The sequence below is a fragment of the Equus caballus genome, chromosome X (genome assembly GCF_041296265.1).
Source record: "Equus caballus isolate H_3958 breed thoroughbred chromosome X, TB-T2T, whole genome shotgun sequence".
NCBI lineage: Eukaryota > Metazoa > Chordata > Mammalia > Perissodactyla > Equidae > Equus > Equus caballus.
In genome coordinates this window covers 63288435-63432613 of record NC_091715.1, presented here as the reverse complement: position 1 = coordinate 63432613, position 144179 = coordinate 63288435, and the positions used below count along the sequence as shown (strand labels likewise).

Genomic DNA, 144179 nt, shown 5'->3' with positions numbered 1-144179 from the left:
ATGTATGATGCCACTACCCTTTCCCATAACCATCACAAACATTGCTAAGTGATCATGACACTCTTTCCTAAGGCCTAACGCAGCCTCCAAATCCTTCTCAATAGAGCACCCAAGTAGTCATAAGTAATCAGTCAGAATTTGAATGTGAGATAAAATATATTTAATATCCTTGATCTACTCAGTTCTTCAGAGGTGAATCTGTGTATCACTTTCCAGAGTCCACACCTGGATTGGAGTGGTAGAGAGTTAGGGGAGAATTCATGGTTTAGGTGCATAAAGGTCTGGGGCCACATAACTAGAAGGATCTACTCTTTCAGGCCTTGAAATCCAAGACCAGCCCTGTCTATGCATTCCAGTTAATCCAGTTCCCTTCTTCTCTTTGCCCTGGCAAACCCACCCCATTCTCGCACCAGAACCTCCTAGGAAGTTTTTACCTTTACTGACGACTACTGTAGTAGTTTTGATATCTCCAGAACTACATAACCATCCTATAAGAGCCCATTGAATTACTCAAGAACAAGCCTTTTCTCACTTGAAGCACGAGTACCCTTCTTTGGTTGGATCCACTATATACACTCTGTTCCAGCCTATCTATCTGCTTCTCTATGGCTGATATCAGCTGTCTTCTGGGATCCCAGGGGATAGGCCTGGATAGGTCCCTTAGACCAGGAAAAATACAGCCTGTGTTCTTTAAAAAACTCCTCTCCCACTCTGTAAGAATCTTAGGACTCTTAGAATCTTAGGATGACGGCCCTAGATATGGATAACTTTGATCTTGGACTTCCTACCCTGTGAAGCTTACTATACTCCCCCTGTGTCTGCACCCGTCTCCAGACCTGCTGAATATGAAGCCTGGTTGCTTCAAACTGGAATTAAGAATTCCATGGTAGAAACCCTAGGTAAGTCCTTAGATAGCTACTGAGAGAGACCTAGTTCTCACCTATTCCCTGAAATACACTGATTTCTAACAGATCTGAGACAAGAAAAGAAAGAGAAGGATTATTTGCCTCTCCTGGCCCTCTTTGACCTACCCTTCTAGGCCAAGCTGATCATCATTTTTGAAACCTCTGCTTTGACCAATGGATCAGCTCACTGCTGCATATTGGTTTGTCTGCTGGCCTAGCTTGATGTGATGTTTATGAATATCTGTATCTTGTGACTTCCATAAATAGCTAGTTGATATTCAAAACCTGTTTGTGTTTTGAAGGTTGGGAAAAAAATAACACTAAATGAAAATTTGAGAAAAGCATATTGCTTCCGGATTTTGATGTGTCTGAGAAAATACTATTGCAATGAAAATCTTGATAATTTAACAAGTAGCCAATAGTTTATCAAAACCAACTTGTACAAACTAGTAAATCTTTTCCTCAGTAAAAAAAAAAAGAAAAAAAAGACAAAAAGAGACTGCCTGTTGCATTTTTTCTGTTGAGTATCTTTTCCTTTTGAGAGTTGTCCCTGCCCCAATTGGTATGACTGTCAATTACATGAATACATCTCCTCCATAGGGTGATAGTGACACATTTTTTATTCATATTTGATCTTAGGGTTATTTTAATAACTGTCAGCAGACCTAAAATACATTAAGAAAAAAGAATTGCCTGCTAAAAATTTTGCTTAGTTGTTGAAAGTGTTTAAAAGTGATTTGAAGTTCTTTATATTGTTTTCATGTTTCTGGAGCATTCTTAGAATTTTGAGGCAAAATCCTGTCCTAACCTAAAACCAGTAGAGTTAAAACATAGTCAATTATTTTTAATATCAATAAAAATAAGAAAGTTAAAAAATATTTATCCACGTATTTACGATTTCTTGATCCCTTCATTCATATATATATGAATGAAAAAACTTCAACTTTTTATCCAGTATTATTTTACTTCTGCTTGAAAACGTTAATTAACATTTCTTGCAGTGTATAATTCTATATTGTGTATAGAATTCTTGGCTGAGAATACTTTTTGTTTTCAGCATTTGAAGATACAATTCCATCATTTTCTGGATTGCATGAGTTTCTGATGAGGTCTGCTGTAATGTGTCTCTGTTCTTCTGTATAAAATGTCTTTTTTCCTTTGTGCTTTAAGATTTCCTTTTATCATAGTTTTCTATAAATCGGTTATGATGTGGCTTAATGTCATTTTCTATGTGTTTATCTTAATGGGATTTTCTTGAGTTCTCTAGGTTTGTGGGTTTTGTAATTCATTTACATACAGTTGTAAGAAAGAATACAGAAAGATACCATGTACTTTTTACCCAGTTTCTCCCAAAGAGTAAACCTTGCATTTATCACAACCAGGATACTGACACTGATACAGCTAGGATACAGAACATTTCCATAACGACAAGGATCACTTCTATTGACCTTATACAGCCACACCCAACCACCACCCCTCCGACCCTACCCTCAACATCTTTAACCCCAGGGTGCAATGAATCTGTTCTTTTATCTTAAAATATTATCATTTCAAAAATTTTATGTAAATGGAATCATAAAGTTTGTGATATTTTGAGAGTGTTTTTTACTCAGCATAATTCCCTTGAGATCCTTCCAAGTTGTTGCATATATCAATAGTTCACTCCTTTTTATTGCTGAGTAGTATTCCAAATATACCATACCTTGATCTGTGTAACCATTCACACATTGAAGGATACCTGAGTTTTTTACAGTGTTATAAAGCTGCTATGAACATTCGTGTACATATTTTTGTGTGGATATAACTTTTCATTTCTCTGGGATAAATGTCCAAGAATGCAATAGCAAGGTAAGATGGAAACTGCAAATTTAGATTTTTAAGAAACTGCCACACTGTTTTCAAGAGTGTCTGTCTATACCACTGTAACATTCTCACCAGTAATGTGTGACTATGAAGGATTCAGTTACTTCACATTCTCACTAGCATTTGGTATTGTCATTGTTTTTTATTTTAGCCATTCTGATAGCTGTGTCATGATATCTCATTGTAATTATAATTTGCATTTCTCTAATAAATAATAGTGTTGAAAATCTTTTCATGTGCTTATTTGCCCTCTTCAGCAAAGATACATCCTTTTAGATGAAATATATGTTCACGTCTTCTGTCCCTTTTATAATTGGTTTATTTGTTTTTTACTGTTTAGTTTTGAGAGTTTTGTTTGTTTTACTTAAAGATTGGCACCTGAGCTAACATCTGTTGCCAATCTTCTTTTTTCTTCTTCTTCTCCCCAAAGGCCCCAGTATATAGTTGTATATTGCAATTGTAGGTCCTTCTCTCTCTGCTATGTGGGACACCACCTCAGTATAGCCTGATGAGCGGTGCTAAGTTCGTGCTCAAGATCCAAACTGGTGAAAAGCTGGGCTGCTACAGTGGAGCGTGCAAACTTAACTAGTCTGCCATGGGGCCAGGTCCCCGAGAGATTTTTGTATATTCTAGATACAAGTCCTTTGTCCAATATGCAGTCTGAAAGTATTTTCTCCCAGTCTGTAACTTGTCTTTTCATCCTCTATACAAGATCTTTCACAGAGTAAAAATGTTTTTAAATTATTCAAACAAGATTCAATTTATCAATTTTTCCCTGTATGGATCATGCTTTTGGTGTTAAGTCTAAAAACTCAGCTGGCCCTAGATTCCAAAGATTTTCTCCTGTTTTGAAATAATATTTTATATTCTTACATTTATAGTTTTATGCATTACATTTACATACATTAATGTTATAGTTTTCACCATATAAATCCTGTACATGCTTTTTTGGGGTTATACCTAAGTATGTAGATGGAATGATAATAAATGGCATTGTGTTTTTAATTTCAGTTTCAAAATGTTTGTTGCTGGTATGTAGAAAAGAGGTTGATATTTGTGCATTGATCTTGTATCCCATGACCTTGCTGAATGCATTTGTAGTTTTATGAGGGGGTTTGTTTGGTAGATACATGTGGTTTTTCAGTGTAGATAATCATGTCATCTGTAAGTAACAATGGTTTTATTTCTTCCTTTCCCATCTGTATGTCTTTTTATTTCTTTATCTTGCTTTTTGAAGTGGTTAGAACTTTCAGCACTATGTTGTATAAAATTGTAGAGTAGACATCCTTGCTTTGTTCTCACTCTTAATGTAGAAAGCATTCAATCTTTTAACATTCAACATAATGATAGTTATAGGTTTTTAAATGTATGTTCCTCATTAAGTTGAAGTTTCTTTCTATTCAAAGTTTCTAATTTTTTTTAATAAAAAATGAGGATTGGATTTTGTGAAGTGCTTTTTCTGTGTCAATTTATCTGATCATACTTTATCTTGTTGATGTGATAGATTATATTAATAACCTTTCATATACTGAACTATTCCTGGAGTAAATCCCACTTGGTCATTGTGTGTAATCCATTTTATACATTGCTGGATTTTATTTGCCAAATTTTTTTTCGGAAGACTAGACCTGAGCTAACAACATCTGCTGCCAATCCTCTTTTTGCTGAGGAACACTGGCCGTGAGCTAACACCCATGCCCATCTTCCTCTCCTTTATATGTGTGACGCCTACCACAGCATGGCTTGCCAAGTGGTGCCATGTCTGCACCCAGGATCCGAACCAGGCACCCCTGGGCCACCAAAGCAGAACGTGCACACTTAACCACTGCACCACTGGGCTGGCCCCATTTGCTAATACTTTTAAGAATTTATCTATGTCTAAATTAATCATTTTTATTTTTTGTGTTATCTTTATCTGGTTTGGTTATCAGGATAATACTGACACCATAAAATAAATTGGGAAGTGCTACCCATTCAACTTTCCAGAAGGTATTTCATAATTTGGTATTTATTCTTTCTTAAATGTTTGGTAGAATTCTCCAGTAAACTATCTGGGCCTGGATGTTTCTTTGTTGGGAGTTTTTGAATTAAAATAAATTTATTTGAAAGTGATAGGTCTATTCACACTGTTTATTTCACATTGAGTAAGTTGTGACAATTTTTTTTGAGGATCTTGCCCATTTAATTGAAGTTCTCAAGTTTATGTGTAGAGTTGTTTGTAGTATTTCCTTGCTTCAACGAATCATCAATTAGTCTTTAATGGCTACAGGATCTGCTGTGATATCACTTGTTTCATTTTTTATACTTGGTGATTCTTGTCTTCTCTTATCATTTCTGTTGGTTTTTCTAGAGACGGATTCATTTTATAGTTTAGTTTTCTTTTTGAGGAATAAGTGTTTTGTTTCATTGATTTTCTGTATTGTTTTTCTCTTTTCAATTTCATTGATTTCTGCTCTCATCTATATTATTTTCTTTCTTATGCTAACATTTGAGACTAAAAGAGACTATCAGCTTTATTGAGGTATGATTGACATTCATTGTGTATATTTAAGGTATTGGGTTAAATAAAATATATTATCAAAATTAAGTTCACCTACTTCTTTTTAATCTTCCACAAATGAATGAAATCATCTGGTATTTGTCATTCTCTGTCTGACATTTTGTTTAGCATAATATCCTCAAGATCCATCCATTTGTTGCAAAGGTAACAATTTTATCATTTTTTTGGCTAAGTCATATTCCATTGTGTATATACTGCATCTTTTTTTTAAAGATTTTATTTTTTCTCCCCAAATCCCCCTGGTACATAGTTGTATATTCTTTGTTGTGGGTCCTTCTAGTTGTGGCATGTGGGGCGCTGCCTCAGTGTGGTTTGATGAGCAGTGCCATGTCCGCGCCCAGGATTCGAGCAAACAAAACACTGGGCCACCTGCAGCGGAGCGCGCAAACTTAACCACTCGGCCACGGGGCCAGCCCCTATAGTGCATCTTTTTTATCCATTCATCCATTGATAGCACTTCAGTTACTTCCAAATCTTGGCTATTGTGAAAAATGCTGCAATGAACATAGGGGTGCATAAATCTTGTTGAATTGTTAATTTCATATTCTTTGGATAAATACCCAGTAGTAGACTAGCTGGATCATATGGCATTACTATTTTTAGTTTTTTGATAAATCTCCATACTGGCTGCACCAGTTTGCATTCCCACCAGCAATGTATGAGGGTTCCCTTTTCTCCACATTCTCTCCAATACTCTTTATTTCTTTAGCCATTTTGATGGGTGTGAGGTGATATTGTAGTTTTGATTTGCATTTCCCTAAAAATTAGTGATGTTGAACATCTTTTCATGTGCCTGTTGGCCATCTGTTTATCTTTGGAAAAATGTCTTCATATCCTCTGCCCATTTTTTGATAGGGTTGTTCATTATTTTGTTAAGTTGTATGTGTTCTTTATATATTTTGGAAATCAACCCCATCTCGGATATATGATTTGCAGATATTTTTTTTCCAGTTTTTCCATTGTCTTTTCTTTTTGTAATGGTTTCTTTTGCTTCACAGAAGCTTTTTAGTGGGTTGGAGTCCCATATGTACAATTTTTATTTTGTTTCCCTTGCCTGAGTAGTCATGGTACTCGGAAAGATACTTCTAAGATGGATGTCAGAGTGTACTGCCTATATTTTCTTCTAGGGATTTTATGGTTTCAAGTCTTACATTCAAGTCTTTAATCAGTTTTGAGTTAATTTTTGTGTATGGTATGAGATAATGGTCTACTTTCATTCTTTTTTTTCTCTTTTGTTTAATTGAGGTTATGATAGTTTAAAACATTGTGAAATTTCAGTTGTGCATTATTATTTTTCAGTCACCATACAAGTGTGCACCTTCTCCCTTTGTGTCCACCTTCCAATCCCCTTCCCCTTGGTAACAACTAAACACTTCTCTTTGTCTTTGTGTTTATCTTCCACATATGAGTGATATACAGTGATAATCTTTGTCTGGCTTATTTTGCTTAACATAATACCCTCAAGGTCCATCCATGTTGTTGGGAATGAGACCATTTTGTCTTTTTCTATGGCTGAGTAGTATTCCATTGGATATGTATACCACATTTTCTTTATCCAATGATCTGTTGATGAGCACTTGGGTTGCTTCCACATCTTGGCTATTGTGAATAATCCTGCAATGAACATGGGGTGCAGAAGTCACTTTGAATTGTTGATTTAGGGTTCTTTGGGTAAATACCCAGTAGTGAGATAGCTGGGTCATATGGTATTTCTATTTTTTAATTTTTGAGAAAACTCCATACTGTTTTCCATAGTGGCTGCATGAGTTTGCATTCCCACCAGCAGTGCATGAGGGTTCCCTTTTTTCCACAACCTCTACGACGTTTGTTATTTTTCGTCTTGGTGATTATGGCCATTCTAATGGGTGTAAGCTGATATCTTTGTGTAGTTTTGATTTGCATTTCCCTGATGATTAGTAATGTTGAACATCTTTTCATGTGCCTATTGGCCATCTGTTTTTTTTCTTTGGAGAACTGTCTGTTCATGTCCTCTGTCCATTTTTTATCAGAATGTTTGGTTTTTTTGTTGTTCAGTTGTGTGACGTCTCAATATATTATGGAGATTAACCCATTGTCACATATATGATTTGCAATATATTCTCTCAGTTGTTGTGTTGTCTTTTTGTTTTGATCCTGATTTCCCTTGACTTGCAGAAGCTCTTTAGTCTGATGAAGTCCCACTTGTTTATTTTTTTCTTTTGTTTCTCTTGTCCATGTAGACATGGTATTCAAAAAGATCCTTTTAATACCAGTGTCAAAGAGTGTACTGCCTATATTTTCTTCCAGAAATTTTATGGTGTCAGGTCTTACCTTCAAGTCTTTGGTCCATTTTGAGTTTATTTTTGTGTATGGTGTAAGATAATATTCTACTTTCATTGTTTTGCATGTAGCTGTCCAGTTGTCCCAACACTATTTATTGAAGAGACTTTTCTTTCTCCATTGTATCTGTAGATGAGTGCTTTTATTTCTGGACTTTCTGTTCTTTTCCATTGATCTGTTTGCCTGTTTTTGTACCAATACCATGCTATTTTGATTACTAAAGCTTTGTAGTACATTTTGAAGTCAGGGACTGTGATGTCCCCAGCTTTGTTCTTTTTTCTCAGGATTGCTTTGGCTATTTGTGACCTTTTCTCGCACAATATGAATTTTAAGATTCTTTGTTCCATTTCCATGAAAAATGTCATTGGGATTCTGATTGAGACTGCATTGAATCTGTAGATTGCTCAAGGTATTATGGACATTTTGATTACGTTTATTCATCCAATCCCTGTTCATGGAATATCTTTCCATTTCTTTGTGTCATCATCAATTTCTTTCAGTAATGTCTTATAGTTTTCATTGTATAGTTCTTTCACCTGCTTGGTTAAATTTATTACAAGATATTTTATTCTTTATGTTGTGATTGTAAAGCAGATTATGTTCTCGAGTTCTCTTTCTGTTAGTGTGTTATTAAAAGTATAGAGATGCAGCTGATTTTTTCAAGTTGCTTTTGTAGCCTGCAACATTGCTGTAATTGTTGATTATTGCTAGTAGTTTTCTGATGGACTCTTTAGGATTTTCTATATATAAAATCATGTCGTATGCAAGCAGCAAGAGTTTCACTCTTCCATTGCTTATTTGAGTTCTGATTATTTCTTTTTCTTGCATAATTGCTCTGGCCAAAACCTCCAGCACTATGTTGAATAAGAGAGGTGAGAGTGGACACCATTGTCTTGTTCCTGTTTTCAGAGGGATGGCTTTCAGCTTTTCACCATTGATGTTGGCTGTGGGTTGGTCATATGTAGCCTTTATTATGTTGAGGTATTTTCCTTCTATACCTGTTTTATTGAAAGTTTTTATTATAAATGAATGTTGGATCTTGTCAAATGCTTTCTCTGCCTCTATTGAGATGATCATGTGGGGTTTTTTCCTCATTTTGTTAATGTGGTGTATCACATTGGTTGATTTGTGGATGTTGATCCATCCCTGTGTCCCTTGTATAAATCCCATTTGATCATATTGTATGATCTTTTTAATGTATTGCTGTATTTGGTTTGCCAATATTTTGTTGAAGATTTTTGCATCTATGTTCACCAGTGATATTGGCCTGTAATTTTCCTTCTTTGCATTGTCCTTGTCTGGCTTGTGTACCAGGGTGACACTGGACTCATAGAATGTGTTAGGAACTGTTCTGCCTTCCTCAATTGTTTAGAATAGTTTGAGAAGGATAGGTACTAAATCTTCCTGGAATGTTTGGTAGCATTCTCCAGAGAAGACGTCTGATCCTGGACTTTTATTTTTTTGGTGGGTTTTTATTACTGTTTCAATCTCTTTACTTGTCATTTGTCTATGTCTCTCTAGTTCTTCTTGATTCAATTTTGGGAGGTTGTAGGAATCTAAGTATCCATTTCCTCTAGATTGTCCAGTTTGTTGGCATATAGTTTTTCATCACATGCTCTTATAATCTTTTGTATTTCTGTGGTATCCATTGTAATTTCTCCCCTCTCATTTCTAAGTTTATTTATTTCTGCCTTCTTTCTTTTTTCTTAGTGAGTCTGGCTAAGGGTTTGTCAATTTTGTCTACCTTGTCAAAGAACCAGCTCTTTGTTTCATTGATCCTTTCTACTGTTTTTTTTTGTTTCATTTCATTTATTTCTTCTCTAATTTTTATTATTTACCTTCTTATACTGACTTTGCACTTTGTTTGTTCTTCTTTTTCTAATTCTGTTAGGTGTGGTTTGACATTGTTTATTTGAAACTTTTCTTTTTTGCTAAGGTGACCCTCTGTTACAATGAATTTCCCTCGTAGGACCACTTTTACTGCATCCCACATGTGTTGGTATGATGTGTCTTCATTTTCATTATTCTCCAGATATTTTTTCATTTCTCCTTTAATTTCTTCAATGATCCATTGATTATTCAGTAGCATGTTGTTTAGTCTCTATGTCTTTGTCCCTTTCCCAGGTATTTTCTTGAAGTTGATGTCTAGGTTTATAGCATAATGTTCAGAAAAGATACTTGATATTATTTCATTCTTCTCAAATTTATTGAGGCTTGCCTTGTTTCCCAACATATGATCTATCCTTGAGAATGTTCGATGCAGACTTGAGAAGAATGTGTAATCTGCTGGTTTGAGATGATGTGTTCTATATATATCTATTTAGTCCATATGGTCTAGTTTTTCATTTAATTCCACAATTTCCTGATTGACTTACTCTCTGGATGTTCTATCCATTGGTGTAAGTGGCTTGTTCAGGCCCCATATAATTATTGTGTTGCTGGTAATGTCTCCTTTTAGGTTTGTTGATAGTTGCTCTATATACTTTGGTACTCCTGATTTGGGTGCAAAAATGTTTATAAGTGTTATGTCTTCTTGGTGGAGTGTCCCTTTCATCATTATATACTGCCCTTCTTTGTCTCTCTTTGCCTGTTTTATCTTGAAGTGTACTTTGTCTGATGTAAGTTCTAAGTGTAATTATAATGACTAGATGTGAACATAAATAGAGCCATCAATTTCATTGTCAAGCACATTAATTTCAGTGACTACTGGTTTCTGAGTTGGACCCAGCCAGGTTGCTCAATGTCTTTTCTGCTCTTGTGATTAATGATCTTTACGTGATCGATACTTTTATGCACACTCATGCTTGTCATATTCTATTTGCTCTTAAAACATCTAGGAAAGTTTCTGTTACTGTAGATGTTGAACCAGAGAAGCATAAGACAGTAGATAAAATTAGGAGACATGATTCTGGGCCCAGAATCTCCACCAACTTAGATGGTATCAGTATATAAGTAAAATGTGAGGAAGCTAGATGTTTACTTCAACTCTCAAGAAGTGATTTGGGTATAGGTTTGGAAAACAAATGTGGTTTGGCAAGAGTGATGCTGCAGTTGTTCCATCAGTCAGTGCTTCTGCTACCCAAGCCCTTTCTTTCCATTCATTCAGCTCCAGCTGGCAGAGCTATCCCTGGGCATAACCTAGGATCTATCTTTCTGTAGTGAAATTTCAGGCCATGAATCAGTGAGATGTCTAACTCAGAAGAAATTTCGAGAATCCGTAAGTGTTTAAAGTTCACTTTATTTAATTCATTTATTTAGTGGCAATATCATTGTGCACTTATTGCTTCAGTCCTCTTTCTACCAGTAACTCTATACCTGTGACATTAGGCCAGTCAGTCCCACTCTCTGGGTCTCAGTGATCTCATGTGTAAAATAAGGGCGATAGAACGACTTTTTTCCTTTTCTTTTTCTTAAAGGCTCTGATCATCTGTGATTCTGATTCAATGAAGAAAATATATTTTTATACCAGTTGGAACTAGTTTACTGTGTGTTTCCTGTGCTTTTTGAAGAAAACATACTGAAAGGTGAGTTCAGATATTCATTAGAATAATTCACACTAGAAATATCATAATAGATTTCAAGAGTCTTTAAGAAAAGCAAATTAGGAAAGGAGAGTAGGAAACTTTGTTCAGTAGCAAAAACATGTTAAAAAGCAAAAACTTATACTCTTTTTTATTCAGGTAATATTGATTTATAACATTATATAAATATCAGATGTACATCATTGTATTTTGACTTCTGTATAGACTGCATTGTGTTCACCACCAAAAGTCTGCTTGCCCTCCATCACTGTACACGTGTGCCCATTTACCCCTTTCACCTCCCCCCGACCCCTTCCCCTCTGGTACCCAGTAATCTGTTCTCTCTATCTATGTGTTTGTTTATCTGACACATATCATTGAATTCATATGGTAATTGTCTTTTCCCTCTGACTCATTTAGCTGAATACAATACCCTCAGTGTCCATCCATGTTGTAGCAAATGACACAATTTGATCTTTTTTTTATGGCTGAGTAGCATTCCATTGTATATTTATGTACCTCATCTAATTTATCCATTCATCCTTCGATGTGCACTTAGTCTGCTTCCAAGTCTTGGCTGTTGTGAATAATGCTGTAATTCTTTTCAAATTAGTGTTTTCATGTTCTTTGGATAAATACCCAGAAAGTGAACAGCTGGATCATATGGTATTTCTAATTGCAATTTTTTGAGAAATCCCCATACTATTTTCCATAGTGTCTGCAGCAGTTTACATTCCCACCTGTACTGTACAAGGGTTCCATTTTCTCCATATCATCTCCAATACTTGTTATTTCTTGTCTTGTTAATTATAGCCATTCTGATGGGCATGAGATGGATGATACTTCATTATAGCTCTGATTTGCCCTGCTCTAATAATTATGTTGAACATCTTTTCATGTGCCTCTTGGCCATCTGTATATCTTCTTTGGTAAAATGTCTGTTCAGGTCCTCTGCCCATTGTGAATTGTTTGTTCTTTTGTTGTTATTGGGTTAAATGAGTTCTTTAAATATTTTGGATATTTCCCCTTCATCAGAAATACAATTTGCAACTATCTTCTTCCAATTGGTAGATTGTCTTTTTGTTTTGTTCATGGTTTCCTTTGCCATGCAGAAGCTGTTTAGTTTGATGTGGTCCCCTTTGTTTATTTTTTCTTTTGTTTCCCTTGCATGAGGAGACATGGTTTTCAAAAAGATACTGCTAAGAGTGATGTCAAAAAGTGTACTGCCTATGTTTTCTTCTCAGAGTTTTATGGTTTCAGGTCTTACATTCAAGTCTTTAATCCATTTTGAGTTAATTTTTGTGTATGGAGTGAGATAATGGTCTACTTTCATTCTTTTGCATGTGGCTATCCACTTTTTCCCATACCATTTACTGAAGAGACTTTCCATTCTCCACTGTAAATTCTTGGTTCCTTTCTCAAAAATTAGCTGTCCATAGATATGTATGTTTACTTCTGGGCTCTCGATTCTTTTCCGTTGATTTGCGTGTCTGTTTTTCTACAAGTACCATGCTGTTTTGATTACTATCATTTGTAGTATGTTTTGAAACCAGAGATTGTGATACCTCCAGTTTTGTTCTTTTGTCTTAGTATTGCTTTGGCTATTTGAGATATTTTGTTTTTCCATAAAATTTTTAAGATTCTTTGTTTTATTTCTGTGAAAACTATTGTTAGGATCCTTATGTAGATTCCATTGAATCTGCAGATTGCTTTAGGTAATATAGACATTTTAATTATGCTAATTCTTTTAATCCATGAGCACAGAATATCTTTCCATTTCTTTATGTTTTCTTGGATATCTTTCAGTCATGTCTTACAATTTTCAGTGTATAAGTCTTTCACTTTCTTTGTTAAGTTTATTCCTAGGCATTTTATTTTTAGTTATTTTAAATGGAATTGATTTTTTATTTTTCTTTCTGCTAGTTTGTTATTAGTGTATAGAAATATGACTCAAGTTCCCATGTTAATTTTGTACACTGCCTTTTCTGTATTTGATAATTATTTGTAACTTTTTGATGGATTCTTTAATTTTCTATATATAAAATCCTTTCATCTGCTAATTCTGACAGTTTTACTTCTTCCTTTCCAATTTGGATATCTTTTGTTTTTTCTTGCCTAATTTCTCTGGCTGGGACATCCAATACTATATAGAATAAGAGTGGCAAGATTGATCATCCCTATCTTGTTCCTGTTATTAGAGGAATAGCTTTCAATTTCTCAAAGTTGGGTATGATCTTGGCTATGAGTTTGTCTTATATGGCCTTTATTATATTGAGGTACTTTCCTTCCATATCCATTCTATTGAAAGTTTTTATCATAAATGGATGTTGAATCTTGTCAAGTGGTTTTTTTTTTTTTGCATCTATTGAGATTATCAGGTGATTTTTTATACTTCACTTGTTAATGTTCTGTTTCACATTGATTGATTTGCAGATGTTGAACCGTTCCTATGTCCCTGGAACAAATCCCACTTGATCATGGTTTATCATCCTTTTAATGTATTGTTATAGTCATTATGATAATATGTTTTTGAAGATTTTTGCATCTATGTTTATCAGTCATATTGGCCTGTAGTTTTTCTTTTTAATGTTATCTTTGTCTTATTTTGATATAAGGGTAATGTTGGCCTCAAAAAGTGAGTTAGAAAGCATCTTGTTCTCTTCAATTTTTTGGAAGAGTTTGAGGAGGATACGTATTAAATCTTCTAAGAATGTTTGGTAGAATTCACCAAAGAAGCCATCTGTTCCTGGGCTTTTGTTTTCCAGGAGGTTTTTTATTACTTTTTAAATATCTTTATGAGTGATAGTTCCAATCAGATTCTCTATCTTTTCTTGATTCAGTTTTGGGAGTTTGTATGATTCTAATAATTTATCCATTTATTGTAGGTTTATCCAAATTGTTGGCCTGTAGCTTTTTAGAATATTCTCTTGTAATCCTTTGTATTTCTGTAGTATCCATGGTAATTTATCTTCTTTCATTTCTGATTTTTTTTACCCTTCTCTTTTTTCTTAGTGATTTTAAATAAAGGTTTTTCAATTGTGTCTATCTTTTCAAAGAACAAACTCTTAGTTTCATTGATTGTTTCTATTGTTTTTGTAGTTTCTATTTTATTTATTTCAGCTCTGCTTTTTATTGTTTCCTTCCTTCTACTGACTTTGGCCTTGCTTGTTCTTCTGTTTCTATTTCTTTTACATATAGTGTCAGATTGTTTATTTGAGATTTTTCTTGTTTCTTCATGTAGACCTGTATTGCTATAAATTTCCCTCTTACTACTGTTTTTGCTCCATCTCATAGGTTTTGGAATGTTGTGTTTTCATTTTCATTTGTCTCCAGGCATTTTTGGATTTCTTCATTGATCCAATCGTTGTTCAGTAGCGTGTTGGCATTCTCTACACTTTTGTGACATTTCCTGTTTTCTTCTTGTAGTAGATTTCTAGTTTCCTCCCATTGTGATCAGAAAAGATGCTTGATATGATTCCAGTCTTATGAAATTTATTGAGGCTTTTTATTTCTCAGGTTATGGTCTATGTTTAAGAATGTTTCATTTGCACTTGTGAAAAATGTGTATTCCATTGTTTTCAATAGAATGTTCTATATGTATCTATTAAGTCCATTTTGTCTAGTGTTTCATTTAAGGCCAATGTTTCCTTGCTGACTCTCTGAATAATCCATCCATTAATGTAAGCATGATATTAAAGTTCCCTATTATTGCATTGCTATCTACTTCTATCTTTGGGTCTGTTAACAGTTGTTTTATACACTTTGGTGCTCCTGTGTTAGGTGCACATATATTAATAAATGTTATGTCTTCTTGGTATATCATCCTCTTTGTTATTATATAATGTTCAACTTTGTCTCTTGTTGTTTTTTATGGCTTGAAGTCTATTTTGTCTGGCATAAGTTTGCTGTACCTGCTTTGTTTTATTTACCATTTGCTTGGAGTATCATCTTCCATCCTTTCACTTTGATCTTATGTTTGTCTTTAGAGCTGAGATGAGTCTCCTGGAGACAGCATATTATTGAGTCTTGTTTTTACATCCAGCAAACCTCTCTGTGTCTTTTGATTGGTAATTTCATCCATTTACATTTAGGGTGATTATGAATATATGAAGGCTTAACACTGACAGTTTATCTTTGGTTTTGTGGTTATTCTGTATTTCCATCATTTCTTTTTTCCTGTGATTCTGTCTGCTATTTCAGCTTGGTGTTTTCTTTTGTAATGTGTTACTTAGTTTTCTCTTTTCTTTTTATATTTTGTGACTCTACTCTGAATTTTTGTGTTTTGCTTACCATGATGTTTGTATAACAGATCTCATAGATGAGATAGTCCTTTTTCTGCTGATAACATCTTGTCTTCTTTTGCCTATGAAGGTTTTGTCCTTTTCATCTTCTCTTTATATGTTTTTGTTGGCAGAAATTATCCCTTTTTGTAATCTGGTTTCCTTACCAAATTGAAGTGGTTATAGTAATATTTAATGTTTTCTTTCCCTTTAGCTTTTATGTTATGATGAAATGTTTACTAACCTATTCTGATAGAAAACTGCAATTTTCTGATTTTGTCTGTCTATAACTTTGTCTTTTCATTTCAGGTTAGAAGACTACTTTCAATATTTCTTGCAAGGCAGGTCCATTGGTGATGAATTCCCACAGCTTTTGTTTGTCTGGGAAAGACTTTTTTTCTGCTTCATATTTGAAGGATAACTTTGCTGGGATAGCATATTCTTGTCTGACAGTTTTTATGTTTCAATATTTTCACTATAGTATTCCAGTTTCTCATGGCCTATAGAATTTCTGCTGAGAAATCTACTGATATCCCAATGGTGTTCCATTATAGGTTATTATTTTCTTTTCTCTGGACACTCTTAATATTCTTTCATTGTTATTGATTTTTGATAGTTCTTATATTACGTGCCTTGCAGAAGGTCTTTTTGCATTGAGAAAATTAGGTGTTTTGTTGGCTTCATGTACTTGTGTATTTAGTTTCTTCCCCAGGTTTGAGAAGTTTCAGTTATTATTCCTTTAAATCAGCTCTCTTTTCCCTTCTCCCTCTCTTCTCCTGGGGTACCCATCATCTTTATGTTGCTTTTGCTAATTGAGTTGGATATTTCTCATAGAATCTCTCCATTTTTGAAAAATCTTAGTTCTCGCTCCTCTTCCAACTGAATCATGTCTAGATTTCTGTCTTTTGCTCACTAATTCTATCTTCCAAATAGCCTACTTTATTTTGAATGCTTTCTACTTTATTCTTCATCTCATTTATTGTTTTCTTCAGCTCCAGAATTTCTTGGGGTTTTTTTAGAGTTTTAATCTCTTTAGTCTCCTTCTGTTTACTAATTTTATTCCTGGGCTCATTGAACTATCTTTCTGAGTTTTCTTGTAACTCATTGATTTTATTAGTGACAGCTATTTTGAATTCTCCATCAGCTAGATCATAATCTGTGACTCCAGGTTTGGTTTCTGTAGAGTTGTTATTTTCTTTTTTGCAATCATGTTACTGTAGTTCTTAATAGTGTTTTATGAGTTGTTCCTCTGCCAGCACATTTGTGATAGTAAAAACCTTTCTTATTTAGATAAGGCTTTGTTTATTTTTATTCTCACCTGCTTCTTATTGTATTTAAGATCCTGCACTTTTCACCCTCCACTACTGTGCCAGAGGTATCATCAGTGCCCTATTTGTGCCTCCAAGTTTGCTAGTGCATTGATGCTTACAATGTCACTTCAGTCACAGGTGTCGCCAACAGGGTCACCAGGCTGTGAGCACCTCTGCAGCTTCCAGGGTCTCCTGGATCTTGTGCTCCTCCACTGGTTTTTTGTGTGCTCTCCATCAGCTCAGGTGCTGCTTCCCCATGCACTACCTGCACTGCGATTTCCAGGTCATCTAGGGGTACTGGCTGCACTACTGACAGGGGTGTTAAGTTCACAAGTGTCACTGCTGCTGTCAGCAGTCAGGGGTCTTGTATACAGCTGCCACTGCCGGTAGGACCATTGTTGAGGGTGTCACCATTGGAGGCTGGAGCACGTGTTCTGCTGTGGCTTTTGAAGCCTCAGGTTGCAGGTGCCATCTGCCACACCTCAGTGAGGGGTAGGTGTTAGCCATGAGCACCACTGCTGCTGTTGAAGCCTCTGGTTGCCAGTCTACACTGGTGCAATTTTTGAAACCTCAGGTCTGGGTACTACCACCTGTGTTTGGGGGGATCTGAATCTTGGATGCTGTCCCCACAGCTGGAAAGACTGTCACCACTGCCAGTGGAGAGAAAGGGGGCTGAGTCATTGGCACCAAAGAGTTTCCTGAAGCCTCAGATCATGAGCACCATCCACCACCACTGGAGGAGGAGCAAGGAGTAATCTTTGAGTGTTGTTACTGCCTCTGGTCACCGTTGCACAGTGGTGCCATTTTTGAAACCTCAGGTCAGGGCCCATTTTGGATGCTGACCCTACTGCTGGAAAAAATGATGCCACTACCAGGGGAGTGGAAGGGGCTGAGTCACTGGGATGGCTATATTTCCCAAAGTCTCAGGTTGTGGGCATGACCTGCCACTGCTGAGGGTGGCAGGGGCTAACCACAAGTGCCATTGTTGCTCCTGCAGCATCAGGTCACTGGTGCACACCAGTCCTTTTTAAATAGTCTATAGATTTAGAATAATACAAACCACATTCTCTGACTACAAGAATTGTATCAGAAATCAAAAATTAAAAGACTGAAAAATATACATTTTAAAATGAAAAAAATTTTCTTCATAACTTATAAGTTACAGAATAAAAATAACAGAATTTATGAAATATTTAGAAACAAATAGGGAGTGGTTCATATTGGAACTTGTTAGATGCAATAAAAGTTATACTTATAGGGAAATTTTTATGACCTTAGACTTTTTTTTAAATTGAGATTCATAATAGTTCACATTGTTGTGAAATTTCCATTCTACATTATTCCATCTGTCACCACACCAGTGCTCCCCTTCATCCCCTGTACCCACCCCTATCCCCTTTCCTCTGGTAACCACTGAACTATTTTCTTTGTCCATGTGTTTGTTTATATTCCACATATGAGTGAAATCATATGGTATTTGACTTTCTCAGTCTGGCTTATTTTGCTTAGCATAATACCCTCCATGTCCATCCATGTTGTTGCATATGGGATGATTTTTTCTTTTTTTATGGCTGAATAGTATTCTATTGTGTATATATACCACATCTTCTTTATCCAATCATTGGCCAATGGGCACTTGGATTATTTCCATGTCTTGGCTATTGTGAATGGTGCTGAAATGAACATAGGAGTACATACGTTACTTTGGATTGTTGATTTCAAGTTGTTTGGGTAGATACCCAGTAGTGGGATAGCTCAGTCATATGGTAGTTCTACTTTTAGTTTTTTGAGGAATCTCCATATTATTTTCTATAGTGGCTGCACCAGTTTGTATTCCCACCAGCAGATCATAATTGTTCTCTTTTCTCCACATCCTATCCAACATTTGTTGTTCTTTGTCTTGGGAATTATAGACATTCTGAAAGCTGTAAGATGATATCTCATTGTAGTTTTGATTTGCATTTCCCTAATGATTAGTGATGTCGAGCATTTTTTCACGTGTCTGTTGGCCATCTGTATATCTTCCTTGGAAAAATGTCTGTTCCTATCTTCTGCCCATTTTTTGATTAGGTTGTTGGTTCTTTCTTTTCTTGAGTTGTGTGAGTTCTTTATGTACTTTGGAGATCAACTCCTTCTCTGATAAATGATTTGTAAATATTTTCTCCCAGTTGGTGGATTGTCTTTCCATTTTGTTGATGGTTTCCTTTGCTTTGCAGAAGCTTTTTAGTCTGATGATATCTCATTTGTTAACTTTTTCTTTTGTTTCCCTTACCCGGGTAGACCTGATATTTGCTAAGATGTGGCTAAGACCAATGTAAAAAAGTGTACTGCCTATATTTTCTTCTAGGATTTTTATGGTTTCATTTCTTACTTTCAAATCATTAATACATTTAGAGTTAATTTTTGTGTATGATGCAAGATAATGGTCTACTTTCATTCTTTGCATGTAGCTGTCCAGTTTTCCCAACACCATTTATTGAAGAGACTTTCCTTTCTCCATTGTATGTTCTTGGCTCCTTTGTTGAAGATTAACTGTCCTTAGATATGTGGTTTTTTTTCTGGGCCTTCAATTCGAATCCATTGATCTGCGTGCCTATTTTTGTGCCAGTACTATGCTGTTTGGATTACTATAGTTTTGTAGAATGCTTTGGAGTCGGGGATTGTGATGCCTCCTGCTTTGTTCTTTTTTTCCCAAGATCGCTTTGGCTATTGGGGTCTTTTGTTGTTCCATATCAATTTTTGGATTCTTTGTTCTATTTCTGTAAAGAATCTCATTGGAATTTGGATTGGGATTGCACTGAATCTGTAGATTGCCTTAGGTAGCATGGACATTTTGACTATGTTTATTCTTCTGACCCATGAACATAGACTATCTTTCCATTTCTTTATGTCTTCTTCAATTTCCTTCAATAATGTTTTTTCTAGTTTTCAGTGTACAGGTCTTTTACCTCTTGGGTAAGTTTGTTCCTAGGTATTTTATTCTTTTTTTATTTTTGCTATTGTAAATGGGATTGTATTCTTGATTTCTTTTTCTGCTAGTTCACTGTTAGTGTATAGGAATGCAACTGATTTTTTTAAATTGATTTTGTACTGTGTAAGTTTGCTGTAGTTTTTGATTATTTCTAATATTTTTCTGGTGAATTCTTCAGGGTTTTCTATATATAGAATCATATCATCTGCAAATAGCAAAAGTTTCACTTCTTCCTTTCCAATTTGGATTCCTTTTTCTTACCTCATTGCTTTGGCCAATACCTCCACTACTATGTTGAATAGGAGTGGGCACTCTTGTCTTGTTCCTGTTCTCAGAGGGGTGGCTTTCAGTTTTTAACCATTGAGAATGATGTTGGCTGTGGATTTTGCATATATGGCCTTTATCATGTTGAGGTACTTTCCTTCAATACCCATTTTATTGAGAGTTTTTATCATAAATGCATGTTGGATCTTGTCAAATGCTTTCTCCGAAGCTATTGAGGAGATCATGTGATTTTTATTTCTCATTTTGTTAATGCAGTATATCACATTGGTTGATTTGCAGATTTTGAACCATCTCTGCATCCCTGGAATGAATCCCACTTGATCATGGTGTATGATTCTTTTGACATATTGCTGTATTCAATTTGCCAATATTTTGTTGAGGATTTTTGCATCTAAGTTCATCAGTGATATTGGCCTATAGTTTTCCTTCTTTGGGTTGCCCTTGTCTGGTTTTGGTATCAGGGTTATGTTGGCCTCATAGAATGTGTCAGGAAGCATTTCACCTTCTTCCATTTTTCGGAGTAGTTTGAGAAGGATAGGTAATAAATCTTATTTGAATGTTTGGTAGAATTCTCCAGAGAAGCCATCTGGTGCTACACTTTTGATTTTGGGGAGGTTTTTGATTATTATTTAAATCTCTGTACTTTCGATTTGTCTATTCAGATTCTCTATTTCTTCTTGATTCAGTTTTGGGAGGTTGTATGAGTCTAGGAATTCATACATTTCTTCTAGGTTATCAAATTTGAGGGCATATAGTTTTTCATGGTATTCCCTTATAATCCTTTGTATTTCTGCAAGATCTGTTGTAACTTCTCCTCTTTCATTTCTAATTTTATTTATCTGAGCCTTCTCTCTTTTTTTCTTGGTGAGTCTGGGTAAAGGTTTGTCAATTTTCTTTATATTCTCCAAGAATGAGCTCTTAGTTTCATTGGTCCATTATACTATTTTTTATTCTCTATTTCATTTATTTCTGCTCTGATTTTAATTAGTTCCTTCCTTCTGCTGACTTTGGGCTTTGCCTCTTCTTCTTTTTCTAGCTCTGTTAGGTGCATTTTAAGATTGCTTATTTGAGATTTTTCTTCCTTGTTGAGGTTGGCCTGTATTAATATGAATTTACCTCTTATGAACACTTTTGCTGCATCCCATCAGAATTGGTATGTTGTATTTTCATTTTTGTTTCCCTACAGGTATTTTTTTGGTTTCCCCTTTGATTTCTTCAATGATCCAATGGTTGTGCAATAGCATGTTGTTTAGTCTCCACATATTTCTGGCTTTCCCAGTTTTGTTCTTGTGGTTGATTGCTAGCTTCATAGCATTGCGGTCAGAAAAGATGGTTGGGATTATTTCAATCTTCTTGAATTTATTGAGGCTTGCGTTGTTAGGCAACATATGGTCTATCTTTGAGAATGTCCCATGGGCTCTTGAGAAGAATGCATAATCTGATTTTTGATGGAATTCTCTCTATTAAGTCCATCTGGTCGTGTTTCATTTAAATCTACTATTTCCTTGTTGAATTTTTGTCTAGATTATCTGTCCATAGAAGTAAGTGGGTTATTGTGGTCCTCTACTTTTATTGTGTTGCTGCTAATTTTTCCTTTTAGGTCTCTTAATAATGGCTCTTATGTAGTTTGGTGCCCCTGTGTTAGGTGCATGTATATTAATAAGTGCTATGTACCCTTGGTGGAATGTCCCTTCTATCATTATATACTGCCCCTCTTTGTTTCTCATTGTCTTTTTTACCTTGAAGTCTGCTTTGTCTGATAAAAGTATGGCAACACCCACTTTCTTCTATTGGCAATTAGCTTGGAGAATTGTCTTCCATCCCTTCACTCTAAGCCTATGTTTGTCTTTGGAGCTGAGATGTGCTTCCTGGAGGCAGCATATTGTTGGGTCTTGTTTTTAATTCATCCAGCTAGTCTGTGTCTTTTGATTGGAGAATTAAATCCATTTACATTTAGAGTGATTATTGATATTTGAGGGCTTAATGCTGCCATTTCATCTTTTGTTTTCTGGTTGTTCTATGTTTCCACTGTTTCTTTTATATTTCTTTATATTTATATTTATACTTATAATTTTGTGTTTCAATGACAATGTAACTTTCAGAGACTTGGCTGTGTTATTTTTCTTGGTTTCTCTGGTGTCACTGGGGCTCTTGTTAATCCCTGCCAAAGTCATCTATTGTCTCTGGGTAGGGAAACGGATTCTCCAGCTTGCAGGTACAAAGAGTGCTTCCTGGGCTGGGCAGCTTGCTATGTTGAGATACCCCTTGCAGGTGCTTCCCAGTGTCTAAGTGGGGGAGGAGAATTTCTGGCCAACAAAAATAAAGACCAGCTTCCCAGATACTTGATGTCAGCAAGGGTCCTCCTCAATCCCTCTTTTAAGTGCCTCCAGGCCTACCTGGCATTGTCACTAGGACTTTCTTTGATCTTGGGCTACATTCTGCAAGGTTGGGTTTGGCGAAGATGCCAAGTTACTCTGTTGCTCTTTTCTTCCCCAGGCTGCCTTTTTCTTTATAGCTTTTTGAGTCCTTCTATTGTTGCTTCTTTTATTATTTCCAGGGTTTATTTATCTCCAGGGAGAGATGAGTCTCTGACATCTCATCTGAACTGGAAGCCTAATTTATACCTTTAAAACATCACCTTTTTTTGTGTGGAAAATCAATTGTTGGAGGTTAGAGTGAATGCGAGGAAAGCAAGCAGGAAGATACCACATTAGTCCAAGTAACAGATGGTTGTGTTTTAGACCGAGGTGGTAGCAGTGAAGATAGAAACAAATGAATCAATTAAAGATACTTTGAAGGCAAAATAACAAGGTTCACTGATGTGTTGACTTTGGGGATTTCTGGTTTGAGCAATTGAATGGATTGAAGTGCCATTTAATTGTCAAAAACATCTCCTACATCCCCACTTGGGGCAAACCCATCACAAAAATACATCCTTTCCTGAAATACATGGGCTTCAACTTACATTCCCCTATCTGGAGGAGAATTACGCACTCTGAAGAAATGTACCCCACTCCAACTACTTCTCTTTGTCTCACATTTGTGACCAGGACCAAGCTAACAACTTCCTAGTTGGGTGCAATCTATAACTGTTAATTGACTGGAGTCTGCTGTTAAGTGCATTGATTATGCAATGGCTTAAATAATCTAACATTTGATTTTAGAACTAGCTGTCCAAACATCTCCCCGCCTCCACCCCCTGCTATGTTTCTGAGATTACTAGTAAAGTTCTCCAGAAAGCCACTGACTACAGTAAACCAAGATGAATGATAAGCTGTGGCTTGTGCTTTCCCCTCCAAATTTCAACATTATATGTCAACTCAACACCAGCACTGTGGCTTCTACATTTGATCTGCAAGGAGTTGCTAACTAGGCAGACAGGTTGGTTGGGAAGACAGGAAAGCTGGAGTCAACACGAGCAAAAAAGATGGAGATTAGTGTAGGTGTCTGTGACATAGGGGGATGGAACAACCATTTGGAGTCTACTAGATAAAGGTTTGAATCCCTGCTCAACTTCTAGTCGAATGGCCTTGGGTAAAATCACTTATTTTCTTTGAGCTTTGTTTACTCAAATGTAAAACAAAGTAGCACTCTGATGGAATTCAGGTATGTCAAATGCAATAAGGTATTAGATGTTTTGTAAAGTGTAAAGCACTATGTATTTCAGCTATGATCTTGCTGTCCCTGATGCCTCTTCTTTTCTTCACTTGCCATGTAAAACAATATTATGGGTACTGTAGTGAGGGTGGGTCATCTTACCCCATCCCGACCACATCCCGACTCTATCTCTTGTCTTTGCTCTCTGACCAAGGTTTCAGAGAAGGTTGAACTTGGAGGTGACAAAGGAATATTGCTTTAAGCTATCAGAGAGAGGTACTCTTCCCAATAGAGTCCCCCAAAATTGCAAGTAGACCTCATACCTCCAACTGCCAAAAGAGTCCACAAGATCTGTGCCCACCTCTCCTCACCCAGTAGACAGCTTTGAGCCTTGTCTCAGCACTCTATTTCCGTCTGGCTACTTTTCTTGGCATCCAGAAGACTTTAGGCACCTATGGGCCAAAAGGTAGCATCTGCCGCTCTGACTTTGAGGCTTCCTCTGGGACAGCTTCTTCATTTCCAAAACACAAACCTGAAGACTCTACAAAACATAGGCAGACCCATACTATACCTGCCTTTCCCCACACAACTGAGTACTCTCTGTTTCAATTACACTCACAACCTCCCAGAGGCCACAGGAACAATCAAAATCAGCAAGTTCACTCTTACAGTGTTCTGACAAGTACTTTAATGTACAGAATTTTCTGCCTAAAATATGGAGAGGACACTCCATATTCCCTTCAGTGAAACTATGCCAGGAACTTCGAGGACTGACTTTCTGAAGAGCTTCTGGCTGCAAAGGTTGTAGATGCTCATAGCAACAATATTCTATCCACCCACTTTTCCAAAATAGTCCACTGCCAAAGAGAATCAAAATAAAATGTGGATCTTCAAATCTCACCTCACCCTTCCCCTATCATGCCTGTGTTCTTTGTTCTTAGTTTAGATGTGAATTATCTTCACAGCTCACTTAGCCTCAGTTCAAAGTGAACTTGCTGAGGTCCTGGAAAGCGGTAGAAACCTAATCAATAACTTTTACTCTTGGTATCTACTTTGTGAGAAGGATCAGTTTTTAGGATTTTCCAGACCTTCCAAGTGTCAGTGGGTGATATAATCTAGCTACTGAAATTTGTGATATAAGATACTAAAGGACTCACCTATTCCCAAGTGCCCAAGTGGAGCAAAGAAGCTAAAGAAAAGGAGAAAGTATATCATCTCCATGTAAATAACTAAGTAAAGCAATACTCAGACAAGTTTGATTATCAACTGTGCTTCTCTATCTCCCATGCCCCTTGGACAGTAGAGTCATCTGGTAGTCCATGGCCTGCTGAGAGTACATTCCAGATGTGCAGTTCCAGGATCCAGCTGTTACTGCTTTAGGGACAGAAGCTTGAAGCTGTCATCCAGGATGGACCTCCTGTTGCGCCGTAGCTTTCTCTGCTGATGCTGGTACCAGACCACACCACCAAGAGCCAGAGCAATGAACAGGAGAATGACACCCGTAGCAATCAAGACAGAAGCCAGCATCTCAATATTCTTTACAGGGATCTGCATGCCCAGCATCCTCACATTTCCTTCTCCAATGTCTCTGAGGGTTGTTGCTGAAATGGAACCAGAGGAAAATGGGCACCCTGGGCTGGAGATTACTCTAAAGGGGCACCTTTTGCAGTCAAATCCTTGGAGAGGAGAAATAAATCTATCCAAATAAGACAGAGTAACTGTCCCTATCCTTCAGAAGACCAGCTGATGAATATAGATTCGGAGGTTACAGAAAATCAGAGTAATAAGATATCACTGCTGAGAAAGTCCTTAGGAATCATTGAGGCCCCAATCCCCCCATGGAAAGAGCTAAGACTCAGAGTAGGAAAAAATAGAGAGAGGTCTGTGATGTATAAAAAAGAATTAGATTTGGTTTGCATTATTCCAGAGAGTAGAGTTGGAAGCAATAAGTGGAAACTTTAGGGAAGCAGTTTGACTCAATCATCTAGCTTATCAATGTTCACTTTGAGCACTGGACCATGACAACAGCCTGCCACTATGCTGCCCAGTCTCTCATCTCTTTGGGTCATGATCACACTGATGTCACATTAATCTTTCCGGATGAAATATCTGATTGTCTTAGCTCCTGGCATGCAAACTTTTGATGATCTCCAATTAACCTATAGAGTAAAGCTCAGACTCAAGCCAGGCATTCCAACTCTCACAATCAGGCTCTAACCTACTCTTCTAGTCTTATCAACTACTCTTCAGCCACAGCAACTCATTCTTTGTTCCCCATAATAGATTTAACTTTTTCAGGTTTCCAAGACTTTCTCATGCTGTTCCCTTTGCCCTAACACACTTTCTTCCTTTTCACCATTCTATCCCCAGCTTAAATGTTCCAGGTCTTTGAAAGCTTTCTTCAATTCAGCTAGATAATTAACGGCCCTTTCTTTTGTGATCCCAAGCTATCTGTACTGTTTGTACTTCTACAGGCATACCTCATTTTATTGTGCTTTGCTTTACTGCTCTTCACAAATATTGCATTTTTTAAAAAATGGAAGTTTTGTGGCAACCCTGTTTTGGGCAAGTCTATCAGCACCAATTTTCTAACAGTATTTGCTCATTTTGTGTCTCTGCGTCACATTTTGGTAATCCTTGAAATATTTCAAATTTTTCATTATTATTGTATTTTTATGGTGATCTGTGATCAGTGATCTTCCATGTAATCATTTTGGTGTACCATGAGCTATACCCACATAAGACAGTGAACTTAATCAATAAATATTGTGTGTGTTCAGGCTGCTCCACCAACTGGCTCTTGCCCCATCTCTCTTCCTCTCCTTGGGCTTACCTATTCCTGAGATGAAACAATATTTAAATTAGGCCAATTAATAACCCTACAATGGCCTCTAAGTGTTCAAGTGAAAGGAAGAGTCACACATTTCTCACTTTAAGTCAAAAGCTAGAAATGATTAAGCTTAGTGAGAAGGGCACGTCAAAAGCCAAGAGAGATCAAAAGCCAGGCGCCTTGTGCAAAACTTTTAGCCAAATTGTGAATGCAAAAGAAAAGGTCCTGAAGGAAATTAACAGTGCTACTCCAGTGAACACATGAGTGATAGGAAAATGAAACAGCCTTATTGCCGATATGGCGAACGTTTTGGTGATCTTAGAATAAGATCAAATCAGCCACAACAGTTGAGTAAGGGAACTTAGGCCAAAGCCTAATCCAGAGTAAGGCCCTAACTTCCTTCAATTCTATGAAGGCTGAGAGAGGTAAGGAAGCTGCAAGAAAAAAGTTTGAGACTAGCAGAGGTTGGTCCATGAGGTTTAAGGAAAGAAGCTGTCTTCATAACACAAAAGTGCAAGGTGAAGCAGCAAGTCCTGATGTAGAAGCTGCAGCAAGTTATCCAGAAAATCTAGTTAAGATAATTAATGAAGTCGGCTACTAAATAACAGATTTTCAATGTAGACAAAACAGCCTTATATTGAAGGAAGGTGCCATCTAGGTCTTTCATAGCTAAAGAGGAGAAGTCACAAAGCCTAGCTTCAAAACTTCAAATGACATTCTGACTCTTGTTAGGTACTAATGTAGTTGGTGACTTTAAGTTGAAGCCAATGTTCATCATTCTGAAAATCTTAGGACCCTTAAGAATTATGCTAAATCTACTCTGCCTGTGCTCTCTAAATGGACCAACAAGGCCTGTATGGCAAAATATCTGTTTACAACATGGTTTATTGAATATTTTAAGCCCACTGCTGAGACTTACTTCTAAGAAAAAAAAGATTCCTTTCAAAATATTACTGCTCATTGACAATGCACATTGTCACCCAAGAGCTTGGATAGAGGTATGCAATGATATTAATGTTGTTTTCATGCCTGCTACCACAAGATTCATTCTGCAGCCTATGGATTAAGGGATCATTTTCACTTTCAAGTCTTATTATAGAAGAAATACATTTTGTAATACTCCAGCTGCCATAGATAGTAATTTTTCTGATGGATTTAGGTAAAGTAAATTGAAAACCTTCTGGAAAGGATTCACCATTCTAGATGCCATTAAGAACATTCTTGATTCATGGGAAGAGGTCAAGATAACAACATTGACAAGACTTTAGAAGAAGTTTACTCCTACCCTCATGGATGACTTTGAGAGGTTCAAGTCTTCGGTGGAGAAAGTAACTGCAGATGTGGTGGAAACAGCAAGAGAATTAAAATTAGAAGTGGAACCTAATGATGTGACTGAATTGTTGCAATATCATGATAAAATCTGAACGGATGAGGAGTTACCTCTTATGGATGAGCAAAGAAAGTGGTTTCTTGAGATGGAATCTACTCCTAGTGAAGATGCTGTGAATATTGTTTAAGTGATAATGAAGAACTTAAAGTATTAGATAAACTTAGTTGATAAAGCAGCAGCAGGGTTTGAGAGGATTAACTCCAATTTTGAAAGATTTCTACTGTGGGTAAAATGCCATCGAACAGCATTGCATGCCATAAAGAAATCATTAATGAAAGGAAGAGTCAGTTGATGGGGCAAACTTCATTTTTGTCATACTTTAAAAAATTGCCACAGCCACAGCAACCTTCAGCAACCACCACCCTGATCACTCAGCAGCCAGTAAAGTCTAGGCAAGACCCTCCACCAGAAAAAAATTATGACTCGCTGAAGGCTCAGATGATGGTTAGCATTTTTTAGTAATAATGTATTTTTTAATTAAGGTATGTACCTTGTTTTTTAGACATAATGCCATTGCACACTAAATATACTACATTATAGTGTAAACATAACTTTTGTATGCACTGGGAAACCAAAAAATTTGTGTGACTAGCTTTACTGCCATATTTACCTTATTGTGGTGGTCTGAAACCGAGCCCGCAATTATCTACGAGGTATGCCTGTACATTCTTGGGCCAAGTGACCTAATCCCCCTCACTTCTGGACTTGAGCCTCCTCTTTTATAAAATGGGGATAATAACTACAATTAACTCATAGGTTTATTGTGGTGTTTAAGTGTGTTACTATTTATAAGATATTTAGCATAGCACCTGGAAGATGGCAAATGCACAATAATTGATAGCTGTTATTATTGTTTGCCCTTTTCTACAATGTACAGAACCTAGCACTAAAATTCTTGTTTCTGTGTAGCACTCCATTTTTAGACAAATCTCCTGAAAAGTAGTGCTTATGTCTTACTTGTTTTGGTGTCCCTGGCACTCAGTAAATTTTTGATGAATGTATAACTAGATGAGTGAATCTTTTTATAAAATTGAGAGAAGATAAAATATAGTGAGTTCAAATGGAAGCTGAAAAACATCCTCGTTCTGAGTTTACATTCTAATACTTCCTCCTCTTGTGATCTTGGACAAATCACTTTCCATCTCAGTTTCTCATGTAGAAAATTATTGGGTTTTATTAGATTCACAGTTTTGATGGTTTTTTCCCCCAATGTGGAAACTTTTTAACATACAAGAGCTAATGAGGATGTATGTATGTGTCTACACATACATACATGTGTATGAATATACAAATATATGCACAAAATATGTATATACACACCATATAGTTGTATGTGTATATATACAAATACATGCATATATATGTATGGTGCCCCACTCTCTCAGCCTCAACTTACCTCTCCTCAACTCTTCCAGGACATACCCAAGTCTCTTGGTTGACAGTTTATAAGACACTTAGGCAGATCATTAGGACTTTTCCAAATACAGTTCAAAAACCTCAGGACTAAATTGATGATTTCTAATGTCCTTTCTAGTTATAACTTTCTGAATCTTTCTCAGTCCAGGTACAAATGCAGTGGAGAGTGAAAGCACTATTTAGACCTAAGCTGGCTAGGACAAGAATCTTGATTTTCTTGAAAAGTAGAAATGGCTGGCTCCAAAGAGTCAACTATGTGATATCCCATAAGTGCAAGAATAAAAAACAGCTGGTTCAGACTGTTTGGTATTTGTTCTAATTTCACACTGTCCCTGTGAGGAATTCATGTGTGCTACAGCTCCTTCATGTCCAACCCAGCAAGACCTTCATTTTCCTGCCTCCTCACACGTTAGGTGAGAGGCTAAGATATCAGCCTCCAACTGGGGATAAAGCTGTTTTCCCAAACTCAGTTGATTGGGGGGTGGGAGCCAAAGACAATAAACCTGCTGACGGAAGCTGAACCTGAGGTTCCTGGCTTCTGAAGTTTTATGGAAATCTCAGGATGCTTCCTGCTAGTATTGCAGTCCACCTTTTGTTCATGTGAATCCTTTTTTCTACAGGCACTGCACCTACCCCCAAATGCACACCATATACAACTACCCAGTCTGTGTATCATTCTCCCTACCTTTTCCAATCTCTTTGGTGATGGTGGTCATAGTGCTTAATTGTTCTGGTGGAAAAAAAAAGAGACAAGAGGTTATTCCTATTATTCTTCCTACCAATTCATAGGTTTGCTGTGGGAGGTTAACATTGGTTGGAGGAATCTCTTTGTAGTAAAGTAAGCAAAATGTAGGTGATTGTAATTAACTTTCTTATGGCCAAAGTCAATATTGGTATGTAGATTTGATTTTGAATAGTAACACAAAATATGAGCAACAGCATAGGCTTAGGAGACCAAAAGGTAAGTCACTTCTCTGCCACTATTTACATATTTGTTGGCATTTCCTCTGTCCCTATCACTGCTCTTTTTGCCAACTTTTTCCACCCTCCTTTTAGGAAGCCCCTGCTCCCTGTCAAACCTACATCCCTACATATTTAACCTCTACTCAGAATACTTCTTTCTCTTCTTGCTTGCTTTACTGAGGCTGAGCTTTTTTTTTTTTTGAGGCCTATGCTTCCTTTACATCCTTTCAATACTGCTTTGAGATTATTGTTCCTCCCTTTTTTGTAAAGATACATCTCTTTTGAAGTTCTCCTTATTTGGCTAGAAAAACCACAACCACTTCTTTCACTGTTACCTAGCAATTCTCTTCATTCATAAAAGTCTTTGGTACCTGACTCAGTCTTCTTCTTCCTCAATTCCCACCATAAATGTTGATCCATCCAACACTCAAGCCATCTGGAATTTCCTTCTCATAAAGACCTGTAGCTCCTGGACCCTTCCATTTTTCTGTCAATCTATCAGCTTCATCCTGTCTTTTCTTCCATTACTGGTCAGGCTAGACTTCATGGTCTATCATTTCTAACTACTAACATCCAAGAGTGTTATAATAATCTATGGAAACCCCAGTAACTATACTTTCCTTGTATTTTGTCTGGTACACTGAATGCTGGTGGAGAAAAATCACAAAATTGTAAAGATTAGTATTCTTTTTGTCCAGTTTTAACTAAGCCCTCAATGCTGCCTGGAATTATTAATTATTTCCCATCACGCAGACTAAACTTTTTTCCCATGTACCAGACTGGTTATTTTAAACTTCTTCCCACTTTCTTCAAGCTCTTTACCCTACCACCTATCCTTCACTCTCAGCAGATGACTCTGTCTCCTGCATCACAGATGAAACAGAGATCATAGGCAAAAATATTCCATCTTTCTGTCAAACCCCTCACCCAAACATATGCATTGATATTTTTCTTTTCTGTCTTCTCTCTTCTTTCAGTAGAAGAACTGACCATACTCCAGTATAGTCTTTCATTTTAGTTCTGGTTTTCATCCCTTGCTTCCTCAGCAAGAACCTTGTTCCAATAGTTAGTCCTTTCTTCCCTATCTGTCTTCAACTCTTACCTCTGGTTGGCCTTTTAACACATATGTGGTTAGAACAATATCAGATTAGACCATAGTGGGATATAAACAAACAAAAAGGCAAACAGGTAAGATTTGTGAGCTATCTCACTGTCATAGAGAGATAAGAGCTATCCTTATTTGTGGAAGTTCCAAGATGATATATATTGAGATAGACTCTTATCTATTAGATGGCCTATATTTGAGATGACCCATTGTTATACACAGAGACAACGTGTTGTCTTGGATCTATAGCATCTTGATGGCATGTCAATTCATCACTTGACTGTGGCTCCAATGAATGGCAGAACACAACAAAAAATTCTGTGTGCTTATCTGGGTGGTGGGGAGTAGTACTAGAGTAATAAGTGCAGGCCACATTCTAGCAGTATGGGTTACCAGAAAACAAAGCTTTTCAAAGATACAGGAAATCAAAATGTACAATTATTTGTCTCCTTTCCTGGGGGTAAACAGCAGAGTTGTATTCTCTACCCTGGTTTGCTAAGCCTGTTTGAATGCCCCAATATACTTTCTTGGTTTCTATTCCTGCTGATAGAGTGCTAATGACTAACAATTCCAGAATACTTACCTCAATACCACCAGTTTTCAAAGCAGTATGACATCTTTTTAAAAGCACAAGAGAAAAAAATCCCTGGATTCCTGTGGGCCCCAGTAGGTTCTATAGGACCTCTTGGAAGGAAGATAATGCTCAGGACTGGATTCAGGTCAAGAGGTTTAAGAGGTGAGACACTTAACCCTTTAATGACCCAAAGACACAAAATCAAAGGCAATTTATCCTTCCACATTCTTGGTGATGAACAGAGATTGATTGATGAACTACCCCAGCTATTTTCTCTCCATTTAAAACATATAAGGAAAAAGTTTTTCCACTCTTAGTAGCAACTCTGTCTTGGATAAGCTGGCCTGTAATTGAATACCAATATATCTTTTAAGCCTTAGACAGAGCTGTCCAGGACAGAAAGAACTGCCTTTCACAATTCTCACAAAACAAATCAATTAAGGGGTGACTGTTAGAATTATATTTCTTCTTTTTTAAAAAAGGACTCAATAGCAAGATTCCTTGAAATAGTCAGTACCTCTAATGAGTCCTAAAACAATAAATTCATAGGCAAATTAAACGTATTTCAAAGGAAGCAAATCTGCACTAAGCAGCAATGCATAGAACCCAGCCAGTTTCAGGCTGGGTCAACCCATGTGAGCTCAACAGATGTCAAAGTAATTAGGAGGGGGCAAGAGCAAGGGGTTAGTGGAGAATGAGAAATATTGATTGGGAGAACACCTAGAGGGGGGTATGCTCTGCCCTAAGTCCTGGTTCTTCTAGGATCAGAAAGATAGGTGCAAGAGAGTTTTGGGGATTATCAGGTTCATATAGGCTAGATAAAGTGCTAGAAGATGGCCAATCTTGGTCAGTTAGGCCTTACCTCTTTGAGACAAGACAGTAAAGAGGGTCTCCATGCCAGCATGGACATGATCAGTAACATGGCAGTGTATCAGCCATGTCCCAGGGTTGCTGGCCACCATCTCCACAACTTCAAAGGTCCCTGGGAACAGATCCAACACATCTGCCCGGTAGCTCTCTCCATTCTGCAAGAGAGATTAGGGGTGAGGGAGAGGACGTCAAGGGTACAGAGATTATCTCAGAAGTTATAGGAGCTAAAAAGTTTGAATGTTCACATCAGAGACATGGGACTCCAAGATCTGTAGACCAGAGAGCAGCTTAAAATGCCCACTACCTTATCCCTCTCCCCTATGAACTCACTCACACAAACTGAATGAACAGAGGAGATTCTCTCCTCCTACTTTTTCTTAAAGTCTCCCAAAGTAAAAGACATTCCAGCTTCCTTTAGGGGGCTAAAAACTAGTATCTCCAAACTTGTCAGGAGGCTAAAATCTGGGTAAATTTGCTTAAGTCTTGAGCCCTAGGAAGGGGCCACATATTTCCTTTAGAAATAGAACTCAATTTTTTTTTTCCTCCATGCCTTATCAGCACTTCTTGATCTTTAAGTTCATATCAATGCCAACTCTGCCCCATTTTCCTAAGACTAAATCTTCTTCTTCAAAACCTACATGTTGTTCCATGTATCTCCTGCATTGAAGTTCTTCCTATAATGGATTAAGGACTTTTAGAGATTCTGAGACACTGCTCCGAAATTCCTTGCTCTTAGGATCACTGCTCACTGTGTCTCAAGTCTATGACTGAGACACAATTACATTGATTCCTTCAATCTCCTTAGCCCGGAATTAAGCCACTTGTTTCTTCTATATCAGATGGGAGAGCTAAGGCCTAGTGGGAAGTGACTGACCCTGAGATATGTAGCCAAACTAGAATTCTCAACTCAATGCTCCATGTACAAGATCTTTCCTCTTTCAACTGATTATTATCTTGTTCCTTGCTATACCTTCTTCCTCAGTGGCTGTCAAAACACTCCTCTAATCACACCTAAGGGGCTCAGCCCTCTTTCCAGCTCACCCGATAGAGGAAGCTCTCTGCATGGAAGTGGACAGTGTGTAGGTCAATATCTTGGCCCATGGCCAGCATGTACCAGGCCACTCGTTCTCCTTGGTACATGGTAAGACCCCTGAGGTTGGCATAGACCTTTCCATTAATGGCTGTAAAAGAAGAAAAAAGTCTCTTATATCTCTCATTTTGACTTCTCATTACCACTTCCCTAGGGCTAGTCGTTATCATCTCTGATGTTAGCAGTAGCTGCCTAACTTCTCTCTTCTCTATTCCATTTGTCCCCCTTCGGTCTGTCTTCCACACTGGTGTTATCAGAGTGGGATTTCTAAATAACTAATATGGCCATGTAATTCTGCTGCTTAAAATACTTTAATAGCTTCCACCTGCCCAAAAGATCAAGTCCATGGCTCCTTAGCTCAGCCTACAAGGTCCTTCAAAATATAGCCCCAAACCACGTTCCCAGACTTATCTCCCACTATCTATCACATTTATTCCAATTAGGGTGATTTCTTCATATGCATGTTCTTTGTGTCCTTGCTCATGTTTCTGATCTTCTTTCCCAGAAATTGTGCCTCCTTTTATCCATCTTTTCAAAGCCCAGTAAAAGCTTTACCTTCTCCCTAATATAGTTCCTCCCAGTATCTTCCATCCCTTGCATTCCCTTCCACCTTCAAACTCCTCAATTATTCTCTGTACCACTCTTTGGAACTCACCAGAAAATGCTTTCTATGCTTCCTATCTTTTAATTTGTGGAAGCTCATATCCCCAACTAGGCTGTAGGTTCCTAGTAAGCAGGAAATTAATGTATATACTATAGTACTATGGTTTCCTTGCATTCGTCAGAACGCCCAACAGACACCTGAGCCTACAATATATATTTTAAAAAAGGATTGTCACATTATTGGAATTAATAATGATATTAATGCATAGGCCTCATATCTGACTCTTCCCAGGCCATATCCTATGCTCTAAAGACAACAAACTACTCATCACCATGTTAATTAACACTGTCAGGACTATGCCCAGGACACATTATCCCACTTCTTGTGTTCTTACAGAGGTAAGATAATTTCTATTCTACACCTCTAAAAGGGAAGTAATGGAAGGAGCATTTGTAGCCTGCTTTGTATTTACCCTCACCAAATTGTAAGTTTGAGAGAATGAACTAAACATGTTCAACTCTGCTCCTTCTGAATCTTCTCTCTCTTGGATCAGTCTGACCACAGAAGGGGGTACAAACAGATTTACTATCCCATTGTAGGGAATATTCTGTCCGTGCAAAGGAAGAGGGCTATTGTAGTCTGTGTATGTCAATGACAGGGTGGAAAATCTATTCATTGCAGGGGGAGTGTTAGCAAGTCCATGTAGTCGCAGAACTAAATTTAGTTTTCCAATTACCCTTCTCAATAAGCTCATATTTGATCTTAAACATCTGTTTCTTTCTCAATTGGTTCAGGAGTCTAGAAGGGAAGGGATGGATATTATTTACTTTCCCTCAGACTTCAACATTATTTATTTTTTTATCTCCAGTGCCAGCACTCAGAAAGAGTTCAACAAATACATGATAGACAGATAGGTAGATGGATTGATACCTGAAGAATCTGAACAAATGAACACATAAACAAACAGATGGAAATGGGCATTAGCCAAACCCTTGCACTAGCAAAATCTAACTGTGCCCTCATTCCCTTTTTGTCCTGGGAAATTTATTTCTTTGATTTTACAAGAGCTAAAAAGTTCACTTTGTAAAGTTTGTGAATCATCTGTTCCAATGTGAATCACTCATATCTTCATCAAGGGGAAATAGCTAGAATGTGTATGACAATGAGATACTACTTTTGAGGTTCATTAGAGTCACTATTAAACCTGTACCTTATCCTCAGATCAAAGAAATATTTCACTAGAGGGGATACTGAGAAATCACTTCAAACATTCCACTGCGCTTAAGTTCTCCCTCTCATTTGAGATTTTTTCTTATTTTTGAAACTATACACAGATTTCTAGAACAAAGGAAGGCTTGGATGCATAATTTCCTTCAAAAATCCATTTGAGTGTCAAAAAGCTCTTCCTTGTGTGTAATATAAACCCAGTAGGCTACTCTCTGAGGCTCTTCCCTTCAATTTTTCTATCTGTAAATTGAATTTTTGTTTTAAAGATAGACTAAAAGACAAGCTGTCCATTTGTCTATTTTGGAAGCTATTGAAAAAGCAGACCTCAGATTCAGAGTAGTAAAGAAATAAGATAATATTGAGAGACTAAGGATTTTAAAGCAGAGGGGTCTGAAGCAGCTAGCTCTCCAGGTACATTGAGGCTCATAAATGTTCATCTTGCATTCTCTAATATGTTAAAATGTGCTGGTGTCACCACAGCAACTTTATAGAGTCAGCTTCCTGTTTTCTGGGCACCTGACCTAATGTGGACCACCATGTCTCTAATTTGTGTATATAAATGTATAATAGTAGGAGATATTTCTTATAACTTTTCCCCATTCACCTTCCCATCTTCCCATCCTTTCAGGAATTATACTCCCTTAGGTAGTGATGGGCCTATCTGATACCCCCATGAAACCAGTGGGGACTTCTTTGGAAGAAAGGTAGGTTCTCTTTTACAGACCATGCATTTTATTGCTTTCCAAGAAAGTCTCATCCTGTAGGTTAACCCGGCCTGGTTCCTGGGGCCCATGGGTTGCCACATTCTCCTCCAAATACCAAGACTGGTTCTCATCAAAGATCAAGAATAACAAGGCAAATTCTCGGTCCACGTCACTCCGTCCTCCATCAGGCTTCAGGATGCCCTTTCGGCAGATGGCCAAGGGCCCCACTAGGCCACTATACATGTCCTGAGGATAGGAGGAAGGGGTAGAGAGTGAAAGAGTTGAGGTTGTTCCTGAGTGGCAGTGCTCTACAGGGAGGCAAGCTGACACCCAAGCCCACTCTGCCCTCAGAAATTCATCATAATATCTTACATCTATAAGCTTCTCCACTATATCACCTGAATTCATCCTCACAACCATCCTGGGACACAGGTAAAATGCTTTTGCCAGGCTGGACTATTCACTGATCTCCAAGCCCTACAAGCAATTTCACAACCCAGTGCCTTTTCTCACGCTGTTTCTTCCTCCTGTAATGCCCTCCCAATCACCATATCCCTTATTTTATGGCATACTGCTATTCAGCTTTCAAGGTTCAAAGTACATGTACCTTCCATTGTGAGGCCTTCTCCAGCTTCCCTTTTGTTCATCCCTCTCTCTAAGCAGATGTAATCACTCTCTCATGGACCTCCATAGCATTTTATATTATATGGTTTTAAGGAGCTGCTAATATGCTATATTTAAAATATATTTTTGTTATAATTATATTTACATTTACATTTATATATACAGTCAGCCCTCCATATACACGGGCTCCTCATCCACAGATTCAACCAACCACGGATCAAAAGCTCTACAATGTTTGCACCTCTACTGAATATGTGACTTTTTTCTTATTATTCACTAAACAATATAGTATAACAACTATTTACATAGCATTTACATTGTATTAGGTATCATGAGTGATCTAAAGATGATTTAAAGTATTTGGGAGGCTGTGCATAAGTCATATGCAAATGCTATGTCATTTTATGTAAGGATCTGAGCATCCATATATTTTGGTATCTGCAGGGGTCCTGGAACCAATCCCCAATGGAAACCTAGGGACGACTGTATTTAATGCTAACATTATTTCTGTATTTATCTGTCTCCTCCAAGTAAATAATACTCTTTGAAGTTGGGAACTGTATCTTATATTTATATCACCCAAAGCACCAAGTAAAATTCCTAAAATGTAGTAGGCTCTCAATAAGTGACTGCTGATAGCTGGCTGTGGATAGGTGGCTAGATAGATAAACCCACTTTCTGGATGAGGAAACAAAGGCAGAATGATTTGTCTAAAGTCACTCCAAAGGCAAGATAGAACCATATTTGGGGCTGGAAGCCCAATCTCTTGACAATCAATCTTGGGCTTTTTAAATGAGAGCTTGTTATCTTATGGGATCCAAGAAGAAGATACAAGGAAAGAAATCTTCAGAAAAAATACGTGATGATTACCTATTCCCTTCATCCCTCCTCCTGTCTACTAAAATAAGCCCAGCACTTTAGGAATTTTCCCCAAACCCTCAGCTCTAGTATTTCAGGGCTGGGCTCCTTATTACACCTGTTTAACAGCTTCTTTTTGCCAGGCAGTCTGCCCATTTCTGAGACTCACCTCCAGGAAGCTCATATTATCTTTACCTTGATGGGATCCACGGAAGAATAATAGATCCAGGAAACACATGCAGAATCATTGGGCCCAGGGCCAGATCTCTCTGGGATGTTCCATTGGTAAGTGAGAACCTCACCTAGGAAGGGTAAGAAGAATCTCCAGTTGGACCAGGTCAGAAATTTTTCTCAACTCCCAGGTATCCCAAGAAGTTGTGGTGGGTGAATCCCAGGATCTTTAAGGTCGTTCTCCATAATTTCCATACCAGTCTCCATTTTATTTTTGTGACTTTGTTCTTCACCCTCCTGGGACACCATCAGCCTCTCTTCATTGTTCCTATCCTTAAAGGCCCAGGTTCAATCCTCTGGTAAGGTAGCTCTGCTACTCTTCTCTCTGCTTATCATAGCCTCCCTTCTTTGGCTCTATTTTGGTTTGCTTTTCCTACTGCTGCCCCCTATATGCAGCTGTTTCCCCAAGGCTCTTTCTCCAGACCTCTTCTCTTTTTTCCACACTCTCTGCATGGAAACTTTTGGCCACCTTTCTGATGTCAATTATGATCTATTTATTGATGACTCTTAAATACTTAGCCTAATCTCCCTTGTTATTAAGCTCCAATATGAAATTTTCAATTATATACTGGTCATCTTTGAAGATTGTCTTGACAGCACATCAAAAAATAAAATTGATATGAACTCACCTCCTTCCTTTGAAAAAGGAACCCTGTTAATCTGTGCTCCCAGTGTCTAGTAATGACATTAAAACCCTCCTACTTACCCCGACTCAAAACTTTAGTCTTCTTTGTCTTCCCTCTTTCACATACTCAACATCCCACCAAAGGGAAAGTCCTATTGATTGTATCTCCACATTTACAGTCATATTCTTCTCCTTCCAATTCTTAATACTCTTACCCTAGTTTGGACTCTTATTTTCTCAACTGGACTATTACAAAACCTCGTAACATGTTTCTATGCCTCCAAGTCTTGCCCTCTCCAATCCATCTTCCAACTGATGCCATATTAATTTTTATAAAAGCTCTATTGAGATATAATTTGCATACCATACAATTCATCCATTTAAAAGTGTACAATTCAATGATGTTTAGTATAGTCACAGAATTTTGTAAGCATCACCACAATCAATTTCTGAAAAATCATTACCACCAAAAAAAATCCCTGCACTCCTTAGCCATCATTCCCTTGCTTAATCTACCCACTCATTCAAGCCCTGAGCAACCACTAACCTACTTTATGTTTATATAGATTTGTCCATGAACATTTCATACACATTGAATTATACAGGAGCTGACAGCAGCAAAATGGCAGGGTGAGGAGGTCCCAATGCTTGTTTCCCCCAACAATAACAACAAAAACAAGGAATATATAACTATACCAACAAAAATAGCTCTGAGAGAGCTTCTTGCTCCTCTCCCAAGAACTTGTAGCAGCCCAGTGGACCACAAAAAGTAAAGATGACCATATAGAAATGTGTAGGAAGTATCTTTCCTACTTCACCTCAGTCCAGCACAGCTAGGCACCAATAGGGAACCCCCAAGGAAGAAAAAAAAAGGCAGGAGCACCCCAGCAGCCCTTCACCACAAGGCAGCCTTTCTTGACACTGACCCCAGCTGACTGAGCTGCCTGGCATTCATGTCCTTCTCCTGCGTCTACAAGAAGGAGCCACCGCCACTCTGCACCAATTCAAGGAGAAGGTATGGATGCTCTCCTCCCCACAGAAGGAGCTGCCATCCATCACCTTGCCCTCAAAGGAGGAGCCTACACTGCCCTGCCTCTCACAGGAAGGAGCTGCTGCCCTGCCCCCTACCCAAGGAACCACTGCCAATCTGCTTCCCCCGCAAGGAGCCACAGGGCCTTTGCCTCCAGCTCCACAATGAGCCACTGCTATTATGTCCTCCTAGAGAAGGAGTTGCCACTGCTCCACTCCCCTAAAAGGAGCCACCACCACTACATCTTCCCAAGGAGGAGTCAATGCCATTCCTTGCCTTCCCTATCCAGAAGAAACTACTCTCCTTTCACCCCCCTTCCCATGACAAGCAGCTATCAATGCTGTGTTCTCCAGGACAAGGAGCCACCGATGCTCCCTTCCCCCATAAAGAGCCACCACATCTGTGTTCCCTCAGAGAATGAGCCACTGCTACAATGACCCCCACACATAAGGAGCTCCTGCTGCTTAGCCTCCCAAAAGAAGCAGGCTCTGCTGAGGCTCCCCTACTCAGAAGGAGCCACTGTGTTTACTTCCACCAGAAGCAGCTGCCACTTGGCCTCTCTTCTCCAATATGAGTTGTCCCTCTCACAATACATCAGCATCACTGCAGCAAAGAGTAGGCCCACACTGCAGAATTTTGGAGCCACAGCTACTTATGTGCATCCCAGACACAGCAGCCAGAGCTGCTGTGTGTGCACCCACATGTTGAACATGGTGCCAGAAGGGATGCCCTAAGTCATGACTGTCCCATGGGAAAATAAATGAACAGGAGGATCCAAGGACCTTCACTTTTGAGGACTCCAATAGCCCTTGCCACAACTGTGGACACCAGCAGACTTGGTCACTGAGGACAACTGCAGTATTCACTGACACCAACCTCAGGTGATGGACCAGCATGTAGACTTGTATACCGTGCCTTCCCCAGAGCCAGAGCCAATTCTGAACACCCACAAAGCCAAAGATGCCATGTCCCACCCAGCTGGTACCTTTGCATTCAACTGTAGGTGAAGGTATTTCCCCATAGAAGTCAGTCCACAAAGTCTGGAAGAAGTAATTGATCCTTCAAAAGTGGAGATATCAATGCAAGGCTATAAGAAATATGAATAATCAAGGAAATGTGACATTACCAAAAAAACCAATAATTTTGCAGTAGCCAACCTTAAAGCCATGGAAATCTACAAATTGCCTGACAAAAAATTCAAAATAATTTTTTAAACAAGTTCAGTGAGCTACAAGGAAACACAGATAGACAACTCAGTTAAATCAGGAAAACAATACATGAGTGTTGGCTGCTATACATGTATATATATATATGAACCTCATGGTAACCACAAACCAAAAACATATTATAGTTACACAAAACATAAAGAAAAGAGAATATAAACATAACACTAATAATATCATGAAACCACAAGGGAAGAAAGCAAGAGAAGAAGAAAGGAACAGAGAAGAACTACAAAAGCAACCAGAAGACGATTAACAAAATGACAATAAGTACATAGCTATCAATATTTAATTTAAATGTAAATGGACTAAATTATCCAATAAAAACACATAGGATGGCTGAATGGATAAAAAAAAATCCACGAATATGCTGCCCATAAGAAATTCTATTCAGATATAAAGATACAAATAGACAAAAACTGAAAGAATGGAAAAAGATATTCTATGAAAAGAAAGAGGGTAGCAATACTTATATCAGACAAAATAGAGTTTAAATCAAAACTGTAACAAAAGACAAAGAAGGACATTGCATAATGATATAAAGGGGTCAATTCAAGAAGAAGATAAAACATTTGCAAATGCTTATTTACCTAATTTAGGCTCACCTAAATATATAAAGCAAATATTAACAGATATAAAGAGAAAAATTGACAGCAATGCAATAGTAGTGGGAACATTAATATTCCACTTACATCAATGGATAGATCAACCAGACAGAAAATAAATAAGGAAACATCACCCTTGAATAACATGTTAGACCAGGTGGACTTCATAGATATATACAGGACATTTCATTAAAAAAACAACAGAATACACATTCTTTTCAACTGTACATGGAAAATTATCCAGGATAGATCACATTAGGCCAGAAAATAAGCATCAATAATTTTAAAAAGATTAAAACCATATCATGCATCTTTTCCAACCACAACAGTATGAACCTAAAAATCAATTACAAGAAGAAAACTGGGGAAAAAACACAAACACATGGAGACTAAACAACATGCTATTCAACAACCAAGGAGTCAACAAAGAAATCAGAGGAAACCAAAATATCAGAGGAAACCAAAAAATACATTGAAACAAATAAAAATGGAAACATAACCTTCCAAAATCTATCAGACGTGGCAAAAGTAGTCCTAAGAGGGAAATTCATAGTGATGCAAGCCTACTCCAAGAAACTAGAAAAATCTCAAGTAAACAATCTAACTTTACACCAGAAAGAACTAGAAAAAGAAGAAAAATTAAGCCCAACATTATCAGAAAGAAGGAAATAATAAATATTAGAGTGGAAATAAATGAAATAGAAAAAGTGAAAAAACAACAGAAAAGATCAATAAAACTAAGAGCTGGTTCTTTGAAAAGATAAACAAAATTGATAAACCTTTATCCAGACTCATGAACAAATTCACAGGTGAATTCTACCAAACATTTAAGAACAGTTAGTACCTATCCTTCTCAAACTATCCCCAAAACTGAGGGGGAAGAAATGCTTCCAAACTCATTTTACAAGGCAAGCATTACCCTGATACCAAAATCAGACAAAGACACTACAATAAAAGAGAACTACTGGACAATATCCCTAATGAAAAAATCATCAACAAAATATTTGCAAACTAACTTCAAAAATATATTAAAAGGATCATACACCATGATCAGGTGAAATTTATTCGAGGGATGCAAGGATGGTTCAACATCTGCAATCAAGCAACATGATATACCACATTAACAAAACACAGGAAAAAACCATATGATTATCTCAGTTGGTGCAGAAAAAGCATTTTATAAAATTCAACATCAATTTATAACAAAAACTCTCAACAAAGTGGGTATAAAGACAAAGAACCTCAACACACTAAAGGCCATATATGACAAACCCACAGCCAACATTATACTCAATGGTTTAAAGCTGAAAGATTTTCCTCCAAGATTTAGAACAATACAAGGATGCCCACTCTTGCCCATTTTACTCAATATACTGCTGGGAGTCCTAGCCAAAGCTATTAGTGAAGAAAAACAAATAAAATGCACCCAAATTGTAAAAGAAGTAAAACTGTGACAGTTTACAGATGACATGATACTATATACAGAAAAGCCTAAAGACACTACCAAAAAACTAGTAGAACTAATGAATTCAGTAAAGTTGCAGGATACAAAATTAACATACAGAAATGTGTTGCATTTCTATACAATGAGAAGGAACTATTAGAAAGAGAAATTAAGAAAACAAATTTAGAATTGCATCAAAAAGAATAAAATACCTAGAAATAAATTTAAAGCAGGAGAGGGAAGACCTGTACTCTGAAAACTATAAGACACTGATGAAATAAATCAAAGATGACATTAATAAATGGAAAGATATCCCATGCTTATAGATTGGAAGAATTAATATTGTTAAAATGTTCATACTACCAAGGAAATCTACAGATTCAATGCAATCCCTATCAAAATGTGAATGGCATTTTTCATAGAACTAAAACAAATCATCCTAAAATTTGCATGTACCACAAAAGACCCCAAATAGCCAAAGCAATGTTAACAAAGAAAAACAAAGCTGGCAGTTTCACACTTCCTGATTTCAAACTATACTACCAAGCTATAGTAATCAAAATTGTATGGTACTGGCACAAAGACATCTGTGACACAGATCAACGGAACAGAATAGAGAACTCAGAAATAAACCCATGCTTCTATGGTCAATTAATCTACAACAAAAGAGGAAAGAATATACAACAAGGAAAAGACAGTTTCTTCAATAAATGGTGTGAAAACACTGGACATCTACATGCAAAAGAATAAAACTGGGCCATTTCTTACACCATATACAAAAATAAAATCACAATGAATTGAAGAATTAAATGTAAGACCTGAAACCATGAAACTGGTAGAAGAAAACATAGGCAGTAAGCTCTTTGACATCAATCTTAGCAATGTTTTTTGGATCTATCTCCTCAGACAAAGGCAACAAAAGCAAAAATAAACAAATGGGAGTACATCAAACGTAAAAGCTTTTGCACAACAAAGGAAACCATCAACAAAATGAAAAGGCAAACCAGTAAATGGAAGAAGATATTTGCAAATGATATATCTGATAAGGGATTGATATTCAAAATATAAAAAGAACTCATACAACTCAATATCAAAGAAAGACAAACAATCCAATTAAAAAATCAGTAGAGGAACTGAGTAGACATTTTTCAAAAGAAGATATACATATGGCCAACAGGCACATGAAAAGATGCTCAAAATCACAAGTCATATGAAAAATGCAAAACAAAACCACAATGGGATACTCACCTAGGGGGTATTGTGCTAAGTGAAGTAAGACTGAGAGAGAAAGATAAATACGGTATCACTGTCTGATTTCACTTATGTTTGAAATCTAAAAGACAAAACAAATTAAGAAACCAAACTGAAACAAACTCATAGATACAAAGGAGAAACTGGTGGTCACCAGAGGGGAGTGGTGTGGGGGGATGGGCTAAATCAGTGAAGAGGATTAAGAGGTACAAACTTCTAGTTACAAAATAAATGTCACAAGGATGTAACGTGCAACACAGGAAACATAGTCAATACTATTGTAATAACTTTGTATGGTGACAGATGGTTGCTAAATTTATCACAGTGATCATTTAGTAATGTATATAAATGTTGAATCACTATGTTGTAAACCTGAAACTAATATAATATGCTATGTCAACTATACTTCAAAAAAACACTCCTCACCATGAATTTCAAGGTTCTACATAATATCTCTGATTCTTGTTTCTCTCTCCAAATTCATTTCCTACTCTTCTCCATCTTGCTCAATATGCTACAGCCATACTGTCTCCTTTTTATTCCTTAAACACACTGAGATCATTCCTGTCTCAAGGTATTTGCACTTGTGGGTCAAGCTGTTCTGAAATTTTGTTAATATTGCTGTTTCCTATGTATAATTCAAGTATCAGTCGAAATATCACTTCCTCAGAGGGGCCTGTTCTGACTATAGTAGCCAAGCTTCCACCCTTGTATCCAGAATACATAAAGACCTCTCAAAACTCAACAATGTGAAAGCAAATAACCCAAATAAAAATGGAACAAAATTTGAAAACACACTTCTCTAAAGATGACATATATATATGACAAATAAGCACATGAAAGTTTTCTTCATCATTATCTAATTGGAAAATGTGAATTAAAACCACAATGAGATATTATCTGTCAGAATAGCTAAAATAAAAAATAGCGAGGGGCTGGTCTGGTGGCGCAACAGTTAAGTTCGCACTTTCTCCTTCGGTGTCCCGGGTTTGCCGGTTCAGATCATGGGTGTGGACATGGCACTGCTTGGCAACCCATGCTGTGGTAGGCGTCTCACATATAAAGCAGAGGAAGATGGGCATGGATGTTAGCTCAGGGCCAGTCTTCCTCAGCAAAAAGAGGAAAATTGGCAGCAGATGTTAGCTTAGGGCTAATCTTCCTAAAAAAAATAATAATGATAACACCAAATGCTAACCCAAATCTAGGAAAACTGGATCACTCATACATTGCCAGTGGGACTATAAAATGATATAGACACTCTGGAAAACAATTTGGGAGTTCCTCATAAAGTTACACATCCCCTTACTGTATGACTCAGCAATGCAACATCTATGGATCTGCTATAGAGAATGAAGAACTATGTTCACATAAAAGCTTCTATACCGATACGCATAGCAGTTTTATTCATAAGAGCCCAAACTAAATATAACTCAAATGTCCCTTAACAATGAATGATTAAACAAAATGTGGTGCCTTCAAGACATATCCTTTGTCAGGATATATGTATATACCCAAATATATACATATATATATGTATATAAAACTGTACAGATGGAAGACAGATAAGGGGTTGCTGGGGGAGGGCGGAGATTGTAACTGTTATGATTCCTAATTATTGTAGTGGTTACACTAATTTATACATGTGTTAAAATTCATAACTTGTATACCAAAAAAAGGCAACGTACCTGTAGAGTAAAACAACAACAACAACTACGGAAGTTCAGAAGTATTGATCACTAGAGAAGGTATTATAGAAGAGTTGAGGCTTGGCCTGAATCTCAAGGAATGAGAAGGGCTTAGGCAAGCACAGTCATAGGGGAAAGCATCCACATTCTTCATTCATAGAGCTGCTGAGTTTTATTGAACACATAGTATTTGCTGGGTGTTTGGGATAGAGTAGTGAACAAAACAACATGATCCCTGTCCTCTTCAAATCTAGTGGGGGAGGGAAATAATATATAAGTAAACAAATAAAAACTTATGAATCATAAAGTGGGGTAAGTGCTATGACCTTGTGAAGATCCCTATCTTCCTCCACCTTCTTTTACCATGACTCCACCCTTTTACCCATCTAACCTGAATCCCCCCATAGCCATGGTCAGCACTTGAACTATTCTTTTACAGATGTCCTCAACTCTCATGTCCTCTTGCCTACTCTGTTACATACACCAAATACCCTCCACCAACTCCAATCTCATTCATGACACCTTCCCCTAAACCAGTGGTCATCAAAATATAGTCCCTGGACCAGCAGCATCAGGATCTACCTAAGAACTTATTAGAAATGAAAATTATTGGAACCTTCTACACACCTACAGAATCAGAAACTCTGTGATAGATTGTCACTCCACAATCTATGGTTCAATAAGCCTTCCACGTAATTCTGAGGTTCAGTAAAGTTTGAGTACCACTGCCCTCCCTAGATCTATCTTACAATTTGCTTTCTCAGATCTTAGACCAGGAATTGCTGAGCACAGCTGGAAAAAATTGTACAACTTTGCATATTGCTGCCTCTTCAAACTTATGATTTACAGCCTCAGCTGTGTCCTCAGTGCTGCCTGACAATTCTTTTACTTGCTCTTCATAGCTCCCTGTCCTGTTCCCCATGGTGACAATTCCAAACTCTCACCACACTCAAGCCCCATCTGTTCCTTACCTCCTCACTCTCAATAGCTGACTTTATCTCCAATTCTTTAGAACAATAATGTTAGTAAACACTTATAATTCCATAACTCATTTAATCCATACAAAAACCCTAAGAGAGAGATATAATTTTTAATTCCATTATATAGATGAAGTACCTGAGGAGTATAAATGTTAAAAAAACTTTGCAAAAATAATACGTCATAGCTGAAATTTGAGCCCATGCAGTTTATCTCCAGAATTCCTGCTCTTACCACCACTCTATGAATGCTCTCATCCCTTGTACTACCACTCCCTATCCCATCAGCATATCTGTATCCATATCCACCAAGCCCTCAAGCCTCAGAGGGAGAAATACTCCTATTCCAACTCAAGGCTAATACTTCCATGAGAGCTCTCGGTCCCAATCCCTCCCATTTCTTGCCAGACTTGGTTCTCCTCTCCCTCATGGATCTTCAACCTCTCTACTGCTGGTTCCTTCCCACATATAAATTATGTTCAAGTCTTTCCTTTAGCTCTCCCATTTCCCTCAAGCTACTGCCTTTCCCACCCTATCTGTCTTCCTTCACAGCTAAGCTTTTTGAAAGTTTTGTCAGCATTTACTGTCTCTACTTCCTCACCTCCTATTCACCCCTCAATCTTGCACAATCTGGCTTCTACTACTTCTACCACTCCACCAGAATTGCTCTTGTCATAACCTGTATTATGGGTCAATTTGTATGCCTCTCAATTTGTATATTGAAGTCCTAACCCCCACTACCTGAGAATGTGACCTTATTTGGAAATAGGGTCTTTACAGAGATAATCAATTTTAAAGAGTTCATTAGTGTGGTGCCTAATCCAATTATAATTAACATCCTTATAAAAATGGGAAATTTGGACACAGAGACACACATAGAGGAAAGACAATGTGAAGAGACATAGGGAGATGGTGGTCACCTACAAGACAAGGAGAGAGGTCTGGAACAGAGCCTTCCCTCACAGTTCTCAGAAGGAACCAGTCCTGCTGACACCTTTATTTTGGACTTCTAGCCTCCAAAACAGTGAGAGAATAAATTTATGTTGTTTAAGTCACCCAGCTTGTGGTACTTTGTTATGGTAGACCTAGCAAACTAATACAACCTCCAACAATTTCCATATTGTCAAAACCAACAGATACTTTAGAGCCCTTTTGTGTTGTCTGGACTTTATGCTTCCTGTCTCAAAGCTTAAACCAAACCATTATGCTAACCTGCCGTCACCCAGAAATATGCAAGTGACTGACTCTCTGACAGTGTTCCCAGCAATTGCCCAGGAAGCTCCTCACTAAGCTCATGATTTCCTTCTATTCTGGTACAAGCCTCCTTGTCCACCTTACTTTCTCCTGTCTCCCATTGCAGCTTGGCTCCTGCACTTTGGAACCCAATTTTGAAAGATGAATGAATGCAACTGGGGATGTTTGACCCCTCCCTTCTCCACTGAAGTCCCCAAACCTGACTTCATCCCTTCTTTTGCCCTGAGATACTTATTTCTTTAACATGCTCCAAGCTAGGAAATTAGCTACATGAAGTTTGTGAGTCATCTGCTGTAATATCAAACATTCATCTCCGCATCAAGGAAAAGTAGCTAAAACCTGTGAGTCAACGAGACACTATGAGTCAGGCTGCATTAGAGTAACTATTGCAGTAATGCTTTGTTTACAGATCAAAGACGTTATGCTAGTCCTTTGAAAGAGGAGAGGTTATTAAAGCAAGAAGTTTAAACACATATCCCCTCTGGCACATCTCAAACTGGACTGCAACAATGGGACCTTCTTTTCCCTACCTTTTCTAGTTTTAGCATCTCAAAACAACTTCCAAAGCCAGCTTGTCTAGCTTGCTACCTAAACAAAGGCTGCCTGGCTGCCAAAGGGTGCAGGATGGGGATGAGAACAGTATGCAAACATTATTCTTATCTTCTGTAGTATCTGACACCTTAAACCACTGCTTCCTTAAAACTGTTTGACGTTTGCATACCACTCATTCCTGGTTCACTAACCAATGTGACATTCCCTTTTGGTCCCTTTCATTAGTTTACCTTTCTCTACATATCTCTTCTTTTCATATAACTGTATTTCTGGTTAGTAAATAATATATGTACATACAATGTGTGTAAATGCAAAGAAAAAGGTCTAGAAGGAAACACACAAAATTAATAAGATGAGTTACCTCTGGGAAGATGGCTGAGATTGAGGGTGGGACCAAGGAGGCTTTTGTTTATCTGTACCTATTCTATTTTATAATGAGAATGCATTCACGTATTACTTCTATGATTAAATATATATATATATACACAAATAAAACATGTTCAATGCTGAAAATTTTAGAAACTATGAAAACTACAAAGAAGAAAATTAAAAACACTGTAATATATTATATAGATATTAGTATTCTCTTATATTTAAGTACATTTCTTTTCACTGCATATAAATATATGTGGGTTGGTAGGTACATGTATATGTATATATACATATGCATATTTTCTTATTTTATAAAATTGGAATAATAGTTTTTAATATAGTTTTGGAGCATGACATTTTTTTCATTTAACTTTACATCATCAGCACTTTCCAATGCTATTAAAACACTTCAAAAGCATGACTTTAATGGCTAAATAAACTCTACATCTTATAGATTTACCATAATTAATATAACTGCTTTCTCCTTGTGGGACATTTCGGTTGCATCCACTTTTTTTTCCAATAATGCTGAAAGGTTATACCAATTTAAACCCTCAAGGGTGATGCACATTACATTGTGTCCTCAGTAACACTGAGCATTACAATTTCAAAATATCTTTGACAATTTGAAAATCAAAGAATAAAACACAAACTACAAACACACACAAAAAGAAAGATTGGTTTTACTTGGAATTCATTATCTGAAACCTAAGATGGGTCCTTTATACTTTTCAGCAGTCTTATTCTATTCTTCAGAAAATCATGTTTTTCCACCCTCTGAAACAGCAGTTTCACATATTCTCCTTTTGCTTCAAACTTTATGTCCCAGCACACCCACCTTGACATCACTGGTGGCCTTGCCCCAGATTTGAATCAGAAAACTGAAACCGTCAGAAGAGAACTCTCATCATTCCATTCCAAATATGCAAATGTCTCAGATTTGCACCAATCTTCTCTTTATTGTGGTCCAGTTACAAACAATAAAGTATCTTTTCTCTTATCAAATATGAATTTCTCTCATTCATGCTCTGTATCTCATCTCCTATCCATTTTCACTTATCTTAATCCTTTAGATTCTTTCTCCCTTCTTCCCTCCCTCCCTCCCTTCTACATCATTATCAGTCTCTCGCTACTGGGTCATTGTCAACAACATTTGAACATGCTCTAGTACAGTACTATCCAATATAGTAGCCATTAGACCCATATGGCTAGTGCAGCTGAGACACTGAATTTTTTATTTTGTTTAATTTTAATTAATTTAAATTTAAATAGCTACATATGACTAGTGGCTATGTTATTAGACAGTTCAGCCCTAGAATATTAAATTTAAAATCTTCCCTGTATTCCACATTACCTTCCAACTATGAAATTCCATAGTTTTCACAGCCAAGCCTCCAAAAATGTTGTTGATACTCTCTACCTTCACCTCCACACCTCCTTTCACTCTTTGGTCCATCTAACCTGACTTCTGTTCCCATCACTCCACTGAAATGGCTCTTGTCAAGATCACCAGTGACTTCAATGGTGCAGTCTTCATTAGTTTCCTATTGCTGCAGTAACATATTACCACAGATCTAGTGGCTTAAAACAATGCAAATTTATATTCTTACAGTTGTGTAGGTCAGAAGTACAAAATGGGTCACACTGGGCTAAAATCAATGTGTTGGCAAGGGTATGTTCCTTTCTATAAAGGCTCTAGAGGAGAATCAATTTCCTTGTTTTTTTTCTAGCTTCTAGAGACTGCCTGCATTCTTTGTCTTGTGGCCCCTCCCTCCATCTTCAAAGCCAGCAACAGTGGGTCAATTCTTCTCATGCTGCATCACTCTGATCTCCTCTTCTGCCTCTTTCTTTCACTTGTAAGGAACCTCGTGTTTACACTGGATACACTGGATAGTCTAGGATAATTTCTCTATCTAAAATCAGCTGATTAGCAACCATAGTTCCATCTGTAGCTTTACTTCCCTGTTGCCATGTAACCCAACATATTTACAGTTTTCAGGGATTAACATGTGAACAGAGGCCATTTGTTTTTGCCTACCACACAGTCCAATGGTCACTTTTTTCCGCAAACTCCTTCCACTTCTCAGAAGAATATAACAAGTGACCACAACCTCATTTTTAAAATACTGCTTTTCTTTGTTTCCTTGACACCATGCTCTCCTTGATTCTTCCTACCATCTTAGTCACCTTTCCTACTAGACGTTTAAATGCTTCATTTCTCTGTAACTCAGTTCTGGTCCCTCTTTGCTCCACATCCTCCCCTCAGGTAATTTATTTTAGTCCCAGGGCTTTAAATATTATCTATATATTGCTGACTGTCAAATATATATCTTGAGGCCAACCCTTCCACATTTCCTGCCTTCAGATTATATCTATATCTATATCTATCTATTTACATATCTATATATCTGACTCCTTACCCCATGTGGATGTCTTATGGACATCTCACATTCAAATTTGTTCACAAATCTACTGTGTTTCCCTTCAAGCTTAGTCTTCCCCTAAAGAACCCTCATTCTCATTTCTGTGAATGGCATTAGAAATTACCCACTTGTTAAAATAGGAAAATCCAGAAGTCACGGTGGGTATATACTAATAAAAGAAAGAAAAGTGCAAAAAGATATAACCATCATAAACATATATGCATCCAATAATAGAGGCCTAAAATTTATCAAGCAACATCTGACAGGACTTTGGAGAGTAAATATTACAACAACAATTATAGCTAGGTGTTTTAATACACCCCTCGCTGAAACTGTTATATCAATCAGAACAAAAATAAGTCAATATACCAAAGTTCTTAAAAGTGAAATTAATAACCTTCAGCTAGTAGATAGGTATTTGCTAGCTGCTCTATGACAATCAGAATATTGCTATAAAGGTGTGTAAAAGTTTGTACCCCAAATTCACTATTCAAATCAAAACCGTATTATAATTTAATTGTTTGTGGCCATAAAAAGAACCTAATTCCAAAACAATATAGATTGTACTATAACCATAGCTCAGCTCTCCTGATAAGATCACATCTCAAGTTCCTATTACATAAATATGCAGTGCATTTGCCCTACACTCTTCCCCCTTCTTTCCATAAATCATCACTGTCCAATAGAACATTCTATGATAATGGAAATGTTCTATATCTGTACTTCAATATGGTAGCCACTAGCCACATGTGACTACTAAGTGCATTAAATTCAGCCAGTGTGATGAGGAACTGATTTTTCATTTTATTTAATGTCAATTAACTTAAGTTTAAATACACACGTGGCTCATGTCCACCATATTGGACAGTAAATCTCTAAAGTTTTAGTTCTTCATGGACTCCAGTATTTGCTTCTGTCAGATGCCTGGAGACATTACCAATCTCTTGTTAAATTCAGATAATTCCTTTAACACATTATAGTTTACTTACTTTACATTATAGTATTTGATTATTGCAAGTTCATTGAGTTATGCTCAGAAACATAATCCTCCTAGTAAGTTCAGTAAATGTTAAATAGATAATTATACAGAAATCCTTGGAGGTCTGTTACAGGTGTTATACAGTATTTTAGTAATGTTTTGGGAAAGTGGTTGGGGTTCTTAGATGACTGGAAATTTATCATTTTCCCCATTTGAAAGAATGGAATATAGATTTACACTATCAGAAAATTCACTCTTGAACATGTTTTCAGAAATGAATTAAATTCAGGTAACAAATTATTTTTGTATATAAAATTCCTACAACCCCAAAATAAAATTTAAACTTTATTTTTAAGCACATGAGGAACATATACAAAGATCAACTGTTCACTATACTATAAAGGAAGTCTTGGTAAATTCCAAAAGATCAAAACCACACAAATCATGTTCTCAGACAATAATACAATAAAATTAGAAAATAATTATGAAAGGATAGTTTTAAAAGTCTAAAAAGAAATGATAAATGAAGAACATCATTTTACAATTCCTAATAAAATAATGGACCAAGAAAGTAATTCATCAGTGTATAAATACTTTTGACAATACATAAACCTACCAAACAATATAACACAAGTAAAAACATGACACCCAGATATTATGTGCCTCAGTAAGTGATGCAAATGAAGTACACATAACCACATATGAAGTATTCCTTACTAAAAAAATTAAACCTCTAAATCCAAAGACAAGTTGAAGGAATACAAGAGACAGAAAATCATTTAAAGGGACGCAAAAATGGTGCTGAAATAACTGAACATCCACATTAAAAAAAAAGAAATCTAGACACAGATCTTACATCCTTCACAAAAGTTCATTCAAAATGTATAACAGGCCTAAAGCTCAAACATAAAACTATAAAACTCCTAGAAGATAACAGAGGAGAAAATCTAGATGACCTTGGGTTTGGCAATGACTTTTTAGATATGATACCAAAGATATAATACATGAAAGAAATAACTGATAAGTAGAATTTCATTAAAATTTAAAACTACGTCTCTTTGGGAAAGCCTATTAAGAAAAAGAGAAAACAACCCACAAATTGAGAAAAGAATCTTCGCAAAAGACATGTCTGATAAATGACTGCTATCCTAATTATACAAAGAGCTCTTAAAAGTCAACAACAGGGAAATGGACAATCTGATATAAAAGTGGGCAAAATACCTGAACAAACACCTGATCAAAGAAGATCTATAGATGAAAATAAGCATATGAAAAGATGTTCAACATCATGTGTCTTTAGGGAATTGTAAATTAAAACTATGAGACATCACTACACATCTATTAGAATACTGAAAATCCTAAACACTGACAACACCAAGTGCTGGCTAGGACGTGGAACAACACGAGTTCTCATTCATTGCTGGTGAGAATGCAAAATGTTATAGCCACTTTGGAAGACAGATTGGCAGTTTCTTACAAAACTAAACATACTCTTACCATAGAATGCAGCAATTGTGCTTCTCAGTATTTATCCACGAGTTAAAAACGTATGTCCACATAAAAATCTGCAGAGGGATGTTTATAGCAGCTCTACTCATAATTGGCAATGCTTGGAAGCAACCAAGATGTCCCTCAGTGAGTGAATGGATAATTAATTTTGGTATATCCAGAAATGAAATGTTATTCAGGGTTAAAAAGAAAAGAGCTATCGAGCTATGAAAAGACATGAAATAACTTTAAAGAAGCCAATCTGGAAAGTCCACATACTATATGATTCCAACTTTGTGACATTCTGGAAAAGCAAAATATGGAGATAGTAAAAAGGTCAGGTGTTGCCAGAGGTTATAGGAGAGAGAGATATGAAAAGGTGAAGTTCAGAGGATTTTTAAGTCATGAAAACTATTCTGTAAGATACTATAATTCTGGATACATGCCATTATACATTTGTGCAAGCCCATAGTCTGCACAATGCTGAGAGTGAACCCTAATGTAAACGGTGGACTTTAGGTGATAATGATGTACAAATGTAAGTTTATCAATTACAACAAATGTACAATTCTCATGTGGGATGTTGATAGTGGGGGAAGTTATGCATGTGTGGGGGCAAAGGGTATATGGGAATTCTCTGCTTTGCTATGAATCTAAAACTGTTCTAAAAATTATAGTCTGTCAAAAATTACAGACAGTGAGAAAATAATTGCAATATCATTAATGAATGATTTGTTTCTATAATAAAAAGACTCCTTTAAATAAATTTTTTAAAACACCCATAGAAAAATAGCAAAAGATGAGAAAAGGGACTTCAGCGATGGTACAAATAGCCAAATAATGGATATATGCTCAACTTAAATGGTAATCATAGAAATGCAAAACAAACTGAGGAGAGGTCTCCTGGGATCTGCCAAGCCTGGGCTCAGAACCAGATGGAATTAGTCTATATTGGCTTGTCTTCCACTTTTCTAACTATTGACTACATTTCCCAGAAGTTTCAGTGGTTCAAGTCAGCTTTTCACAATTTCCTTTCTCTGACAGAACTTGTGGGACTGTCTCCCTGGTTTGGGAAGGAGTGCAATACAAGACTTCAAGGAACATGAAAAAATAAAGAAACATGTCCCACCAAACACAATTTTCTAGTATCTGACCCCAAAGAAATGGAGATGTATGATTTTTCTGATAAAGAATTCAAAATAGTTGTTTTAAGGAAGTTCAGTGAACTACAAGGAAACACAGAAAGACAATGCAATTAAATAAAAAAATTAGAGATAACCATAATGAGAAACTTTTCAGAGATATATAAATCATAAAAAGGAACCAAGCAGTAATATTGGAGCTGAAGAATACAATTAATGAACTAAAAAAATGAAATACAGAGCATCAACAGTAGACTTGATCAACAACAAGAAAGAATATGTAAACTTGAAGAAAGATCATTTGAATTTATCTAGTCAGAGAAGAACAATGGAAAAAAATATAAAAGAGTGAAGAAAGCCTACCCAAATTATGAGAAACCATAAAGCATAGAAATTATACATTATGGGAGTCCCAGAAGGAGAAGAGAAAAAGAAAGGGACAGAAAGCTTATTTAAAGAAATAATGACTGGTAACTTCTCAAATCTGAGGAGTGGCTTGGACAGCTAAGTTCATGAAGCTCATAGGTCCCCAAACAGAATTTACCAAAAAATATCTTCTCCAAGATACATTATACTAAAACTGTCTAATAACAAGATCAAAGGAGAATTTTTAAAGCTGCAAGAGAAAAAACAATCCTCATATACAAGAAAACACACATATAAGACTATCAGTGGATCTCTCAGGAGAAACCTGGCAGACCAAGAAAGAGGAGGATGATATATTCAAAATGCTAAAAGATAGAAACTTCCAACCAAGAATACATTACACAGCCAAGCTGTCCTTCAGGAATGGAAGAAAGAGACTTTCCCACACAAACCAAGAGCCGAGAGTTCATCACCACTACATTTCTCTCAGAAGAAGTGCTACGAGTTCTTCAAGCTGAAATAAAATGCCTCCAATTAAAAACACAAAAATATATGAAAATACAAAAGCACATGGGTAAGGTTGAGAATATAGTCAAATTCAAAATACTGTAGTATGGTAGTTCATTAACTATTCAATTCTAGTATAATGGTTCAAGGACAGAGCATTTAAAAACCATAGCTACAATATTTTGTTAATGGATATACAACATAAAAATAGATAAATTGTAACTTCAAAAACATTAAAATGTGTGTGTGGTAAAAGGGTAGAGTTTTATATGTGATCAAAGTTAATTTATCAGCATAAAATATTTATATTTATAAGATAATTTATGGAAGCCTCATGGTAACCCAAAACCAAAAATGTATAGTAAATACACAAAAGACAAAGAGAAGGATGTCAAAGCATACCGCTAGAGAAATCATCAATTCACTAAAGAAGACAGCAAAAAGAAAGACAGGAACTAGGAAACTACAAAACAGCCAGAAAACAATTAATAAGATGGCCTTAGTAAGACCTTACATAGCAATGATTACTTTAAATGTAAATGGATTAAATTATTCAATCAAAGGCATAGAGTTGCTGAATAGATTGAAAAAACAAGACCTAATTATATGCTGCCTACAAGAGACTTGCTTCAGTATTAAGGAGACACATAGGATAAAAGTGTAGGTGTAAAAAAGGACGTTCCACACAAACATCAACCAAAATAGAAAAAAGTAACTATATTTACATCAGACAAAATAGACTTTAAGTCAAAAGCTGTAATGAGAGACAAAGAAGATCATTATATAATGATAAAAGAGTCAGTTCAACAAGAGGAATAATGATTGTAATTGTATATATACATCCAATATTGGATCATCTAAATATATTGGGGAAACAATAACATATACAAAAGGAGAAATAAACAACTGGACAATTATTGGAGGGGACTTCAATACTCCACTTTCAACAATGGATAGTTTAGACAGAAAATCAAAGAAAACATTGGACTTAAACTATCCTTTAGACAAAATGGACCTAACAGATATATAGAGAACATTCTACCCAACAGCAGCACAATGAAAATTCTTTTGAAGCACACACAGAACATTACCCAAGAGGATATATCATATGTTAGGTCACAAAAAAGTTTCACTAAATTTAAAAATATTAAAAGCAGAGGAGTGACATCAGCATTATGGCAGAGTGAGATCTTCCCTTGGACTCTCCCCTCTAAGATACAACAAAAAGGACATTCATAGAGAAACAGAGGACATATACATATCACAGACTTTGGGAGACCCATGCCACCATACACCCAAAGGTGGTGGTGGGGCTGGATCCTCCAGAGGAATTGGAAGCTTATCTGTAGGAGCTCCATGGAGAGAGACAGGCAATGGCAGTGGGAAGGGCTCGGGTGAGAAGGTCATCCCATCCCTATCTGCACTACAGTCCCAGAATTGCCTCGAGCACAGTGCAGTGGGTGGGATAGTGGTGGTGGAGAAAGGGCACAGGCACTTCAGTCCTTCACCCAGAGAAAGTTGCAGAGAGTTTGGTGGCAGCAGCAGGAAAACAGGAAAAGTGCACAGCCCCAGAATCATCAGGAGCTCAATGAAGAGAATGGCAGTCACAGAGGGGAAAGGGCACAGCTGAGAGATGAGTCCTGGCCTCTTCCTGGGATGCCAACCCTAGGATCGTCTGGAGCTCAGTGTGGAGAGTGTGGCAACAGCAGCAAAGAAAGAGAAAGTGCACAGTCATGCAATCGCCCAGATCTCCATTCAGAGAAACAAGCAGGGGCTGAGAGAAATGCTGGGGAAGGAGAGTACCAATCCTCCTGTTCAGTGCTCCAGATCTGTCATTGATCAGTTGCTCAGAGAGAAAAGCAGTCAGTGGCTGGAGCCTCTGCCTGTGCCAGACCCAGAATACACAGTGCCTGATCCCCATCCTTTGGGAGAACATGACAGCTGTCAACTGATAAAAACAACATGAGGAAGCAAAAATCTACCCCATCAAGCAGTATGAGTAGGTATATTAAAGCTCAAGACCAGAAAGAAAGTGGCAAGTACCCAGAAACCAACCCTGAAGGAACAGAAATCTATAATGTAAATGACCAAAAAATGCAAAACAGCTATCATAAAAAAATGAGTTATAAGAAAACACAGTATGACAAATTAACAAATTCAGGAGCTTCTTCACAAAGGAGATTGAAACCATAAAGAAGAACCGATCAGAATTGTTAGAGATGAAAACCACAATGGATGAGATAAAGAAAAATGGGGATTCCTTGAACAACAGATCTGACAGTATGGAGGAGAGAATCAGCCAGTTAGAGGATAATACTATAGAAATGCCCCAGATGGAGGAGAAGAGAAAACTAAGACTTAAAGGAAATGAAGAAGCTCTCAGAGAAATATCTGACTCAGTCGGGAAATGCAACATAAGGATTACAGGGATTCCAGAGTGGGAGGCGAAGGAGAATGGAGCAGAAAGCTTGTTCAAAGAAATAATAACTGAGAACTTCCAAAATCTGGGAAGGAAGCTGGAAATCCATGTGAAAGAGGCCTCCAGATCTCCTAACTCTGTCAATGTAACAAGACCCACTCCAAGGCATATAGTAGTGAAGCTGACAAAAGTCATGGACAAGGAAAATATTCTAAGGACAGCAAGGCAGAAGAAAACAATTTACAAAGGAAAGCCTATCAGGCTTTCAGAGGATTTCTCAGCAGAAACCTTACAGGCCATGAGAGAATGGAATGATGTATTCAAAATCCTGAAAGACAAAACTTTCAGCCAAAAATACCCTATCCAGCAAAAATCTCCTTCAAATATGATGGAGAAATAAAAACTTTCTCAGATAAACAAAAGCTAACAGAGTTAATCGCCACAAGACCCACCTACAATAAATCCTCAAGAGGGCCCTCATACCTGAAAAAAAATAAGAAAGGGGCTACAAAGTCCTGAGCAAGGAGATGAATAGGCAGGCAATAATCAGAAAATGGCAGCTTTCATTCAGATCAGGTTAATAAACACTTAACTCTAACACATCAAGGATAAAGAAAAGGAAAACACCAAAATAAAAATGATCTCATCTCTTTAACCACAAACTCACAACACAAGTTGGAAAAAGATATGACAAAAATAACTTAGAAGTGGAAGAGGAATGGGACCAAACCAGTATAGTCTAAGGAAATAAGAGACTGTCAGAAAATGGGCTATCTCAACTACAAGATTTTTTATATGAACCTAAGCGTAGCCACTAAACAAATAATTAGAACAGAGACATTTATGATAAACACAGAGAGACAGAAGAAAACCAACAGAGCAAACTACCTAATCAAATTGGCAGTACAAAATACATGGTAAGAGAAACAAAGGAAATGCAGAAGAACTGGGAAACGTGATAAGATGGCAGTATTACGCCCTCATATATCAATAATCACGCTAAATGTAAATGGATTGAATGGTCCAATCAAAAGACACAGAGTGGCGAGATGGATTAAAGAACAAGACCCAATAATATGCTGCCTTCAGGAAACACGTCTCAACTCTACAGACAAATATAGGCTCAGAGTGAAGGAACTGAAGACAATACTCCAAGCTAATGGCAAAGAAAAGAAAGCAGGTGTTGGCATACTTATATAAGACAAAGTAGACATCATGATAAAATGGTAAAGAGAGACATAGAGGGGCGGTATATAATGATAAAAGGGACTCTTCACCAAGAAGACATAACACTTCTAAATATGTATGCACCAAACACAGGAGCACCAAAGTACATAAAGCCACTATTAAGAAACCTAAAAGGAGATATCAGTGACAACACATTAATTGGAGGAGACCTCAACGCCCAGCTTACATCCATGGATAGATCATCCAGGCAAAATGTCAACAAGGAGATAGTGGATTTAAACAAAAAACTACACCAGATAAACTTAATAAACATGTAAAGAGCACTCCATCCAAAAGCAGCAGAATATGCATTCTTCTCAGGTGCACATGGAATATTCTGAAGGGTAGATCATATATTGGGAAGGAAGGCAACCCCCAATAAATTTAAGAAGATTGAAATCATATCTACTATCTTTTCCAACCATAATACCTTGAAACTAGAAATCAACTACAAGAGAAAACCTGGAAAAGGAACACAAATGTGGAGACTAAACAACATGCTACTAAACAACCAATGGGTCATTGAGGAAATAAAGGGAGAAAAAAATATTTGGAGATAAATGAGAATGAAAACACACCATACCAACTCTTATGGGATGCAGCAAAAGTAGGCCTTAAAGGGAAATTTATAACACTACAGGCCCACGTTAACAAACAAGAAAATGCTCAAATAAACAATCTTAAACTACACCCAACAGAATTAGAAAAACAAAAAACAAAGCCCAAACTCAGCAGAAGGAGGGAAATAAAAATTAGAACAGAAATAAATGAAATTGAAACAAAAAAGACTATAAAAAGGATCAATGAAACAAAGAGATGGTTCTTTGAGAGGATAAGCAAAATTGACAAACCTTACACAAACTCAGTAAGAAAAAAAGAGAAAAGACTCAATTAAATAAAATTAGAAACGAAAGAGGAGAAATTATAATGGATACCGCAGATATACAAAAGACTATAAGAAAACATTATGAAAAACTATATGCCAACAAACTGGACAATCGAGAAGAAACGGATAAATTCTTAGACTCTTACAATCTCCCAAAATTAAGTCAAGAAGAAATAGAGAATCTGAACAGACCAATCACAAGTAAAGAGATTGAAACAGTAATCAAAAACCTCCCCAAAAATTAAAGTCCAGGACCAGATGACTCCTCAGGAGAATGCTACCAAACATTCAAAGACAATTTATTACCTATTCTTCTCAAACTATTCAAAAAATTGAGGAATATGGAAATATTCCTAATGCATTCTATGAGGCCAACATCACCCTGATCTGAAAATCAGACGAGGACAACACAAAGAAGCAAAATTACAGGCCAGTATCGCTGAAGAACATAGATGCAATAATCCTCAACAAAATATTGGCAAACTGAATACAGCAATACATCAAAAAGATCATACACCATGATCAAGTGGGATTCATATCAGGGACACACAGATGGTTCAACATCTGCAAATCAGTCAATGTGATACACCATATTAACAAAAGGAGGAAGAAAAACCACATGATCATCTCCATAGATGCAGAGAAAGCAGCTGACAAGATCCAACATCCATTTATGATAAAAATTGTCAACAAAATATGTAAAGAAGGAAAATAGTCAACAAAATAAAGTCCATATATGGCACACCGGCTGCCAACATCATACTCAATGGGGAAAAACTGAAAGCCATCCCACTGAGAACAGGAAAAAGACAAGGGTGCCCACTATCACTTCTGGTTTTTTTCTTCTTCTCCTCAAAGCCCCCCAGTACATACTTGTATACTCTGGTTGTAAGTGCCTCTGGTTGTGCTATGTGGGACACCACCTCAACATGGCCTGATCAGTGGTGACATGTCCACACCCAGGATCCAAACTGGCAAAACCCTGGACCAGCCCAGTCTGAGTGGCTGAGTAGTTAAGTTTGCACACTCTGCTTAGGTGAACGAGGGTATAACCTCTCTTATTCAACATAAACTCAATGTTTTGGCCAGAACAATTAGTCAGGAAAAAGAAATCAAAAGAATCCAAATAGGCGCTGAAGAATTGAAACCCTTGCTCTTTGTAGATGACATGATTTTATACATAGAAAACCATAAAGAAGCCATTGGAAAACTATTAGAAATTGACAACTACATCAAAATTGTAGGCTACAAAGTCAATGTACAAAAATCAGTGTAATCTCTATACTTTAATAATGAACTCGAGAATACAACTCCATTTACAATCTCAACAAAAAGAATATAATATCTAGGAATAAACTTAACCAACGAAGTGAAAGACCTATACAAGGTAAACTATAGGACATTACTGAAAAAAATTGATAATGACATAAAGAAATGGAAATATATTCCATGTAGATGGATTGGAAAAATAAACATAGTTAAAATGACCATACTATCTAAAGAAATGTACAGATTCAATGTGATCTTGATCAGAATCCAAATGACACGCTTCACAGAGATAGAACAAAGAAACTTAAAATTCATATGGGGCAACAAAAGGCACTGAATAGCCAAAGCAATCCTAAGAAACATGAACAAAGCTGGTGGCCTCATAATTTCTGACTTCAAAACATATTACAAAGCTATAGTAATCAAAACAGCATGGTACTTGTACAAAAATAAGCACACAGATCACTGGAACAGAATTGAAAGCACAGAAATCAAACCACACATATATGGACAAGTAATCTTCAAGAAGGAGCAAAGAACATACAATGGAGAAAGGAAAGCCTCTTTAATAAATGGTGCTGGGAAAACTAGACAGCCACATGCAAAAGAATGAAAGCAGACCATTATCTTTCTCCTAACAAAAAATACACTCAAAAATGGATCAAAGACTTGAAGGTAATGCCAGAAACCATAAAAATTCTGGAAGAAAATATAAGCAGTACACTCTTTGATATCAGCCTTAAAAGGATGTTTACAAATAGGATATTCACTCAGACAAGGGAAACAAAAGAAAAAGTAAACAAGTGGTACTTCATCAGACTAAAGAGCTTCTGTAAGGCCAAGGAAACCAAGATCAAAATGAAAAAACAAGCAACCAACTGGGAGAGAATATTTGCAATATATCCGATTAGGGCTTCTTCTCCATAATATATAGAGAGCTTACACAACTGAACTACAAAAAAATAAACAACCCAATCAAAAAGTGAGCAGAAGATATGAACAGACATTTTTCCAAAGAAGACATACAGATGGCCAATAGGCACATGAAAAGATGCTCAACATCAGTAATTATCAGGGAGACGCAAACCAATACTACTCTTAGATATCATCTTATGCCCTCTAGAATGGCCATAATCACCAAGACAAAAAATAAATGTTGGAGAGGTTGTGGAGAAAAGGAAACTCTCATCTACTGCTGGTGGGAATACAAACTGGTGCAGCCACTTTGGAAAACAGTATGGAGATTTCTCAAAAAACTTAAAGTAGAATTACCATATGAGCCAGCTATCCCGCAACTGGTTATTTATCCAAAGAACTTGAAATCAACAATACAAAGAGACTTATGCACCCCTATGTTCATTTCAGCGTTATTCACAGTAGCCAAAAGGTAGAAGTAACCCAAGTGCCCAACAACTGATGATTGTATAAAGAAGATGTGGTATATATACACAATAGAATACTACTCAGGCACAAAAAAGGACACAATTGTCTCATTTGCAACCACATGGATGGTCCTTGAAGGCATCATGTTAAGTGAAATACGCCAGACAGAGAAAGACAAACACTATATGATTCACTTATATCTGGAATATAAACAAATCTACAGACAAAGAAAATAATTTAGGGGTTACCAGGGTGAAGGGGGGAGGGAGGGCACAAGGAGTGAAGGGGCACATTTATATGGTGTTTGACAAATATTAATGTACAACTGAAATTTCACAATTTTATAAATGATTTAGACCAGAATAAAAAATTATAAAAAAGAATATTTAAAGCATATTGAGTATCTTTTCCAACCACACTGCTACGAAACTAAAAATCAACAAGAGGAGAAAAACTTGAAAATTCAGAAATATGTAGAAATTAAACAATTTCTGAAATTAAACACTCCTTAAAAACCAACAGGTGAAAGAAGAAATCAAAGAGAAATTAAAAAAATAACAACACAGACAATGGCATCAGCAACATGACAGAGTGATTTGTTCCCTTTGTCTCTCCCATCTAAGTTACAATGAAATAGAAATCCATTGACCAACAGAGTGTTCTCTACACAGCACAACAGGATACCTGAGAGATTCTGCAGCTATACATCTGAAGGGGGGTGGACTGGAACCCCAGGAAGCAGTGGAACTATGGGAGCATTCCCTCCCTCTCCCTGGAGACAGCAATCTAAAATTCAGATACACATGCAGCAGCCAGCACAATTGAGTGGAGGAAGGGGTAGACTGGCCTGCATGAGAACACCCATGGAGTTGTGGCAGCCCAGCCCACAAGAGTGCCTGCTAGTTGGTAGTTGCTTGGTCCATGCAAGTGTGCCAGCCAAGTGGTGGCAGCCCCACCCATGCAAATGCAGAGTGGCCCAACCAGCACAACTATGAGTAGCAGGGGTTGGAACAGAAATAACAGCAACTGCTACCTACAGTGGTGGCAGGTGGAATCTGCAACCAGAAGCATCAGAAACCACAGCAGAACTGGTAACCAAACACCCATTGGTGGCAAAACTGACACCAGCTCCATGAGCAGCAGGGGCCTCCTACAAGTCTCTGGGTCTCCAGGGCACTGCCACTGATAGTAACACCCTTGAACACAGCACCCCTGGCAGCAGTGCAACCAGTACCCCAAGAAAACCTGAGAAGACCAGCAAACGTGCTGTATGGGAGTAGTATCTGAGCCTGTGAAGAGCCAGTAGAGGAACATGAGACCTAGGTTACCAGAACCAAAGTAACAAAGCCATACCAAATAAGAAAAGGTGATTAATACCACAAATGCACCAACAAAGGACCAATTCATCAATCACCATGAAGAACTACAGTAACACTGCAGAAGAGAAGGAACATGACAACTTTCCAGAAACCAAAACTGAAGTCACAGAAGATTATAATCCTATTGACAGAGAATTCAAAATAGCTATCATAAAGAAAATCAATGAATTACAAGAAAACTCAAAAAGAGTTCGATGAGCTCAGGAATAAAATTAATAGACTGAAGGAAAATTTAGCCAAAGAAGCTCTAAAAAAGTAAAAAACAAACAGAAATTCTGGATGTGAAGAAAACAATTAATGAGATAAAAAGTAATGTAGAAAGTATAAAAAAATAGAGCAGATCTTATGGATGAGAGAATAGTGACCTTGAAGATAGAAACCTAGACATGATCCAAGTGGAGAAGGAGGGAGAACTAATACTTTTTTAAAAATGTGGAAATTCTCTGAGAAATATACAACTCAATTACGAAAAGTAATTTAAGGATTATACGTATCCCAGGGAGAGAAGAGAGGGAGAATTAAGCACAGAGCAAAGAAATAACAGCTGAAAACTTCCTAAACCTGGGGATATGCAAGTATATGAAGCCAAAAGAACTCCTAATCACATCAATTCAAAAAGACATTCTCCAAGGTATATAATACTAAAACTGTTAAAAGTCAATGACAAAGGAAAAATATTCAGGGCAGCAAGAGAAAATAAAGTAAACTACAAAGAAACTCCCATCAGACTTTTAGCAGATTTCTCAGCAGAAACCTTAGAGGTTAGGAGAGAGTGGAATGATATATTCAAAATATTGAAAGACAAAAATAATCAGTGAAGAATAATCTATCCAGTGAAATTATCCTTCAGATATGACAGAAAATAAAAGCTTTCACAGACAAATAAAAGCTGAGGGAGTTCATCACTTGCACTACAAGAAATGATGAAGGGAGCCCTCCTACCTGAAACAACAAGGCAAAGGTTTACAAAGCTTGGAGCAAGGAGATAAATAGAATCAGAAAATTGCACCTTTACTTTGGAATAGGCTAGTAAACATAATTATAAAATAAAGCACCAAAAATAAATATAACCACTTCAATTTGGTCACAAACTTGTAATACAGAAAAGAGTAATTTGTGACAACAAAAACATGGAAGGGGAAGAGGTAAGGGATGGAACCTGCATAGGCTAATGGAGATAAGAGGTTATCAGAAAAAAGGATTATCTCATCTATGAGATCTTTTATACAAACCTCATGTAACCACAAAACAGAAAATCAGAGCAGAGTCATACATCATAAATAAAGAGAACACCATTACAGAAAATAATCAAGTGGAAATGGCAGACTGAAATACAAGGGAAAAGAAACATTGGAAATAAAGGACAGCTGGAAAATCAAAGATAAACTGGTAATATTAAGCCCTCATATATCAGTAAGCACTCTAAATGTAAATGTATTGAATTCTCTAATCAAAAGACACAGCGTGGCTGGAAGGATTAAAAACAAGACCAAACAATATACTTCCTCCAGGAAACACATCTCAGTTCTAAAGACAAACAAAGGCTCAGAGTGAAGTGTTGGAAGATGATACTCCAGGCAAATGGCAAGCAAAAGAGAGCAGGTATAGCTATATGTATATGAGACAAAGCAGACTTCAAGATAAAGAAGATAATGACAGACAATGAAGGGCACTACATAAAGATAAATGGGGCATTCTACAAAGAAGACATAATACATTAATATATATGCACCTGACACAGGAACACCAAAGTATATAAAGCAACTACTAACAAACATAAAGGGAGAAATTGGCAGCAACACAATAATAGGGGACCTCAACACTCCACTTATATCAATGGATAGATCATCCAGACAGAAAGCCAACAAAGAAAGAGTGGCCTTAAATGAAACACTAGATCAGATGGACTTAATAGATATAAATAGAACATTTCATCAAAAAGCAGCAGAATACACATTCTTCTCAAGTATACATGGAACTTTCTCAAAGATAGACCATATGTTGAGAAACAAAGCAAGCCTCAATCAATTTAAGAAGATTGAAATAATATCATGCCCCTTTTTTTAATCACAATGCTATGAAACTAGAAATCGACTACAAGAAAATATCTGGGAAAGGGACAAATATGTGGATACTAAGCAACATGCTACTCAACAACTATTGGATCAATGAAGACATCAAAGGAGTAATCAAAAGATAGGGACAAATGAAAATGAAAATACAACATGCCCAAACTTATGGGATGCAGCAAAAGTAGGTCTAAGAGGGACATTTACAGCAACACAGGCCTACCTCAAGAAACAAGAAAAATCTCCAATAAAGAAACTTACCCTAAATCTAAGAGAAATAGAAAAAGAAGAACAACCAAATCACAAAATCAGTAGAAGGAAGGAAACAATAAAAAGCAGAACAGAAACAAAAATAGAGACTTAAAATACAATATAAAGGATCAATAAAACTAAGAGCTGGTTCATTGAGAAGATAAACAAAATTGACTAACCCTTAACCAGACTCACTAAGAAAAAAAGAGAGAAGGCTCAAATAAATAAAATTAGAAATATAAGAGGAGAAATTTCAATGGATAATACAAAAACACACAAGATCATAAGAGAATACTATGAAAAACTACATGCCCATAAGTTGGATAACCTAAAAGAAATGGATAAATTCTTAGAATCATGCAACCTCCCAAAACTGAATCAAGAAGAAATAGAGAATCTGAATAGACAAATCACAAGCAAAGAGGTTCAGTGAACATAAACTTCCCAGAAAAACAAAAGCCCAGCACCAGACTCCTTTCCCAGTGAAATCTACCAAACATTCAAAGAAAACATAACACCTATCCTTCTCTTACTCTTCCAAAAAATTGAAGAGGAGAGGAAGTTCCACAACTCATTCTACAAGGTCAAGATTACACTGATACCAAAAACAGGCAAGGATAACACACAAAAAAGAAAATTGCAAGTCAATATCATTGATGAACATAATGCAGAAATCTTCAACAAACTATTAGCACATCATTTACAAAAGTAAATCAAAAGGACCATACACCACAGTCAAGTGGGATTTACTCCAGAGATGTGGGATGATTTAACATCTTAAAATCAATCAACATGATACACCACATTAGTAAAAGGAAGAATAACAATTACATGATCCTCTCAATAGATGCAAATAAAGTGTTTGACAACATCCAACATTCATTTATGATAAAATAAAATCCCTTAACAAAATGAGGATAGAAGGAAATTACCTCAACACAATAAAGGCCATATATGACAAACCCACAGCCAACATCACACTCAATGGGAAAAAACTGAAAGCCATCTCTCAGAGAACAAGAACATGACAAGGCTGCCCACTATTACCACTCCTATTCAACATTGTACTGGATGTTTTTCCCAGAGCCATTAAGCAGGAAAAAAGAATAAACGGAATTCAAACAGGAAATGAGTTGAAACTCTTGCTGTTTGCAGATGATATGATCTTATATAGAGAAAACCCTAAAGAATCCATCAGCAAACTAGTAGAAATAATCAGCAACTACAGTAAAGTGGAAGGGTACAAAATCAACTTACAAAAATCAGTTGCATTGCTATAGTTGAATAATGACATAACAGAAAGACAACTCAAGGATGCAATCAGATTTACAATTGCCACAAAAAGAATAAAATATCTAGGAATAAAATTTAACCAAATGGGTGAAAGCCCTATACACTGAAAACTATAAGATATTATTGAAAGAAATGAATGATGATATACAGAAATGGAAGGATACTCCATGCACGTGGATCATAAGAATAAACATAGTCGAAATGTCATACTACCCAAAGCTATCTACAGATTCAATGCAATCCCAATGAGAATCCCAATAACATTCTTCATGGAAACAGAAGAAAGAATCCTCAAATTTATATTGGGCAACCAAAGACCCCAAATATCTAAAGCAATCCTGAGAAAAAAGCATAAAGCTGGAGACATCACAATCCCTGACTTCAAAATGTACTACAGAACTATAGCAATCAAGACAGCATTGTGCTGGTATAAAAACAGGCATAAAGACCAATGGAACAGAATTGAAAGCCCAGAAATAAAACCACACATCTTTGGACAGCTTATCTTCAATGAAGGTGCTAAGAACATACAATGGAGAAAAGATAGTCTCTTCAATAAATGGTGTTGGGAAAACTGGACAGCCACATGCAAAAGAATGAAAGTAGACCACTATCATATGACATGCACAGAAATAAACTCAAAATGAATTGAAGATTTGAAGGCAAAACCTGAAACCATAAAACTTCTGGGAGAAAATACAGGCACTACACTCTTTGACATCAATCTTAAAAGGATCTTTTGGAACACCATGTCTTCTCAGCCAAAGGAAACAAAAGAAAAAATAAACAAATGGGACTTCACAAAACTAAAGAGCTTCTGCAAGACAAAAAAGACCAGGATCAAAATGAAAAGATAACCCACCAATTGAGGGAAAATATTTGCAAATCCTATATCCAACAGGGGGTTAATCTCCATAATATACAAAGAACTCACACAACTGAACAATAAACATCAAAGAACCCAATCAAAACTTGGGCAGAGGATATGAACTGACATTTCTCAAAAGAAGATATACAGATGGCCAATAGGCACATGAATAGTTGTTCAACAGCACTAGTCATCAGGGAAATGCAAATCAAAACTACACTAAGATATCACTTTACATCCCTTAAAGTGGGATTGATAACTAAGACAAAAAATAACAAATGTTGGAGAGGTTGTGGAGAAAAGGGAACCCTCATACACTGCTGATGGGTTTGAGAACTGGTGCAGCCACTATGGAAAACAGTATGAAGATTTCTCAAAAAACTAAAAATAGAAATACCATATGACCCCGCTATCCCACTACTGGGTATCTATCCAAAGAACTTGAAACCAACAATTCAAAGTGACTTATACACCCCTATGTTCATTGCAGCATTATTCACAATACTCAAAACATGGAAGCAACCCAAGTGACCATTGACTGATGATTGGATAAAGATGATGTGGTATATATATACAATGCAATACTCCTCAGACATAAAAAAAACAAAATCATCCTATTCTCAACAACATGGATGGACCTGGAGGCTATTATGTTAAGTGGAATAAGCCAGACAGAGAAGGGCAAATGCTAAATGATTTCACTTGTATGTGGAAGATAAACACACAGACAAAGACAACAATTTTGTGGTTACTGGGGGGAGGGGTTATGGGGTGGGCAAAAGGAGTGATGGGAAGCACTTATATGGTGATGACAAATAATAATGTACAACTGAAATTTCAAAATGTAAATTATTATGAACTCAATAAAAATTGAAAGGATGGAAAAAGATATTCCATGCAAATAGTAACCAAATGTAGTTGGGGAGTCTATAGTACTATCAGAAAAAAAAATAGACCTTAAGTAAAATAAAACTGTTACTAAAGACAAACAATGACATTATGTACAGATAAAAGGGATAATTCAAGGTGATATAACAATTATAAACATTTATGCACCAAAAAACAGGCCCGCAAAATATATGAAGTAAAAACTGATATAATTTAAAGGAGAAATAGAAAGCTCTATAATAATATTTGGAGACATCAATACACCACTTTCAGTAATGGATAGAATATCGAGATGGCAGACCAATAAGGAAATAGAGGACTTGAACAGCAGTATAAACCAGGCAGACATGAGAGGCATATGTAGAATTCTCCACTCATCTCCAGCAGAATACACATTATCCTCAAGTGCACATGGAATATTGTCCAGAGCAGATCATCTGTTGTGCCACAAAACAATTCTCAATATACTCACAAAAAATTGAGATCATACAGAGTATTTTTTCTGAACACAATGGAAGGAAGCTAGAAATCAATAAAAATCTTGTAAATTCACATTTGAAATTTAAACAAACACTTAAATAGCAATAGGCCAAAGAAGAAATTACAAAAAAAATTAACAGTAGTTAGAAATGAATGAAAATGAATGCACAACATACCAAATGTGATAGAATGCAGCAAAGGCAGTGCTCAAAGGAAACTTTACCGTTGTAAACGCCCACATTAAGATAGAGGAAAGATCTCATATCAATAATCTCACTTTATACTTTAAAGAACTAAAAAAGAAGGGCAAACTAAACCCAAAGCTAGCAGAAGTAAAGAAATATGGAAGAATAAAGTGAAGATAGTAAAATAGAGAACAGAAAAACAATAGAGAGAATAAGTGAAACAAAAGCTGATTCTTTATAAAGATCAAATTGAACAACCTTTAACCAGAAAGACAAAGAAAGAACAGAGAAGACACAAATAACTAAAATCACAAATAAAGGTGAAGACATTACTACCAACCTTGCAGAAATAAAAAGGTTTATAAGAGAATACTAAAAACAATTATATGGCAACAAATTACATAACATAGATAAAATGGACAAATTCCTAGAAATACACAAATTACCTTTAAATGTTATTAGTTTTTGGTTCCATGTACAGTCATGTGTCACCCAATGATGGGGATGTGTTCTGAGGAATGTGTCATTAGGCAATTTTGGCATTGTACGAATATCATAGAGTGTACTTACACAAACCTAGATGGTAAAGCCTACTACACACCTAGGCTATATCGTATAGCCTATTGCTCCTAGGCTACAAACCTGTACAGCATGCTACTGTATTGAATACTGTAGGTAATTATAACACAATGCTAAGTATTTGTGCATCTAAACATAAAAAGTTATAGTAAAAATACAGTAGAAAAGATAAAATATGGTACACCTATATAGGGCACTGGAGCTTGCAGGACTAGAAGTTGCTCTGGGTGAGTCAGTGTGTGAGTTGTGAGTGAATGTGAAGGCCTAGCACGTTAATATACATTACTTTAAATTTTATAAACACTGTACACTTAGGCTATACTAAATTTATAAAGAAAATTTTATTTCTTCAATAGTGAATTCACCTGAGCTTACTGTAACTTTTTTACTTTATAAACTGTTTTTTAACTTTTTGATCCTTTTGTTGTAACACTTAGCTTAAAACACACATCGTACAGCTGTACAAAATTTTTTTTCTTTATATTCTATAAGCCCTTTTTTCCTTTAAAATGTTTTTTTTTTTTTTTTTACTTTTGAAATTTTTTTTAACTAAGACACAAACACACACATTGGCCTAGGACTACATAGGGTCAGGATCATCATATCACTGTGTTCCACCTCCACTTTTGGTCCCACTGGAAGCTCTTCAGGAGCAGTAACACCCATGGAGCTGTCATCTCCTATGACAATGCCTTCTTCTGGAACACCTCCTGAAGTACCTGCCTGAGGATCTTCTTGAGGGGGTGTCACTCTTTTCAGAAATATGTCCATGGTGGTTTGCTTGGTTTATTTCTTTTTATCACCATAGATTTGCTTGTAAGAAGATAATGAACCATGAATATTTCTCTGTATTAATGAAAACCTTTTGGTGTTGGGGTCCATGTTTTCAAACTTTTTAAGGAGCTTGTTGAGGTTTGAAAAAGCTCCTGCTAAAACCTTAACTGTGAATTTTCTTGTGAGTTCTTCTTTTTCTTCAGCAGTGTCATATTCTCTTGCCTCTTCTTCAGCTATGTGTTCCTGTTCCAGTTGCAACAACTCCTCATTAGTCAATTCCACAGGAACCACCTCTAGGAGCTTCGCAATGTGATCCTCATCCACAGCCAAGTTAAAGTTTATGCCATCTCAACCACAGCCTTGTTGATTTTTGCAACCTCCTTCATCCTTGGCAAATCCTTTCAAGTCATGGATGAACCTCTTGTGTGTCTTCTTCGAGATGACATCAATACACTCCTTGGTGACACCCCCCAAAGCCCAGGAAATATTCTTGATGCAGTCATAGATATGTAATCCTTTCAGAATTGCATCAGTGTCTTCTCATTGACTTCCTTAGTTGCAGTAATAGCCTGGGCAAAGGCCCTCCATAGGTAAGAGGCCTTAAAAGCTTTGATCCAATAGTTGAATCAAAGAGGTGGTATTTGGAGGGAGACACACTGCTTTGGTATCAGATTAAGCTCATCAATAAAAAGAAGATATCTAGGAGCATTATCATCAATAAGCAAAATCTTGAAAGGTATGTTATTTTCGAAACAGGACTTCTCCATTTCATTGGCATGGCAATTAAAGAGGGAACCTTGGAAGAGGAGCTGGGTCATCCATGACTTCTTATCGCTCCTGTGGTACACTGGCACTGTGTGCCTATTGATATGCTTGAAGGTCCTGAGGTTTTCACTGTGCCAGATCAGAAAGGATTTCAATTTTTATCCTGCAACATTACCCCCTAGATACACAGTAAACATGAGATGTATGAGGCTGCTGCTAGCATAACAGGGCATACTGTTTTACAGTAAACTTTTTTTATAAGTAGAAAGGGTACACTCTACAATGTCAATAACAAATACAATATAGTAAATACATAAACTAGAAACATAGTCATTCATTTTTATTATCAAGTATTTTGTACTGTCACAATTGTATGTGCTATACTTTTATATGACTGGCAGCACAGAATCACCATAAACATGTGAGTAATGCGTTGTTCCATGATGTTACAACACCCATGATGTCACTAGGTGATAGGAATTTTTCAGCTCCAGGACTACCATTGTATACACAGCTTGTCATTGACTGAAACATCGTTATGTGGTGCATGACTGTATGTTGGTGTTCTGTTGTTCAGTGCACGTGCACTTAAGACCTTTTTGGTTGTTTTGTTTTTGAAAATTTATCTCTTTATTATCTTGTAATGTCCCTCTTTATCCATGGTAAATTCCTTAGTCTGCAGCCTACTTTCCCTAACAGTAGTATTAAACATGTTAAGATTTGCATGGTACATCTTTGTCTGTTATTTTACTTTGATCTTATTTATGCTTCTTTGTTTAAAGTGGGTTTCTTTTAGATAGCATATAGTTGTGTCATTCTTTTAATCAAATATCACAATGTATGCCTTTTCGTTGGTGTATTGACCATTTAAATTTTAAATAATAATTGTTATGGTTGGAATAAAATCTACCATATTGGTAGGCTTCTTTTATTTTTTTATTTGTCTTTGATTTTTCTCTTTTTCTGTCTTCTTTTGCATTAATTGAGTATTTTATGTGATTTCATTTTACCTGCACTGTTAACTTACTCTTTATTCTTGGTTTTAAAATCATTTTACTCATTGTTCTAGAATTTACAAACACATCTTACATTAGTCAAAATCTATCTTCAAATATTACATTGCTTATTATCTAGCATAAGAACTTTACAACTATATAGTCCCAATTTTACCTGTTCCATCCATTGTGCTTTTTAAATCATATATCTTAATTTCATATACACAAAAATAAAATACATTGCTAATATTTTTTATTTTAGAAAATCAGTCATCTCTTACAGAACTTAAAAGGAAGAAAATAAATTTTATTTTAACCATCATTTATTCCATTTCCAACTCTCTTCATTTCATTGTATAAATCCCACTTGCTGTCGGGCATCATGTCACTTCTTCATGAATAGCTTTCTTTAAAATTCCTTGTGATATAGATCTGCAGGCAATAAATTTTCAAAGGTTTTTTTCCTGAAAATGTGTTTATTTCTTAATATTTTCACAGTATGTAGAATTCCTGGTTGACAGTATTTTTCTTTTGCACTTTAAATATATTACACTGTAATCTTCTAGATTTTATGCTTTCTGATGAGAAATCTGCCATAAGTTTTATCTTTCTTCCTTTATATGTAATATGCTTTATTTTTATTTTTTTCTGGCTGTTTTAAAGAGTTTCTGTTTGTCTTCAGTTTTTAGTAGATTTTACATGGCATGCCCATGGATGTTTGTGTGTGTGTGTTTGCTTTTTGGTAATTATCTGGGTTGTTCTCTGAGCTTCTTGAATCTGTGGTTTGGTGTCTATAACTAATTTTGGAAAATTTTCACCTACTATTTCTTCAAATCTTTCTTCTGCCGTATCTCTCTTCTCTTTCTAAGATTTCAATTTCATGTACGTTAGAGTGTCTGATATGATCATCCAGGTCTTAGGTGCTTCATTCTGCTGTTTCTTTCCTTTTGTTCTTCTGGTGTTTCAGTTTTGATAATTTTTATTGACCTATATTTAAGTTCACTTGTAATTTCCTCAGTTGTGTGAAGTGTACTGAAGAGACTGTTGAAGAGTCTCTCTCTCTCTTCAGAGAGAGAGAGATACTGTGTTTTTTAATTCTAGCATTTCCATTTGATTTTTTCTTATAGTTTTCATCTCTTTACTGAAGTTAACCATATATTTTGCATGTTGTTCACCTTTTCTATTAGGGCCTTTAACATATTAATTGTAGTTATTTCAAAATCACTATCAGGCAGTACCAACATCTATGCCATACCTGAATGTGGTTTGCTGATATCTTTGTTTATTTGGAAGTATGAACTACTTTTATGGAGGAACAGAATTTTGGAGTGACTTCCTCTGTAATTTTTGCTGATATCTTCCAAATGTATTAAGGCACAGGAAAAAAAGCAACTCTCTTTACTAGAGGATTAAGAAGCCTTATCATCATGAGGTTCTCATGAGGCAGTCAAAGATGGTGACATAGAAAGATCCTGAACTTACCTCCTCCTCATGGTCACACCAAATCTACAGCTATTTACAGAACAACTTCCTCTGAAAACTAGCTGAGCAGCTCTTTCACATCAGCAAACAAGAAAAGGGTCACAGGGAGGTGAGTAGGAGAGGGTGAGATGCAGTCTTATCATAAACCCCACCCCAAGTGCAGTGACCCACAATCAAAAAGGAACTCACAATCCTAGTGCTTCTCTCTGAGAAGTGAAGGAAGCATTTGTACCCCATATCACTCACTCCAACTTTCAAGACCTGAACCTAAGAGAGGAGCCCCTGAAATACCTTGTTTTAAAAACCAATGGGGCTCATGTTCACAGGTTCCAAAGAGATGTAGCAAACTGAGAAATACCTCTTAAAGGGCTCATACACAGACTCACTTACCCCAGGGCCCAGTGCAGAAGCAGCCATTTGAAAAGTGACCAGAATTTATGTGAAAGAGATTCAATGTTATTCTTAAAAAATTAGCTTGAGGAGCAGGGGGCTGTTGGGATACTCTCCAAGGGCAGAGGCACTGGTGGTAACTGTTTACACACTCTACTTCTACCTTCCTAAAGTTGGCAGGCACCATTTTTTCTCAGTGGGTGATATCTTTACTTGATAACTGGCAGGCACCATCTTTTCACTCTCCTGCCTTGCTAAAGCTGGCAGGTACTATCTTTTTCTTTTTCTCAGCAGGCACCATCTTTGCATTCTCCCTCTGCCACACTCCAGAGTGCCAATATTTCCTGTAGAGGAGCTTTTACACATGTCTGGTGCCTTGTTTTTTATATATGTTGCCTAAGTTTGGAGGCTGAAGCCCGGGTATGCCCCTTGAACACCTGGCTCTGGAAACCAGAGGATTTGCGTTTCTGGGTCCCAGAGGACTGTAACTATTGGAGAGACAATTCTTGTCAGATTACCACCTCCAGGGCACTGCATAGATGGCAGACTAAAACACATACACAGTCTTTCTGAGAAAGAGGCCTATTTACTTGTCCAGTAGCGTTTGCCTGAGGGGCAGGCTTCTGGTCTGGCACACTTCTAGAGGCCTACAGAGGTGTTCTGAGCAAATGGATGCTGGTAGATTCAATCTTTGCACTCTCTCTCTGCCTCAATCCAGTTCACTGGTATCTCTCAGAAAAAAAAGCTTATATCCTTGTCTGGCAGCCCAATTGTTGCAGCTGCTGCCAGAGCATACCTCTACATCACATGCTTCTGGCCGTCAGCAGGGCTTATTCTTGCAAGTCCCACAGGATTATAACCAATGGAGAATGAGCTCTCAAATAGCTACCACTCTCAGGACACAGCAAGAGGCAATAGAACTAGGAGCTCAGTCTTTTTGTGAAAGAGGCCTATAAGCTCATTATCATAGCCGCAGCCTGAGTGGCAGACTTCTCCTTAAACCCACATCTAAAGGCTGATTGTAAAAGTATCCAGAGAACTCAGAAGGTGGGTGTATTCTTCATACTCCAGAGTTCCAGTGTCTCTTGAGAGGGGCTCTTAGCCATGCCTGATTCCCCTGGATTTTACACCTGGTGTGCTGGTTTCTGTGGCTGCTGCCCAGGGGATTCCCCTTGAATGCCAGGCTCTTGTGGCCAGAAAAACTTGGATTCCTGGGTTTCACAGGACTATAACAATTGTAAGGACAGTTCTTAGCAGGCTACCACCCCCAGGAAACTATACCGATATCAGACTGAAATAAACCTGTAGTCTTCTATTAAAAAAAGACCTATTTGTCTTGGAGATTTGGCCTATGGGGCAGGCTTCAGGTTTGGCACACACCTAGAATCCTATAAAGGTGCTTTCTGGGAAACATAGGCCAGGGTACATCATCTTTGTGCTCTCCTTATATCTCACCACAGTTCACCAATATCTACCACAAAGGTGCTTACACACTTGTCTGGAGCCATGATATTTGTGACTCACCCAGAAGACACCTTCAGATTGCCTGGCCTGGGGGCCAACATGGCTTATGCTTGTGGTCCCACAGGAATTTATATATTTGCATCCTTTAAAGCCCTCTGACTGACAGTTTAACTTCTAATCAGCTTGAATCTAAGTGCTGACTGAGATCCCACACCATTGGACAATGACAGGTCTTGGCACACACTCAACTACTGGGAGCTATTAAAAATGAAATACGTTGCTTGGATAATCACAAAGATTCCAGAGACAAGCAAGAGCTAGGGTAAGGTTGAAGCATAAGTTTCCTCTCCTACAGGAGGCCACTCCTTCAAGACTAGGAGAGGTAGCTTTTCTTCTAATACATATAAGCAAACATAGAGAGTCAAGCAAAATGAGAAAATAGAGGAATATGTTCCAAACAAAAGATCAAGAGAAAACCCCAGAAAAAAACTTACTGAAAAGGAAATAAGTAATTTATCTGATAAACAGTTAAAAGTAATGGCTCAAAGATGCTTATCAAACTTTGGAGAAGAATGAATGAGCACAGTGGGAACTTCAGCAAAGACAATATAAGATAGTACTAAATAGAAGTGACAGAACTGAAGAATACAATAAATGCACTGAAAATATACTAGAGGGGCTCAACAGCAGACTAGATGAAGCAGAAGAAAGAATAAGTGAACTCAAAGATAGGGCAATGAAACTCACCCAATGAGAGCAGTAAAAAGAAAAAATAAAAACATTTAAGCTAGTGATAGAACTTATAGGACAACATTAAGCAGACTAACATTCATGCTATAGTGGTTCCAGAAAATGAAGAGAGAGAGAAAGGGGCAGAAAACTTAATTGAAGATATAATAGCTACAAACTTCCCTAACCTGGGGGAAAAAATAGACACCCAGATTCAGGAAGCCAGAGAGTTCCAACCAAGATAAACCCAAAAAGACACACACCAACACACATTATAATTAAAAAGGCAGAAGTTAAAGACAAAGAGAGAATTTTAAAAGCAGCAAGAGAAAAATAAGTTGTTACATTCAAGAGAAGCTCCATAAGTTAATCAGTGGATTTTTCAGCTGAAACGTTGCAGGCCAGAAGGGAGTGGCATAATATATTCAAAGTACGAAAAGAAAAAACTCACAACCAAGAATACTCTACCTAGGTGAATGATGTCAGTATTGTGGCAGAGTGAGTTGTTCCCTTAGTCTCTCCCCTTTAAGTTACAGCTAAATGGGCATTCATTAATCAGCAGAGGATTCCCTGCACAGCACAACAGGATTTCTGAGAGATCCATGCAGCTATACATCTAAAGGTTGGTGGACTGGATCCCTAGGAGGCAGTGGAACTAGGTGAGGATAGCCATTCCCCTCCCTGGTGGCAGCAAGCCAGGTTATGGATCTTCACACAGTGACCAGTCTGATTGTAAGAGGAGACAGAAACAGTGCAGCCTGCATGAACCCTGTTGGAGTTGCAGCCTTGTCCATGGCAGCACCAACCATGCTGCAGCAGTTCTGCCAGTGGGAATGTTCTACACTGAGAGGTGGCATCTCAGCCTCCATGAAGGTGCCTGCCTGGTAGGCACAGTGCAGGCAAGAAGGTTCCTTGTCCATTAATATGGCATACTTACCTGCAGTGCACAGCAGCTCATGTGACCAACTGGGTGGTGGGTCAACCCCCATGTGGGTGCCCCTTCCCCTTAGCACAGAACAGGTGAGAATGATACAGGTCCAGTCAGAAGGCACCCCTGCCCATGGAACACAACAGCCCACAGGACCCACCAAGTGGTGGCTCAGACAACATGTTGGTGCCCCTCCCCGGAGCACAGAACAGGTGCAAATGCACCCTGTCTAGTCAGAAGGCATCCCACTTGCAGTGCACAGCAGCCTATGGGCCCCACCAAGTGATGGCTCAGCCTCCTGTGAAGGCACCTCTCCTGCCTGGTGCACAGCAGCTCAGCTGGTCTGCTGCAGGGCAGAGAGGCCATGCCTATGGTGCCAGACCTGCTCACCCAGTGCAAAGGTCTTGCTCATGTGAGCACAACTTACAGAGTGGCTGCAGCCAGCACAGACAAAGGCAGAGTAACCCTAGTCACAAAAGTTTTAGCATGTGGGGTAGGATCCTGCTCCCCCTCAGCAAGGTCAGGTGGAATCTGTGACCTGATACTACCACAAATGTGCTGGCAAAAGATCAATTCATCAAACAACATGAAGAACTACTGTAAAACATCACAGCAGAAGGAAAATGACAAGTCTCCAGAAATGAATCCTGAAGTCACAAAAATTTACAATATAAATGAAAGACAATTCAACATAGTTGTCATAAAGAAACTCAATGAGTTACAAAAAAACTCAGAAAGACAGTTCAATCAACTCAGAAATAAAATTAATGAGCACAAGGAATACAACACCAAAGAGATTGAACTCTAAAAACCAAACAGAAATTCTAGATATGAAGAACACAATTAATGAGATAAAAAAATCCAGAAGCCAGAAAAAATAGCGCTAATGTTATGAAGGACCGAATTTGTGAATTAGAGGACAGAAATCTAGAAATGCTGCAGGTAGAGGAGGAGAGAGAGCTAAGATTTTTAAAAATTGAAGGAATTATTAGAGAAATATCCAACTCAATTAGGAAAAGCAATATAAGTATTATAGGGATTTCAGAGGGAGAAGAGAGAGAGAAAGAAGCAGAGAGCTTGTTCAAAGAAATGATAGCTGAGAAACTCCCAAACATGGTGAAAGAACTGGAATTACAAGCACATGAAGCCAATAGAACTCCTAAATACATCAATGCAAAAAGACCTTCTCCAAGGCATATAATATTAAAACTGTTCAAAAGTTAATGACAAAGAAAAAAATATTAAGGGCAGCAAGAGAGAAGAAAATAACTTACAAAGGAATCCTATGAAGCTTTCAGCACACTTCTCAGCAGAAACCTTACAGGCTGGAGACAATGGAATAATATATTCGAAACAATGAAAGACAAAAATTTTCAGCCAAGAATACTCTATTGACAAAACCATCCTTCAGGTACGATGGAGAAATAAAGCTTTCCCAGATAAACAAAAGCAGAGGGAGTTCATCACCAATAGACCTCCCTTAAAAGAAATGGTGAAGGAAGCCCTTATTCCTGAAACAAAAATACAAAGATTTGCAAAGCTTTGAGCAATCAGATAGACAGACAAAACATGAAAACTGCAGCACTCTGTCAGGAGATCTTAGCAAACACTTAATTATAACATAAAAGATAAAGAGAAGGAAAGCATCAGAAGTAATTATAACTACTTCAATTTAGTCACAAACTCACAACACAAAACAAAAAAATTTGAGACGATAATAACTCAGAAGCAGAAGTGGGTGTGAATGGAATATTCTAAGGCTAATAGAGATAAGAGGCTAAGAGAAAATGGACTATCTCATCTATGAGAGCTTTTATACAAACCTATTGGTAACCAATAAACAAAGAATCAGAATAGACCCACAAAGCATAAATAATGTGAAAACCATCATAGAAAACTACCAAACTGAAATGGAAGTCAGAAATATCGGGGGGGTGGGACAATAGAAATATAGAACAACAGGAAAAAATGATAAAATGGCAGAATTAAGCTCTCATCTATTAGTAATCACTCTAAATGTAAATGGATTGAATTCTCCCAAAATACAGAGTGGCTGGATGGATTAAAAAACAAGACTTAACAATATGCTGCCTCCAGGAAATACATTTCAACTCTAAAGACAAACATAGGCTCCGAGTGAAGGGATGGGAGATGATACTCCAAGCAAATGGCAAGCAAAAAATGAAGCAGACTTCAAGATAAAAAAGACAATGAGATACAAAGGGGGCAGTATATAACAACAAAAGGGACATTCCACAAAGAGAAAATATCACTTAAGAATATGTAGACAGCTAATACAGGAGCACCAAACTATATAAAGCAACTATTAAAAGACCAAAAGGGAGAAATAGACAGCAACACAATAATAATGGGGGACCTAAACACTTCACTTACATCAATGGATCAATAGATCATCCAGACAGAAAGTCAACAAAGAAACAGTGACCTTAAATGAAACATTGGATCAGATGGACTTAATAGATATATAGAGAGCATTCCATCCAAAAACAGCAGAATACATTCTTCAGAAGTGCACTTGGAAATTTCTCAAAGATAGAACATACATTGGGAAATAAAGCAACCCTCAATAAATTTAACAAGATTGAAATAGTATCAAGCATCATTTCTGACCCCAATGCTATAAAACTAGATATCAACTACAAGAAAAAAGCCAGGAAAGTAAAAATGATGTGGAGCCTAAACATGATGCTACTGAACAACCATTGGATCAATGCAGAAATCGAAGAAGAAATAAGAAAGTACCTGGACACAAGTGAAAAGGAATACAACATACCAGCTCTTGAGATGCAGCAAAAGTGGTTCTAGGAGGGAAAATTACAGCAATACAGGACCAGCTCAAGAAACAAGAAAATCTCAAATAAGTAATCAAGCTACGCCTTTTTGTTTAGTTGTAGTTGACTTCTGTTTACATAGAAACAGAAGAAGAAACAAAACACAAAGTCAGCAGAAAGAGGGGAATAAAAACAATTAGAGCAGAAATAAATTAAACAGAGACTAAAAAAAGAGAAAATAGGATCAATGGAACCAAGAGTTGGTTCTTTGAGAAGATAAACAAAGTTGAAACACCCTTAGCCAGATTCACTAAGAAAAAATCTAGAGCCTAAGAGAAATAAAATTAGAAATGAAAGAGGAGAAGTTACAATGGATACCACAGAAATACTAATGGCTATAAGAGAATACTGTGAAAAACGATATGCCAACAAGTTGGATAACCTAGTAAAAATGAGTAAATTCTTAGAATAATACAACCTCCCAAAACTGAATCAAGAAGAAATAGAGAATTGAATAGACCATTCACAAGTAAAGAGATTGAATCAGCAATCAAAAATCTCCCAGAAAACAAAACTTCAGGAATAGATGGCTTCTCTGGAGGATTCTACAAAACATTCAAAGATTTAATACCTATCTTTCTCAAACTATCCTCCAAAACTGAAGAATATGGAATGCTTCCTAACTCATTTTATGAGGAAAACATTACCCTGATACAAAAACCAGACAAGGGAAATACAAAGAAGGAAAATTACAGGCCAATATTGCTGATGATCATACATGCAAAAACCCTTCACAAAATACTGGCAAACTGAATACAGCAATACATTAAAAGGATCATACACTATGATGAACTGGGATTTATACCAGTGAAACACAGATGGTTGAACATCTGCAAATCACTGTGATACACCACATTAACAAAATGAGGAATAAAAATCACTTGATCATCTCAATAGATACAGAGAAAGTATTTCAAAAGGTACAATATCCATTTATGATAAAAACTCTCAATAAAATGGGTATAGAAGGAAACCACTTCAACATAATAAAGTCCATATATGACAAACTGACAGCCAACATCAAACTTAATAGTGACAAACTGAAAGCCATCCCTCTAAGAATATGAACAAGACAAGTGTGTCCACTCTTGCCTCTCCTATTCAACATAGTACTAGAGGTTTTCGCCAGAGAAATTAGGCAAGGAAAAGAAATAAAATGTATCCAAATGAGAAAGATAGAAGTGAAACTCTCACTGTTTGTTGATGATGTGATTCTATAAATAGAAAACCCTAAAGAATCCACCAGAAAAGTATTAGAAATAATCAACAAGTACAGAAAAGTGGCAGGGTACAAAAGAACTTGAAAACTCAGTTGCATTTCTATATGATAGTAATGAACAAGTAGAAAGAGAAGTCAAGAATACATCCCATTTATGATCACAACAAAAAGTGTAAAATATCTAGGACTAAATTTAACCAAGGAGGTTAAAGACCTATACACTGAAAACAATAAGACACTATTGAGAGGCATTGAAGAAGACATAAAGAAATGGAAACATATTCCATGCTCATGGATTGGAAGAATAAACATAGTCAAAATGCAACAATAAAAGACAAAAGCCAAAAGCAATCCAGAGAAAAAGAACAAAGTGGGAGGCATCACATTCTCTGACAAAAAATACTACAAATCTCCAGTAATAAAAAGAGCATGGTACTGGCACAAAAAAGAGACTCATAGATCAATGGAATAGAATTGAAAGCCCAGAAATAATACTCAGATCTATGGACATCTAATCTTCAAAAAAGGAACCAGGAACATACAATGGAGAAAGGAAAGCCTGTTCAATAAATGGTGTTGAGAAAACTGGACAACCACATGCCAAAGAATGAAAACAGGGGAGTGACGTGAGCATCATGGCAGAGTGAACTTGTCCAGGCCTCTCTCCCCTCCAACATACAACATAAAGCGGCAACTGTACTCCAACAGAAGATATCATAACAACATAAAAACCTGAGAGAGACATGCAGCCACATGATGGAGGGTGGAGAGGCTGGAGCCCACCTCAGAGGAGCTGGAACAGGGTAAGAGAGAACTTCACTCCCTCCCAAAAAGAATGCAATCACTGCTGCAGGAGGCTCCATGAGAGAAGAAGTAGGGGAGGGGTCACACATGCATGGTATCACCCAGGACTACCATGGCCCTTGCAGCCTAGAGAGAAGCCTTCTAACGGTGTGAAAGCTTTTGTGCAGGATGACCTCATCAAGCCAAGACCCCAGAGGACCAAATAGTGAGAGCTGATTAAGAAATCCTGGACTGCACACTGGAGAAAGCACCCCTCCCTTGACCAATCTGCACCATCTCAGCTGAAAGCGGAAGGCTCAGAATTTCGACCCCCACCCAGTGATGATAGGCAATAACTGCAATGGAACAATATCAGAATGAGAAAGAGCCAACATATCAACAACAGACATTACATCAAATCTACAGACTAGAGGGAAAATGATAAGCACCCAGAACTCAGTCCAGAGGACACAGAAATATGTAAGCTAAACAACAATGAATTCAAAGTAGCTATCATCAAAACACTCAGTGAGGTAAAAGAGAATATAGAGAAACAATTCAATGAGTTCAGGAGCTACTTCAGAAAAGAGATTTAAACTATAAAGAATCAATCATAAATATTAGAGATGAAAGACACAATGGAAGGGATAAAACAAAATACGGACTCCCTGAATTCTCGAGTAGACATCATAGAGGAGTGAATCAGCATAATCAAAGATAGACATGTTGAAATGCTCCAGACAGAGGAGGAGAGGTAACTGAGACTAAAAAGAAATGAAGAAAGTCTCTGAGAAATACCCGAGTCAATGAGGAAATGCAACACAAGAATTATAGATATTATAGAAGGTGAAGAGAAGGAGAATGGAGCATAAAGCATGCTCAAAGAAATAATAGCAGAGAACTTCCAAAATCTAGGGAAAGAGTGGGAAATATGTGTGGCACAAGATTCCAGATCTCCTAGATTTGTCAATTTAAAAAGATCTACTGCAATGCATATAGTAGTAAAATGGGCATAAATGAATGACAAAGAAAGAAGACTCAGGGCAGCAAGACAAAGAAAAATAACCTACAAAGGAACCCTTATCAGGCTTTCAGCAGATTTCTCTGCAGAAACCTTACAAGCTAGGAGAGAATGGAATGACATATTCAAAATTTCAAACCACCAGAAGCTTCAGCCAAGAATATTCTATCCAGGAAAAATATCCTTCAGATTTGAGGGAGAAATTAAATCTTTCCCAGACAAACAAAAGCTAAGGGACTTCATAGCCATAAGACACCCCCTACAAGAAATGCTCAAGAAGGCCGTTATATCTGAAAAACTAAAAAAAGGAGAAGGGGGTCATAAAACACAGAATAAGGAGACCAATAGATAGACAGTTTCAGAATAGGATAGCAAATATACAACTACAGCATTAGGATAAAGGTAAGGAAAACACCCAAAAGAAAGACAATCTTGTCACTTTAACCACAAACTCAACAGAAGTTGGAATAAGGTATCAGAAAAACAACTTAAGAGAGGAGGAGGAAAGGGAGTGAAACAGATTAGACTAAGGAAATAAGGGGCCATCAGAAAATGGACTATCTTATACATGAGACTGTGAATACAAAGGTCAGGGTAGCCACTAAAGTAAAAAGCAGAACAGAGACACAAAAACTAAATAATAAAAAAAAGAAACACAGCATAAAAAACTACATAATTGAATGGGTAGGCCAAAACACACAGGACGAGAAACAAAGGAAATGCAGGAAAACTGGAAAACAAGTGAAAGAATGACAGCATTAAGCCTTCATACATCAATAATCACCCTCAATGTAAATGGATTGAATTCTCCAATAAAATGACACAGAGTGGTGTGATGGATTAAAGAACAAATCCAACAATTTGCTGCCTCTAAGAAACACATCTCAGCTCCAATGACAAACACAGGCTCAGAGTGAAGCGGTGGAAGATGATACTGCAAGCTAATGGCAAACAAAAGAAAGCAGGTGTTGCAATACTTATATCAGACAAAGTAGACTTCAAGATAAGGCAGGTAAAGAAACACAAACAGGGGCAGTAGATAATGATCAAAGGGACACTCCATCAAGAAGAAATTATGCTTATAGGGGATGGCCCCATGGCTGAGTGGTTAAGTTCATGCACTCCACTGCAGGGAGCCCAGTGTTTGGTTGGTTCGAATCCTGGGTGTGGACATGTGACTGCTAATCAAACCACACTGAGGCAGCATCCCACATGCCACAACGAGAAGGACCCACAACGAAGAATGTACAACTATGTACTGGGGGGCTTTGGGGAGGAAAAAAAGGAAAAAAATATAAAATCTTTAATAAGAAGAAATTATGCTTACAAATACCTATGCACCCAACACAGGAGCACCAAAGTTCATAAAGCAACTATTAACAAACCTAAAAGAAGACAATAAAAACACAATAATAGTAGGGGACCTCAACACCCCACTCAAATCAAGGGATAGATCATCCAGACAGAAAATCAACAAGGTAACAATGGAGGTAAACGAAAAGCTAAACCAGTTGGACTTAATAGACATACATAGAACACTGTATCCAAAAACTGACATTCTTCTCAAGTGCACATGGAACATTCTCAAGGAGAGACCATATGTTGGGAAACAGGCAAGCCTCAATAAATTTAAGAAGACTGAAATAATAACAAGTATCTTCTCTGATCATATAAGGCTAGAAATTAATTTCAAGGAAAAAGCTAAGAAAGGGACAAACATGTGGAGACTAAACAACATGTTATTGAACAACCAATGTATCATTGAAGAAATTAAAGGAGAAATCAAAAAATATCTCAAAATAAATGAAAATGAAAACATACCATACCAACTCATATGAGATGCAGCAAAAGCCATATGAAGTTGGAAATTCATCACAATACAGGCACACCTTAACAAACAGGAAAAATCCCAAATAAGCAATGTCCAATTATACCTAACTGAATTAGAGAAAGAAGAGCAAACAAAGCCCAAAGTCAGCAGAAGAAGAGAAATAATAAAAATCAGAGCAGAAATAAATGCTGTTGAAACAACAAAGGCAGAAGAAAGGATAAATGAAACAAACAGTTTGTTCCTTGAGAAGATAAATAAAATTGACAAACTCCTAGCCAGACTTACAAAGAAAAAAAGAAAGAAACCTCAAATAAACAAAATCAGAAATGAAAGAGGAGTAATAACAGACTCCACAGAAATACAATGGATTATAAGCGCATACTACAAAAAATTATATGCCAACAAAATGGATAACCTACAGGAAATGGATAAATCCATAGACTCTTACAACCTCCCAAATCTGAGTAAAGAAGAAACAGACAATCTGAATAGACCAATCACAGGAAAAGAGATTGAAACAGCAATCAAAAGCATTCCAAAGAATAAAACCCCAGGATCAGATGGCTTTCGTGGGGAATTCTACCAAACTTTCAAAGAGGATTTAATACCCATCCTTCTCAAACTATTCCAAAAAATTAGGGAAGATGGAACACTTCCTAACACATTCTACGAGGCCAAGATCACTGTGATACCAAAGTCTGACAAGGACAGCACAAAAAAGGAGGACTACAGGCCCATATCACTGACGAACATAGATGCAAAAATTCTCAACAAAATTGTGGCAACCTGAATTCAGCGATACATCAAAATGATCATACATCTTGATCAAGTAGGATTTATACCAGGGACACTGAGATGGTTCACCATCCACAAATCAATCAATGTGATAGACCACATCAACAAATTAAGAAATGAAAACCACATGATCCTCTCAACAGATGCACAGAAGGCATTTGACAAGATCCGACAGCCATTTATGATAAAAACTCTTAAGAAAATGGGAATAGAAGGAAATTACATCAACATAATAAAGGCCATATATGACAAACCCACAGCTAACATCATACTCGATGGGCAAAAACTGAGCGCCATCTTCTTGAGAGCAGGAACAAGACAAGGATGCCCACTATCACCACTCTTATTCAACATAGTACTGGAGGTTTTGGCCAGAGCAATTAGGCAATAGAAAGGAATACAAATAGGGAGTGAATAAGTGAAACTCTTGCTGTTTGCAGATGGCATGATCTTATATATATAAAAAACCAAAATCCATTGGAAAACTAATAGAAATAATTATCAACTACAGTAATGTTATAGGGTACAGAATCAACTTCCAAAAATCACTTGCTTTTCTATACTCCAATAGTGAACTTACAGAAAGAAGACTCAAGAATACAATTTCATTTTCAATCGCAACTAAAAGAATAAAGTACCTAGGAATAAATTTAATCAACGAGGTGAAGGACTCATACAATGAAAACTATATGACATTACTGACAGAAACTGATAATGACTTAAAGAGATGGAAAGAGATTCCTTGCTCCTGGATTGGAGGAATAAATATAGTTAAAATGTCCATACTACCCAAAGCAATCTACAGATTCAATGCAATCCCTATCAGAATTTCAATGACATTCTTCATAGAAATAGAACAAAGAATGCTAAAATTCATATGGGGTGCTCAAAGACCCCAAATTGCTAAGGCAATCTTGTCAAAAAAGAACAAAGCTGGAAGTATCACAATTCCTGACTTCAAAATGTACTACAAAACCATAGTGACCAAAATGGCATGGTACTGATACAAAACACAGGCACACAGATCAATGGAACAGAACTGAAAGCCCAGAAATAAAACCACACATCTACAGACAGCTAATCTTCAACAAAGTTGCCAAGAACATACAATGGAGAAAAGATAGTCTCTCCAATTAATGGTGTTGGGAAAACTGGACAGACACATGCAAAAGAATGAAGGTAGATCACTATCTCACACCATACACAAAAATAAACTAAAAATGGATCAAAGAATTGAAGATATGTCCTGAAACTATAAAACTCCTGGAAGATAATATCAGTAGTACAACTTTTGATATCAAACTAAAAAGGATCTTTTCAAATACCATGTCATCTCAGACAAGGGAAACAAAAGAAAACATAAACAAGTGGGAATTCATCAGACTAAAGAGTTTCTGCAAGGCAAAAGAAACTAGAATCAAAACAAAGAGACAACCCACCAATTGGGAGAAAATATTTGCAAATCATATATTGACAAGGGGTTAATCTGCATAGTATATAAGGAACACACACAACTGAACAATAAGAAAGCAAACACCCTGATCAAAAAGTGGGCAGAGGAGATGAACAGACATTTTTCCAAAGAAGATATACAGATGGCCAATAAACACATGAAAAGATGATCAACATCACTAATCATCAGGGAATTGCAAATCAAATCTACACTAAGGTAACACCTTACGCCTGTTAAAATGGCTATAATAACTAAGACTAAAAATAACAAAGGTTGGAGAGGGTGTGGAGAGAAGAGAACCCTCATACACTGCTGGGGGGAATGCAAACTGGTGCACCCACTATGGAAAACAGTATGGAGATTCCTCAAAAAACTAAAAATAGAACTACCATATGACCCAGCTATCCCACTACTGGTTATCTACCCAAACAATTTGAAATCAACAATCCAAAGTAACATATGCACCCCTATGTTTATTGTAGCACTATTCACAATGTCCAAGACATAGAAGCACCCCAACTGCCCATCAATTGATGATTGGATAAAGAAGATGTGGTGTACTACTCAGCCAGAAAAAATACAAAGCCTTCCCATTTGCAATAACATGGAAGGACCTAGAGGGAATTATGCTAAGAAAAATAAGCCAGTCTGAGAAAGGCAAACACCAGATGATTTCAATCATATGTGGAATATAAACAAGTACATGGACAAAGAAAACAGTTCAGTGGTTACCAGGGGAAGAGGGATGGGCACCAGGGATGAAGGGGAGCACTTATGTGGTGACAGTCAAGAAATAATGTAAAACTGAAATCTCACAATGTAAACTGGTATGAACTCAATAAAAAATAATTGATAAAAAATAGAGATAAAAAAGAATGAAAGTAGATCATTATGTTACACTGTTCACAAAAATTAACTCAAGAGATTAAAGAATTTAATGTAAGACCTGAAACCATAAAACTCCTAGTTGAAAATATAGGCAGTACACTCTCTGACCTCAGTCTTAGCAGCATCTTTTCAAATACCATGTCTACTCAGGAAAGGGAAACAAAAGAAACATTAAACAAATGAGACTACATCATTTTAAAAAGCTTTTTCAAGGCAAGGGAAACCATCAACAAAACCAAAATACAACCTGCCAACTGGGAGAAAATATTTGAAAGTCATATATCTGACAAAAGGTTAATGTCCAAAATATATAATAAACTCATACAACTCAACAACAAAAAAAGAACCAACCCAATCAAAAAATGGGCAGAGGTTATGAACAGACATTTTTCCAAAGAAGGTATACAGATGGCCAGTAGGCACAGGAAAAGATATTCAACAGCACTAATCATTAGGGAAATTCAAAACAAAACTACAATGAGATATCACTTTACACCTGTCAGAATGGCTATAATTAATAAGACAAAAAATAACAAATCTTGGAGAGGATGTGGAGAAAAGGAAACCCTTATACACTGCTGGTGCGAATGCAAACTGGTGCAGCCACTATCAAAAACCATATGGATATTTCTCAAAAAATTAAATACAGAAATACCATATGATCCAGCTATCCTGCTACTGAATATTTATCCAAAGAACATGAAATCAACCATTCAAAGAGATTTATGTACCCCTATGTTCATTGCAGCATTATTCATATATAATATATATATATATTATATATATAATGCAATAGAACTCATCTCTAAAAAAAGACAAAATCATCCCAATTTGCAACAACATGGCTGGACTTTGAGTGTATTATGTTAAGCGAAATAAGCCAGAGAAAGACAAACACTATATGATTTCACTCATATGTGGAGGATAAACAAACACATGGATAATGATAACAGATTAGTGGCAACTAGATGGGAGGAGGGTGGGGGTGGGCCAAAGGCATAAAGTGGCACTTATGTATGGTGACCAATAAAAATCAGAGTATTGGTGGTGAGCACATAGCACTATATACAGAAACTAATGTATAATAATGTACACCTTAAACTACACAATGTTATAAACCAATATGACCTCAATAAAATAATTGAAAAAAATTACTCTACCCAGCAGTTATCATTCAGAATTAAAAGAGAGATCAAGAGTTTTCCAGATAAGCAAAAGCTAAAGGAGTTTATCACCATTAAACCATTTTCACAAGAAATTTTAAAGGGACTTATTTAGGCTGAAAAGAAAGGGTGCCAATTAGAAATAAGAACCAAATAAAAGTGTAAATCTCACTGGGAAAGATAAATATATAGCAAAGTCAGTGGAATAATCAATAATAAAGCTATTATGAAGGTTAGAATATGAAAGTAGTGACAATAACTATAACTGCAATAATTAGCTAAAGAATATATAAGATAAAAAGATGTAAAATATAACATCAAAAACAAAAAGTCAGGGGGAGAGTAAAAATGTAGATCTTTTCAATGCATTCAAACTGAAGTTATCAACTTAAAATAGATTGTTATATGTAAGCTTCACAGTAACCACACAACAAAAACCTGTAGTAGATACACAAAAGATAATCAGAAAGAAAACCAAGCATACCACTAAATAAAGTCATCAAACCACACAGGAAGAGAGCAAGAGAAAAAGAAAGGGAAAAAAGGAACTACAAAACAGTCTGAAAATAATTAATAAAATGGAAATAAGTACATACCTATCAATAATTACTTTAAATGTAAATGGACTAAATTCTCCAATCAAAAAAATATGGTGGCTGAATGGATAAAAAAATAAGACTCATCTATATGCTGCCCACAATGATTCACTACAGATGTCAAGACACATAGACTGAAAGTGAAGGGATGGAAAAAGATAGTCCATGCAAATGGAGACAAAAGAAGGCTGGGGTGGCTATAATTATATCAAATAAAATAGAATTTTAAAAAAGATTGTAATAAGAGAAAAAATAGGGCATTACATAATGATAAAGGGATGAGTCGAAGAACAGGATATAACATTTCTAAATATTTATGCACCTAATGTAGGAGCACCTAAATATATAAAGCAAATATTAATAGACCTAAAGGGAGAAATAGACATCAGTAAAATAACAGTTAAGAACTTTAATACCCTACTTACATCAGTGGAAATGTCATCCAGACAGAAAATCAATAAAGAAACACCTGCATTAAACATGTTAGGCCTCATGGACTTAGACACATTTATGCAGAATATTCCATCAAAGGCAACAGAAAACACATTCTTCTCAAGTACACATGGAACATCCTCCAGGATAGATCATATATTAGGCCGCAAAACAAGTCTTAATAAATTTAAGAAAATTGAATGCATATCAGTCATTGTTCTGATGCAATGGTATGAAACTGGAAATCAATTACAAAAAGAAACCCAGGAAATTCACAATATGTGTAGATTAAACAACATACAACTGAAGAACCAATAGGTCAACAGAGAAATCAAGAAAGAAATTTTTTAAAATGCCTTGAGACAAATGAAAATGGAAATACGACATAGCAAAATTTACAGAATACAGCAAAAGCAGTTCTAAGAGGGAAGTTCTTCGCAATAAGTGCCTACCTCAAGAAACAAGAAAAACCTCAAACAATTTAACTTTATACCTCAAGGAACTAGAAAAATAAGAATGAATGAAGCACACATTTGGTAAAAGGAAGGAAATAAAGATTACAGTAGAAATAAACAAAATAGAGACTAAAAGACAACAGAAAAGATCAATGAAACTAATAGCTGCTTCTTTGAAAAGATAAATAAAACTGACAATCCTTTAGGTAGACTCACCAAGAAAAAAAAGTGAGGGCTCAAATAAAATCAGAAATGAAAAAGGAGATGTTATAATTGATACCACAGAGATACAAAGAATTATAGGAAACTACTATGAACAACTATACAACAATAAATTGGACAATGCAGAAGAAACGGATAAATTCCTAGAAACATGCAACCTTCCAAGATTGAATCATGAAGAATAGAATATCTGAATAGACACATTACTAGTAAGGAGATTGAATCAATAATCAAAATCCTCCCAACAAACAAAAGTCTAGGACCAGATGACTTCACTGGTGAATTCCACCAAACATTCAGAGAAGAATTAATACCAATCTTCAAAATCTTCCGAAAAATAGAAGAGGCAGGAATACTTGCAAACTCATTTTACAAGGCCAGTATTACTCTGATACCAAAACCAGTCAAGAATATAAAAAAAGAAAAGTAAAGGACAATATTCTTGATGAACATAGATGCAAAAATCTTCAACAAAATATTAGCAAGCTGACATCAACAATACATTAAACAGATCACATACTATGATGATGTAAGATCTATTCCAGGGATACAAGGATGGTTAAACATTCGCAAATCAATCAACATAACAAATCACATTAACAAAATAAAGGATAAAAATCATATGATTATTTCAATAGACACAGAAAAAGCATTTGACAAAATTCACAGCTATGTATGATAAAACAAAATTCTCAACAAAGTGGGTATAGAGGGAACATACCTCAATATAATAAAGGCCATATATAACAAACCCACAGCTAACATCATGCTCAAAGGCGAAAAGCTGAAAATTTTTCCTGTAAGATCAGGAACAGGACAAAGATACCCATTTTCATCACTTTTATTCAACATAATATTGGGAGTCCTAGCCAGAGCAGTTAGGCAAGAAAACAAAATAAAAGGGATCCAAATGGAAAAAGAAGAAGTAAAATCGCCACTATTTGCAGATGACATGATAGAAAACTTTAAAGACTTCTCCAAAAAAAAGGTTAGAACTAATAAACCAAATTCAATAAATTTGCCAGAAAAAAATTAACATACAGAAATTTGTTGCATTTCTATATGCTAATAATGAACTATCAGAAAGAGTAATTATGAAAACAATCCCATTTACAACTGCATTAAAAAGAATGAAATACCTAGGAATAAATCTAACCAAGGAGTTAAAAGGCCTGTACACTGAAAATTATAAGACTGATGAAAACAGTTGAAGAAGACACAAATAAATGGAAAGATACTCCATACTCATGGACTGGAAGAATGAATATTGTTAAAATGTCTATACTACCCAAAGCAAAATGCAGATTCAATGTAATCCCTATCAAACTCCAATGGCATTTTTCACAGAACTAGAACAAATAATCCTAATAATATTTGTATCAAAGCATAAAAGACTGCAAATAGCCAAAGAAATCTTGAGAAAGAAGAACAAATCTAGAGGCTTCACGCTCCTTGATTTCAAACTACACTGTAAAGCTGTGGTAATTAAAAACAGTATCGTATTGGCATAAAAACAGACACATAGATCAATGCAACATAACAGACAGGCAAGAAATAAACCCACAAATATATGGTCGATTAATTTGTGACAAAGGAGCCAAGAATATACAATGGGGTAAGGATAGTCTCTTCAATAAATAGTGTTTGTAAAAATGGACATCTACATACAAAAGAATGAAATTTGACCGCTATCTTACACCATATACAAAAATTAATTCAAAATGGATTAACGACTTGAATGTATGACCTGAAACCTTACAAAACCTAGAATAAAACATAAACAGTAAGCTCCTTGACATCAGTCTTGGTGATGATTTTTTGGATTTGACACCAAAAACAAGGACAACAAAAGCAAAAATAAGCAAGGGAGACTGCATCAAATTAAAAAGCTTCTTCACAGCAAATGAAACCATCAAGAAAATGAAAAGGCAACCTACTGAATGGGAGAAAATATTTGCGAGTCATATATCTGATAATGGGTGAATACACAAAATATATAAATAACTCATACAACTCAATAGCAAAAAAAACCCCAAACAATCTGACTTAAAAAGAGGAAGATGATCTGAATAGACATTTTTCCAAAGAAGACATACAGATGTCCAAAAGGTACATTAAAAGATGCTCAACATCCCTAATTATGGAAATGCAAATGAAAACCACAAAGTGATATCAGCTCACATCGGTTAGAATGGCTACTATCACAAAGGTAAGAAATAACAAGTGTTGACGAGGATGTGGAGAAAAGGGAACCTTTGTGCATTTTGGTGGGAATGTAAATTGGTGCAGCCACTATAGAAAATAGTATGTAGGTTCCTCAAAAAATTACAAATCGAAGTACCATATGATTTAGCAATTCCACATCTTGGTATTTATCTGAAGAGTACAAAAACACTAATTTGAAAAGATACATGCACTGCCATGTTCATTGCAGCAATATTTACAATAGCCAAGACATGGAAACAACCTAAGTGTGCTTTGATGGATGAATGGATAAAGACGATGTGGCATATATATACATTGGAAAATTATTAAGCCATAAAAATAATGTAATCTTGCTATTTGCAACAACATGGGTGGATTTTGAGGGCATTATACTATGTGAAATAAGTCAAATATCGTATGATATTACATATATGTAAAATTAAAAACAAAGGAACAAACAGAAGCTCATAGATACAGAGAACAGATTGGTGGTTGTCAGAGGCAGCAGGGTTTGGGGATGGGTGAAATGGGTGAAGGAGGTCAAAAGGTGCAAACTTCCTGTTATAAAATAAATAAAACATTGGGATGGAAAGTACAGCATGTTGACTATAGTTTGTAATACTGTATCACATATTTGAACGTTGCTAAGAGAGTAGATATTACAAGTTCTCATCACAAGAAAAAAAGAATTTTCTAAGTATGTATGGTGACAGATGTTAACTAGACTTGTAGTGATGACTTTGCAATGTATACAATTATTGAATCATCACATTGTACATCTGAAACTAATATAATATTATACGTCGATTATACTTCAATAAAAAAAGAAGCCTTATCATATGGACCCAGAATTGTTGTGATTATCAAAGATGAGCTAAGTGTCTATCAGACAGCTACTGTCTGGGGCCTCAAAACATACTTGAGGTTCTGTAATGAAGTGATGGGTACCATTCAGGAGGCTGGTGACAAATACTTAATAGGTTTCTCTTGAAAATCCTAACCTGTGTGCCATCTTCAATAATAAGGTCTCTATCGTATTCATACATAGCCAGTTGGCCAATGAGTTATAGAGAGAGATTTATTGAAGGAAGTTTTTATGATTTTTTGTAATTAATTGCATAAAGTGCTATGGTTTTAACTTGTGATGTTTTTAAAATTAAATTGTTTATAATATGTTGCAGTTGTACGTGTTAGCCTATTTTTCACTTAGAATAGTCGTTTACAGACTTAATGATATGAATACTATTGATTTGGAGTTGACCAGCTGTTGATAGGAAGAAGAGATAGATGATAGTTCTTGCTTCTTGCGATGCCTGTTTCTGTATGTTAATGATATGTTAGTTAGCTCTTAAGGTACTAGAATCGATATACATGTATATATACATGTTACTGAAATACAATTTATGACTTAATCTAGCTGTTTAACAATCGGGGCCATTAAGTCTGACCACACATCACTATGATAGAATATGAGCTTTTCCAAAGGTGTAAGGTGTAATTTTTCCATAGTATAACTTACAGTCTGCTAAAATAAAAGACAAGGCTGGTGTCTATAGAATATACTATGTGCATTTGTAATAATTATTTTATATACTGTGGTGTCAACGTTTTTAAATTACATATTTTACATTGATACATAGGGAAACTTGTCATTATGGAGAGCGTACAATTGTTCTCTAAGTAGATGATACTTGTTTTCATAGTAGTAAAACGTTATGCTGCATTATTACTTGCATAATCCTAATTCCACGACATGTTAACCAACACTCTGACAATATAGACATTAAACTAGGATTTTGTAAGGATTTTATATTAAAATACAAGTTGTTCATGCCAGTATTCTGAAGTAGTAAGTGAAGCTTTTCAACGGTGTTATTTTTGACCTCATAACTAGGCTGGGTTTTTTTTTTCCTCTACTAAGAGGAAACTGATTGAATATGGTAGAAGCTGTATGCCTTGTGGAGTATGTATTATAAACTCTTAGAGTAAATTTTCATTGAGGAATAGGGAGAGGGGTGCAAATTCCAAACTTATGGCATTTAAGATGGTTACTTACACCATTTAAGATGGTTTGGGGATTGGGATATCTCTGGTATAACCATCTTGGAAAAATTGCTTAATAGAGGTTGTCCTCAAAGTGATTTTAAAATTATCCTTCTATTAAAGGTTTTAGGTCAGTAATATTGACTAAAAATTTAAATAAATTTGTTCAGTATCCTCCTCCAATAAAGATCCATTGCAAAGAATGAGAAACTTTAGTTGCATCCCCTTGAAATTAGGAAAAAGTCAAAGGTTACCACCACCATCACTAGTATTAGAGAGCCTGGGAAACACTTCTAGGGAAAAAAGAAAATAAAACCAGGATAGGGGCTGGCCCTGTGACTGGGTGGTTAAGTTTGCATGCTCTGCTTTGACGGTTCAGATCCTGGGTGCTGACCTACACACTGCTTCTTAAGCCGTGCTGTGGTAGTGTCCCACACAGAAGAGCTAGAATGACCTACAGCTAGGATATACAACTATGTAGTGGGGCTTTCGGGAGAAAAAAAGGAAGATGGCCCCAAAAAAATGCACACTAAAAAATAAGTAGAAGGATAAAATGTTAAGGTTTTGCAGAATCAACAAACCATAGAACTAATAAGAGAATTTAGGAAGACTACCAAATAAAAGGTCAACTTATAAAAATCAATCTCATTTATCTACAATAAAATAATCAATTTTATTTTTGAATTGTTTATTTTTGAATTTTTTAAGATGTAGGATTGAGAAAAAATTGCTCTCCATATGGAGAAAAATTTAAATGGATTCCTAGATAAAAGTCCACAGAAAGGTGCACTGAAGATCTGATTGTGAAAAATAAAATTATAAAGTTAATAGAAGATAACATAGCAGAATATCTCTGTAACCAAAGGTGGGAAGGACTCTATAAACAAAATTCAAAAGCATGAACCATGAGGTGAAAAATGGATGGATTTGATTACAAATGTTTTTCTGTTCAACAAACAACACCATGAACAAACTTAACAGATGGATGAAAAATTGGGAAAAGATATCTGCAATGTATAAAACAGACAAGGAATTAATAACTAAAATATAGAAACTCTTGAATATCAAAAAGAAAAATCTAACTAGAAACTCCAATCCATAAACCAATTTCCTCTACTTTCAAAATACATTGATAATTAAAACATTTCTCACTCTTTCCACTCTATAAGGCTAGTATGCGCTGGATTAATCTAATCATTTTGGTCAGTCTTTACTGTCTAACTCACTCCCTGAGTGATCTCAACCATATTATAACTTTAAATATAATCTGCATACTGATGACTCAAATCTTTACCTTGAGTTCACACCTCTCCTCTACTATTCAGACTTGTGTAGCCAACTACCAATATCTTGACATCTCCACTTGAAAATCTAATAGACATCTTAGACTTAACATGTCCCAAACTGAAACCCCATCTTTCCCCCAAAACCTGTGGCTCTAAGTCCTCCCCATTTCATTAAATGACAATTCTTTCTTTCCATTGGTTCAGACCAAAAACCTTACAATCATCTTTTTCTGCTTTTTCCTCCTCCCATCCCATCATCTAGACCATCAACAAATCCCACTGGATCTACTTTAAAAATATATCCAGAATATGACCACTGTTCACCACTTCCACCCATATCATCATGGTCCAAGTTACCACCATCTCATCATCTCTCAACAGAATTACTGGATTGCTTCCAAGATCACCTTCCTGATTCCTCCCTTGCCTCCTTACAGTCTCTTCTCAATAGAGCTATCAGATTGATCATATTAAAATGTATGTCAGATCATGCCACTCCTCTGCTCAAAATCCTCCAATGGGCTCCCAATCCACTTGAAGTCCCTGCAGTGGCCAATAATGCCCAACATAGTCTGCTTTCCCCCTCCTCCCACTTTTAACCTTCTGACCTTTTCTCCTACCCTTTTCCCCATGGCCCACTCACTTCTAGTATACTAGCAGTCTTGCTATTGTTGATCATGCCAAATACACTCACTTCAGAGCCTTTACCTTTGCTGTTTATGTTTCTTGGAATGCTCTCCCCTTCCTCCTAAACTCTTTCCGTAGTCGCCACTCTAACTCCTTCTCATCCCTCAGGTTGAAAATTAAATGTCACTGCCTCAGGAAGGTCTATTCACCTCTCCCTCCACCCTGTCACATTATCCTCTTCTGTTTCCTTTATAGCACTTAGTAAGCTTATAAATATATATGCATTTGCTTTGTTTCTTGATATTACCTACCTTCTCCCGTAGATTAAAATTTATGACGCCAGGGACCACATTGGTTTCAACCAATTTTCACTGCATTACTTATTAGTGTCCTCAAACTTTTTCATGTTTTGTTAGACATTTGTATTTCTTCTTTCATAAATTTCCTGCCTATATACTTACTCCTTTTTATTTTTCAATGGCCACTCTTTTTTTGTAAGAACCTTTCATATAGTAATAGTGTTATATGTCTTATACATCCTTTTAGGGTCTCATATCTTGCTTTTAAACTTAGAAAAACCTATCCCCACCCTGATTCCAGATAGATGTTCACTTATATTTTCTTTTAGTTCTTTTCTTTATTTTGAGCTATTTTACCATTAATCCACTTGTAATTTATTTTGGCATGTGGTAATAGAGATTGAATTTTATTTTTTCAAGGAATAACAATTTGTCCTAAAACCATATATTGATTGATTTTTCCTTTCTTCCACTGAAATGCTATCTTTTTCTAATATTAAATCTTTATATGTAGTCAGTGTTAGAGGAAAGAGTCAAGATTGCAATGCTATTTTGATGTTATTAATCCAGGAGCATAAGAAAGCCTGGCTCTTACTACTCACTCCTCTCCTTGAGGCTCCTGAACTAAGGAAACTATAAAGAATAGTAGTCAAATGAGAATAAAATTACCACTTCCCTATTAGCTGAGCCAGTGTCCACAAACCCCTATTGCAGAAATCTGATAACAAATGAGTCAAAGAACAAAGCTTTGACTTAAAAGGTCTACGCAACTCTTCCTCTTTCTAGTGCTTTGCAACTAAGATGGCTACATCTGCAGTGCAGGCATTGTTCTAACTCACATAAGCAGTACACCCAGTTGCAGGCACAGGCCAACTTGCCACATAGAAGCAAGTAGTGCAATAGGAAGTGCTGAGATGAAAGAAACCCTGCCCACTAGTAAGGCATTGTCCAACAAACATCCTTGGTTCTGACTAATCAGATTAATAACATCTCCCTTGTGAGAAACTCTAAGGAAGGAGGTAGAAGGAAGAAGTGTGGGCTAGTAATAGAGTAGTAGTATCCCTACTGCTGTCGACAAAGACAGAAGTTTGGGTCTGTTTCAAGGATGTTTATTTTGTCCTGTTGATTAATATTTTTACAGTACCATGCTGCTTTAATTATTGTACTATACTATTGAGTTGTGCTAGTCTTCTCTCATAAATCTTTTAAAAAAAAATTCCTGTTTTTTCTTGTCCAGGTATTCTTTATCCTTTTCAATGAACTTTACATACAATCATTCATTTAAGTATAAAAATGTGCAATTGTGATTTTGATTAGAACTGCCTTAAATCTATAAATTATTTAACATAGATCACCTCTTCGTAAATAATGGTATTCTCCAAAGTTTCCTTCTCAGCTCAATGTTATTATCACTCTACACACTATCTCACTTGGTGATTGCATACATAAACGTGATTTCAAATTTCATCTATTGTAGTTAATGTTAAATCTCTATGCCTATTCCAGGTGTCTCTTCCAAATTACAGATCCATACTCAAATTGAGTATAACTCCTATTTTTATAACAACTCTCATTTTCACCTGGATATCTTACAGGTACCTCATATTCAAGAAATTTAAAATTGAACTTGATATCTCCACCCTCTAAACAAACAAAAACACTCCCTGCTTCCTGAATTTCTAGGCTTCTTTGTAAGTACTACCTCCATTCAGGTGCTTAATCCAAAAATCTGCTTGTTATCTTTAACTCAACAATCCCCCTTATCCCCTCACCATCTGTTCAATCATCATATCCTGTTGATTTTCCTTTAACATCTCTCAAACTCATCTAATTCTCTCAATCATCATTTCCTACCACCCTTGTTAAAGCCATTATCATCACTTATATGGATTACTACAACAACCTTCTAACTAGTTTCCCTGCTTCCAATGTATCTTTTCTCTCTTTTTAGTCATTTATTGATAATTTCATACCTGGATCACCATCTTCCTTTCCACCCCAACCTCCACCATTCTTCTGAGTGACTTCAAAGTCTATGTGGGTGACTAATCCAACACTCAAGCCAACACTCTAGTCCCTTGATCTACTCAGTTCAAGTATCCTTCACCTCCACTTTACTTTTGCCCGTGGTCAAAACACAGACCTTCTCATCACATGAAATTGCTCTGCCTAAGTCTTAAAATTAAAGCACACTCACTGTTTCCACTCCCACATCTCCCCAATTACTCTTTAGTCCATTCTAATCTGGCTTCTTTTCCCATCAATTTATTGAAATCACCAGCCACTACCTTGATGCTATGTCCACTGGGAATTTTTCTGTTCTTATTTAACCTCTGTGAAGCAGCTGAAACTGTTGACCTCTTCATCTTTGAAAGTACTCTCCATGTTTTTCCTTCTAATATCTTGCTCACTTTTTCTTAGGCTTACTTTTCAATCAATATCTCCCTTAAAAATTGGTCTTCCTCAACCTAGATGCCCATTAAGGGACGAATGGATAAAGAAGATGTGGTATTTATACATGATGGACTACTACTCAGCCATAAGAAATGACGAAATCCGGCCATTTGTGACAACGTGGATGGACCTTGAGGGTATTATGCTGAGTGAAATAAGTCAGAGGGATAAAGTCAAATACCATATGATCTCACTCACAAGTAGAAGATAAAAACGACAAAAAAACCCCACATAGCATTGGAGATTGGACTGGTGGTTACCATTGGGGAAGGGGGAGGGGGGAGGGCAAAAGGAGTGATTAGGGTCACATGTGAGGGGATGCACTATAATTAGTGTTCGGGTGGTGAACATGATGTAATGTATACAGAATTCGAAATATGATGTACATCCGAAAAAATAAAAATTAAAAAAAAATTGGTCTTCCTCAGGGTCTTATCCTAGGATTCTTACTGTCTCATTTAATATACTCTTCCAGGGTGACTGTATCCATTCCTTTGCCTTCAATTACTACTCAAATGTTGATGCCTTTCACATCTATTCATTCGGATCACAGCTTTCTCCCCTTATGTCCTTTAGATACCTCTGTTTGGTCCCTCAGATATCCCAAATTCAAAATCGAACTCATCATCATCCAATCTCCCCCATTCCAAGTCAGCTTTTCCCATGTTCCTTATCTTGGTGAATGACATCACTATTTACTTGATTTTCCAAGCCAAAAATTGGGAATCATTTTAGAATTTTTCTCCAAAAATATGAATATCATTCAAGAATCCTTCTTTCTCCCCTTCAATATCTAATGAATCACCAAATCACGTTGATTCTATCTCACTAATCTTTTTATAACCTACCCTCTTTCTTATACTCCAACTTTCATCTTTCTTCATATTGAGGCTTCATATATTGCATCCCCTACATCTGGGACTTCTTTTTTCCTGCTTTTCTCCCCATATTATCCCTTCACCTGTATGCTTCTTTCATATCCTTTAGATCAGTGGTTATCAAAGTGTAGTTCCGGATCCAGCAACATCAGAATCACCTGGGAACCTGTTTGAACTAGCAAATTCTTGAGCACCATCCCAAACCTGGTGAATCAGAGGCCCTGGGAATTGATCCCAGCAATCTATGGTTTAACAAACCTTTCAGGTGATTCTGATACATGCTAAAGTTTGAGAACTACAGATTTAGATTTCAGCCAAGATAACACCTACTCTGGGAAACCACTCTTAACCATTCAAACATTAGATTAGATACCCTATTCCACACCTCCATAGCACACTTTGAAAACTCCTATTTGATGCTTAAAACACTGCATTATAATTACCAGTTTACTTGTTACTCTATCATAATAGCCCAAGATTTTTAAGGGTGGGAACAAGTATTATTTCCCACTGCATCCATAACTTCTAAAATTGTGCCTGCACCCAGCAGGCCTCCAGTAATTGTTTATTCAGTGAATGAATGATTGGAAGAGAATGTGGTCAAGATTATGGTCACCCTACATTTAGTATTAGGAGCTTAGTATGTGACTGGAGTTATGATTTAGTCTGTACTAGGGAGACAAGAACTTTAACTATGGCTGGAGTTAAGGATCAGTTTGTGGTCTGGGATAGGTCACTCTCTAGCCATGATTAGGAGCTCAGACTATAACAAAGGTTAACTTCAGATCTAGAGAGGGTTAGGAACTCAATCCATATTCAGGGTTAAGGCCAGTATAAGGCTCCATGTGTAACCAGTGTTAAGGATTTACAAAAGACCTAAGGTAGGTAGCCTGTTCTGAGATTGAGAGAGTTAGTATTTCATAGAGACAAACTCAGGCTGTGGCTTAGTCCTGGATAATATTCCTTTTTCAGTTCTCTAAGAGCATGCTTTTTTAAAGGAGCAAGCCGGAGGGCTGAATCACAGGTGTTTCACGTCCTTTGTCCCTTCACTAAGCGTTCCCACTCACCAGGCTCAGCAGCCAGTGGCCAGCCAGTGCTGGATTCTAGCACTCCATGGGCATGCACAGAGTAGGGGCGGCTGGCATTATTCTTGAACACCACAGTTAAGATATCACCAACCTCTCCTCTGAGAAGTGGACCTAATATATACAAAAGAAGGAAAAGTCTCATTAATGGAGTAGTGAAACAGGGACATTAAAGGCAGTAAAGAAAGGGACGTACACAGGAGCTCCCTAGAACTAGGGTTTGCCCTGAGATAGGATCTTTCTGAGACTGAAAGTCATTACTGGCGCCACTTTTAAATTCAGAAGCCCTTAAACTGATACTGCTACACGTAGGATAAGGATACTTCTACAACAGGATTGTGTCTCAAATTACCCTTACTTTTCCCACCCCAGCTCTCTCTATATTATAGCCCAAGTTTCTAGATAATCGCAGCTCTGTGGAATCATTGTTGAAAAAGAGTGAGTTTGGCACAGAGTACAGAATTCCTGGGCTGTCTTCAAGGCCCAGTGGGTCTCTTCAGTGCAAGGACAAGAAAGAGAAAACTTATTGGCCCCTACATGAGTGGAGAAACTGAAGGAATAGTTAAACTGTAGTGCAAGGGAAATACTGGTTCCCTGTATCATTTTTTTTTTTTTGCTCTTTGATGTTCCTAAGTTCCCCTGCCTTTAGCATTTTTTAAAAAACCTATAACCCTGAGAGATCCCTAGATACATAGGCTTGGAAAAACCTGGTTCAGGTTGCAGCAGAATTAATTAATTTCCCCCTTTGATTGCTTATTTTCGTGAATAATTTATAAAATATTATTATAGTTCCAGGCTATCTTAAGGAAAAACTGATATTGGGGAATGAGGAGGCCTTCCTGATATGACATAGCCTCCCTAGGAGCAGCACAGGCTTCTAGACACTAGGAAGGAAGTGGAATTCCCTTACCTAAGATTCCCAAGTGTTCCTCTGATCCAGTCCTTGGCCGAGGGATCCTGAATGTACCATCTGTGTATGCCCTGAATACAGCTTTCTTGTATCTGGAACCCAGGAGCCCATCTTCATTGCTCAGGAAAATGTGACCATAACTAGAAGAATCCAAAGAGTGGCATCAGCACCTGGTCCTCAATCCTTCATTTTCAGATATGGGGGAGCTAAGTCAGACTCAACCTCCCGTCACAAATAGAATAAAGAGGGGATTATGCCTTCTAATGTCACATTGCTCACCACATTGGCTGCTTAATTGCAATTAAAGATGGCATATTTCAATATATATTTGTGTTCCCTTATTTGTAATCATCCAGATAGGAATTTGTAGTACAGCCAATATGGTAAGAGCACTGAAATAAGAATCAGAAGCCTGGGGCTGGCCTGGTGGTATAGTGGTTAAGTTTGTGTGCTCTGCTTCTTCTGCCTGGGGTTCATGGGTTTGGATCCTGGGGGCAGACCTACACACCACTCATCAGGCCATGCTGTGGTGGTGTCCCACATATAAAGTGGAGGAAGATTGGCATAGATGTTAGCTCAGGACTAATCTTCCTCACTAAAACAAAAAAAGGATCAGAAACCCTGGGTTCTAGCTTCAGCCTTAATGATGTCTTAGATGGAATTAGTTTGACAAAAAGACAAGGTACAAGATGGCATGAGAGTACAAACTGCTTTTACTGCTGGAAGGTAAAGAATGGGGAGACATAGGGAGGAAATGGAATCTTACAGATTTCTCCTTGTGTGATGCTTTGCCAGTTTCCAAAGAGCTTTATTATTCATTTCATCATTTTACATTCCCAATAGGCTGATGAGGTAGGTATATCCCAGAGACGGAATCAGTAGTTCAGAGATGCTAGGACTTATTTTCATTGTTACTGTCAGTCAGAAATGGAGCCAGGACATGGATTCAAGTCTGCTGCTCCTTTTCTACCTCCTTCTAGTAAAATTCTTTCAACTATACCACATCACTTTAAAGATTAGTAAACCAAGGCCCAGAGAAGGGAAGTCACTTTTTCAAGGTTGCAGAACAAGTTAGCAAGAAGGCTTCAAACTTCAACAGCCAATATAAAGGGTAAGAATTGGGAAAGGGTGGTGAGAACACCAAAACTAAACTAGTGGAAATTTCTAAACTATACCTCAATTTCAATTCGCCCCTCCTTTCTTTTTTAGTAATAGAATCACCTAGGTTTTAGCTGAGCACATGGCTGCCTAAACAGAGATTACACTTTTAGACTTTCTTGCAGTGAGGTGTGGCCATATGAATAAATTCAGGATAATTGGGTATGATAGAAAGTGATGTATACAACTTCCAGGTCATCGCCTTACAGACAATACTGCTTGCCCTGGACTTCACTCCCTTTTCTTCATATCTGGGAATGACTACAAATGAAACAAGTATCTTAGTTTCAGAGATGAAAACAAATTTTATGAGTGACTAATTCACCTACAGACCCTGGACTGCTCTAGTTTTACTATTATGTGAGCAAGAAATAAGATTCTAATGTATTTAACCACTCTGTTTTGGGCGTTTTCTGTTATACAGCTTAGCCTGTACCTTAATAACAGTTTGTCAAGGAACAGCTGAGCTTGGGGTATTCAGTCCCTTGAGTAAGTCCTCTATAAAATTTAAGTCCCAGTATAGGTACTTCTGGCTAACCAGAGGAAAGGAGGCAAAGATTAAGAGCATGAGAGTGTGGGTAAGATCTTTTACTTCAGCCCCATAGTATAGCAATATAGAAGCATTGAGTTACAGCTTACCTGCATTCTAGCCCTTGCTTCAGATTTGGTATCTTATTAGGTGACTTTAGATAAACGTCTCCTCATCTCAGAATTTCAGTACCCTCCTTACCTGTAAAATGGTTCAGAGTCTCTGAAAGTATGATCTCTTCTTTTCTGAAGGCTTACCTGTCCTTCTCAGACTGGTTGTGCCATTCCAGTTCCCAGCTCCTGTCAGGGCAATAGTCCCATTCCACCTCTTCTGCCATGATATAGTAGATTCTTGCAGCCTGATAACGTTGACGAGGGGTGGCTTGGCGGCCAGGACACTGGGAGACATTATAAATTGCCCTCATCCCTGCTTCTCTATGGCTACCTGCTTGGCAGTAAATCTCAAATGTCCCTGAAGAAGGAACAGAGAGAAAAACTTGAATCAGAATACCCCTGTATAGCACACAGGGGATTTCTTATCTCTCTGTAGGCATACTGCAGAGAGTGGTTAGTTTTGGAAAAGGTTCTTCTATGCATTAGATAAGAGATTATTTCAAATTTATTGCGAGCAATGAGCATAGATGTTAAGAACTCCAAAGCCACACTGTTTGGGCTTAAAACTGCACTCTGCCACTATGACCAACTCTTCCTATTTACCTGGGCTTTCCCAGTTTTAGCACTGAAAGTCCCATATCCCTGGAAACTCCCCAGTTCTGAGCAAACTGGAATGGTTGGTCACCCTATCTGACGCTTATTAGCTGTATAACCTTGAGGCAATTTTTAAGCTTTCGTATTTTTCAGTTCCTTCATGGTAAAATAGAGATCCTTTACTTCATTGAGTTGTTTTAGAATTAAACACAATAATATGTACACATTACTTACACAGTATATAGTAAACATTCAATAAGTGAAGCTATAAATAAGCAAATAAAGCCATCATAATTATTATTCCAACGAAGACATTGACCAGTTGTCTCCTTTTTCTACCAAGTACCAAAGAAATAAAGATGGGCTTAAATAGATATCGCACGTCATGTTCATAACATTACAGTGAGTTAAATAATTATTTCCCCCTATTATGCAGATTAGCAAATTATAACTCAGATGCACAGAGGCTAAATGACATGTAAAGGTCACACCATTAGGAAGCAGTAGAGGGAGGTACAGACCCGTGGCTCTGGCTCTGTGGTGGGGGAAGGATGCTGGATGCCAGCTGGGAGCCCTTCTTGATCATAAGGATGCTTACATCAGAGAGCTTTGGGACGGCTTTCCCTAGGTTTTTACAATGAAATGTTTGGATATCAGTCTTAAATATCTGAGTTGTGGAGCTGCCTGGACCTGACCTGAAGCTCCAGGTTTCTATATCAGGGACACTACAGTTATAGAATGTTGACCAGAAGAAGCTAACTTTCCTAGAACATTTTTTTCACCATTACTTCCCTTGCTACCCACTGCCTATCCCATCACTACAAACACTTCTTCCTGGATTTTAAAAGCTTCTATGAGCTGGCTCCAAACTATTGACCCAATCCTACTTTCCACTTCATCCCAAATTCAACCAGTTCTACAACTAAATTTGCCCGTGACTGTCTCTCTCACATATTTCATTCCTACCTTGGAATTTTCACTCATATCGTTACTCCCTTTCTAGAATGTACCTGCCCACCCCTTCCACAAATATCTATGAGAGCTCACTCATTCTCCAGGGCCTACTTCATGTTTTATCTCTTCCAGAAAGCCCTCCTTGACTATTCTGGCCCACATTGTCTTCTAAATTCTTGGCCTCTCCTAGCAAACTTTACATCTAAACCACATGGTTAGGGACTAAGTGCTTCCCTCTTTAAAAACAATCCTTTCCACTAATTTATAGACTTCTTCAAAGAAAGAATCCACTTTTTTCCTTCCATATCTACTTCTTAACTCTTCTAATTCTCTTACTTCCCACAGCTATTCCCTCAGTAAATCTTATGAGCTCTTCCTTCAAAATTATTCTTCCATTTCCAGTCTCACTTCCTTAGTTAAAGCCACCATCATCTCTCACTGGAAAACTTCAAAAGTCTCCCAACTGTCCTCTCTGCTTTTCTTCCCTCCTCAACCATTCTCCATCCAGGATCCAGGGTCCTCTAAAGAATATGATCCAGAGCACATTGCTCCTTTGCTTTAATGCTCCATTCATACTTAGAATATGATTCCAGCTTTTGACTATGGTCTACAAGGCCCTACATAATATGACTCTTGCCAAACTCTATGAACTCATGTCATTTCAGTCTTATGTTAGCTCACTACATGCCAACCATACTGTCCTTCTTTCTGACCTTTGAACATGCTTTTTCTCACCTTAGGACATTTGCCCTTGCTGGTCTTTCTGGTTGGAATGTTCTTCTCAGAGATCTTCTTATAGCTCCTTCCTCCTCATTATTTAGGTCTCAGTTTTAATGTCACATTCTCAAAGAGGCCTACCCTGAGCACCCTCTCTAAAGCAATGACCCTATCATTTTATCACATCACTGTATTTTACTTCCTTAATGACATATATTATGATCCAAAATTGTCTTATTATTTTATGTATGTGTTTTTATGTTTATTGCAGATCTCCCCTAACAGCAAAGATCATGTCTATCTTTTCACTTTCCTACCCCCATCTTAGCACATGGAAGGTGTGCAATAAATAAGTGCTGAGTAAATAAATGTGTGTGCAAATGAATGACTGTATACACTGTCCAAAAGTCATAGCACAGGAGTTGTTAGTGTGAAGAAGAAAGTCTAATGATCACTGGAGGGCATGGGAAAAAATAGAAGACATTCTCGGAGAGTCAGGTGACCTTGGACTAGAACATCATCTGAATTTTCTCATATAGACATTATTGTGCAAGAATCTTCTTTTTCAATACTCTTCTGCTGTTGGTCTCTGAGTCTCCTCCTACCTCTTTGATCAATCTTTTTCTGTCTCCTTATTCTGATTTTTCTTCTCCTTCCTATCTCTTAAATATTGATTTCTACCTTAAGTTTTCTTTCTTATCACTTTACATGCTTATGGACTTGAACTATGAAAACACCCAAACCTCTCTCTCTAGTCTGGACTTTTCCAAGCTTTACATTTCTACCCACAGCTACATACTGTGAAATCCACACCACCTGGATTTCACCAGGAACTTAAAACTCAAAATGCCCTCAAATAAGCACTTTCTACCCAAACCTCACTACCCTGCCCTTGCTTCTGTGTCTGTTCATTTGGTTAATGACACCACTATCCATCCAAGTGCACAAGCTGGGAACCTCAGGCATCCTTCTTCTTGCTCAGCCCTTCACCAAAGTCCTGTAATTTCTCTCTGAAATATCCCTTAACTCTGCCCCATTTCTCCACCCTTATTGCTCCCACCCATTGGCAGGCTATCACTGCCTCTTGCAAGAGCCTCCTGCTCTGCATCCCCTTAAATCTTACTTCTTGGTGTTCCTCAACAGGGATGCTATTAGCATTTTATGTGGGATTATTCTTCATTGTTTAAGACTGCCCTAAATATTTCAGAAAGTTTTAGAATCTCTGCTCCCCACCCTCTAAAAGACAGTATCACCCCCCTCCATATCCCTAGTTATTATGACAACTAAAAGCACCTCCACACATTTTCAAACACCTTTTAGCATACTACCTTGTGAGAACCAATGAATAAAATCAGTCTATGCAACTTTCTCCAGACAGAGTCTGCTTCCAAGTCACTGCCCATATGGTTGCTACTGCCTATAATGCCATCTTCACCACCCATCCCTTTTCTTTGCCTGGTGACAGTTTACTCATCCTTAAAAGCTCAATTTGACTGTCTATTTTCCTAAGAAAGCTTCACTCCACAAATCATGCAGAATTTGTTATAACTTCTTGTGTGTTATCATAGCTCTTGGCAGATAGCATCATCATAGCCTTGCCAATGTTGTTTACATACCTATTTCCCTTTCACACTAACTGTGAGCTGCCTCATTAATCTGCACATCCCTAGTGTCTGGACAAACAAGTGGAAGAAAACAGATGTCTTTGATGTTTTTGGAAAATGTAACTGTAAAAGGAAGGGAAAATAAAAAGAAGTGAGAAAAAAGAAGGAAAAATAGAGAGGAAGACAAGGAGAGAGGAAAGAAAAGATACAGGTTGAAGGAAAAGGAAAAAGAAAAAAACAGGAGGAAGGGAAAAGGTGAAAAAATAAAGAAGAAAAAAAGGGAGATAGGAAGACAAAAAATAGAAATAAAAAAGGGAAGGAAGTGGAGATAAGGGAAGCCCAAAAAAAGGAGGGAAAATCAAAGGAAAAAATAAAATAAAAAAGAATGGAGAAAAGAGAGACAAGAGAAGGAAAAGAAGGAAGGGAAGAAAGAAGAGAGAAAAAGAATGGAAGGAGGAAATGAAAAAGAATAAAATACCAAGAGAAAGATGGGAGAAAAATAACTGGAAGAAAAAAAGGAAAGAATGAAGGAGAGAACAGGAAAAAGAAAGAAGAGAGATATAAAAATGGAGAGAAGGAAAAAAGAATGAAAGAAAGAAGAGGAAAAATGAGAAAAAGGAGGAAAAAGGAGTGGGGAAAGAAAAGAGAGTGGGAAGGAGGGGAAAGAGGGGACTGATGAATAAAGAAAGAGCTCCAATGGTCAAAGAGAGGAAAGAAACACCGAGGGACCAAGGCAGTAATAAATATTCTTTTCTTTGCTGCTGAGAAATCAAACATGAAGCTGGTGGGAAATGACACATTTCAAGCTCTAGCCTTTTTATCTGTCACTTTTCTTGGCTATTAAAGCTCTAGTATCAATAGTTCTATTGGAAGAGCTGAGGTATATTATGCAGGATGATATCTTTGAACACAGTATATCATTTCTATTAAATGTAATATAGGTTTATTAAAATTTAAAGGAAAGAGAAAAGAGAATAAACAAATCAGCAATAACTCTCACAACTTGAAGACAACATTTTGCTGTATTTTTTTTCTGGAGATTTGTTTTTCTATTTTGTTAAACATAATTGTAGGCAGCCAGCACACAAGATGAATCACCATGGTGATTTTTTTTTTTTTTGGAGGAAGATTAGCCCTGAGCTAACATCTGCCAATCCTCCTCTTTTTGCTGAGGAAGGCTGGCCCTGAGCTAGCATCCGTGCCCATCTTCCTCTACTTTATATATGGGACGCCTACCACAGCATTGCTTGCCAAGCAGTGCCGTGTCCACACCCGGGACCCGAACCGGTGAACTCTGGGCCGCCGAAGCTGAACGTACACACAAAACCACTGAGCCACTGGGCTGGCCCTGCATGGTGATGTGTTTAAGTAATCTGCAAAGCTGCTCAATTACGTATGTATATTTCCCAGTCCCCATCATGACTCCTTTCTCTAGAATCCTAAAGCCAGATTCTGGTCCTGGCTTTTTTTAACTGGGTACTTTTACTCTCTTTGGAGAGCTACGTGCAATAGTCTTTCAATCTTAATCCCCCAAGGGCAGAATGAAGGAGAATTAAAATTTAAGAGATCACCTAGGAGAGAGAATTAATAGGAGCTTATGGAGAAGGGAGAGGGAAAAGAAAAAATAGAGCCAACATTTCTAACCTCAGCAAATCATTTTCCCCCTCCAGGTCTCTGTCTCTTTCTCATGTTAGTAAAATAAGTGAATTGAAATTATCTCACTGGGAATCCACTAGTTCTAATACTCTATGTCTGGGGAACTCTTCAGAAAGAGGATAGAGTTTGAAAGGTCCGGAAATGCAAAGGTAAAAAGAGTTTGGGCTTTTTCTGGTGAGAAAACTCAGGAATCTTGACCAAGAACAACGTTTCAAGCCTTTAATCTTATAAAACATTCACTCACTCTCCCCTCATACCAGCAAACAGAATGTTTTCAAGCCATCTACATCCACATTCCTTGGGCCTGAATGTAACACAAAAATAATTTCATTCATCCAAAGTAGGAGTGAGCCCTGGGGAGGCATATAGACCCAGCTGGGAACCTGGCTAATTCATTAGGAAGGAGATTAAACCAAGGGTTTGGCTTTGGGACCAAGGCTAGACAGAAAGGTCTTTCTTATTCAGAAGGTCCCCCTACTCAGGCTTCACTACAAGTACTTGTTTCTGCTGTTCCTTTCAGCTCCATTAACTGTTGTTTCTAATTTGAAAACAACTCTCCTGACCAAGAAAGTATTCCTGGTACATAGGCAGAAATGAGGACCCAAGAAGTCTGTGGGGACCAGCTTTACGCAAAGTGTTTGCCAAACCCAGTGCCAGGCTGAAATAATTAAATCATCAAGCAGACGTGTTTTGTTTAGGGATTTCTTTTCCAACTGTGAATGGAATCTACAGAACTAAAATATTATTTTAGTAGGAAATGTGTGGAACTGACAGATTTTTCTTACAAACACTATTGCTGTCTATGTTGTTAGTGCCTTGTGGAGTCAATTCCAATTCCTAGTGACACTGTGTACAGCAGAGCAGGACCCTGCCTGGTCTTTTTGAGCCATCCTCTTTTTGAACCATACTCTCACCTTCCAGTGCTCTATCAGACAACACTCTGCTGCTATTCATAGAGTTTTCATGACCAACTTTTTCAGAAGTCTGTGGCCAGGTCCTTCTTCCTAGTCTATCTTGGTCTAGAAGTTCTGCTGAAACCTGTCTACCAGGGGTGACCCTGCTGATATTTGAAATACTGGTGGCACAACTGAAGGCTTAGCTTTCAGACTCACAGCAACACGCAGCTGCCACAGTATGACAACCAACAGATGGGTGGTATGATTTCCTGACCAAGAAATGAACCTCGGCCACTGACGTTAGAACACTGAATCTTAACCCCTAGGCCACCAGGGCTGGCTCACTATTGCCACCTACTGCCTGCATAAAGAATGCATCCTAGGAACTGCAAAAGGAAAGTACTGCTGCATTATGAAATGTCAGACGTAGACTGATTCTGAAGAAACACTGTAGTCAAATTTCTTCATGAAAGAAAGAGAGAGAGAGAGAGGAAGAGAAAGAGGGAGACAGAGACTAAGAGAGAGAGATATAGGAAAGGAAGGTGAGGGAGGGAGGGAGGGGGAGGGACAGACAGAGAAAGAAAAAAAGGAAGAACTCTAGCTACAGGAGGGGGAATGATTAGAACAAAATTAAACAGAAAGTTAATGAAACTAGAAGTTGCTGTGTTCTGGTTCCTGGGCTGAAACTGTTACAGCACACCTCATCCCACTCTCATCAGAAGTTTGCAGAAATCCTCCCAGAATATGAGTTGGGAGCACATAGGCACATCTCATGGACCTCCCTCCCAATGCAAAGAGTTTATCTATAGAATCTCTACTTGGCCAAGGAGTTACATGGCCAAGTCCACTCTCTGCCTTTATAAGAATTGCTATGATGCTGGGTGCATCTCGCCTTCTCTCCTGTTGTTCCTGAAAAGAACTTCCTCAGTTCTTCACTCTATTCTGTCTCCAACAGAGAAGAGAGTCCAAACAACCAGAACATGGAGTACATATTGAGGAGGGAGAAGACAAAAGTGTTTTGAAAACTTCCCAAGTACCTTCAACATGATTTTTCTCTTCACCAGCACTCTCCACACCTCCCCCGCAACAACACCATGCCCAACAAAGCCTCTCAGCTCAGGGCCAGCTGCTAAGGCACTTACCAGGGTTGTCGGGCTGCATGATGGCCATGACAAAGGTGTGAGGAAAGAGCATGGCTGCACTCTTCCTCATGCCCTGAAGCTGCACGGTGTTTCCCTGGAACATGACCCCATGCACATCAGTCTCTGTGCCTAGGCTGAGCAGGTGCCAGGCCACTATGTCACCCTTGCACATGTCCAGCCTGGGCAGGTTAGAGAACAGAAATCCATTAATGGCTGGAAAACAAAAACACAAGACAGGATAGAGAGATGAGACCAGACTACTTGGGCACCAACCAGCAGCATGGCATCAGCTCTGTACTGTGGTTTCCCACAACTTGAAATTCCCAAGTCATCCTCAACTCCTATGCCCTTTCCCCTAAGCCACATTAGTTCTACTTATGAAGATCTGTCTCTTTGAGATGAGAGCCCAGCTGGCCTTCCTGGGCTCACCTCTCCTCCCTTGGCTTCTATTGCACCACACTTTCCTGGTTTTCTTACAACCTCTCTGATTGTTCCTCGTCCATCTTGTTCTCATTCTCCATCCCTCCGTAAAGTGTTGGGCTTCCCCAGGTTCCATATTCAGCTTTCAATTTGTCTTCTCTTCATCTTCACTGAAACTGCCATGGTTCTGGCCCTCATCATCTCTGGCCTGAATTCCTGCAAAGTCCTCCTCCCTAGTACCTCTGCCTGAAGTCTGTCCTCCCACTCCCTCTTACACAAATACACACATCATTATCCAGCGAGCTCGATTTGCCTCTGCATCCTCAAAGCCTTAAACACAGTAGTTGCTTAGAAAACACTTGTTGACTTTTCACATGCTGTTCCCTCTGCATGGAATAAATTTCCCTCTGGTCTCTCCCTATAGTAAACTGCTACTCATCCATCATGCTCCAGCTCAAAGGTCACCATTCCTGTGAAGCACAGTTATTACTCTCTCTCTGGTTTTCATGAAACTGTTGCCCCACAAAATTCTGCCATATCACTTACCACAGAGTCCAGTGATTTACTTATAAATCTATCTCCCACACTAGATTGGCCTACCAGGAAGCACATCATTTTTTATGTTTCTATGTGACTGCTCAAGCACCTGGCATGTTGTTTGGTGCTAATCAGGTATTCCATGATTTCAAACTGGAATGAACTTGGTTTGCAGGACTGTCTTGCTTTATCTGGCTGATGTAACTGACTGGTGATGAGAACCAAGAGATGGAGCCAAAAGACAACACACTCCTTCTTGACCCCCTCCCATCCTCCACACTCCCCTTAAAACTACATGGAGACCTGCTTGAAGCTGACACTTTTTTAATGCTCCCACATCCACTGGAACCAGCTTTAATGAGTAACTGTATTTGGTAATCCCCTGGGACGCTAATGGGAATACTGCTAACCTCCTGATTCTGCTTTCCTTGCCTGTAACGTCTGCTTGAAAACCTATTCAGCCTTCAAATCCCAGCTCAAGCTCTCCCTTCTTCCAGGAATCCTTCAATTGGATTGTTCCTCATTAAGGTTTTCCTCCTCTGAACTCTATGTCACTTAAAATCTGTTCCTCACAATTTGGCACTTACTTATAGTCTGTCTTGGATCATTTTATAGTTGTTTCATGGGTGTTATTAGTCACATATCGTTGTAACATGCTGGGAGCTCCTTGTAAACTGGGACCATGTCTTCCCATTCATTCACTCTCCCACCCACCCAGCTACTCATTAATTTTGTAGTTCACTAGATCAATAAACATTTACTGTGTATTGTTTTGTTTTGTTTTGTTTTGAGGAAGATTAGCCCTGAGCTAACTACTGCCAATCTTCCTCTTTTCGCTGAGGAAGACTGGCCCTGAGCTAACATCCATGCCCATCTTCCTCCACTTTATACGTGGGACGCCTACCACAGCTTGGCTTTTGCCAAGCAGTGCCATGTCCACACCCAGGATCTGAACTGGCAAACCCCAGGCCACTGAGAAGCAGAATGTGTGAACTTAACCGCTGCACCATTGGGCCGGCCCTACTGTGTATTAGACAGTGTAGAAGATACAGAGATAAGCAACAAACAATACTCACCTTAAAAGAGACTATACTCTAGCAGAAATCAAAAGCCATATAGCAATAAACATAACTATAATATGGAGGAGAGGAGTGCATGAAACTTGCTATTAAAATAGACTAATACAAATGCAATGGTAGTTCAGAAGAAGGTAACATCATCCTGGACTTGGCTGATAAGAAATGGTTACATGGAGGAGGTAGCTTTTGAGTATGGTCTTAGGGAATGGGAAGAATTTCCACAGGACAAGGACAAAGATATAGGGAAGAACATTTTAAGTGGAAGGCAAAGCATTGCAAAAGCATGAAGTCATAAAAGTACAAGGTATGTTCATATAGAGAAAAATAGCCCTGTTTGACTGGAGTATGGGGTTGGTGAGCAAGGGTAGTGGGTAATAAGGGAGAAAGACTGGAAATTTATCATCTCAGCTTACTCTGCTCACTCTCTAGTGAGTTATTTCTGTGCAATCTTCATTTCACAGTACCTTTTCCCAGAATCCTCCATACAGTGTAACACAGGACACAGCATAAGAAGATGTTAAGTATAAGATCTGTTATCCTAGGTTTAATCTCTCAATTAAGCTTATCTTTTGGGCATAGATAACCAATGGGATCAGTGTTTGCAGGGATGGATCAAGATTAAGTTTAGGTTAGATTTTACTTGTAGTCTTTTGGTTGCAGATCAGGGCAAAAACACTCCCCATACCATGCATCCGATTGGAGTCTTGGAAACCCTTGACATCCTCTGAGAGCAGTCTGGAATCCAACATAGCAGCTGCTTGATTGGCATTGCTGTACCAGCTCTTGTTCTCATCCAACACAGTGAATAGGAGAAAGAATTCTTTATCCACCCCTTTCTGTAGGCCCAGTAGGAGAGAACAGAGGGAGGGATGACAATGGTTTCAGCAGTTGGGGACTGTTCAGCTCCAGACTCAACAATCCCTAATTCTAATTCTTCCCCATTTCCTTTTCCAGACACAGAGCCAAGCCCATATCTCCTACCTTGAGCTGCAGTTGTTGCTAGGCAGTTTTTCCTCAAATAATCTCAAATTGTAGCTAGAGAAAGGAAGTTAGAATAAAGCAACAAGACTAGAGGGGAGGAATGTATGAAAGGAAGAAGCACTAGATGAGGATTATGGAGAAGAGTGTGATAGAAGAGATCTTGGGGTCACTTGTGGAGAGGAGTGGGGAAAGGTGGCTAGGAGATCATAGGAGGAGTCCTAGGGGAAGGGAATTAGAAAATGAGAGGAAAAATAATTATAATTCATATACTATGATTTTTATTAATTACTATTATTACTATTATTAATACTGTTAACAATTACTGAGATCATACTATGTACCAGACACTGTGCTAAGCCCTTTATATGGATTATTTTAATTAATACTCACAGAAACCCAAGATACCTTCTTCTATTGTTAACCCTTTACTACAGATGAGGAAATTGAGTCAAAGAGGGGTTAAGTAACATGGCCAAGGTTGCACAGCTAGAAAAGGTGGGTTAGATATGAAAGAAGACAAGCAAATATTAAAGCAGATTTAGGAATTAGGAGCAAGGGTTAGGGGCCACTGAGGTTAAAAAACTGAGGAGATGATGGAAGAACATAAAATAGAAAGGATTAGAGACTAAGTAAGATGTGTGTTTGTCAGAAAAAGAATAGTATGCAAGATAGCGTGAGGTCGCTAATTAATTTCTGATTCAATAGTTTGGTTCTTTTTTTTCCCTTCTATTTCCTTACCTCTAGAACCTAGTTCCATGCTTAACTCCTATTCAGCAACCCAGCCTCATCCTTTCCAGCCAGACTTTCCAGCCAGAAATCCTGACAATACCTGTTTGCCATCTGCACCCAAGGCACCAGCCTTACACACCAGCAGGGGGCCCACCAGACCAGAATTTGTATCTCTTATTGGATCTGCAGCAGAGAAGTACATCCAAGTGAGACAGGCAGGATCCTGAGAAGTAGGGCCAGCATTGGGGGGTACTGTCCAGCGGTATATTACTTTTTCAAAGGGCTTGGCTACCAAACCAGGGTGGGGTGAGCCTGTAGGGAAAACATGGGACTCATTATTCACATTGGCTAGGGGGAGGATCATCAGCTCCAAAAAGTGGGGTAAAGATTGTAAACTACAAAGGCATTTTGGAACAGCAACAACATGGAATATTGACTATTGAAAAGGACCCTGGGTAGGACTCAAGAGACTAGACTTTAGTTTCCGGTTCTGCCCCTACTTATTACAATAACTGGGGAAATCTAAAATTCCCCAGGTTTCAGTTTTCCAAACTCATAAGACCTAAGGATGAAAAGAGCCTTTAAAACTTATTTGGAATACCACTCTCCTGAAAACATACATTCATCTCCTCTTATATCCCTACCTCTGCTTAAAAATCTCCAGAGATGGGAGATTCTACCATCATAGCCTGTTTCATCTTTGAATGGTTCTGGTTGCTGAACAATTTTTCCTTTCTTTATGTATTATGTATATGTGGATGTGTGTATGTTATGTATGTATGTTTATATATGAAAAAATATTAAGGCTGTAATTTCTTAAATGGATACAAGTCATGATCAAGCAATGCACAGAGATTTTATTTTAAATTTTCAAAAGTATTAGACATCAAAGAAGTACAAATGAAAATAGCTAGACAACTTTTTCCCTGTCAAATTAGCAAGATTTTACAAATTATAATAATCAGTGCTTGTGAGAAGTGGTCAGATGGCACCTACCCCTCTCACTCACCTATAAAAAGGGTAAGTGTAAATGAGAATAGCCCTTTTGAAAAAAATGTTGACAAAATGTATCAAAAGCCTTAAAAATGTTCATGCCCACAAAAGAGTAAGATACTCAATAAATACTGAAAAGAATGTTTAACCTAGTGCAAATCAAAACAACAGTGAATTTTGCTGTTATTTGCTTACAAGGCTGATATTTTGAGAAATATTAAAATGGCTGCTCTGTGCTGGTGAGGTTGTAAGAAAATGAGTCCTCCCTCTCAGTTACTGTTGATGGAATTCCAAATTGATGGGACTGCAAATTTTTCCAGACAACAATTTAGATGCAGGTATCAAAATTTTTAATGTAAGTGCACTCTGACATAGCTATTCCACATCTTGAGAATATATTCTGAAGAAATAATAATAAAAGTGTGCAAAGAAAAATACACACGGATATTTGTAGTATAACATCACAGGTGGTATAATTTAGGATGGTTTCAATTTATCTTTTGTTGTTCATTCATTGTTCCTAACTCTTTAAATTTTCAAACATACAGAAAACTTTAAAGGATAGTACAATAATTACCCTATCACTGCTGTTTCCTGTTAACATTTTTTTATGTTTAACTCATCTAAATTTAGGTGTATGTTTATCTATACACACACACATGCACACACAAAGTTTTTGTTTGCTTGCTTTTGCTAAATCATTTGGAAGTAAAATGCAAGCACCATGACATTTTACTTATAAATACATCAGTAAGTATCCCCTTTATTACCACAAAGACATTACCACATCTAAGAAAATACCTTAATATTATCTAATATCCAGTCTATATAAAAAATTTTCCAATTATCTCCAAAATGTCTCTTAAGACTGTTTCTCTACAACCAGGATCAGACAAGGTTTACATGTTGCCCTTGGTGTTATGTGTTTAATTTATTTTTTCCCTGTGGCACTGACTTCTTGAAGAGACTAGAATAGTTGCTTTGTAGAATGTTGTTTTATTCTAGATTTGTCTGGAACTTTGCCCTTGTGTTTTCAATATTTTTGATATTTTTGGTTTAAGATTAGCACGTGTTAATATCATCAGAGAAAACAAGAAAATAATTATACAATAATCTTACTTCTAGGATTTTCTCCTGAGATAGTAATCCAAACCAAATGTATATATTCAATCATTGTAACATGATTTACAATATTCAAAAATAATTTTAAAAATCCTACATGTCTAAAAAATAGAAGACAAAGTAGATAAATTATGGCAAATCCATGTGATAGAGTACTATGTAGTCATTAAAATGTTTACAAGATTATAATGGCATGGGAAAATGGACACAATATAATGGTAAATGAAAATAGTACAATACAAAGTTTCACAAACCATGATCACAAATCTACAAATAGATACATTTTTATAAGCACAGAAAAATATTAAAAGTTCTATAAAATGTAATGGCAGTTTATCTATGAATAATATTTATTTATTTTATAATTTTCCATGTTCTTCAAAATTCTATAATACAAATGATATTTTTATAATCAGGATTTATTTAAATATATTTAAAATAAGTTGTGTCTTGGGGCTGGCCCCGTGGCTGAGTGGTTAAGTTCGCGCGCTCTGCTGCAGGCGGCCCAGTGTTTCGTTAGTTCGAATCCTGGGCGCGGACATGGCACTGCTCATCAGACCACGCTGAGGCAGCGTCCCACATGCCACAACTAGAAGAACCCACAACGAAGAATACACAACTATGTACCGGGGGGCTTTGGGGAGAAAAAGGAAAAAATAAAATCTTTAAAAAAAAAAATAAGTTGTGTCTTACTGAACCTAGCTCTGCCTCACTATAATATCATACATTCATTCAACAACATCCACAAATGGCAATTAATTCTGCCTCTCTCTCCATCCTTCCCTCCCCTATTCATTTGTCCTCTAAAGCTTCCTGCTACTACCTGAAGTCCACATTAGTTGGAAACCCTGCCTGCTCACCATCATTGTACACAGTTCCCTCGTAGTCTTTCTCATAAAAGACCCCATGAGGCTGTATGCTGAATGGCTGGGAGGCACGGTTATAGAAGATCACCTGGATGGTGTCACCCACCTCAGCACGGATTACCGGCCCTGGAAAATGGGAAGGACAATGAGAATAAAAACAAGGGTGCCCAGAAAGGACATCCAAATTGGAAAGGAAGAAATCAAATTATCTCTATTTGCATTGATATGATACTATATGTAGAAAAACCCCATGGCCGAGTGGTTAAGTTCATGTGCTCTGCTTTGGCAGCACATAGTTCGCTGGTTAGGATCCTGGGTATGGACCTACGCACCTCTCATCAAGCCACGCTATGGCGGTATCCCACATAGAAGAACTAGAATGACCTACAACAATGTCCTGGGGCTTTGGGGGGAACAAAAAGAGGAAGATTGGCAGTAGATGTTAGCTCAGGGCCAATCTTCCTGAAAAAAAAAAGAAGAAGAAAAAGGGAAGGAAAAAAGAGAAGTGAGAAAGATAGAGAAATCCTTTCCTGGATACACTAAGCAACACATTTTCAATGTAGATGAAACAGCCTTATATTGAAAGAAAATGCCATCTAGGATTTTCATAGCTAGAGAGGAGAAGTCAATGTCTGGCTTCAAAGCTTCAAAGGACAGACTGACTCCCTTGTTAGAAGATAATGCAGCTAGTGGCTTTAAGCTGAAGCCAATGTTCACTTACTGTTCCAAAAATATTAGATCCCTTAAGAATTATGCTAAATCCTACTCTGCCTGTGCTCTATAAATCGAACAACAGAGACTGGATGACAAGACATCTATTTACAACATGGTTTACTGAATATTTTAAGCCCACTGTTAAGAATCACTGCTCAGAAAAAAAAAGATTCCTTTTAAAATATGACTGCTTATTTATAATGCACCTGGTCACTCAAGAGCTCTAATGGAGATGTGCAATGACTTTAATGTTTTCTTGCCTGCTAACACAACGTCCTTTCTGTAGCCCATGGATCAAGGAGTAATTTAGACTATCAAGACATTATTTAAGAAATATATTTTATAAGGCTATAGCTGCCATAGATAGGGATTCCTCTGACAAATCTGGGCAAAGTAAATTGAAAACCTTCTGGAAAGGATGCACCATTCTAGATACCATTAATAACATTCATGATTCATGGGAAGAGGTCAAAATATCAACAGTATCAGGAGTTTGGAAGAAGTTGATTCCAATCTTCTTGGATGACTTTGAGGGGTTCAAGACTTCATTGGAGGAAGTAACTGCAGATGTGGTGGAAACAGCAAGAGAACTAGAATTAGAAGTGGAGCATGAAGATGTGACTGAATTGCTGCAATCTCATGATAAAACTTTAATGGAAGAGGAGTTGTTTCTTACGAATGAGCAAAGAAAGTGGTTTCTTGAGATAGAATCTACTCCTGGTAAAGATGCTCTGGAGGTTGTTGAAACGACAATAGAGGATTTAGAATATTACACCAATTTAGTTGATAATGCAGTGGCAGGGTTTGAGAGGATTGAATCCAATTTTGAAAGAAGTTTTGTGGGTAAAATGCTATCAAACACCATTGCTTGTCACAGAGAAATCATTCAGGAAAGGAAGTGTCAATCAATGAAGTAAACTTCATTGTTGTCTTATTTGTTTAAATTTCTACACCCACACCAGCCTTCACCAACCACCACTCTGATCTGTCAGCAGCCATCAAAATTGAGGCAAGACCATCCACTAGCAAAAAGATTACAACTTGCTGAATGCTCGGATGATGGCTAGCATTTTTTTTTAGCAATAACGTATTTTTTAATTAAGGTTTATAGATTGTGTTTTAGACATAACGGTATTGAACACTTAACAGACTATAATATGGTGTAAACATAACTTTTATATGCACTAGGAAACCAAAAATTTCATGTGACTTTTTTTTATTGCAATATTCACTTTATTGTGGTGGTCTGGAACCAAACCCACAATATCTCCTGGTATGCCTGTATCTGATAAGGAATTAATATCTAGAACATATAGAAAACTCCTAAAACTCAACAACAATGAAATAAAGAACTCAATTAAAGATGGGCAAGGGACTGAATAGATATTTTTCCAAAGAAGATATACAAATGGCCAATAGGCACATAGAAAGATGTTCAACATCACTAGTCAGTAGGGAAATGCAAATCAAAACTACAATGAGATACCTCCTCATACCCATTAGGATGGTGACTATCAAATGAAAAAGAAACAATCATCAGCAAGGATGTGGAGAAATTGGAACCCTTATCCACTGTTGGTGTGAATGTAAAATGGTACAGCCACTGTGGAAATGAGTATGGCAGTTCTTCAAAAAATTTAAAGTAGAATTACCATATGATCCAGCAATTCCACTTCTGTGTATATACCCAAAATAATTGAAAGCATGTCTCGAAGAGATAGTTGTACAGCCATATTCATAGCAGCTTTATTCCCAATAGCTAAAATGTGGAAGCAACCCAAGTGTCCACTGACGGATGAATAGATAAGCAAAACATAGTATATACATACAATGGAATATTATCCAGCCTTAAAAAGAAAGGAAATTCTGCAATATGCTACAACATGGATGAATCTTGAGGATATTATGCTACGTGAAAAGAGCCCGTCACCCAAAGATAAATATTGTATGATTCCACTTATATGAGGTACTTAGAGTAGTCAAAATTATAGAGACAGAAAGAATGGTAGTTGCCAGGGGCTTAAGGGAGCAGAGAATGGGTATTGTTTAACGGGTATAGAGTTTCAGTTTTACAAGATGAAAAGAGTTATGAAGGTGAATGGTGGTGGTGGTTGCACATAATTATGAACATATTTAATACCATTGAACTGTATACTTAAAAACCGTTAAGATGGTAAATTTTATGTTATATGTATTATACCACAATACAAAAAAATGAAGAAAATAAAGAAAGACTGGAGACCTATACTGAACACTAGCTAATGATAGGTCCTTAATATTCACTGCCCACTGTCTTTCCCAAGGTGGGTTTCTTTTTCTTATATCTCCTTATCCAGCTAATTAAAGACTTATTGCCCATGTTCAGATCTCCTAGAAGCAACTGGCACATACCTATGCCCAGAATATGGTCCATTACATTACTTTCGTTTCCCAATTTTTATCCCATCTGATCTATTTTATTTCCTGGCTTCACCAAGTAACTAAACCACACCAAACTTTGATATACTATTTCAATACTGTGCTTTAGATCTTCTGGATACCTTCTCCAAGGCCAGGCTCTAAGCCTTGTTCTGAATTTCTCACCATAGCAAGGATGTCTGCATGTCATGCTAATCTGCTTCTGGTACCATATTGCCAAGAACCTGGACAGTCTTACTGCTTTATATAGCCCTTCAGAAATATACCTAGAGGAGAACTTCTAGAAGTATGATCTGTATAACAGTGCTACCAGAAGACATTCACCAAAAAAATGTTCAGTAGTAAAGTAAGTATGAGAATTGCTACATATTCTATTCCCATTTGGAGATTCGTGATGAACCAATGAAAATCCAATGCCCTCAGAAGCTCTGCAGCAAAGAACACTATTTGACTATGTTTAACCTAGTGTTTTGCAAATGCCTTCAGACCCATAACCCTTTTTCACAAAACACTCACCTCTTGGGACTCAATTTGGAAGATGCTGGTCTAGAGTGTGCCTCTGAGCTACACCCAGGCTCCAGTTCCTAAGTCCCTCCCAGTTCCCTAGCTCCAGTCAATGAATTTCACAAGTTAAAATTTCCTCACCCAGGATTCCAAGATGCTTATCTTCCTCCAGTTGCGCCTTTTCCTGGAATGTCTCATCTTGGAAAGCTTCATATCGGACTTTCCAGTAAGTGCCCCCTATTCGGCTGGAGCTCTTCCGGAAAAATTTATCTGAGCCACTGGCGTATAAGGAGGCAAATGTCACATGATTTAATTATGTTTCAAATAGACTCCCACCTCACCCTTAATCTCATCAAGTTATGGCTCTTGATGCTTAGGAAGCACCTCAGAGATCATCCAGGTTTAACTTCCACCTAGTGAAGCTATCTCCTCTGGCGACACCACTAATAAGTGATACACAGCTTCTGGTTGAGCCTTTCCAAGGTCAGGGAAATCGTTTTCAGAGAAAGCAATTCTTCCTACTGTTGGATAGTTTAAATGATTGGAGTTCTTCTTTATAGTACGCTAAAATCTTCTTTCTTGTAAGTTCCAAACACTGGGACCAGTTCTGCCCTCCAGAGTTAAGTAGCCTTCTATCTATCCTTAATCATCCTCAGGCAGCTGTGATCCTTTCTCCCCTTAATCAAGAATATCCTTCATTCCAAAATAAAAGCTACTAATTTAGCAAGCCTAGCCAGAGATTCTAGAAGCCATGCTGAGATCAAAGTGCCTACTTTCCTATGTTTTTTAGAGATTCATTCCATTATTTCCTGCTAGAAGAACAAACATGATGAGTGTCCCAGGATATTACCCCAGAAAATCTTCTGTGAAAGACCTAGAATCACTAATAGCCCAGTGAATTGGTATAACTTAAGGCCTAAAAACTGATTAGGGCACTAACCTTCTGCTCTATCTTGCCCACATCTGAGTCATGGATGAGACAGGAAAATTTGGAGGAATTTCTCTGAAAGGATGGGTGTGGAATGGCCACAAGGCAGGTTGTTTCCCCTCTTCCTACATTTCTCAGAGTGCTTTTTATGCTCCTGCTTAAATGCTTCCTTCAGACTATGGAAAAGAAAGGAAGTAGCAAGGAGGTAAACATTGGGCAAAATGAAGAAGCGACAAAGAAATGCCATTTCAACTGATCTGGTCCCACCTGGGACTTCTTTTGTGAATGTGGCCTGGGATTATAGCAGGACCAATATCAAACTCTGCTTAGACCCTTTGCTGAGTATATGACATAACCCTACAAGAAGCTTTATAGCTCCCCAAGAGCAAGCTCTCCAGAAGGCAACAGGAATTTGGCTTACAGTTGTGTAATTTAACTCCAGTCAGACAATGATTGTGACTCCCAAGTGAAGTGAGAGATTTCAGAAAGGTAGTAATAGGTGTTTGGGGCTAGGCCTAGGAGTAGGGAGAGGGAGCCCACTGCCTCTTACCTGCCTGGCTCCCTCAAATTCTTCCCAGTATTCCCATCATGCCCCATTGGGCCGTAGTCCCATCGAATCTCATGGGCCTCAATGAAGTACTTCCGGACTTTGCCTGTGAGTAGGTTCAGGGGAGGGTGTGTGGAGCATGACTTGACCGTGTAGAGTGCTTGCATGCCATCTGGAGGAAGAACATCAAGGCTGATCTCCTTCCATGCAACAGATCTTCTGCCCAGAGAACTCACCTTCCTCCTTCTCCTAATGTTTCCCTCTCCCACCCTCTACTAGGCTCTTTAACCTGCCTCCAAATGTGCCACTTCCTCTGGCTCCTCAAGAGCATGACTGGGAGAGAGTGAGCCGAGGTGGGAATTCAAGTACCTCCACCTGCTCAATGCCACTGACTCATTTACCAGGTCCTCATTCTTGCCTCTGCAAAAGGCTTACATTGCAGCGACATCACAGAGCTTGAAGTTAGGATACCTGAATTTAAGTCCAAGCCTTATCACTATCTGTAGGACCTTAGGCAACTCACTTCCTAGATCTGAGGTGTAATCTCTGTTTTGTAAATGAGGAGAATAGAGAAATCTACCACACTGGGCTGGTGGGAGCATCAAGTTAAATAAGAGGAGTAAGTTATTTGTAAAGTTGGAAGCTTCCAAAATAATGGAACATCTTCTATACATGGAGATGAAGCTTCAGATTTGGGACTGTCAGGACAATGTACATCTAAGTAGTGTCTCCAACTGTGGAAGATGTTACATTAAGGCATAGCGGTAATGGATGGTAAATTAGAAATCCAAGGCATGAAGAAGAAGGAGGAAAGGATATTCACTTTTGTTTAATATGGATTATACACCAGGTCCTTTGTCAGATGCTTTACATATGTTATCTCCTTCAATACTCATAACCACCCAATGAAACAGACTTTTAATATCCCCTTTCACAGATGAAGAAAACTGAGGATCATAGAAGTTAAGAAACTTGCACAAGCTAGTCAGTGGTGGTGTTGAGACTTAAACTCCTATCTTTTAACTGCAAATTCTAGTGCTCATTTTCTTCTCTTATATTCACTATCTTGGTCTCGTCACTCCTCTAGTCTCGAAGATTCAAAATCACATCATCTCTCTGAAACCTCATTACAACTTTATGCGGTAGTAATCATTATTGCAATCCTCAGATGAGGAAACAGAGGCTCAGAGAAGTGATACAACTTACCAAAGGTAACTAAGCAACTGCTGAAACCAGGGTTTGAATCCAGGCTTTTCTGGCTTTAAGGCCCATGCTTGTTCCACTATCACACTGTATCCCTAACCTCTATCCACATTCATATGCTTACCCAGGCACATTTGGGACCTAAAAGCAGACCCTGGATGATGGAGCACAGGTAACTGGCCCATGTTGGTTCAAAGCTACCATGGCAAACTCATTATCCCACCAGTCTATAGCTTCTCACCTACTCAAATCCACTTTCACAAATTCACATATCACTTTCCTGATGCCCACATAATTTATCATACATCAAATAATTCTAGAAAGGGAGAGCTAAAGAGGATCTTAGAGACTATTTAGGTCAAATCTCCCATTTTATAAATGTGGCAAATGAGGCCTAGAAATGGGGAGGGACTTTTCCAAAGTCATATGGGGAGTTTTTCACAGAGGTGAGACAACAACTCAAATCTTCTAATCACTTATCTAGTGCTCTTCTCATTGCCTCATATGTTCCTCCTTTCCTATGATGCTCCTCAATTCACCATGCCATTACTTCAACCATTCTCCTTCTGTAAACCAAGCCTTCTATCCCTATTGCTGTTGGGTCCCAACCAGAGTATCACTATTTGCCCACAATACTCCATGATCTCCTGCAGAAGCTTCACTTTTCTTCAACTAATTTCTCCTTCACTCTCTGTTTAATCAGCTCCAGGTCTTAGTTCCTTAGAATTCAGAGCAAAAATTGTAGCTTAAAAGTTCAGTTATCCATTTCTATACCATTTTATGGCATAAATGGGGAAAATGGAAGCCAGAAAGATGTGCTCAAGGTCACCCTGCAAATTAATGGCTGAGCCAGGAAAGAACCTTGCTCCCCAGAATTCTAGTCTAGTGTTTCAATCCTTTATATCTTGCTATCTCACCTGAAAGACCTATCTTATGGCTCCAGGCCAGAAGCCCAGGTTCCTGATGACTATTATTGCCACCTCCCTCCTATACCTCAAGGGTCGGAGATGTTGGATCTCACCTTGCAAGTGACTATTCACTTGACAGCTAATTAACCAGGTGCCAGGTTCCTGGGGCACCATCTCAGCAGTCACAAAGGTGGCTGGAAAGATGTGAGCCACATCAGTGCGGTGGCTTCGGATGGTAAGCACCTGTCCATGGAAGAAAGCTGTGTGGACATCTACTTCATTGCCCATGCCAAACAAGTGCCAGACCACACGCTTCTGTGCACACATACTCAGCTCTGGTACATTCCCAAAGACAAAGCCGTTGATTGCTGCAAAAGAAAATCCAAAGAAAATATCAGCATTAGGAAAGAACAGCACAACAGAAGAAGCCTTACCACCTGACAATAATAATAGGTAACATTTAGATAAAATTTTAAAGAGCACACTGTGCTGACTAAATGCATTATCTCATTTAAATCTCACAAATAGCCCTGGGAAATAAGCAGATATAATTGGTCTCATGTGAAAAATAAAAAAACTAAGGCTCAGAGAGGTAAAGCTACTTCTCTCCCAAGTCTACAAAGCTATTAAGTGGCAGAGCCAAGATTCCAACCTGGCAATCAGAGGAAGCTTTCAAAGGAATGAGGTTTATTTTTGCAAGCTGTTCTTTCCTTTCAGGCCAATTTCCTTCTGAAATTTCCACAGGACAATTGTCAAGTTAGCTAACTAATTATCATGGTTATTACAAGCAATTGATATAAAACCCAAGCCAAATCTGAGCTGTCCAAGCCGTCCCTTACATATTCCCTCAGAGTTTTCACCTCCCCTTGGGACTATCTGGCTTTGTCACCAAAGGTAAGTAAATCACTCTCTTAATTAAACAAAAGCACAATCAATTTGTTGCTATTCCTTAAATCAGTTCTCTGCCCAATGTCTTGGGGCTTTTGTGCCTTTAGTTTATTTTAAATTTAATTAAGATGGTCAATTCCCTTATAGGCAACCATTTTTCTCCACAAAGTGGATAATTCTTCCAGCTTGCATCCCTTTTAGAACAAAGTACCGATCATGTAGTATATGACTTTGGAGTCAATAGCCTGGGCTAGTCCACATTAGGAGGCAAGGCACCTAATGGCAAGTGCACAGCCTATGCAGTCAGACAGATCAGAGTTGGAATTTTAGCCACGCTGCTAAAATTTTATCTGTTCTGTAATCCTGGAGGCTCAGCTTCCTCATAAGTAAAACAGGGAAAGGCCACCTACTACTCCTGGTCCTTATGAAGGTTAAAAAGGACCAGTTATGTGAAAGGACCCAACAAATGCTATGCCCAGTGGAGACCCTCCATCAGTGTTCACTGTCACCGTGTGTCTGCCTCCTCCAGCTCACCATGCATTCTATTGCTTTCCTGAAAGGCCTTATCTTCTTTGTCCACTGAAGCAGGGTCTGAGCAGTAAGCAACAATGTTCTCATCAATATGCCAGCTAAGGTTCTCATCTATCACACTGAAGAGCAGGAAGAAATCATTTTCCACATCCTGCCGCCGAGCAGTGGAATTGGCATCCAGGGTTCCTAGAACAAGTAAGAAAGGTGCCCTTGAGAACCTCCTTTCCTTAGCAACAGTAAGTTGCAAAGGGTATTTGTCAGAAAAGAATGGAAGAGAGGGAGCCTTAATAGTCTGTCAGCAACAGAAAGGCAGATAGAGCCTTCTGCTGCTATTTTCTGTTTCAAAACTCCCAGATAAAACCACAATTCAGTTGAGCCTAGGACTTGAAGATGGGGCACATAGGATCTTGAATAATTCCCTGCCACCATCCATGCCTATGTCTTCAACCCAGGGCCTTAACCTGACCACACTCCTGCAACACTTAGATCTTCAGACCCAGCTATACATTAAACATACCCTGTTTTGAACCAAGTCCACAATCCTCCCCAAATCCTGATGGCTACGCTTTCAATCCTATCCACACTTAAACTCTTACCACACAACTTACTTTTATGTGACTTGACTCCCATGATTACTAATTCAAGTTTTTAAGTGAAATAAGAAAGTAGAAAAGTTTTTCTTTTAAGAAAAAAAGGGTAATGAAATAATAGTTTAAAGGGAGTTTGGCAGGGTTTATTCCTGCTAATAAACAAGGGTGCTGTATTAATGCTCGTCAGGCTGCTGCTCAATATGCAGGTAGTTCAACCATACCGCTCCTTCACCTAGATATCCCAAATTGCATCTCACAGCTCACACTTGGGGCCAGTACCTCTTTTACAGGTGATAAGAGGTCCAATCAGGCCAGTTGCAATATCTCGTGGAGCATCTACATGAGAATGGTAAATCCAGGTGAGGCATGCTGGGTCAGCATCAGTGGGTGCATGGCCTTCTGGAATGGTCCAGTTGTAGATGTGGCTGCCTCCCGGGGGAACAGAATCATCAGCTTTCAACTGACCAGAGGAGCCGTCTGGGTATAGGGAGCCTAAAAAATGAAATTGCACATGCTTAGTCCCAGGGTGAGTGAGAGAGAATATGGAAGATGTATAAGCCAAGAGAGGGCTGACATATGGGACACCGAGGTCCAGTCTTATAGAAGGTAGAGTTCTAAGGTCAAATATAGTGTTTCTCACAGCCTGAAGAGGGCACAGATTCAGGTAATATCTAATCAAAGAACCTTATACCTCACATCAACAATGGGTGGATAGGTGGCGGCCATTGGGTAAGGAGCTGTGGCCATGGAAAGTGCTGCACCATCCAGTAGTGCCCTAGTGTAAAGCTGGTGGCATGGAGGCAAGGGAGAAGACAGAATTTCCTCCCTTCAAGCACTCACTTTGGAAAACAGAAAGCAGACAATCACAAAATTTCAGTCTAAAGGAAACTTAATACTCAATTGGTCCACTTTCCCGTTTTATGGAAAACTGAGGAAAAGTAACTTGTCCAAGGTCATATAGGAAACTAGTAGCCAACTCAGGATGTTCTGACTTCCCTCTCTGTTCTCCTCACTCACTGTTGTGTCATTATTATAGACCATTGAGCCTGGGATAGTGGGAGATACAGTGGAGTAAACTGAACTCTCTCTTAACAAAAAAAAAAAATGGACCTTTTGGAAGACTGTGACACTAGACTAATTGTCCCTTACATTCACAGCACACTCTTCTTTTTCCAAAGCACAAATATGTTATCAAAATGCCATTTGAGTAATTCTTTGTGATAAAAGGCAGATTGAATCTCCACATTCTTAATGAAGAATCTGATGCCCAGAGAGGGGCAGTGATTTACCCAAAGTCACACAGTATATGAATAGCAGAACTGGTAACAGTACCCAGCCATGCTTTTCTGAGGAGAGTCCCTGACACCCCAGATCATAAGGATGAAAAAACTATCCTTGTTCCCAGCGCCTCTCTCTCAGATGGCTATGAATGGAAAGTGATATTTGTTGCAGGCAGGAGAAAGAAACAGTGGGCTGATTTACCTTCTGAGTCCTTCTCATAGAAAACACCATGGGGGTGGATGGTGTAGGGACGAGTGGCAAAATTCTTCAGGTGAATAAGGAGGACATCTCCCACCTCAGCCTGCAACACTGGCCCCAAGAAGCCCAACCAAGCAGGCTGGGTCATTTCATCCATATATGAGCCATCCTTGTATTCCTTGTAGATGGTCTTCTTGTAGCTGCTCCCTATCCGGTTCTTGTCAGGCTTTAGGAAGCTGGAAGCTACTCTGGGAAGGAACGAAAGAGAGAGTTATAATTTTGCCACAATCTTCAAACCTCTGGAGAGTTCCTTTCCAGAGGAGGCCAACCAAAATCATCCATTTTTGTTTAGAGCAAAGCAAGAGGAAATGGGATGTACTAATCAAAACATGAAAGCATTAGATTAGAGTCTAACTGTCAAACAATGGGAAGTATTAAGTTAAAGCGTATGAAATTGCTAATATTTGACCACTTTTAAACTACATAAAAGGCAGTTTCATCCGGTTCAACCAGATATATAGTAATAGGGAGACAACCAACTATGGACTGACTCTTTTTAAGTGATCAACTCCCTGTTCGTGTGGCCTGACTTAGTGCTGTCCTGATATATATGGGTGGTATTATAGCTTAGTGGTTAAGAACACAAGCTCTGGAACCAGGATGGTTTAAGTGCCAACATTGCCACTTCCAAATCTGTAGGATTTTGAGCGAGTTACCTAAATTCTCTGTGCATAATTTCCCCATCTGTAAAACAGAGATAATCACCATAGCAAACTCAGACAGTTGTTACTGGTGACCAAAACAATTAAAATATATAAAGAGCTTAGGGCAGTGCCTGGAAAATGGTAAAAGTTTAATAAATGTTAACTATTACTTCAAAGTATTGGGGCTGAGGGATAACAAAGTTCTCCCTCTAGGACATTTTTAACACAAAGATTCCATGACTCCAAAACTAGATGGATAGGAAGATGGGTTTGTCAAAAAAAAAGAAAGCCAGCTGTTTTTCTTCCTCTAACTCTTCTAGAGAGCTCTGGGATTTTACAGTCAACTTTGGAAAACTTTGAGGCTTTGGAGAGACAAAGTTATTCATGACCACAAAAGATTCTTTAATACATCCATTATTTTTTTCAACAGATGTTTGTGGAGCACTTGCAAGGGTCTAAGATCAAGAAAGATTAATCTTGTGGGATCTGTGAGAGGCATAACGGTGAGAAGAGTACCAGATTTGCATCCACTTTGCCCAGCTTCAAATCCTAGCTCTTTCATTTACTAGCTGTGGGACTTGGGCAAGTCACTTGATCTCATTGAGCCTCAGTTTTCTCATCTATAAGAGGAGATTCATACTCACCTCCTAGAGATTTTGTAAGAATTAGGTGAGATGAAGTATGTACATTTCTAGTATGGTGCCTGTCACAGACAGAGTGTTACATAAGTGATTGCTATCACTGCTATTTGTTTGATTCCAAGGCTTACTTTATTTTTTCACATTTTCACATATCCGAAATCAGTATAGGTCCACGGAACTACCGGGCATAGTTCTACCACACGCATCTTGCAAACACTGTATATGTGTCACTCTTTTTTTAAAAGCTAAACAGTTATTATTAAAACAGCATGTGAATATCATCTTAGAGGCAAGGGAATATAGAATTACCTTTAGGACTCTGAAAATGCTGAGGCACCTCACCATTGGAAAGCAAACTCCATATTGGATACTGGCTCCTGAATCAACTAGCCCTCTTCTCAGGAAATGTGCCACTGCGTGTATGGCCCAGAGGGGTCAGGAACTGGCTGCTACCACACGCTGGGAGAAGGTACTCAAGAGGCTACCTCATGACCTCAAGAGTCTCCCACACAAATTCAACTCTAATTTCATAAGAGATTAAACCTACGTGTCACTGTCGAGAGGCTGATTCGTGATGGCATTCCTTCCCTTGGGAGCATAGTTCCACTGCACATCCTGGATACCTAGGTAGTAGACTCGAGTTGCCCCCTCAGTCAGTTGCGGCCACAAGGGTTGCATGAACAGCAGAGTCCAGAGGAGGTGGCCTGACTCCATGCCCCACATTACTCTGGGAAACAGGCAAATGAATAGCTTCTGGTATGGAAGAAAGAGAACAAAAGGTCTTTGCACATGTCTGCAAAACTAAAGAGGCAAGAACCAGACCCATAGACTGTGAAAGCAGAAACCAATTAGCCCAGAATCTCTACCTTACCTGATTCCTTTCAGTTCAACAAACGTTCGATGATTTCTATACATTGGACTTTGGAGAGCAATGTTAAAAATTACTTGTACTGGTAATTATGTATCACTTCTTTCAGAAGAGAAATCTGGATCCAGTTCCTTCAGCAGTGTCGAAGGAAGAATGTATTCTGGCTCAAGAATCAAGAAACAGGCACCAGAAGCCTGATTGGGTCACTGACTCACTCGATACCTGAATTAAATCACTAACTCTCCCTGCACCTCTGTTTTCATTGTTGCCACTCTTCATCCAACTCTTTGTATTGTGTTTAAAAACAAATGAGAATTCACCAAAAGACATTTACTAGACTGTTCATAGACCCAGAAAGAAAACAGCCAACATGTCCATGAACACTAGAATGAATAAATTGTATTTTATCTATACAATAGATTCTATTTGACAAGCATAATGAAGAAACTACAATTACACATGCAAATATGGATGCCTGTCACAAATGTAACGTTGCAGAAAGAAACCATACACAAAAGAGTACATCCTGTATGATTTCATTTATATAAAGTACAAAATCAGACAAAACTAATATACGCTATTATAAGCCAGGATGGTGTTTACCTTTGAGATAGGGATCAATGACTGAGAAGGGAAGAGGAGGAAGGCTTCTAGGTAGTGTTCTGTTTCTTGACCTACATACTGGTTACACAGATGTGTTCAGTTTGTGAAAATACATTGAGCTATGAACTTAGCATCTGTGTGCTTTTCTGTATGTTTGTTATACTTCAAAAGGAGTGAAAATTGAAACAAAACAAATGAGAATATATGAGGGAAATATGATTAACTTCTCAGCAGTAATGTTTTCTGCTGGATCTCTGCTATGCACAAATCCAATTCATGGGTCCGATCCTGAGTTAGAGTCAGAACTGAACCTCCATTCCTCTCATTCAGCCAGGAGGTTAGATTCCTGGGGCTGGAATGAAGCACTCAGTCATACCACATACAGCTACAGTAAAACCCAGAAACACAAACAATATAACATAAACACACATATACACGCACTCACATCCACATAGGTGCATGCAGTCTTATCTAAAAGCAGAGATGCACACACTTGCATCCATACACAGAACCACACTTAGAGACTTTCAGAATAACAATAATAATACATCAATATTCATTGTGTGTGCACAGTATGCCAAAAAGTTTTCTGTGTTTTACGTAGATTAAATAATTTAATCCTCACAATGACACTATGAAGCAGATGCAATTATTATCCCCATATTATAGGAGAAACTGCAGAACAGAGGTGTAAAGTAATTTGCCCAAGGACATCTAGGTAACAATCAGTAGAGTTCGGCTATGAGCCCAAAAAGTATGCCTTCAGTGTCTATGTTCTTAATCACCACACTATACAACCTTCCGCAAAACATACTTGCAGGCTCACATGTATATACACAGAAAACGTGCCTTAGAACCCTCAACAGGGAGAGAGTGTCCTTGGTTCAATGGAAGTCTGAATGCATCACGGACCTCCTTCAACCTTTCTTCTCATAGAGGTGCCAGCAAGGCCATTGTGTCTTACAGTCACTTACTTAGAGAGAAAACAGACCCAGGTAAGAGTTTTATAATTGGAAAAACCAATGGTAAACTTGGAAATATTCCCAGCCAGGAGAAACTGGTGCCAACCTTCAGCACAAAATGAACAAGTATTCAAAGTGGTGACTGATGCCCAAAAGGGCTAGACAGTAGGATCTGGGAAAAAAATTATACCTAGCACTTTCCACTTTACAGTATGTTTTTCATATCTGCCATCTTATTTAATTCTCAAACTCTTGTGATATAAGGATTGTTTTCCCCAGTTTGCATGCAGGGCACAAGCTTGAGAATCAGATTCACTAAATGAATCCTGGCTCCACTTTTCCTAGCTGTGTAACTTTATAAAATGCTTCACTTGGCTAGCTATAGTGGTTTTATCTTTGAAATGGAATTAATACTATTAACTACATCTCAGAGTAGTTGTGAGTATTAAATGAATTAAGATCTTTAAGTACATAGAATACAAATAAGTGCACAAGTACATAATCAGAAAGTATTAGTGGTTATTATGATTACAGATGATGAGATAGATTTAGAAATGAAACAGAACTTTAACATTTTATGGATAGCTACAACATGCACACACTCATAAGTTCCTGTATACAGTAATACACACTAAGCACGCAGGCATATGTATATGACTGAGATTAGTCTCCTTGGAAGAAACATTATATAATGAAAGGAACCAGAACTTTTGAGTCAGATAAACTTAGGTTTGAGTACTGTTTTCAGCTGTGTTAGAATGAGATAGCATTAGGGACCTAGTAGGCACCTGATAAGTACTAGTTTTCTTTCCTTCTAATCACTGACAATTTTTTTCTTCCCAAAGCTATATTTGTTGTTACTATTGTTGTAATTATTTTTAGTTAGGTTTTATCATAGACTGAAAGAACAAAAGAGAGGGAAAACCCATAAAACTTCTTTAGAATCATTTGGATATTTCATGGTAAAATTGACAGACTTCAGACCCTGGGAAAAATAGGTTCTAGTATTGGATTCATCATTTTTTAGTCATATGACATCCCGCAAGTCCCCTAATTTCCTGACTCTCAGTTTCCTTTTCTCTTAAATGGAGATAATCTCTGCTTTGGGATCCTCATTAGTTTGCTATGAAGATCAAATGAAATGAAGGATGTGAAAGTCTTATGTCGACTTTTCACTTGAGCAGGGCTATTTTCTCTCAGCTGAGCCCACGGGAGGAAGTTTTAGAGAAAGGTCAGACTGATGAGGTAAAATAAAATGGAAAGATAAAAAGGGAAATGAAATAGGTAAAATGAGCAAGAGTCCTGGGAGAAAGTAAAAAAGGAGGGCAGAAGGAAGAGGCACTCAAAAGAGGGGGAAGAGAGAGAGAGAGAGCAAGAGAGAGAGAGAGATTGACTGAGAGAGAGAATTTCTGGGCTACTTGGAATTATACACAATTTAGTTAATACACATTGAGACTAGCCCAGGGAGAAGGTCAGATAACATCAAGTCAAGCCTCCCCTACCTTTACCTTACCTTACTGACATCCCAGTGTCACCTGGGCCTGGTCTCCATCATCTCTAACAATTTGCATCACTGTTTTTCCTGGAACTTACAAGTTGTTTCTTTAATGTGACAGTGCTTTCTTCTCACCCTCCATCTCTCTTTCTGAGTTGGATTAGACTGAGCTGGACTGGCTTATCCTGGACAAAGTATCACTCAACTGAACACAGGAATACTGAGCTATCCTTGGGGTGTCTCCAATCTCAGCAGCCTTCCTAATAGAAATCTCCTTCAAGGTTGACCTTTTGGTCCTCTGCTTTCTTAATGTTTTGTGACTCTTTCTTCACCCTGTGACTCAAAATAGGTCCCAGATAGAGATTTTCTCACCTTTGGTGGGTATAGGCCTTTTTTGCTGAGAGGGAAAATAAAGAGGGTGTTGAAAGCCTTAAAGGGTTCCAGATAGTACAAGGACAATTTATATTATTCTTTAACCATTATCATATATCTCAGCATGTCAGAGGTAGGGAAATCAAGGCCCAGCGAGGAAGGAACTCACCTGAAGTCCTGAGAGCTAGTACCAGAACCTAAGGCTCCTGATCCCCCAGCCTGACAATCATGTCCATCATATCATTGCCATACCAGTCCTGGGACAATATGGTTTATCCACATAACTTGCATTTGTATTAAGGAGGCTGTTTTACTTCTTCACACCCAAGTTGTGGTATCATAGAAACCAGACTTATTTGAAATTAGAAGACCTGGATTCAAATCCTGTATCTTGCCTGTAATAGCTGTGTGACATTTCAAAGTCGCTTTTACCTATTTGAACCTCAGTTTTCTCACCCAAAAATCAGGATGATATTTATCTCACAGAATTGTTTTGAGGTTCAAACAGAATAATCAAAATATGAGCCTCCAGCAAAAGGCTTGGGATACAATAGATGCTCAGTAAAAAACTAAATACCTTATAGATTCGTACATTCATAAAGACCTTTAGAAACCATCTTTTTAAATCCTTGATGTAACACATAGAAAACAGAGGCCGCATAGGTGAAGGAATTTGTCAAAGCCAAGCACCAGTTGCTGGCAAAGCCAGAATTTGAAACCATGTTTTCTAAAATATTTCTGCCATTTAGACAGTAAGTGTGAAAAATAATTTCGACTTTAAGCTGCTGGCTTAGTTCAGCTATCATTTATTGGCTTAATCTCTGCCAATCTGGATCTCAAAATATGAAACCAAGTGGTTGTTTTTAAGTGTTTGAGCCTTCCATTTATGTAGTCTTCAGATCAACCACCTCAATAAATCCCTCAACCTGTGAGACAGAAGATGAGCACACTATTTCAACAGGAAATTTAACTACTCTCTACAATGTCAGGATTGTCCCCTGAAACAGTCAAGCCAGTGTGGTCCTGGCCATTTTGGAGAGAAGAACAAAAGGAACATTGTCCACTTTAACTTCTCTGCACACCCAGCCAAGTTTCCTCTAACTTCTCAGCCACTGATTTTATCACCCAGTCACCAAGGACTCACCTAAACCCAACTGAATAAAGGATTTTGCAAAGAAAGGGAGATGTGATAGGGTTTGGAAAGAGAGGAAAGAAAGCTTACCTTCGCTAGAGAAAACCTTTCCATATTCATGTCAGCAACCTAGTGATGCTGAGCTGCAGACCCCAGCATGAGTCTGCTAGTCCTGCTCAGTCAGTATCCTGAGTTACAGGGCTTTTCTTTTAAATTAAGTCAGGGACTCCAATCTGGCTGATGTTACTGGGGTGGGGTGAATGCAGGAGGGGGAAATGCGGGGTGCTCTCTTTTCCAGAAGCTAAACTACTGAAAGGTCTTGTTCCAGACAGTTTTGTACAAAACCTGGGATGTTTCTTTGACCACATCCAGGTGTTTTCCAAATCCTGGTTAGGATCTCAGGAGGAATTACAAGGAAGTGGGATGCTTTTCTCATATCACAGCTTGCTAGTTGGTCTTTGTTGACAGAGGGAGGAGAATGCACTCTCAGTGTGGCCAGTCAAAACTCACAGATGGATTCCAACAGCCCCATTTAAGAAATGGGGCCCTTTGCAAGAGTTACGAGATGTGGGAAGAGCACCCATCCCCACCACATTTTTCTCTTCTTGCTGTAAAGCAGTTATCAGCCCTGCCTGGTATTCTGAGGTAATAGTTGCTTGGTAAAAGAGAAAAATTAAACTGATAATAAAACAAATAGCTTTCTACATGTCTGGCCCTATATTATCCACTTTATACGCACTCTTTCAATTAAATCTCATGATTATCTTGTGAAATGAATACTCTAATTCTCCTTATTTTACAACCAAAGTAAACCAGGCCCTGAGAAGAAAGGTAACTTGTTCTCGGTCATACAATTAGGAAGTAAAAGAAAGGGAAATTTTACTAGGTCTGTCTAGACTCTTAGCTACTATGCTACCACACTGTGCAGCTTAGAGGAGAAACACAGAGAGCCCTTTTGAGATGAGGGCAGTGACTTCACAATTATCGAGTGCCTGCTGTCCACCAGTCACTGCTAGATTTTTTTATATTAGTTAACTCTGCCTCTGCCATTTCTAGCAGCTCCTAGGGTAAAACCCCAGGGCTGTATTACCAATGTCTTCCATTGAGGAGACCAGATGTAGCTAAAAGATAGCCTGGATCAACATAACTTAATACCCTAAAAACTAAGAAGACTCAGAATAATTGGAAATATTAAATTAAAAAAAAAAAAGCTAAACTGAAAAAAAAATCAAAATGCGCACTAAATTTCTAGATTAACCGGGGTATGGATTTGTTTAAAACCAAAGGCCATCTTTGTTCCTGGTAGAAAAAGAGGGTAGTAGAAAATCACAGGCCTGGGCCAATTGACCTAAGTTTCAGCCCCAGCTTGCCCTGGCAGTAATCAGCTGTGTGGCTTTGGTCCAGGCCCTTCTCTTCACTGAGCCTCAGCCTTTCCATTTGTACAATGAGGGCCTTGAACTAAATATGGATCCTCCCAGCTCTGTAAATTTACATATCTAGGATTCCATGAAAAATGCACGTTCTTGATACTAAGAGTAAAAGAGAAAAAGTTTCAAAGTATAAGGAAAGAATAGATGCAGAGTAATTGGTGGAGAAAAGGTAGAGAACTCTGTATCTCTTTGGAAAGGATTGCATCTATTCACCAGATCCAGGTATAGGAAAGAAATAGTTTATGATGGCGGTTCTACCGCCTAGTATTCTTACTTTATGATGAGGAGATCTTGGCTAGGAACAGCTGCTGTTCTTCAGGTAGGATCAACACATTTTTCTCTCCTGGATTTAAAGTGTCTGGAGCAGGGTCCAGGGAGGAAGACTCAAAGACTGAGCTAGTGGACAAAGTCTGGGTCATAAACCACTGAAGGTACTTAAGGGTGCCTAGACACTTAGGAGCTGTCCTCACAAACTGCACCCCAGGCCAAGCAAAGTAGAAGTACCAGTAGGGAGAAGCAATGAGCCACCAGCCTTAGCTCCCTCAGAAATGCTCAGTGATCAAGAGAAGCTGGATCAGGTCACAGCAGTCCCTGCAGTTATCTGCCTCTTCCCCCACTTGGCACATATGCAGACCTTGAACCTAGAAGGGGAAGTTGGGGACCAAACCTATTAAGCTAGGGCCCAAGTCCAGGCTCTAAGGCATTTATGACAGGGAGGGGATGGGATAAGGCCTCTGCTCTGACTCATGAAAGACAACAAGAAACAGGTCATATAGATGTACTTGAGTCAACACAGTGAAGGCTGCCAGAGGCCAGTTAGGCCAGGTTTCTGAGCTGGCATTATTCATTCAGCAATTCACTAAGAGGGCTCATAGTGCCTACTCCTTCTGCAAATCCTGGGAATAGTTCTGGTGCCTTTCCGCAGACGTGACCTAAAAAAAGTTTAAGTTGATACCTATAGACTGGGGATTGGTAAATTATTTCAGTAAAGGGCCAGTTAATACATATTTTATTTGTAAAACATATAGCCTCTGTCTGTCACAACTACTAAAATAGGCCATTGTAGCATGCTCAGCATATCTATGTACCAATAAAACTTAATTTACAAAAACAAGCAGCAGGACAGATTTGACCCAGGAGCTGTAGTTTGAAAACCACTACTACAGACTGTTTTGCAATATAGAGGTTTGCAATATGTCAAAATTATTAAGACTGTGGAAACTAGAATCAGACATCCTGGATTGAAATCCCAACTCTGCCACTTCCTGATTCTGTGACCTTGGAAAAGTCATTGAATACATCTAAAGTTCAGTTTTGCCTCTGTAAAATGGGGACAATAATAGTACCTACTTCATAAGTCTGGTATGAGGACTGAAATAGAATTATACATATGAAGTATTTAACACAGTGATCAGCACATAACAAATGCCCAAAAAGGAATTATCATTTTTAAATGCTCAATAAAGAAATAAATCTGAATTCTTCTTTTCTCATTCTTGGAAAAAAAAGTTCTATTAATTCATGGAGAAAAGAAAGAATATTTCAAGAATCCTGGCTTCAAGTTCTAGTTACACTACCAAAGAAAACAGAGTGATCCTGAAAAAGTCATTTTGCTGTTAAGGAACTCAGTTCGCTCACCTGTAAAGTGGAGAAGATGGACTAGATTTGTCATTTTTCAAAATTACTTTTGCTGGCAGAACTATTTCCCCCAACAGAATCTTACAGTAAACACACACTATCTATGGAAGATAAAAGTGGAGCTCTTCTGGTAAGGTTAGGAGAGAGAAAGGAAATGGGCAGGGCTTGGAGGTGCACAGGGACCTGCCCACTTGTACGCATCCCTACCCAGACAACATGGTTAAACTTGGAGCACCAGCAAAGAACTTTGATAGCACTGAAAGCCAATTTGAGAAGCACAAGACCAGAATGTGCTTAACAGTCCTTCAAATCTTAAATTCTGTTTTCACTAACCCATCCTTTCACTTTTTCATTTACTCAGTCAATATTTCCAGGTTACCTGTGTATGGGTAATCACAAGGGCATGGCCCTGGGATGGGTACAAAGATGAAGGGATCACAGAGACCCTCATGTTAGGGGCAACACTATCTAGCGTGAGAAGCATGGAATTTGGAGTCAGAAAGACCAGGGTTTTTATTCTGGCTGGCTCCTTCTGAGCTGTGTAACCTTGGGCAAGTCACTTAATGTTTCTGAACCTCTAGTTCCTCATCTGTAAAATAGAAACAGTAATACTTCCATGATTGGAATATTTTGAGGATTAAATAAGCTGGCATTTGTATGAATCTTTAGCACAGTGTTCAACACCTTAGCGCTTTCTCTGCTGTGTCCCCCACAATGAAATTTAGTGGCAGCCTTAAATGCCTGGTGAAAATAAAAAGCCATGGGCAGTGCCCTGGCATAGCCAGTCTCCATGCTTTATCTCAGGACTCTCTAATGAGCTTGCCCTTAGCAGTTTTTAAAAGGAAGGCCTCTTGGAAAAGTTGGAGGGGTACAAGGAGGAAGGAGTTGTGCCCTAGAGATCACTCCTCTGAAGCCACTGCCCTCCCTTTCTATTCCCCACTAACACTTCTGACCAGCAGGCTCCATCATGCTTTAAAAGGAATGATCTACACTGCTGTGATATATGACTGTCCTGGGCTCCCTTGGGGGACATTGTCTAGTTCTTGAACTCTGGGTCTTGAATTCTACTTGCTGATTTCTTGAGCCCTCCAAGACAGTGGATCTCACACTTCAGCATGCACCAGAATCCCTTGGAAGATTTGTTAAAATACTGAGTTTATGCCTCAGTAAATCTGGGGTGAAGCCCGATAATTTGCATGTCTGACAAGTTCCCAGGTGATGCAAAAGCTGCTGGTCTAAGGACTGCACTTTGAGGACCACTGTTCGAGGCTAAGGGACTCGCGCTGAAGCTCACACCTTGTCGGCTAATTTGCATCTGCAGACTGATCCTTGAGATCTTGACACCTCTGGTCTTTAGGTATCCAATCTTCAGCTCCAGGTCAAAAGTATTTTTCCTTCAGCCTCTTGGGACCTCATTCATGTGGAGTCTCCCTGAGTATCCTCCCAACACCTATTTGCCGACTCCCTTTGCCCCAGACCCTTCCTGCCTGCTTGGGTGAACCTCCCATTCCCCTCCATGCTCTGTTAACGTGTCTTGTTTTCCTGCTACCTTCCTTGAACAGCTTTATAAATGGCATCAGCTCCTCCTTCCAACTCTTCTCTACATTCTCATGTGGCTTCCTGATTGTGAACTCTGGGCACAAGCAGTCCTGGTTTGAATCTTGGCTCTGCCTGTCCCTAAAGTGTATGATCTTGGGAAAGTCATTCGAGTTCTCCAAGCCTCAATTCATTATCTGTAAAATCAGGCTGTGAAAATAAAATGGAAGAAAGTCTGTAAAAAAGCTTCATGCAGGATCTGTCACAAAGTGAGTGATCAGTAAATGCTAGCCTCTTTTTCCTTACTTCCTCTATTTTCCTCACACCCGCCTACCCTCCACCCCACTACTAAGGAGCTGGCAACAAACAAGAAAGATAAACAATGCAGGAGTAAAGTTTTTCATTAGTATAAAAGGACATGGTAAGTGAGTGAAGGCAGGTCCATACAAAGTGATATAACAATTAAGAGAACAGAGAGGCCATTTTCAATGGGTTGGAGTCAGGATAAAGTTCATAAATGACTGAATGACATCACTTTTCCTCCCACTCCTATTTCTCGAGCCAGAAACATGAATATCATCCAAGATTTCTACCTTCTGTCTCACTCTCCACATCCTTTCCTTCAGCAAATCCTGTCATATTCATATTCTAAATATCTTTGGAATCCACCCGCTTCTCTCCATCTCCATCACTATAGCCTTGCTCTGAGCCATGCTCATGTCTTAATTGGATTACGGTAATAACCTCCTCATTATGTTTTTTGTCTTCATTCTTGCCCCCCACAATCCAATCTTCAAATAACAGCCAAAGCTATTTTTCCCCAAACGCAAAGGTGATTGCATCTCTCCCTTACTTAAAACCCTCCAGCGGTGTTGCCTTATTGACTGAAACTGGAGTAATACAGAGATACGCAGGGCCCTTGGGGAAGGATGACATTTAAACTGGTGAAATGTTCCGTGTGTGTGTGTGTGTGAATGCACATATGGAAATATCTCCAAGATATATCATTAAGTAAAAGGTAAGGCACAGAACAGTATCTTGTATTTGTTTCACACACACACGCATACTTAAATGTATATACTTATACATGAGGATAAGGAATTTTTCTTCTGGAAATCATCACAAAAATATTTTTAACAGTGGTTTCCTTTAGGGAGAGAGACCTGGTTGGAGAGGAAGGTGACTTATTTTTCATTTTGAACTGTTTGAATTTTCAAGCCTCATATATTAATTTGTTTTTTTTTTTTTTAGGTTATCTGGAAAGTGAATATAAACTCACTTTTGTTACTTTCTATTTTTATGCATGCATGAGATAGAAACTTTTAACTATTATATTAAGAAAATTAATGACTTCTCATTTTCACTAGGATACAGGTCAAACTCTTTAACATGGTCTATATTGCCCTTTGTGATCTGGCTCCTTCTAATCTTTCTAGTTCACTGCTTCCCTCCCTCACCTTATAGTCTATGCTCCACCCATGTCAGAGTTCTGTCAGTTTGTCAGTTTTCCAAGGTACTTTGTGCTTTCTCTTACCTCCAGACCTCATATATTCTTCTATCTCACTCAAACACTCTTCCCCCATTCTTCCTCCCTCTCATCTTTTAGGTCTCAGTTTAGAATTCTCTTCTTGCAAGCAGTCTTCCTTGATGTTCTGTGTTTCTCAATTAGGTGTTTCTGCCATGTGCTCCCAATGCACTCCGTATATTTAATCAAAGTTTATTGGAATTGCTTGTTTAACTGCCTGTCTTCACAGCTTATAATGGAAGTCCTGTGAAG

At 37.8% G+C, this 144179-nt stretch overlaps 1 protein-coding gene across 1 annotated transcript; it reads right to left on the bottom strand.

Moving 5' to 3' along the window:
* Window positions 1-24840: 24840 nt before the first annotated feature.
* Window positions 24841-139805, bottom strand: HEPH (hephaestin). Its single transcript, XM_023633451.2, has 21 exons — window positions 139503-139805; window positions 132914-133119; window positions 131025-131269; window positions 129822-130034; window positions 128956-129138; window positions 127647-127901; window positions 125426-125594; window positions 124089-124225; window positions 120306-120437; window positions 117431-117642; window positions 116306-116456; window positions 113585-113797; window positions 106166-106379; window positions 104222-104361; window positions 103294-103425; window positions 38062-38168; window positions 36405-36630; window positions 33801-33940; window positions 32752-32914; window positions 29933-29977; window positions 24841-25212 (listed from the first exon to the last, which is right to left on the bottom strand). The coding sequence occupies exons 2-21, from the start codon at window positions 133087-133089 to the stop codon at window positions 24980-24982; spliced, it is 3486 nt and encodes a 1161-aa protein (XP_023489219.2). The 5' UTR covers window positions 133090-133119; window positions 139503-139805; the 3' UTR covers window positions 24841-24979.
* Between the last annotated feature and the right edge of the window lie 4374 nt (window positions 139806-144179).

Excerpts from the sequence above, each read along its gene's own strand:
- HEPH (XM_023633451.2), bottom strand. The coding sequence starts at position 133,089 with ATGTGGGGCATGGAGTCAGGCCACCTCCTCTGGACTCTGCTGTTCATG. Across the intron at positions 130,035-131,024 it reads CTATGAGAAGGACTCAGAAG|GCTCCCTATACCCAGACGGC; the intron begins GTAAATCAGCCC and ends TTCATTTTTTAG. Across the intron at positions 129,139-129,821 it reads TCTTATCACCTGTAAAAGAG|GAACCCTGGATGCCAATTCC; the intron begins GTACTGGCCCCA and ends TACTTGTTCTAG.